General features: G+C 41.2%; 1 protein-coding gene across 2 annotated transcripts; it reads left to right on the forward strand.

The window, feature by feature from the left end:
- Positions 1 to 7,370: 7,370 nt before the first annotated feature.
- GNG2 (G protein subunit gamma 2) lies at positions 7,371 to 117,138 on the forward strand. 2 transcript variants are annotated; one of them, XM_059182087.1, is made up of 4 exons: positions 7,373 to 7,587; positions 24,412 to 24,453; positions 96,519 to 96,634; positions 113,875 to 117,138. In XM_059182087.1, the coding sequence occupies exons 3-4, from the start codon at positions 96,548 to 96,550 to the stop codon at positions 114,001 to 114,003; spliced, it is 216 nt and encodes a 71-aa protein (XP_059038070.1). In that variant the 5' UTR covers positions 7,373 to 7,587; positions 24,412 to 24,453; positions 96,519 to 96,547; the 3' UTR covers positions 114,004 to 117,138. The 2 variants fall into 2 exon arrangements, with proteins under 2 accessions (XP_059038071.1, XP_059038070.1); XM_059182088.1 differs by lacking the exon at positions 24,412 to 24,453 and having other exon boundaries at positions 7,371 to 7,587.
- The last annotated feature ends 18,792 nt before the right edge of the window (positions 117,139 to 135,930 follow it).

Here is a 135,930-nt window from a genome sequence, read left to right on the forward strand (position 1 = left end):
TTTGAAATTACAAATTAATCCACAAATGTTTGGCTTATAATATTCCTGCTTAAATTAATTTGTATCCCTTACTTGGGACACTTTTGCCTTTATTCACACATGCAACAAATATTTATTGCATACCAACTATGTGATGTGCATGAAGCATTGTGGAAACTGCTAGATATACTGCCGAGTAAGACATTACCTGTGTATTCCAGAATTCCACATAGATTAGAGGATAGAGAAAGAGAAACACACCATGATAATCAAGTGTGATAAGAACTATAACCAGGAGAAGCAAGAGGTGATTTGTTGGGGGTAGGGGTGCTACACCTAACCCAGCCATTTTCTTTTCTTTCTTTCTTTCTTTTTTTTTTTAAAGATTTATTTATTTATTATGTGTGAGAGAGAATGTGAGTGACTGTGACAGGGGCACGGTGTGGGAGGGAGAAGGAGAGAATCCCAAGTAGACTCCCCACTGAGTGCAGAGCCCGACGCAGGACTCGATCTCACCACCCTGAGATCATGACCTGAGCCCAAATCAAGAGTTGGATGCTTAACTGACTGAGCCACCCAGGCTTTGCCAACCCAGCCATTTTCTTTGAGAAAACATCACATGTAAAAATAGTAATTTCCTGAGGAATCATCTTGTTTATTTTTGTCAGGTCAATAATTTGAGACTTCCACATTTACTATATACCACCCAGTTCTCTGCTGAATTTGCTTTGTGCGACACTTAAAGAATGTGAAGTAATTTCTTACTCTATAACTGATGTCATTTTTGTAAAGTGTCATAGGAAGTTACCGCAAAGGTTTTGCATTACTAAAGATGCACCTCCCAGTGTATGGATTTGCAAGTAATCAATGGATAAAAGCTTTATTGGAGTTTTCCACATATGGTGGGGACCTCATTATCATCTGAGCAAATAATGGATTTTCATATTAGTTTAATATCAGTCAGTTGGTAACATCTTTTCCACCTTCCACATCTGCTAGTTTTTCGATTTCTGGGCACATTTGGGTGGTATTGGAAACAGCCACGGTGGTTTGTTGGCTCATTCTCTTAGAATTTTGTAAAATGTATGTTCTGGTGTTTTCGCAGTGGTCAGTAGTACTCCTAAGTGTCTCCCACTGGGTCCAATTGTTCAGATTCAGTTAAAGTCACCAAACATGTACTGAGCACACACAATACGCAAGTGCTAGGCAAGGTGCTGAACCCGCAGAGAGGCACAACCCTTGTCCTCAGCACTCAGGGGGCTTCGTAGACTGGAGTAGATTCTGTAGGAGAGACAGACTCACCACCCAACACCTCACACCACAGAGCCTTCTTCAACGTTGACCCGTGCTTCTGTTTCTGAAATTTTATCATAGGAAAATTCCAAGTGAGAACCTAGAAGGAAAACAGAGCTCGGTGGGGGGGGACCAAGGTCATAAGTAAACCTATGAATCCCCTTTATGTTAGGGAAATCAACAAAGACACCACGATTTTGAGGCCTCCCAACATCTCCTTTGGTTCTCCAACCTTTTGTTAACCCATTTCCTGTGGAAATAGATCACCCTTCCTGGTTGACATATTTGGCCCCGAAAAATCACGTCCTGCCTTTCTGCCTTGCCCACAAATGATGGGAGTTCTTACTATATCACTTTTCTTCCAAGACACTTCGAAATGGTTTATTGGCGTGATGTTAATCTCACCGATTCATATCCTTTAGTTCTGCTATTCCTTCCAACGGTTGTTTTTCCGAGGCTTTGCTGCACGCTGCGTTCTCTCACCTCTGTCATACTTGGTTGCTGATCCTGTTCTTGATCCTGTTCCTCACTTCCTGTTGTCCCTGATTTTCTGTGTGGATCTTCAGAGACTTTTTAGAGGGAACACATTGTATTTGCAGAGCTGCTGTTCCTGTTTTGATGGTAACAACACATTTGATTTAAACTCTTTTATCAACCCTGCCGATGGCCCGGCTCCCATTTCTGCCACTGGAGGGTCTGGAATGTTGTCTTCTTTTGGGAAGACCAGAACAGCAGACACATCGCAGGCAGTGTCCACTCAGGCAGTGTCTAGCTTTCTTCAGCCTGGCCAGAATCCCCCTGTTTGGCTGCACATCCAGGCCTCTCTGACTTACTTCCAGCTCTGATTCTGCCTCCCTCCCCATCTCTGGCCTTCTTCCTTCCTGGTTCCCTCCGTAATTAGTGTCTTTTCCAGCTTCATGGTTAGCCTCCCTGCTCCGAGCTTCCAGCCTCCCTCAGCCTCTGAATCCACCCTCACCCTTCTCATCAACACTTGGGTTTGTTTTCTCATGAGGTGTTAGGAAAGCGAATTTCTAGAACTCCTTCATCAGTGACAACTTCCCCAGGGCTTTATGTATGAAACAGACACACACACACATATTTTTGGGTTAATAACCCAAATTTAATTTTGCTGACATTTCAGGCAATATCAGAGGAGTATCTGGAGGGCTTCACTCTATTCCACTTAATCCCCCTTGTTAGCCCTGCCCAAGCTAAAGGGAAAGTGGAACTCATGCCTTTAACATCTTGTCCTCTAGAAGAATCTTTGGCCATTATTCTGCAGACCCCTGGTCCTGCTAGGTTTTCTCCTGGACCATGAACCAGGGACTGCCATTTTTCATTAGCGAGGGGTAGCCACTATCTATCTAGAAAAAGCTACTCTCTCTGCCTCCCTCACCTCCTGACTCTCTTTAAACCAAACATGAGTCAGTCTTCTTGCCTCCTAACAGCTGGAGGGAGGCTCAGACGTCTGGGCCGAGGCAATGACCCAGTGACGTATAGATCTGAGTGGGACAAGATTTATTTGTACGTGAATTCACCTTCTTCCCTTTCACTCTCTTCTTGGTGACAGCCCACATGTGCACTCCAAGAATGGCTCTGCTGCTTTATGGCTCCTGCCCGGTACAACAGAGTGAGGAAGGAGACACTTCAAAACTGAAACATGGACAGAAAAGGAGGGAGGGCTTAGCCAGAGAAAGCAAGTGAGTCAAAATAGTAAAGAACTAGTAGGCAGACGAGGGCGGAGGATAGAGAGAGGAACAATATTGTCAAGAGATTGGAGAAGAGTTTGGGGATCTGGCATGTGAGAGCCTCTGGGACAGCTGCGAGGTGGCAAAAACTGGAGTGTGCAGGAGGGACTGTGAAAAGTGTTTCTGGCTTATAAATTAGTTTCTTTAAAGTTCATCCAGAAATGTAAGTAAAGAACAGCTTTCTTTCCTTTTTTTAAAATTTCTTTTTAAAATCTATTTTTTAAAATTACTTTTTATTGCCAGATTGTGCTTCTTTATAAGCAATTCCAGACATAGAACCAGGATTCACCTATATAAATAAAAATACAGAATTTGGTGCTCGGGTACGATGGTTTTCTGCAACTTGCAAAAAAATCGAGGGATTATTGTTTTTTTATCCCATGACCAGGTTCTTGTATCAGACCTTTCCCTCCCCTGGCACCCATAGGAATACAAAGGCAGGTTTGGAATTTCTGCCAACGATGCCTTTTTATTATACAAACATCTGTTTGCGAGCTGCTCTGGGACACACAAAGATGAATGGAACATGGCCCTAAATTTAAGGGGCTCAAGTAGTCACAGGTGAGGTGGACCTATAAGTGCTGATTAAAGCCAGGGAGTTCGCACTGACACAGAGGGAGAGGCAAGGCACCGTGCATTCTTGGAGGGGGAAATGCCCAATGCTACATGGATGTGTGTTCAGAGTGATCTTCTGAGTAAAGCTGCACCTGCAGGGGTGAGTAGGGGTTGCCAACAGACCAAATGGAGGAAGGGAAAAGGGTGTTTCTGGCAAAAGGAAGAGCATATGCCAAGAGGCAGAGGAGAAAAGAGCACGGTCCCTGGTGAAGCGTGCCGTGGTGGTGGCCTTGCAGCAGGCTGGGTAATAAGGTGAGACTGTAGCTGGATGCCGTTCTACAATGTCTTGTGTGCCAGGTGGAGGAATTAAGACGTGTCCTGTAGGCAACGGGGAGGGGAACTATGACAAAGTATAGTAGTACAGTGACAGTATCAACTGCTCATGTTAGCACTGTACTTCAAGTGGACATAGCTTAGAGACTGGAGGTAGAAGGATAAAGTCCAGAGTCTTGCAGTCATATAGGGGAAAGCGAAGCATTTACGTAATAAGGCCGTGACAAGGAAAGAGAGAGGAGGGATTGGGTTAAAAGGATAGTTTGGTGGTGGGAACAAAAGGATGAGGAACCTTGAATGGGACACAGGGTAACCGAGACAAATCGTTCCGATGGTGTTCCTATATTCCTTCTGTGGGCAACTGGTCTGTATGCCTCATTACATGAAATGGAGACTATGGAAGGGGGAATACGCTTTGGTTGGGGCAATACATAAAATTTGGGGAAGGTTAACTTCAAAGGACATTCAGTTAGAGCATGCTGTAATACAGGAGAGATATCAGGCAAAATGATGGCCTCTTTATGACCATCAACCTCTTCTACGTGGTGGACATAAGAAATACAAGGTATCAATGCCTACCAATAGGGCCATTGATGAAAGGTGGACTGTTCTACAGGTTTTGTGTTATGCATTGATAAAATGCATTTAAGGATAGGCTGATATTTAGTTACTAATGGCACGACTGGTTAAAGGTGAGATGTAATGATATCTCCTAAGAAATGAACACTTTGTAGACTTAGTGTGTACTTACCATGCTTGTGTTAAGAGATCTGAACAGGATTAATCTTCTCTCTTGGCCAAGCTACACCCGCATATTTTTCTTTCTTCTTCAGAAAAAGAGGCAGTTAGGACCAGTTGAAAGCAATGGGTTTAATGACAGAAAGAGAAGGATCTTAAAATCTTGGTTTCAGCTGTGAACAGAGGTTGTTTGGAAGTTCACAGCAACGGCCGGGTGAACCTACTAAGAGTTTTCTTTTTTTTTAAATTTTATTTATTTATTTGACAGACAGAGATCATAAGTAGGCAGAGAGGCAGGCAGAGAGAGAGATAAAGGGAAGCAGGCTCCCCGCTGAGCAAAAAGCCCAATGCAGGGCTTGATCCCAGGACCCTCTGAGCTGAAGGCAGAGGCTTAACACACTGAGCCACCCACGTGCCCTACTACTAAGAGTTTTCTAAGGGCCAGAGGTGGAAGAGCTAGTCAGAAGGCAGCAGGCCAAATTCCTGGTAGATTTCATTGTCTGAAAGTGATTTTCCTATATAGAATACCACTATATAGGAACCACTCTCTACTGGTTGAGAGAGTGTGTGAGAAAGAGAGAGAAAGAGAGAGAGGATTAAAAAAAGAGACAGAACTGTTTTAATCCAGAGTTACCACCAAAATCCCCTAGTCTAAAATTAACCAGAGATTTGTTTCCATAATCTTTCCAGTCATTAATAATTGCGATTCTCATTTTTTTGTTGTTTAAAGATTTTATTTATTTATTTGACAGGGAGAGAGAGAGATTATAAGTAGGCAGAGAGCCAGGCAGAGAGAGAAGGGGAAAGCAGGCTCCCTGCTGAGCAGAGAACCCCATGCAGGGCTCCATCCCAGGACCCTGAGATCATGACCTGATCTGAAGGCAGGGGCTTAACTGCTGATCAAACCAGGTGCCCCGATTCTCAATTTTTTAAAGCCTTGCATCATATATACTGTATTTAAATTTTTCTTTAAAAGTTCCTGGTAACCTTTGACATGAAGACTTGTGATTTGGAGGAAATTCATGTCTGATTTCCACTGGATTGCAGGACACAGTGGGAATCTATATGTCCATTCTTTCCCCCTCCTACAATTCTGTTTGCTGTTGATTCAAAAGTAGTTCTTTATTTTTAACCTTTAAACAATCCATTTTGTAATTTTCTGATGTTAGTGAGTTGACATACGGATCCTTTTTGATCAAAGATTTCCAGAAAGAAAAGCAAACTCTGTTCACGGATTATTCAATCAAAACACAGGGTATACTAGGACTGTCTAGGACCATTTCATAGAAATTAAATTCTGTACCTTCCATGTTAATGTGCTGTGGTCTCAAGGTGGGTTAGGAAGACCCGCTGGAGGATTACAGCAAGACTGGATTAAAAAGGTGGAGCTGGGGATTAACTCCTTGGTTAGGGAGGATTAGCTTTCCGTGCACTGAAAACTAGAGAGAGGTTTCTTAATGGCACTGCAGGGATACTGGAAGGATTTTCCCATGCCTCCAGGCCATGATTAATCTGTAGTTTCCCCCAAAGCAGCTTGTATTAATATTGAGGCTGAATAAATTTTCACCAAGATCTTGGGGGTATAGTGGTGAATGTACTAACTTTGGGGAATTCAGAAACCAAGGAGAGGTCCTGATGTGGCCACTGATGATCAAAGTCTCATGCTGTCTCTAAGAATAATAGGAGCTAATACGTATGAATGCTTTCTAAATCCCAGGAACTATGAACATTTTGTGTACATCTCTTTAATCCTCACAGTCTCCTGTGGGCTGGGACTATAATCCTGTTTTGCAGGTGAGGAAGTGAAAGACCATAGAAGTTGGTTTCTCCAAGTTCATATGGTCAGTACGACCGCTTGGATTCCAATCCTGGTAGACAGACTCTCTTACCCTGAACATTACACCATGTCCTAAAATGAGGGAAAAGGATTAGAGGATGGTGAGGGTCCAGAGAACCCTACCAGTATGAGTCTGTGAGTGTGTAGGTGGGAGGGGGGGCAGAGGCAGAAATCTCTCTCTAGGCTGGGAATACACACCATTCAGATCTAGCCCATTCCCTCACACCACTGAGAAATCTTTTGGGAATACGTCTTCACTGCTAGGCTACAGGTAGCAGTGTGGGACTTGGTTTGGCTCCGGTGCCCCACAAGGATACTTAATCAGGGCCATTCCTTTCTGAGCATGTGGGTTAAGTAAGATCTCAGTGGTAGTGGGACCTTGGAGAAATGAAACTGCTGGAATGTTGGCGACAGAGCAAAATGCTGCAGCAAGAAGCTGCAAGCTGCAGGCTGCCGGCTGCCTTGAGAGGGACCACGTAGAGCAGGAGCAGCCATTGAGGCTGGTGCTGGATTTCAGGGCCAGAACCTGGCCAGCGGCTGTGGCCCCCCAACACCAGCAGCAGCAAGCAGCACCATCCACAGCTGGCCAGTGCAGGCTAAGCAGCCGGGGGCAGGAGGGGAAGCCCAGGGGGCGGACAGGCAGTGGCTGGAAGCTGTCGTGGAGGTGAGGGGAATGAGAAGGGGGAAGGAAGGAACAGAGGCACCAGAGGGACTTGGAACAAAGGGGGAGCGGGGTTCTGGTCACACTAGTGTGAGTAGCACAGGAGGAGGCGAAAACGCGAGCTTGAGTGAGAGGGAAAGAAGCAAGCAGCGAAGAGCTACCCAGAAGAGGAGGAGGAAGTGGGAGATGCGCCGCTTCCTGTAGAAAGCACGATGATTGAAGACAAAGCTGGGTGGGGACTAGTCCCTGGGCTGCAGGCGCCGCTGCTACACACGCACAGCGCACAGCGGCGGCCGCTCCGTGGCAGCTCCTACTACTGCTGGGCTGGGCGGCGCGGGGCGGGCTGCGCGGGGCGGGCTGAGCGGGCTGCTCCGGGGCTCGCCTGCACACTTCGGCTCCCACACAGGAGACCGGCCGCTCTCCGACCAGCCGCGGGCGCCAAGGTAAAGGGGACGCTTTTCCGCTTGCTCCTTTCTCCGTGAGAAAAGGACCCCCGCCTACGGTTTTTCGGGGCAGATTTCTGAGGGAAGATAGGGACTTGGCTTCAGGATTGGGGGAAAAGGATCAGGATGGGTTCTTTTAGAAGGGCTTTTGAGAATGATCAAATTTGTAGCACATTCGCCTTAAAAAAAAAAAAAATCATTGGCGTCTAGCTTTAGTGATTCGTCAGGAAAGCACGCTACATGCAAGGAGCCCTTTGCATAGTTCTCTTGGAGGAAGAGCAGGGATCAGTTGAAATGAATTGGGGCTCTGAAGCTGTGGGCTCATCTGAGCGTGCAGTTCCCTCATTTTGAGGGTGTAAATGGTGGAAAACGTTGGTTGCATTATCTTTCCTACATATTTCACTGAGATGTCTTCTGTTTTGCAGTATAATGACTGATTTTAGTCTTCTTTCTGTTCTTCCTTCCTTCCTTCTTTTGTTTTTTGTTTTTGTTAAATCCTTTTGTACTCAGGATTTGCCAACAAAGACTGGAATAGCGTTTGTGAGGGGCAATATTTACCATTAAAAAAAAAAAAAAAGGTGTCTTCCTCCCTGGGCTCTGTGCAGCTGCTTTCAGGGTAGCCTCAGAAACAGCTCCCATTTGCCAGTAGGTCTCCTCCTGAAGTTGCATCTTTTCTCAAAGGAGCCTGGCGGGTTTAACTTGTCCAGAATCAGATATGTATGGATTGGATGTTTCTGTGGATTTTATTCATCTGTAGGTCAAGACGCATATTAACTTCAGTGAAGGACAAAATGTGGAAGTGGAGCAGGGTTATTTCTTTACCTGTATACGCTGTAAGCAGAGCCAGATAGTAAAATCAGAATGCAATTTTATTCTTTGCTTATCTTGAGCCATGGGTCCTGTTAATGAGAGCCCATAACCTTGACTTGTTCAGATTTATGAATGATACCTGAAAGTCCAATAAATAGGTCTAACAGACTGGAAAATGACATTGTGAGATTTCTTTAGCAGGATATGGAGGAGGAAGAGTTTAAGACCCTAGTGAAGCATGATTTAAGAAATTAAGCTTTGTCTCCAACGGAAAGTGTGGGTGAGCAATAAATGGTCATTGATAAAAGGTTTTTTTTCCTTGAATTTTTAGAATGAAAGGATTAGAGGATTTTCAGAGGAAAGAAGGAATTGCTTATAGTGGAGTAAAAAACAATAAAAAGGTCATAGTTAGACACTCAAATTCTTAAAATGCAGTTTTTAAATCCTACATATGCCATTGAGAGTGAATATGTTTCCTCCTTTATTACCATTCTCAATTATGAAGAGCTTGTAAGCTCTCTTTTTTAATGCCATTTTTCTGAAATCGATTTGGTGTCTCAAAATTTGTGGTGTAGCAGCACGTTTTCAGAGATAAGACTCCTTAGTCACTAAAAAAAAAATGTCACTTTTTAAAGCTTACTTATTAAATTAAACTTGTACTGTGCCTAAGGGGTAAAATATCGCTGGTGTGGAAACCATGGAGTTTCCTTGCAGATTCATTGAATTTAATCAAACCTGTAGGCGAGATAAGTCATTCCCTTTCTTTCACAGTTGCACCTCCCATTTCCCTCCTAAAGAATAAAATATGTAAAGATAATCTTCCACAGAGCAGGTGGAGGGTAGATCTTGGATCCAGAATGCCCCTAATCGGAGTTCCATGATCAAGCCGCATGTCATTAAATGAAGTAGAAAGTTGGGAATCTGGGCTGTATGAGGCTCCCCCCTTGGTCCTTACTCGTCTATGGGCTGGATTTTCACTAGATTGTGCTAACACCCTGCTTTGTTTGGGGATGTGTACACAGTCTGTGTTCTTCTCCTCTGTGTGTTTCACAAGAGTGAGAAAATGAAACCTTGGCCCTTAGGCACAGGGGAGTCAAAACGACCCCCCATTCTCTTTCACAAAACAGCTGAGAGTTGCCTATTTTCTGCACTCCACAAAACATTTCCTTAATTGTTCAATTCCATCTTGAAGCACAACATTAGTAACAGCTGATCAGTAACTGTGATGGTAGAAGGTTTAGGAAAAAGATAAAAATGCTTCAGTGCTATAAAATGAGACTCTTTCCACTTGTTCTGGCCATATGGAATATTGAAAGACATAATGCTTTTGCTCAGAGTATACTGGGGCCTTTGAGGGAGTCGACCTACACTGAAATTTTAATCATACGGTTTTTTTTTCTGCCATATGGCCAATGGCTGGGTGGAAACATGACTCCCATTATTTCGTGTCCAGCCCTGGGCCTCATATGGTAGGCACAGAGTGAATGTATTTGGTTGACGGACTCTTTTAGCTCACTTCAGAAGGCAGGTCTAACTTTTAGGTATAAAAGCTCTATCGTCAAAGCAGAAAGCCAGTTCCAAAAGACAGCTGTGGGTAAAATAAAAGAACATCGAGGTGTGAAAAGAACACGGGCTTCGAGAGTCAGGCAGATCTGCCTTTGAATCCTACCTCTGGTTTTTACTATTTGACCCAGCACGTTAACGTATAAACTTTAGTTTCTTTGTTGTAAAGACAAGCTAATAGTGCATAATCAAGGTTTGATTTTTGTTTGTGTTGTGGTGTTTTGATTTTGCTTTTGTGTGTGACTATGTGAGTGCCTGGTGCCTAGTAGGTACTCAGATGTCAGTTTTCCTTCCTGGTGGCATAAGGAAAAGTTAGCATGTTGTTCGCCGTTGCCACCACTGCCAAGGTTCCAGGAGACATATATTTTTTTTTCTTTATTGGGGTAAAATATGTATAACATAAAATTTCCCATTTTAACTATTTTTAAATAAACCTTCTGTGGCATGAAGTATATTGACGTTGTTGTATAACCATTACCACTAATCCATCTGCAGATCTTTTTCATTTTCTCAAACTGAAACTATTCCCACTAAACAATAACTCCCCATTTCCTTCTCCCCACAACCCCTAGCAACTGCCATTCTACTCTCTGTCTCTAGGTACCTCATACCCGTGAATCCTGTAGTATCTATCTTCTCCGGCCTGGCTTCATTCACTTAACCATAATGTCTTCAGAGTTCATACATGTTATAGCAGGTGTCAGAATTTCCTTCTTTTGGGGGGCTGGATGATATTCCATTGTGTGTATATGCAATGAGTTGTTTATTCATTCATCTGTTGGACACCAGGTTTGCTTGCATGTTTTAGCCATTATAAATAATGCTGCTGTGATCATGGGTGTACAGTTATCTGTCTGAGTCCCTGCCTTCACTCTTTTTGGGTACCCAGAGTTGAATTGCTGGATCAAATTGTAATTCTACTTAATTTTTTGAGGAATGACCATACTGTTTTCCACAGTAGCCGTACCATTTTACAATCCCATAGCAGTGCACTGGAGTTCCGGTTTCTCCTCACCCTCACCAACACTTGTTATTTCTAGGGACTTTTGTTTTTCTTGATAGTAGCCATACTAAGGGGTATGAATTGGTATTTCTTTGTGTTTGACATTTGCATTTCCCTAAGGATTAGATGTTGAACATCTTTTCATAGGCCTAGTGGCCATTTGTAAATTTTCTTTAGAGAAATGTTTACTCAAATCCTTGGCTCGTTTTTTAATTGGATTGTTTTCAAGGAGACATTTTAAAATGGACACATCTTAACACAGTGTGTCCTAAAGATCCTGATTATAATATTTGAATTTCATCTCCTGCATATACCAGTATTATCCCTGCCCAAGTAAAATACTTCTCTCAGAAGTAACTTTTAAAATCAAAAGGAGAAAGTAAGAAAATCTGCATAGCTCCTGATAATTGGTGATATCAAGAACCTGATAGTGAAATCCAATCCCTATTGTAGACAGTCACACTCGTGACCCTTCTGCTCACATGTGGACCAGACTACTACAAAGGAGGCATTGGGGCACTGTCCTTCCAGCGTCTTTCTAGTTTCTTCTCATCAGCTGGATGAGAAAGAAGTGCTCAATAGTTGGCAGTGTCAGGAAAAGGAAAGAGCATCTGAAGTGCTAAATTGTTTTCCAGCTCTTTATAATGGAGAGGATTAACCTATGGAGAAGGAGCTATAATCGTTAAATAACAATAGATTTCTGAGAGAGGTTTCTACTAACGAAATGGGATTCTAATCTGAATTCCACTTTTGAAAATGGAGAATCCTTCTGGGTTTCATTTCTCACTACACATTTCACCCCCTGATTCTGAAACTGGTGAGGCAGTGTATGGCCAGGGCTGAGGGGAGTTGGACAGGAAGATGAAGGGGGGCTCTTAAGAGAAACAATATCTGGGATTTATGGTTGGTTAGAGGTTGACTTTGAATGGTTTGAAGAGCTCCTGAATGATCATATGTGAAATTCTTGTAATGCACTCTTTGTGTATGTTTTTTTGGTTGAATAATGAACCCCATTTTGTTTACTTTGCAAATCTGTTTTTTCTACAATTACTGGGTTTACTAGATCCAGGTGGAGAAGGGAATTACAGAGTTGTGTTAAGACTTAACCCCTGGCCTGGGGCGCCTAGGTAGCTCAGTGGATTAAAGACTTAACCCCTGGCCTGTGAACTCATGGAATGGTACAACTGAGAAGACCTGGAGATGAGCTTGGCATGTATCAAACTCTCCATGGTGGATAATAGAAGTGGCCCAGAAGTTAAGTTACCTTTTTAGAGTTGCACAGATGATTAATACCTTACGTTCCAATTCAATCTCCATTTCACCTCCCTTTGTGTTAGATCAAATGGACAGAGAAAGTCTTTACACTTTGTCATTTTTAAAATTTTAGGACAAAATTATTTTCTTTAAAAAGAAGACCATAATGTTTAAATTTAACATTCTGTGTAAGTATGCAGTTTCTGCATTCAAATTTATTTCAGTGTAAAGATGGCACAGTGGGATTTGAGATTCAGATTTTCAGGTAAAAGCATTAGAGATGTATAATGTTCCCCCAACCTCTTATGTTAAAGAAAATAAGTTGTATTTAATGAGAGTCATTGTTCAGACAATCCCTAGGGGACTTCATTAAACATTAAAAAGAGGGAGCTCAATCTTAAATTCTAGTGATAACATATTTCTTAGAAATGGTACCACTGTATGCCAAGGTTTGAGATGTGACAGGATCAGCTCTTTTATCTCTTGGCAAATATATGTAAACAGTCAAGCTCTTACTGGAGAGGCTTGGGAAAACCAGTCCCTTGACCCCTTCCTCCCTGTTCCTTTGGCCTTTATTTGTCTCCCTGCAAGCCTGGTTGTCAGGGTCAGACCTTCCCACAATCCTCTCCTCAAGCACCTGACATTCAGTGCTAATGAAGAAGCTCTAGAGCTGGGTTCTACTGCAACATTAGCAGGGCCATTGCTATTCTTCAAAACCCCTTTTCTTTTTTTGAATTTCATATTTTACTATCCCCTATACATTTTCAGTAAATCCATTAAGCCCAAGTCCTTCCTTTATTTATTACAGGCGTATTTATTATTTTTTATTCCTTTATTTATTTATTGCTTTTGTTTGTCTGAGAAGGCATATATTACAGGCTTCCTCAGCCTCATTACTTACCACCTTAAAATTTCTCTGTGTCTCTATTAATTCTCTTTCCCTGTTGTCCTAGGTCAAATTAACACAGCCTTTTGCTGAAGCTATGAGTAAACTCTACTTGCACTCTCTTTTCTATTTCCTTTTACATTTAGGGGACTATGTTCTGATAATTCTATTCCTTTCCTACGTATTTGGTTCCTTCCCTTTATTGATCCTTTCCTCTTTGCCTGTAGATGTGGTTAGTTCACACATATAAATTCAAAATTAAACCTGCTGCCAACAAAGCTTCCCCTTGACTTTTATAAACTCTACTAACTTAATCTCTCTCTAACCTTAGGGGAAGAAAAATAGTTTTCCCACTACCCTTCTAAGTTCTCATCTGGGAACCCTGTAACAAAAGGAAGATTAAAAAGAGAAAAAGCACACAGGTTTATTAATATGTTATACCTCATGTATATCCAGGGAAAAGTGAGTAACTCTCAGCGGTGGCTTAGAATTCAGGCTGAAATACCATCTTCAGCTAAAGACAGAGGGGGAGAAGTGGAGGAGGCCAGTTATGGGGAGGTGACCAGGTAAAGTATGGTAAATAAGAGTAAGATTTTTTATGCAGACTTAAATTCATGCCTGTCTACTGACTAGAATCTAGTGATTTAGTCATACTTGCCTTTCAGGTAGGAGAGAGAGGCGCCCTTATAAGTGGAGATTTCCTTTATAAATGTAAATTTCCTTTACACAAGCGGTAACTTCTAGTCTGTTTTCAGAATTTCTCCTGTGTCTGCTGTTTCCCAAAATAACCTGCTCAAAATAATCCTTATGTCAAGGAGGCATATTTTGGGGTGGCACATTCTGTCACCCTTCATAGTTCTCTGGAGGCTCCCAACTTCCCCACTGACTCCCAGGTTCTATTCCCTAAATATGTTTGTTCTCAAGATTTGAATTTTCTGCCCCTTAATTTCTCCCTCTCCCTTTATAAAATCTTTTCTATGATTTCTGTCATTATCACCATGCAGGTCAGTTCCAAATCTGATCCTTCATCCTGATCACTCATCTGCTTTCTAAACTTGTACATCAAGCACCCTACAAACATTCAAGCCACTGAAAATGAAACTTAAATGTCCAAATCTGTGCTACCATTGCCTTTCCCTACTCAAAACCAGCTCTTTCCTGATTCCCTGACTATTAGTGACACCTCATTCTCTCAGTCCCTCATTTATAAAATCTCAATTTTGGTGTTTCTCAAAAAACAGTTCAAGTTATGGCCAATCCCATAGCTTTTGGCACTGTCATTGGGAGCATATCTTGACACTATCTACTCTTTTCCATGTTGATAATTGGTGTCTTAGTTCAGGACCTCCTAACCTCCAGCTAGGCTGGTTGGTTTGTGTTCTTGCCTCTCCCTAGAAAAACTTTTCTACTTCCTCTTCCACACTTCACCCCACAGTCTTACTTCTCTGAATAGCCAAATTCCATTTGTTCTGTAGATGCTACTTCTTCCATGAAGCCTTCCTGTGTTTCTTCTCTGCCCTCCCCACTAAGAAACAATCTATACCTTTCCTGAAATCTTTTGTTCTTTCTTCACAGCAGTTAGCACATTCTGGTGTGTATAATGGCAGTCTGAATTTTTTCCCCTTCATCCAGCTCTTTGAGGACAGTGTCCACACCCAGTTCTATCTTTGTCTTCCTTATAGTATACAAATACAGTTTTATGGGGTTTTTTTGTTTGTTTGTTTTAAAGATTTTATTTATTTATTTGACAGAGATCACAAGTAGGCAGAGAGGCAGGCAGAGAGAGAGAGAGAGAGAGAGAGAGAGAGAGATGGGGAAGCAGCCTCCCTGCTGAGCAGGGAGCTCAATGCAGGGCTCTCTCTAACCCAGGACCCTGAGATCATGACCTGAACCAAAGGCAAAGGCTTTAACCCACTGAGCCACCCAGGCGCCCCTGTTTATTTGTTTTTAATTTCAGCTTTATTGTGGTATAATTGACAAATAAAATGGTAAGATATTTAAAATGTACAATGTGATGATTTGGTACATGTATACATTGTGAAAATATTCTCATTATTGGGTTAATTAACACACCCCTCACTTCACATATCTGTTATTTTGTGTATGTGTGTGTGTGTGTGTGTGTGAATATTTAAGTTCACAAATGCAGTTTGTTTATAATTCATTTATTTATTGAACTTTTTTTTGTCACTTATTTTTATCACTAGGATAGATATTCTAGGAGCTCTCTAGGAGCTCAGAAACTACAGGGGAAGCAGGCAAATGCTGACATAATTACACTCCAGTTGGTCAGCTTGTCCACAAGTCTTAACTGCATGTCTGCAATGTGCCACGTGTCCTGCAAGGGGCTGGGGAGACTTGGAGGAACAAAACAGGCCAGTTCTTTGTTTTCTTGGAACTCACATTCTAGGGTTGGGAGAGATCCAGTAAACACATAAACAAATGGCTTTTAGATCTGGCTGCATATTCAATATTGCTGAGGGGTACTTTGGAAAAAAAAAAAAAAGTACCCAGGTCCTAACCTCAGCCCAGGCTGATTAGATCATAGCCAGGTGTGGACCCCATCAACAGAAACATGTTCTAATACAAGAAAATATCTGGTAGTGAGAAGTGTGGGGATGGATGAAGATAGAAACAGGTTGAATGATGGAGATTGTGCATATGATGGTGGTGGTGATAGAAATGTGTAATCCCTGAAGACCTCGTGGTGAGGAGAACACCATGTGAGGATCTGGGGAGAGAGGGTCCCCAGGCAGGTGCAGGTGCCTTCCTGATGTAAGGATGTGGTGAAGTCCCAGAGGAAATGTTCTTTTCATCTACGTGTATAATAATCTATGAAATAGGTCTTTCTTCTCCAGAAAGCAGCTTTTGCATTAAACTAGGCAGACTCCAAATGCAGCATACTTGGTGGCTCTGTTGAGTACTTGGTCTGGGTTAAATTTTATTCAGATCAAATTGATTTACACAGTCAGGAAGACTGCTTTGTTTAATTGTATTTTCCTACACCACAGTCGGTACTACAGGGCTTGTTATCTGAATTAAATGCCGACGTTATTGTTTAAAATAACCTTAGGAATTTGGTATTATCTCTTAGATGGACAAAGTAGAGAAAGCAATGATTTCTGCCCTTAATTCTGTTTGGGGGAACCAAGGAAAACCTTGCAGAGGAGTCATTCAAACCACACAGAGTCAAGCGCTTGCTCATGGTTGAACAAGCAAAGCTCAACACCTTTCGGCAATCAAGTTGAGAACTGGCATTTGCCAGGCATGCTGTTTGTGCTGCTGTGTGCTGAGTACTTTATGTACATTACTGTTTGCCATGAGTTTTAAAAATCACCCTATGAGATGGGAAGAGTGTTTTTCCATTAGGGCACTTTTGGCTGCTGGTAAAGGAACACCATACCAAAATGGCGTAAACAATGGAATTTGCCTCAAGAGGTCCTGAAGGAAAGGTAACCCCAGAGTTATTCACAACTGGGCACTGTTCTTAGCAACCTGCATTCTTTCCCTCCCTGTTCTGACATTTTCAGCAGGTGGGTGCACTCTTCTTAGGCTTCTCCCCTCCCCATGCTGAGGTGGCTGCTTTCAGACTAGCGGCTGGATTTCAGTATCTAGAGGCACAGTGAAGGGACTCATTTCTTTTCACGTACCTCTTATTAGTGTGACAGAAAAGCTGTCCCCAGCTGAATTCCCCTCACAGTTCACATGCCTTATCTCGAGAGACTAGGCAGATGGAACTGCTGTGACTAGCTCACGTGAGAGCTTCCTCCTGAGGCAGTGGGGGTGGAGGGGGAAGTGGCGGGGTGGGGAGGTGGGGATAGCAGCCTTTCCTCTCCGGAGAGCACAGCCACCAGATCCCAGAGAAAAGGTCTGGTTCTGTTAGCAAAGAAGAAGGAGTTAATGATTATCAGGTAGGCCATGGTGTCATGGAGTCCGACACCATTATTACTCCTGGTTTATAAGTGAAGATATCAAGGCTCAAAAAGGTTAAATAACATCAAGATCACACGACTGGGAGTGGGACAGTGTTTCCATGCATTTCCCATTGAAAAACACAAAGAGCTTGTTTTTGTTCATGGTGGTGATCTAGGTAGATTGGAGAACGAATCCTGAAAGAAAATACAAAATGGCTAATGCGAGACCTTAAAGAATGGCCTTCTAAACATATCATTCCAGAAGAAAATACATCAGGTCCTATGAAGCAATAAGAATATTATTTAATGTAGACAACAATTAATTTAGTCTTGCATTATCTCCATTGTGAACACACACACACGCACACACACATTAAATTTAGTTTTCCTGACTGGTCAGTGAAATCAATTTGATGTGAATAAAATCCACTCTGGGCCAGGACAGGAGCTAGAGAGGTTAAGGGCTCTGTGTATGGCGCCTGTTAGACTTAAATGAAAGCTTGTTTCCTCTCGAGAGGTGTGTATTTTGTTGATTACAGCACCTGTGCAAGAAGAATGACTCATCTCTGGAATTCCTGATTATGAGTTATTTCGAAAATTGGTTTTCACTTTGTAACTCTGGAGGCAGCAGTCACTTCCATTACTGTTGTCTCTTCTTCATGGTTCCTACTTTCCACGGAGGTGGTGGGTGTATTTGAGAGGCCCCATATGTGAGGCAGCCATAGTGGAAAGGGAGAATTTTGAAGTGGAATTGCTGACATTACAGTGTTTTGACTGCTTGTCTTGAGGTGTGCTTTCTTTGCCTCTTCATCAGGGCAAACTAAGGATTAATAGTAGGAGTACCTTTTCTGTAATAAATGATGGAGTGCTTCCTACTCATATTTGCATTTTTAAACAAGAGAGTAAAGTTAATTTCTAAGCTTTGCCAATAGAACTCTGTTTAAGAGTGTTTTTCTGATCTGTACAGAAATGAGAAAAATTATGAAAAAATTTTAATAGGAAAAAAATCTGTAATTTTAGAGTCTCTTTGGAGAATTGAGCTGGTCCTTTGCTTTTGTAAAAAATATCTCATAAGGGCACCTGGGTGGCTCAGTGGGTTAAGCCTCTGCCTTCGGCTCACGTCACCATCTCACAGTCCTGGGATCAAGCCCCGCGTCGGGCTCTGTGCTCAGCGGGGAGCCTGCTTCCCGCCCCCCCACCTTCTGCCTGCCTGTCTGCCTGCTTGTGATCTATCTCTATCAAATAAATAAAATAAAAATCTAAGAAAAACCTTACAAAAATCTTATAAATGATTGTTGTATTTAGGGAACATTGCTGTGGATGGACATTAAAATGGTTTCACTAAGAAAAAAAATAACTTGCTATTGAACAGCCCCTAGATTTTAATTAAAATAATATAAAAGGTAAAGTGAAAATTTCTAGGTAAAAAAAAAAATTACTTGTTTTTTACTGTGCCTTAATCCTCAAATATGGGCTTAATACACAGGGAAGCATAGTAGTTAAAGAACACCAGTTTGGAATCAGAACCTCTTGAGCAAGTTACTTTCTATGCTCCTGGTTTCATCATCTATAAAATGGGAAATAATAATGACAATATCTACCTCACAAAATTGTCAGGAGAAAATAATATTAAAATGTTTATGTAGCATAGTGCGTGACATATAGTAACTATTTAGAAGTATAGCTGCTCAATTAATATTGTTACCACAGAGCTAGAGTAGAGCATCTTTTAATCTATCAATGGGATTCCTATCAAATTCTAGCAGAAGTAATTGTTGGCCCAACATGAGTCACCGGAACAAAGAACTTGGAGTAAGGAATCACCTGAGGAGGCCTTTTTCTCTGGGATAGCCAGATACCGTTTTAACTTCGGTATCTACTCAGCCTTGCATTGTTTGTCCAGTAATTTATGCCCTCAGTCATAAATATTTCCCGTTTTCCTTCTGGATTCATGATAGGCTTACTTTACACTTCTCTGTCTACTTTAGTTAAGTATAGCCACAACTCTTGTATTAGCCAGCAAAATGAGGGTAGAAGTGCTCTTTACCACTTCCAGGAAGAAGCTTCTGAGAACCAGGATGCGATGGCTGCCCTGGGCAGTTGGCAGTGGTAGAAGCACAGAAATGGGGGGTGCACTCTTAAGCCTGGGTCTTGGGGTAAAGACAATAAGGGGGGGGGCGTCCTGTTCCTGTCCACTGACCTGTGATGCGCATGTAGTGAGAATGAGAAATAAACTTTGGTTCTACACCAAGATTTGGGGGTTGTTTGTTACCATACAGTATAACCTAGCCTATCCTGACAGATTCATTCTGGCTATCCCTTCAAACTCTCGAGGAAAAGCACATTATTGGTAACAGTACATAAAATATGTAGCCATCGGGAAACTGTAATTTTTAACAACTATTTTGTGTGTATGTGTGTGTGTGAGTGTGTGTGTTAAGTGTTGTGTTCTGTGTCGCATCAGGAGATAGAGTTTTAAGTTAAACAGATTTAAAAGTTTCCATTTCCATATTTCCATTTCTTTTAAAGTAAGGTTTATATCCAATTCATGTGGAGGAAAACTGACATAAAAAATTACCAACCTTTTTTTTTTTTTTTTTTTTTTTTTTAAGAGCGAGTCAACCATCTTGCTCAAGTTAGGACTCTTGAGTTCTAGGCTCAATGCTGTCATTGGAAAATGGTCCCTTTCATTGAGAGCTTACCTAGAATGATGCCTTATGAAGCAAAGAATCTTTCCAAGATAACAGACTAAGCCACACCCATGGCCTTTGTCTCTGATAAGAAAATGGTCTTCCTAAGCCCTGTGGCCCTGTTCCAGTTATAAACAATGACACTTGCTACATAGAGGGTCTTAAATAATGCGAATTGTATAAATGAATGGAAGCAGTCCACAGTTTTTCCAAATGTCTAGATTCTTTCATGTTTGCACTTTTAAAGATTTATTATTTATTAGAGAGCATGTGTGCATGCCTGTGTGCAGGGTGGAGGGGTAGAGGGAGAGAGAGAATCCCACGCGGACTCTACGCTGAGGGGCTCCAGTTCATGACCTATGAGATCATGACCTGAGCCAAAACCAAGAGTGGGACCCTCAGTTGACTGTACCACCCAGGCACCCCCATGTTTAATGTTTTTATTTTGGACATGGGTTTAAAAACATCTTGGCACTAAAACTTACCTCTCTTCTTTTGTAACACTTCGCATGTGGCTGACCGTGTGCCCACACATTTAGGCTATTTTACTTGATATTTTTCACTGTCGCTTTTATTTCACTTGATTATTTCATTTGGGTCTCTAAAACTACATTATGAAATACCTTAATTATTTAAATTAGGGACAGATTAATTATCTCCAGTGTACAAACTCAAATTAATTTCATTATTAACCCAAGTTTTAAATTGATTAATCTTGGAGCGGTTAAGGAACCAAGTGGGTTTTTTTTTGTCATCCTCAAGGAGAAGGGCATATTTGATTTGATGAATCTCTCTCCATCACAGCAGTTATGCTAATAGGGGCAAGAAATTTGCAAGAAAACTTTGAATAGCTTTTATAAACCACCCAGAAACCGGTGTGTCTGGGGCTTCTGGGAGAATAATCTGTGAGTCATTTTAAAAAACAAACACACTCATAATCACAGTGCATGTTGTTACCATGGTAATTAGGCCTGTTGAGTTGGCTTGCTTATGTTCCTGTCAAGAGAAGAGGGGGAGAGGAACTGAGAATTCAGAGCTTGGACTATGAGCTTCTATTTGCCTGTTGCAAGAGAGAGTTTAGGGGGTTCTTGAAAACGTACTGGCATAGTCATCCTAAGAGGGAAGTGAGGAAACTCTGGCATCCTGCCTTTGTTATTGAATATAAGTTAGCCATATTAGTGTCGGGTGTTGTGATTCACAGGAGAGAAAAGGACCATTTGGTGTTCTCTCGGGGAGAAGGTAGGGGGAAGTAGGTCCTTTATCTGATGTATAATTATATTTAAGTCTCTAAGGTCTACCTAGGGAAGTGTCTTGTGTGTAGGTCCACAGGGCTCTAATGATCTTCTAAAAGGCACCAGATACCACTAGCAAAATGTTATAGTGGATTAAGGGATCTGTGTTAGAAAGCGTGTTATTCTAGGGGCACTTGGGTGGCTCAGTGGGTTAAAGCCTCTGCCTTCGCCTCAGGTCATGGTCTCAGGGTCCTGGGATCGAGCCCCATATCGGGCTCTCTGCTCAGCAGGGAGCCTGCTTCCCCCTCTCTCTCTATCTGCCTCTCTGCCTATTTGTGATCTCTCTCTCTGTCAAATAAGTAAATAAAGTCTTTAAAAAAAAAAGTGTGTTATTCTATTATGGGTAGACACTGGTTTCAGAGCTGATTCCCAAGGAGACGAGGTTTCTTTTCTCTAATTGATGGAGTAGATGTGACTTTTTTTTTAATCTTGGACAGTCCTCCTATAATACAGGCCCAGATGAGGGAAGTTCTGTGAGCTCTGACAGATCGGTCACCATTCCAGAAGAAAGTAAAATCAAAATACAACGTTTGTTTGAGGGGGTTACCTGGGTGGCTCAGTCATTAAGTGTCATCATTAGTCTCAGGTCATGATCCCAGGGTCCTGGGATCGAGGCTCGGACAGGCTCCCTGCTCAGTGGAGAGTCTGCTTCTCCCTCTTCCACTCCCCCTGCTTGTGTTCCCTCCCTCTCTCTGTGTCAAATAAGTAAAATCTAAAAAAAAAAAAAAAAAAGTTTGAGGATAATCAACAGAATTATTGGGCCACTGGACTTAATAGTAGGAGTGAGTCATTATGATTTTATCTGAGGGACAAACAATAGCCTTAAATTAAAGATACGAGTTAGTGCACATGAAGCTGTTTTTAAATGTTTCTAACTTTACTTTAAGAGGTCTAGGTATCCTCTTCAATGGAGAATTTTAATATGTTGACTAGAGTTTTATTTTTTTGAGAGTAGTCCTCGAGCAGATATTAAAGCAGATTTTATTTAAAGCTAAAGAACTTTTCTGTATTAAAACTATTTTTCAGAAGCCTTGAAATAAAGTGCCATGAAGTGTGATGAAAAGGTCATACAAACTCAGGGAGTTGATGTGTGATTTATGCCCTTGAGAAGATATAATAACTACTTCTTGAAATTGTAGATTTCATTTTTTCTCTCATATATGGACAGAGGGCACATGTTGCTCGAACTCTATTCTCTGCTATCTTCATTTCCTTAAAATTACTAAACCATGCTTAACTTAAATTATTTTTTTTCTGGTAAAGTAATTCATGGTGATCATTGAAAATTTGGAAAATACTTCAATTATAAAGAAATGATCCCCTCTGTTGATTAGGTTGATTGAACTGCATGTAACAGAGGTTTGATTTCACAGTGGGGTGACAGAGTTCTTTCTCTTTCACATAATGACCCAGAGGTCGGGGGGTCCAGGGCAGGAAACATAGCTCTGTTCCCTAGGATCATCCAGGGACCTAGGCTTTTTCTATCATGTTAGTCCATCGTTTGAACCTGTTTCTCTTGCTTTTTGATCTGAAGTGGCTTGCCCTACTGATCCACTTATGACCACCAGGAAGGGAGAACGTTGGAAGGGCAAGGGCATGGCCCAAAAGTTGCGCAAATCGTTTTTGCAGTGGTCCCACTGAACTTTGTCTCATGGCCACACACTTTGAAGAAATGGAGGCTGGGAAAAGTAGATATCCTTGACACATAGGATTCCTACCTTAAAAATCTATTATAAACTTGGAAGATCAGAGCAGATACTGACCATATATCTAGCAATTCCTGCTACTTCCATTATCCCTATAGGTAGAAGGGGCGATATGCTGTTTACATTTTGATGTACCTTCTTCCAGTCATTTTCCAGAATAATCTAGATCAGAAAGATTTTAACATTTACTAGAAGATATTATTTGTGATATATTAGAAGAATATTATATGTGAAAAATATAAAGTGTATTTGAAAAATTATCTTAGAAAATATACTGAGGTTACACTATATATAATTCTGTATTTTTTTACATTACTTTATATCGTGTATATTTTTCCTCATCATTTAAGATTTTGTGTCTATTATTTCAAAAGTCCATCATGTAGAGTTTTTGTTTTACTTAATAAATTACATTACTTGTATTTAGGCTATTTCTAACACCTTGACAAAAATTCTTTGTCTACCTTTTGGATTTTTTTTTTTTTTTTTAATAAAGTCAAGGAGTGCTATCACTAAGACAATGATTGAGAATGTATTTGAGGATCTTGATGAAAGAGTCAAAACTATTTCCCTGGGAGGCTGCTAGCACCAATAATGCTGGGCCCTGAGCCCCCTTGGACAGGCCTCTTTTGTAAGTCCCACTAATCATTGTTACCCCTAGGATTCATTCTCTGGAAACAGATTGGTTTTGGCCCTTGGCTTTTTTATTTTTCTTTGCTGTCATTAATCATGAGATAATGCTTTCCTAATAACTTTGGCTCTTTTTAAAACATATGATCCCTTCTGGTCATCTGGGAATATAATTGGTTGGGCTGAGACTCCAGCACACCTGGCAGTCTGAAGTCACAGGAGATCTTTATAGACATGGATATTCATTTGGTCCTAGGACCCAAAGTGAATTTCACTCAACATTCTCCGAAGTCACGTGGCCAGGGGTGTCCGTGTCTCTGCTTCTAAACAACCTACACAATGTTAGACACTAAAGATGCTTTTATAATTCCTAAGTTGTCCAGATCTACCCTCTTAAAAGGGCTGGATACACACAAGTGGAAATCCAGCTCCTGTTCATAGCTCCTGGAACAAGAACGTGTTCTGCCTCTGCCCCTTTGGTCCTGTTGGGAGCAAATCAGGTTAGTTCAGGGAAGAAAACTTCTTCTTAATCATCTCACTCACCAAGAACTCTGGTTCCCTTAGGTTCTAAGCCTACTTGATGTTTCATGTTTTTCGGCAGACCAGAGAAGTTCACAAAGAAAGAGACTCTTTTTTTTCACATCTGCTTCTTATTTATTTATTTATTTATTTATTTGACAGACAGAGATCACAAGTAGGCCAAGAGACAGGTAGAGAGAGAGAGAGAGAGAGAGGAGGAAGCAGGCTCCCTGCCGAGTAGAGAGCCCAATGTGGGGCTGGATCCCAGGACCCTGTGATCATGACCTGAGCCGAAGTCAGAGGCCTTAACCCACTGAGCCAACCAGGCGCCCCACATCTGCTTCTTAAAAGAAAAAGAGTTAACACAGTGCTTGTGTCCTGGCTCAGAAATGCAAGCCTCTGAGACCCTCTGCCCTTAGAGCTATTCAGCCGTTACCACCAAACTCTATTTACAGAAACACTCATTTGCTTATTCAGCTCTTATGTATCATGTTATTTTTCCTTTTTATTAAGGAAAAAACAAGAAGCATTCATTTTCCTCTCTGCTTTCTCAACAGCCCAGATCTACCAGTGAGCCTCAGGCTTTGGGAACTGAAGAGGTAAGAATTAAGGAATATTTTCTCCCAGGAGCTTCTTGAATCTAACCAGACCTTGGAGCAGAAAAAAATATCCTAACAGATCCTGTAGACGAATGCATTTAACATGTGATGTTTATCAATAAGAAATATGCATAGAGGCTTTCGCAAAATTAGCAAGACTTCAGGATTTAAGAAAAAAGCAGCTACCCTCGATAATAGTTAAAATCAGATGTCTCGCCCAAATTTTCCCATTTTCTTCTAAAAACCTGAGTTGGAGAGCCTTGAGGTCACAGCCTGAAAATGTATTCCTATGGCACCAAACCTGATTGATTGTTTACGGCTACTGAAGACATACATACCCTGTGCAAGACAGACCTCATAGTAGATTAGATCAGAGAAGGGTAAGCCCTGTTCTTAACAGATTGGTTGTAGACATTGTAACGGCTTTTCCAGCAGCAACAAACAATAATAACAAAAGGTCAATCTGATGCTGTAGGGCTTTCTTCTTAAAGAAGCTGACTTGGCTTTTGAAAAGAGCTAAAGCCATCTGAATCTGGTTGTAGACTTGAAAGGTCCTCACCTTGCTGAGACAGGTGATAATGTGTTTGCCCTCCCTGACCTATAGTCAGCAATGTGGATTTTCCTCCTATTTTAAAATTTAACCTCATTAGGAAAAAATTTCAAGCTTTTTCCAAAATAGAATAATATCATGGACTTCCACATCCCCATCACTCAATTTCCACAACTGTCAACTCATGGCCAGTATTTTTCATTTATCCCACACCTATTTCTCTTCTTTCCCCACTGGACTATACATCAGTTGTTCGAATTTGGTTGTTGGATTTTTAATTGTTTATTTACATAACTATTTAGTGATTACAGGAGAGTGCTAATAAAAAAATCCTACCTCCCTATAACCTGATTTAATTACTGGAGCTGGTCTTTCATCATGTATTTATTCAGCAAGTTTTGAGTATTTGCTAGTATTAGAAATTTAGAATCTCTGATGTAGAGGGGCAGCTAGGTGGCCCAGGCAGTTGAGCAACTAACTCTTGGTTCTGCTCAGGTTATGATCTCATGGGTTGTGAGATCGAGACCTGCGTCGGGCTCCAAGCTTAGCAGGGAGTCTGCTTGAAGCTTCTCTCCCTTTGCTCCTCCCTCCCATTCTCTCTCTCTCTCTCAAGTAAATAAGTAAATCTAGGGGGAAAAAAAAAGAACCTCTGGTCTAGAGCTTATTAGAAGAAAGGCCTGTGTGAGTGTGCTTTAAAGACCGTATATAGCTACCCCATAGTGAGGTTCTTCTGGATTTAAGTACTTAGTGTCTTATAAATGAGTATGGAGCCATCCTTATATTCTACCAAATATAGTAGTCCCCCTTTGTTTGTGGGGGATACGTTCCAAGACCCCCCAGTGGATGCCTGAAATTGCACGAGTACTGAACTGTATGTATTCTGTGCTTCCTCATACACACACACACACACACACACACACACATATGATAAAGTTTAATTATAAATTAGGCACAGTAAGAGATTAACAATAATAAAATAGAACATTTATAGCAATATACTATAATAAAAGTTATGTGATGTGGTCTTTCAAAATATCTTACTGGAGGCGCCTGGGTGGCTCAGTGGGTTAAGCCGCTGCCTTCAGCTCAGGTCATGATCTCAGGGTCCTGGGATCGAGCCCCGTATCGGGCTCTTTGCTCAGCGGGGAGCCTGCTTCCTCCTCTCTCTCTGCCTGCCTCTCTGCCTACTTGTGATCTCTGTCTGTCAAATAAATAAATAAAATAATAAAAAAATACATCTTACTGTATTGTGCTCGCCCTTCTTGTGATGTCACGTGGTGATAAAATGCCTACATGGGAGAGGAAATGAAGGGAATGACATAGGCATTGTGGCGAAGCATTAGGCCAGGGATCACGGGCTTCCTCGCAGGTGACCAAGGGCCCCTGAAACTGCAGAAAGCTAAACCTCGGATGAGTGCGGACTACTATATCACTAATAATGAAGATGGTCTTATATAAGTATTTGATGTTCTCTGTCTGATGTTTGTGTTGATTTCTTTCATGCTAATGAATGGACTTAAATTGCCTGGACAATCCAGGCAGACTTGCTCCATGGGAGTTGCTGGCAGGTTGAATGGGACAATTCTTCCTTGTACTCTTCGGTATTCCTGTTCTTGGCTCACAAAAGGCCTGTGGCATCTTCCAGTCATTGTGATATCCAGAGCACCCTAAGGAGACGTTGAGGACTACTGTGTCTTTGCACACAACTTTAGAGGGGTTATCCTTTTCCATTCTCAAGCATTTTTGCTCCATGCAAAATTACTGATTTTACTTGTGCTCAGTGGTTCCTTATATAAGTGGTCATGTGCTAACAAACTAAAGAAAGAAGCAAAACCAAGTGGACATGTAAAGAAAAATGGTGTTTTGTGCTACTGAAGGGATTTTGAGCAAATTTGCTCTAGTATCAAATCTGTTTTTTTAAGTCTATATAGAGAAGTAAATTAAACACTGGGTAAGAAATGGTCAAATATTGGGGTTTAGGGCAATATACTGCTAAAGCATCATGCAAATTGAAAAGCAGCAGTGATGAAGGTTATATTCTTGTTTGCTGTCATAACAAAATATCACAAACTTGGTGGCTCAAAAGCAATAAAAATTACCGTTCTGTAGGTTTGGTTCTGGAGGGATCTCTCTGGGCTTAAAGCAAAGTATAATAGAGCTCCCTTTCCTTCTGGAGGCTCTAGGAGAGAATTCTAGAGTTTACCTTCCTCTGTCTTCCAAGCCAATAGCATTGCCTCTCTGTCTGTCTTCTACTCTATCTACATCTCTTAACTCTGAAGGCTTCTTTGATTTTAAGTCCCCATGTGATAAGATTTGGCCCACCTGAATAATCCGGGATACTCTTCCTTTCTGAAAGTCCTTAATTCAAAGTTCCTTTTCCCTTGTGAAGGTTACACATTCACAGGTTCCAGAGATTAGGACATGGACTTATTTGGGGGCTATTCTGTCTGCTACAAAGTGAAAGAGATTAGTTGTTCAGAAAAGCAGAAAGGCCTTAGGTAGCAGAGGTAGGAGTGTCTAACATTTCATTGTGAGGGGTGGAACAGGGTTAGGGTTCCCAGACAGCTGAAGCAAGTTCCTGTCTTGACTCTGCAAATCCTGTTTGTAGATATAGGCCCTGAAGGCTTTTGCTTTTCTTGGAGTATCTGGCATTGGATCTGGTGGATAGGTTGAAGTCCCACAGCTTCTTTCTTGGCCAGACCTTTTGGTACTATGGGTGTGACCTCTGGAGAGCATGCTGATTTTGGAGTTCTTCTAACACTGGGGTGTTTGCCCACAATGTGCAGGTTCCAAGGTCTTTGAATAGTACCAAAGAAATGGGAGATTTTTATTTCATGCTGTTATGTCTGCCTGCCATATTATGCTATATTTATTAGGCTCTAAAATGTAGAAATTGGAGGAAAAAATAACATAATATCTTAGAACCTCACTGTAGTGGTATTTATTATAGCTAATTTCAAAGTATGGTTTAATTACCATCATATATCAGATAGGTCATCCCCACAAAGTAAGAAACCATTTCTTGCCTCATGAGTGAAATAGACTGCTGGGTTATTTTTTGAAAATCATCTTTGGAGTAAAATGTTGCTGGAAATTTTTGTTGGAGATTTTCAGCTATTTTTGTAGCAAATCCCCTCTCTATCCATGTTTAGACATTCCAACAATGCAGATCTGAAGACCAAACCTAGGACTAGCAATAAGCAACAGACCATCCTGATTTGTCCAAGACTGGAGGTTTCCAGGGACACAGAACTTTTGGTGCTAAAAGTGGGCTAGTCCTGGGCAAATTGGGACCACTGGTCACCGCACCAGATGTCTAACAAATGGCTCTAGTGGAAAGTAGCTGTCATGTCCATGAATTGTTAAAAGAGAAAAAATTTTTTTAAAGATTTTGTTTTGAGGGTGCCTGACTGGCTCAGTTGGAAGAGCAAGAGACTCTTGATCTCAGGGTTGTGAGTTTGAGACCCATGTTAGGTGTAGAGACTACTTTTTTTAAAAATTAGATTAAATAAATAACTAAATAAAGATTTTATTTTAAAAGTAATCTCTACACACATTGTGGGGCTCAAACTTAAAATCCTGAGACCAGGAAAGTAACTCACTCCACCGACTAAGCCAAGCAGGTGCCCCAAAATAGAAATTTTGATTAAACTAGGTAATGACAACAACCCCCAAGGTTTGGGTTGAAGATAGGAGTGACTCCAACTCTTAGAAAGTCTGTATCTGTATCCACATATACATGCTTGTTCAAACCAACTTAAAAAAAAAAAAAAAAAGACAAACCCAAAAAACACTGACTGTCAGATTTAGCACTAAGAAGAACCTGTGACATTTAGGAAGTGTTACATTTCATGCCCTACCCTTTCAGTTCTCCAGTGTTATCAGCACCTTCCTACAAGATGCCTTCCATGAACACATCTTTAATAACTTCATCACTGAAGTGACCACAGTATCTCACCACATCTTTTTCTCAGCATGTCAGCGTGTTTGGAAATGATAAAAACTGAAGTTTGCCAAAACAGCACAGGGCTCTCTCTCTCTTAGTTTGAATCCTGTCTTTTGTATGATGAAATGGAACTTTCCCACCTAAGAGGCAGCATAGACTGTCCAGAAAGAGGTAAGTATTAGGAAGATGATGTTGAAAGCCTGAGGGGAAGGGATTGGAATGGATTCTGTCTTGGCATGTTATGGAGCTCAAGAACTTGGTGCTTCCTGACCTTCCACATGGAGAGTGTGAGCTGCTTGCCCAGATCTAAGTAGCTGCATCTGGGTAAAGACTTGTTCATTCCTTCTCCTTGTTTCTGTCATACACTGCCCTGTGTTAGCCACAGCAAGCCAGACTGAGAAATCGGGAATACTGAAGGTCCTAGGGTCTCACTTTTTACATTCTGTGACCTTTATTTGGATATTTTTGTTCTTTAAGCCACTGGGACCAAGAGGACTGCAAGAACAATGAACTAGCTTCCCTAGAACAGACTTTTTTGACTTTCAGAAGCTAACACTCTTTTTTCTTTCTTTCTTCTTCTTTTTAAATGTATTTAATTGTTCCCTATCTTCCAAACTGCCCTAGTTGGTAGGTATAAGGAATTCTTCAATAACCAGCACTCCCCCAACCGCTACCACTTTCTTTTTCCAAGATAGATTGAGCTCTCTCAAGTCATGGAGGTCGGTCTGGGTTTCTGACAAGGAGAGGTCTGAGATAGAACTGTGGGTTATGTGGGTATCTTCCTCAACCCCTTTTTTGGGTTCCTTCCTTCTAGGACAACCAATCCTGATTTCATTTTGTTAGGACTAGCATCATTTCAGCTTTAGACCACTGTTGTGTTTTGGTGAATCAAACAAGTTCCAAAAGAAATGAAAGCATACCCAATCAGTATGCAGTCATTTAAACCCAGATTCTTTTATTCTTTGCCAGCGAGAAATTAGAGAGTAAATAAATACGAAGTCCAAATGACTACTCTGGGTGCATGGTTCCTTTGGGGGTAATAGAAAGTCTTAGAACTAGAGAGAGGTGATGACTGCACAGCATTTTGGATGTACTAAGTGCTGTTGAACTGTACACTTTAAAATGGTTAATGGTTAATTTTCTGTTATGTGAATTTTATCTAAAAACAAAACAAAACTGATTGGATTTCAAGCAGTTTTGAAAGACTGCTTCTCTCTCTCTTTGAATTTTGGAAGAAGTCTGAGCCATTTTAATGCACTCAGGTTAAGTTTCTAGATCAAAATTATTGTTCTATCCTGTCCCATTACTCAGAGAAGATATTTTAGACACAAAAATGTCTGCAAGGCAGCACTGATGAAGAAATGCTCCAGGGGGTGAAGGAGGGACATCTCTGAGAGTTAAGACACTAGTTGTTCATTAAGAGGTATAGTTTTTGTTACTAGATTATAGACTGGCCTACACATGGCAAAGCTGCTCACAATAAAAATTTGTTTTCTAGGGGCGCCTGGGTGGCTCAGTGGGTTAAGCCGCTGCCTTCGGCTCAGGTCATGATCTCAGGGTCTTGGGATCGAGTCCCGCATCGGGCTCTCTGCTCAGCAGGGAGCCTGCTTCCCTCTCTCTCTGCCTGCCTCTCTGCCTACTTGTGATCTCTGTCTGTCAAATAAATAAATAAAATCTTAAAAAAAAAAAAAAATTTGTTTTCTAAGTTGAACCATTTAAAACACCGGACGGTCTTCTGACGTTCATGGGATAGACGTTGTGTCAACTAGGTTGGACCATTTTTTAATATCCTGTAGTTGCAGACTGCAGTTGGATATGATTAAATGGAAAGAGCCCAGATGTGATAACTTTAATGAAATGTGAGCAAGGTAACAAATTTCAGATACAGAAATTCCTTTTATTAAAACATCTCCTTTGACATCCCCGGGAGCTGTCACATGACCCAAGTCTGATGGGGACTTGTTTTAAGGGATGCTTACATAAGGGCTCACACAATCCCTGGTTTAATTATGAAGTTTTAACATTTTTTAATTCCTTCTAGATTTAGAGGCAACCATTCTGACCTTTCTGCAGAGATGTAACTAGGCAACCAGTAACAGGACCTAGCCAATACACAGCATCTGAACTTCATAGCCATTGCATCATTTTAAAAAATACCATTTAAATCCGTCTTTTAGCTCTGGCCTATGCTGCCATGTAACCTTTCATTTCTTAGAAAATATCATGCAAATGCCCAAATGTAAAAGAGAATGGTTCCTAGAAGCCCAGCAGCCTCCGAAGTTCATAGGGAAGTGTGCCTATAAGAACAGCAGTAACAGAATTGTGAGGTAGCTGCATGCGCTGTGCTTTATAGTTGGGAATTAAGAAGATAGCTTTCATGTTTGGTGTGTGAAGGTGTAAGAGTTTAAAATCATATCCTCAGCAGGTGGCAATGAATATTCCTCACCGTATGATTAATGGAAAACATGTACAGTCACAGAGATGAAAGCTGGCTTTTATTCTGATGACGTTGATTTTACTTTGCTGGCAGGGTGGTCACTAGAAATACCTCATTTGATCAATAAATAAGAACTCACTGAAAGCTTTTTCTGTGTCAGACCCTATACTAGGTATATACTGTCGTCCTTTTCTGTGATAGCCATGGTTTTAATTTAGTTTTGTGTTATGAAAGGAATAGAATAGAAAGGAATAGATAATATTCAAGCAGTCGAGACAAACACAAATGAAAACTAGAAGTTTCTTTCCAAACACTAATTTCTAGCCCCACCCCCTGGAGGCTACCACTGTTAAGAGTCTCTCCAGAAGTGTTCATTTTTTTGGTTAATCTGTATGGGAAAGGTGAGTTTGATAAGTGCCACTAAAACCATCTGTTAGTAAGCTGCTCTTCTGGACTCAACCTTTTAATTTGGAGATGCTCCTTGAACTTCTTTCTGAGTTGCACATTTTGAAAACTGAAAAAAATATCAGCACCAAAGTGATCCCAGTGAAGCATAGTGGGAGGGAGGACTACACTGAAGGGTGTTACTGTGTAATTTTAGCCTCCCTCAAATTTACATTTACAACTTTAGTAATAAGCTTTCAGGTAGTTCCTTATAATTTTCAGAATCCTCTGGAGTACATGATCTCCTTTGATCATGTTGATGACCCCATGACTGTTCTCAGAGGATAAGTAAGTTGCCCGTGAGCACAGCTGACAAGGGAAAGGATCAGGACTTGAACCTGAGTCTATTCTAAGTTATATCCTTGTGCCAGACTACACTGATAACTGTTAGGAACGGAGAGACCCACAACCCCTTGGTGGCTCCTACATGACGGGGCTGTGCTGTTAAAGTGGATGGCCGCTGGACTTGCGCTGGGAAGATCTGGTTATGGTGTCATTCTGACTCTGCCCCCGGACAATGTATTTAATGCAGTACATACAAATTAGGGTGGCTGGCTCACTGCTCACAGTTTCTTCACTGACTCTGGCTATTCCTGTTTTGTTTGTTTGTTTGGGTAATACTGGCCACAAGGGTGGGGACTTGACCCAAGCTGGGGAAGCCACAGTATTTCACACCCAGACCACAGAAGGCGGTTCAAAGGGTGGACGTGACCCAGTGGGGGCCAGTAGGTTCTTCCTCTGGAATATTCCAACGCAAGTGGAGGATGAGGCCTCATCCTTCCTCATCTCAGGCCAGTAAGAGTCACATAAGGCCGTGTTTGAGTCTGCTGAAAAAAAGGAAGCAAATGAGAGAGACAGATAAAGGGAAAGGAGAGCACTCACTAACAATCGGAGACCATGCATTCGGTTGATGTGAGTCAATACATTTCCATTTCCGTTTTTTACTTACACTAATACAAGTTGCTACAAAGAGTTCTGAATGATCTCTCCAGGTCTGTTTTCTCACCCGTAAAATGGGAGTTATAATATTTCCCCTGACTATGTTGGAACTGCTGTAAAGATTAGTTGAGATAATGAGTTGGAAAACACTGTAAAGTGTAAAATGCTGTACAAATGCAAAGCAGTATTATTCATTGATACATTGCATTGACTTAGGGAAAATCAAAAGCATGAATTTACCACTCATTTGGAAAATAAGTAGTGAGAACATTATAAGAGCCATCTGGTGTTATGCAAAATTAAATGGAAGCTGCCAGAGTCCTCCCCAATTCTTTTTTTTTTTTTTAATCTTCTCTCAGATACTCTCTGAGTTCTTAGGCATTCATGATGAATACAAAGATAGAGCTTACCTTGCTGGCTCAAGTTAGTTCAGTGAGTTTCTCCCCTTGGTCTGTGGCTAAAATCTTTAGCAAACATGAACACACACACACACACACTCTCTCTCTCTCTCTCAAACCAAACAAAAATAGTCCCATATTAAATAACAACAACAACAACAACAATAGTTAGCTCTTTTTTACTGTGCTATGTGACATTTTGCCTTCATTACCGAAAAATCATCAAAGAAAATTAGCCTTAAAGTAGTTATGTAGTTATTCTCGTTATAGAATTTTCTTCATTTGGGAATTATACAGTCGGGTTAATTTTGGAGACTGGAGATTAGTTGTTTTGGGCTTAGATGGGATCAGATCCATCTTTTTCCTTAATGGACTTATATCTTTGATGTAGGCTTTCAGTAATCAAAATCTGTTTGAGATTATAATTTATGTCTGACACAGAAGCATCACTTCACTTTTATAGCATTTTTTACTATACATGATAATACCTCTCAATGAAGGAAAACAGATGGTACCTCTGAAATCTGCTCTTTTTCCTAGATTTGCCATTTAGGCAGTTTTTATTGTAGCAAACATCTCTTTTTTGTATTGATCGTTAGACTTCCCCAGAAGTGGTTTAAAGTCTCAATCTAAGTAATGTATGAAGAGATGTTGAAGGTGCCATGGAAATATGATTTGTAAGCATGAAGAAGGATGATGGAGCAACCTGAAAATGTTTTACATCTCTCACATTTTAAAATCCGAGAAATGCCTCCGCCACCTTTCCTGTGCTCGTATATCTTGTGAATATGTCTTTGTGTTACATGACTGCCGGTGCAGTAAGTTTGAGTCAGTGTTGTTTGAGCTCTCCATTCCACATCTCACCTAGCCATTGTTTATTTTTGCCTGGGCTTGATATTAACCCCACGAATGTCAGTGTTTTCATATAAATTGAAGACTTGGAGTTAAGTTCATTTTCTGAATAAGGCATACTCTTAGCCCTCAGAAAATGTCTGTTGTACTGGAAACATTTGGCATCCTCAAATTGGTTAATTTTAGGAGAACTTAATAAAGAGAATATTTACGAGGACATGGGCAGAGTTTAGGGAAAGTGCACTTCTCTTTGGCTCCTTTACTATTATGGGACTGAAGGGATGCGGGTGGGGAGAAGTGACCTCCTGAGAGAAGCTGCAGCCTCCAGGAAAGGGGTGGAGCCAGATTATAATGACTCTAGAGGCAGGGATCCCAGAAAACCTATAAGCTGAAATTATCCTTTTTCCCTCTGAACTGCTTATGCTCCCCATTGGCCAAACCCAACTGGAAGACAAAGAACAAAGAAACCTGCTGCTGAGTTCATCCAGTTTAGTTTCCTGAGTCATAGAGCTTGGTGGAATGGGATGGAAAATAGGTCTGAAGGGGCAAATGGAAGATATCTAGCATAGGGAACCTTCATTATGAAATTCTTGCATGAAAGAAATGGCATTCCTTCCTCCCCCCAATTTAGCTATCTTACCAAAACAATAGTTTTAACCAACTTTCATTTTTTTCATTAATTTTACTTACTCCAGGGTATAGCCCATGATCAGAGTGGCCCAAGCACAATGGTAGCATTTGGACAAGCTTTAGCTGTGAATGTACATGGTAGGATGATCTGGAGGTTGTACAGAGGTGAGGAAGTGACTCAGGTACTTGTCCCATACAGAGAGGGGATGGTAACCTCAACCTAGAGCCCAAGTTTAGTGCTAGGGGTGTCCAAAAGCAGATAGACACCTTAGAGCAACTTTGACTTGTCACCGTTCTTGGACCTCCCATATTCAAAAGTGGAACCTATAGTCCCAGTGAAGTACAATGCTCGGCTAGTGAGTTGAGTGGCTAGTTTTGTTTTGTCCAGCTTGCTTTTAATCTCAGATGAGTCATTTTCACTTCTTTGACCCAGGGACCAGGATTACTTCCTTGATCTAATCCATATTAACTACTCTGATCCACTAAAAGTGAATAAATCAACTGACTCGGACTAATCCCCATAATTGGAGAGGTAATTGCGGAAGCTCACCATGATAGGCGAGAGGAAACAAATTTGGTACACCACAATAAAGCATGAACCTCTTCTGTGGGCCAGAAAATTCCCTGACTGGGAAAGTGCTGGGACACAGGGATTCCAGAAAAAAGAGTTGGGTCTGTAATAGGAACTGTGACTGGCAGTGTGGTATAGAGAAAAGAAGGTGGGTTTGGGGGTTAAGAGTAAGAGATCTCAGTTTAATACTGATGGCAGCCACCATGGCAAATTATTGAACTCTCAATCTCAAGTTCCTTTGTGCATAAAATGAAAATAATTTGACTTGTTGCAAAATTAACTAAAACCATATATGCAAAACAAAGGCAGGTTTTTTTTTTTTTTTAATACAGTAGTCATTCAGATACTTTTTTGGGGAGTATACTCACTTTTTTAAAAAATTTATTTACAGCTTTATTGAGATATTACTGGCATACAGTAAATGGTACATATTTAAAGGTAATAAGTTTTGAATGAAGACACCCATGAAACCATCTCCACAATCAAGATAATGAGTATTTCCATTCCAGAGTTTCCTCATACCTAATAACTGTCTTTCCTTCCCATGCCCATCGGCAGGCAGTCACTGATCTGCCTTCTGTCACCCTAGAAGAGTTTACGTTTTCTAGTATTTTACATAAATGCAATCATATTATGTATGTTTTCTGGCTTTTGCTCAGCATGGTGGCAAGAGACACATCCTGGTTGTAAGGATCAGGAATTTGTTTCTATTATTATGGAGTAGTATTCTGTTGGATTGGTGTGCCACCGTTTGCTCAGCCACTGGGGGTCATGTTTTGTTTCCTTTCTCCTTCTTCTTTCTTCGTTAATACTATAAGAAAAAACTTTCACATATTCCATGTTACCACAGTTGACCTTTTCATTGATATCCTCTGGGAGTAGGGTGGCTACTACAATTGGGTATAAATGCAGATAGAACAGTAATTGTGTTTATTAATCCCTGGTTTAGGTTGATTCTGAACTGAAGCTCGGTTCTTTCACAGAAATAAGCAACCTGGGGCATACAGCCCAAATGTCCATCAACCGATCCCTGGATGAAATTGCGGTGTATCTATGCAATAGAATATTATGTGCATAAAAAAAGACTGAAGTACAGATTCATGCTTACAGTGTGGATACACCTTGCAAACATTATGCTAAGTAAAAGAAACCAGACACAACAGGCAACGTGTTATATGGTTCCATTTATTGAAATGTCCAGAATAGTCAAATCCATAGAGACAGAAAATAGATTAGTGGTTAAAGGGCCTGGGGTGGTGGAAGGGGAAATGGGGAGCAACTGCTAATGGGTATGGGGTTTTTTGGGGGGGCGAGGATGACAAAAATGTTCTAGAATAATAGTGGTGATAGATGCATAACTGTGAATATTCTAAAAGTTATTGCGCTGTATACTTTAAAAGAGTGAATTTATACAGTGTGTATTATATTTCAATGAAGCTGTTATTTTAAAAAAGCAGTCTGTAAAACTGCTCGGAGAAAAAAATTCAACAGCAGCCATTAATTTAATTTCCCCCTTTTAAAATAAATTTGCTAACGGAAAACTCAAGGCTGTTTTCCTTATTGATCATACTGCATTTCCAGGTCTTGAGCACCACGTGGAACTTTCTAGCATTAGGAAGTAAAAATGTCATGTCTGTACATAAGTCATATTTTGGAGGTGGCTCAGTATCCTACTGTTTTGCTTTACTTGAGATGATAAGGGGCCTAGGGCTACATTGACTTTTTTGTCTTTTCCTTTCCTTTTAAAAATAACATGTATTCAGTTTGTCTAATCACTTTTTCCTTTGGCCTCTGTTAACTAGATGCAGGATATCCTGTCAATAAAGCATCTTAGCTAAATCAGAGTATTCACCAAGCTCCCAACAGCAGTAGACAGAATAGAGTGAGTAAAGTCCAAGTCCAAATATTCAGAATAATCCTCGGAAGGGAAAAGAAGCCGGTAGCTCAGAGTTTGTAGTGATTCAGTCAGAGGTATAACTTTGATTTCAAGCAGCTGTAGAGGATGGGAATCAAGACAGATTTCCTCCCTTTCTAATTGCTTTCCTTTACCTGGTGAAACACCGCCTTATTTAGAATACCCTCAGCTGCCCCACTGCTGTGAATCAGGACTAACACCGTAATGTCTGGAAATAGAGCTCCACGTGGTCTGCTCTCAATAAATCTTTGTTTCCTGGGTACTCGCAATTTGTAGTGGATAAAAGTCATTTTCATCCTACTCTTGCAATCTCTTTTTTTTTTTTAGATTTTATTTATTTATTTGACAGAGAGAGAGAGAGAGAGAGAGAAGGCACAAGCAGGAGGAACAGCAGACGGAGAGGGAGAAGCAGGCTCTCTGCAGAGTGGGGAGCCCCATACAGGACTCGACCCCAGGCCCCAGGGATCATGACCTGAGCTGAAGGCAGACACTTAACCAACTGAGCCACCCAAGGGCCCCTACTCTTAGCAATCTTTATAGCCATGGTTTGAGTATTGGTGTCATATGGTTTAAATCATAACTTGAATAAAATATGAACCCAGGGTGAAAGTAAAACCCATGAAACTCTACTCAGCAATGTTGCCTTTGTTTTTTGCTATAACTTAGCAAAGGAAGTTTTCCCAAGGTGACATGCTGTTTATCTGGGGTTTTCTGTGATATTCAGTCTAACCTCTGGTGCACTACAAAAAAATTGCATAAGAAAAATTTCTGTTTTACCTTGATCCTGGAAGAAGTGGCTCCCAGGGATGTCCATCCATTTATGGAGTATATCCATCCATTCTAGAAATATATATTGTGTTATATTCTATATATCCTTTCTAGAAGTCTATCCCTATATAGGGATAGATTATATCTCTTCATTCTAGAAATATGTCCATTCATGTATGTATTAAGCATCTATAATGCAAAATATGCCAGGAAGATGTTTAAGTGACTTCTCCAGTAGTAGGACAGGCTTTGTAGGCGTAAGCAGACATTGACCTAGATTCTTTCTCTGTGGGTGTTCACGTGTGCCTGAGTGAAAGATACCATACGTCAGAAGAACACATTCACATACACACACACTAAAGACTATTAATAAAACACGCACACATACATTTCCCCCATCTTCTGCCCTCCCTACTAGCTTTAATGCTAAGTATCACTTTTAAAGACTCCCATTTTCCAATCGTTGTTCCTTTCCTTTCTCCCCAGTCGTAGAAAGCCATGTTCTGGACTTTTTATCATTCCTCTGCCCTTTTTTTTTTTTTTTTTTTTTTTAATTGTTTAGTGCTGCCTGTTCCTGAAATGGATTCATGCTTTTTCTCTCATTTGGAATTTATTCAAGATTATGTTTTAAGATTCATGCAGGTAGATAGCTATAGTTATTTTTACCACTCTCAAGTATTAATTAGTGTATCGATACCGCTCTTGCACTGTGAGACATATGCCATACTTGATCCATTCTACCCATTTTGGTTGCTTCCAACTTCTTGCTTTCATGAAAATGCTGTTCTGTACCCTCTGTCCCTCTGTACATCTGTCCTAGTCGTCATCCATGAGTTTTCTAGGTAATGTTCGTTGGAGGTCACTTGCTAGGCCATAGAATATGCAGTGTTCAACTGTATTAGGTAATGCCATATTGTTTTAAAGTGGTTACACCAATTTATTCTTCAGTAGTAGTGTAAAAGTGTTTTTGTTGCTCCCTTTGTCGATACTTAATGTTCTCTGAATTTTCATTTTTACTAGTCTTGTTGCAAATGTATTCTGAAATTCTTTGTTTTAAATAACAAAGAATTGGTTTGCAAAAAATTGGGTGGGGGTTTTGCTTTGAACTACCTTGGTAAAAGAGACAAGAAAATAAATTGCTTTTGGTTTGCTACATTTGATAAAGTTAAACAGACCATTGCCATAGGGGTACCTTGGTGGTTCAGTTGGAGTGTGTCCCTCAGGTTCAGGTCATGATCCCGGGCCCTGGTATCGAGCCCCACATGTAGGGTGCCCTGCTCAATGGGGAGTCTGCTTTTTCCTCTCCTTTTACCCCCCACCTCCCTGCTCGTGCTCTCTCTTGCTCTCTCTCTCTCTCTCAAATGAGTAAGTTTTAAAAAAAGAAAAAAAAAGAAAGACCATTGCTATAGATTTTGCCCCTAGATATAGGTGTTCAAGTAATATACAGCTTGAGTATCTTATTTCTTTGCTGTTTTTTCTTTATTTGATATTTTTAATTTGCAAGTTTAACAGGTAAAATAGTGCAAAGATGTATCAAGAGTTGTTTATTCACCCTTTGCTTCCTTGTCTCCTCCCTTCTCCAGATAACCAGTGTCAGTGTCCCGGGCTGTATCATTTCACATTTTTTTCATGCTCATACATATGTAATAAACATATGTTAGATTGTGACCTATGAAATTGCCATTTTATTAGCTCAAAAGCTGTTGAATATCAGCAATATTTGTATAGCTCCATCACACATACATATCAGTAATTTTCTACAGTGAAATAACGCACACGTGCATACTGTGTTTTAAGATTTCTCCAATATAACTATTACCATCAACTATATTTTTACATGATAAATGTCACATTCACGCAACTCATTGGTATGGATCTGACGCACTCATGTTAGTTAGTGTGTAGTGTTCACAGCACCGTACCCCATGGAGAGAAATTAATCTTGTCTCCCTTGGTTGTGGTTGTATTTTCCTGGATGAATATGTCTTTATGCATCAGTGCTTCACTCTGGTTGAATCCCAGGGCAGAGGTATGGGGAGGAGTGTTGTTGAGTCAAAGGGGATATAGATCTCAAATTTTAAAATGTGTTACCAGATTTCTTTCCAAAAGAGTTTATAGTTCAGGCTCCTGCTAGCAAGTATGAGACTGTTTGGTCCCTACATTCTGGTGACCACTGGGTATTATTACTCTACTGAGTGAAGAATGCTATTCTGTTTTAATTGATATTCCTTGAATTTTGGTGAGGTCGAGCATATTTTCATATGCTTTTATAGCTCTTTTGTATTTCTTCTGTGAATTTTTATTTCTTATCTTTTGCCCATGTTTCTATAAAGGTATCTGATTCCTCAGTTTGTAGGGGGCTTTATGTTTATTAGTGATGGTAAGACTTTGCTCTTTATGTTGTAGTTACTTATTTCTTGGTCTCCCATTTGCCTTTGATTTTTTTTTTTTAAGATTTTATTCATTTATTTGACAGAGAGATTCTGCGAGAGAGGTAATACAAGCAAAGGGGAGTAGGAAAGAGAGAGAAAAGCAGGGAGCCCGATGCAGGACTTGATCCCAGGACCCTGGGATCATGACCTGAGGTGAAGACAGACGCTTAACGACTGAGCCACCCTGGCGCCCCATCATTCGCCTTTGATTTTGTTTGTATCTCTTTTGCCATTCAAAAAATATTTTTTATATTTAGTCACGTGTATGCATATTTTTCTTTACAGTTTCTTATTTTGCTTAGGGAGGTTTCCTTTATCTAAGATAATATAAATATTCTCCTAACTCCTCTTCTAATACATTTACTGATTTATTTTTATATGCATATATTAAATCCATCTGGAATATATTTTGTATATGGTGTCAGGTAGGAATATAACTTTATGTTCTTTCAAATGCGTATCCAGTCTGATGACACCATTTATTTTAAAGATTTTATTTATTTATTTGACAGAGATCACAAGTAAGCAGAGAGGCAGGCAGAGAGAGAGAGAGAGAGACGCAGGCTCCCTGCTGAGCAGAAAGCCCGATGTGGGTGGGACTCGATCCCAGGACCCTGAAATCATGACCTGAGCTGAAGGCAAAGACTTAACCCACTGAGCTACCCAGGCGCCGGCCAACACTATTTATTTTAAAAATGCTGTTTTCTCTACTGAATTTCAATGGCACTATAGTCCTATATTGTTTCATATATGCTTATATCAATTTCTGTATCTTGCCTTAGAGTTCTTGGGTCAATCTCCTATTCCTGTGTCAATATGATACTATCTTCATTTCAGTAGTTTTGTTTTAGATTGTAATATATAGTAAAGCAACCAAGTCCCACTTCGTTCTTCTTTTTCAATATTTCTTGGTGTCATTTGGCTTTTTTTTCACTCCATATAACTTTAAGTTCATTTTGTTACAATCTAAAAAGGGGTAAAAATCATTGGAGATTCTGATTAAAACTGTATCATATATTAATCTGGAAAGGATCAACTTTTTTTATATTTTTTTTTCCCCATGTCTCTATTCCAAGTCTTGTTTTATATATTTCAAAAATATTTTGTAATGGTTTTCAAATAGATACTGAACTTCAAAAAAAAAAAAATGTGTTCCTCAATATATGAGTTTTTCTTTCTTTTAGAATTGATAATTTGGTTAAATGACTAGATGTAAGATAAATATAAAAATACATAGCTTTTTTTCCTCTTAGTGCTAAAACTTGTTCTTAGACTAAAATACAGAGGAGTTCCTAGTTCCAGTCCCCAGGGATAGATGTGATAAGCTGACTTAAAGAATAGTAAAGAAGAGCTTTGTGCTACTTGATCTCATTCCAACGTTGCTACTATGGTACAGCATTATTGTAGATGAAAGCAGCTCTCTAAGCTTTGCGTGGTTAAGCATTTTGTTTCTTCATTTGGCTCTGGATTAGCCAAGACTTTCTTAAAAGTAGGATCTTAACAAAGAAGACTAATTATTTACATTTCAGTTTTCTTTGAAACATAACTTTATCTGTTGAACAGAGGCTCATAAAGACAAAATCTTAAGTATAAGGTTGGGGCGCCTGGGTGGCTCAGTGGGTTAAAGCCTCATGATCCCAGGGTCCTGGGATCGAGCCCCACGTCGGGCTCTCTGCTCAGCGGAGAGCCTGCTTCCTCCTCTCTCTGCCTACCTCTCTGCCTACTTGTAATCTCTGTCTGTCAAATAAATAAATAAATAAATCTTTAAAAAAAAAATCTTAAGTGTAAGGTAGATGAGGAATATTACTTATTGTAAGAATTTTATCCTAAGTTTAAAAAACACCTACAGTACTCCTGTATTTACTTTTAAAGGATAGAATTAACAAGTAGAGATTTTTTTTTTTGCCCCTTAGAAACCAATGACTAAGTAACAGTATAGACAGCCTTCTTCATAGTAAACTTATTAAAATGTCTCAAAATCTTCAGTAAAATAACCTCAGTACCCAAAAATTTTTTTTAAAAAGTGAAAAAGAATTTTCAAAATAACCCAACTAATTTTTAAATGTTGGAATGCCAAAGTACAAAATGATGAAAGAATAGAAAAAAAATTAACTTTGAAATTGCCTGGTACAGAACAACCAAAATAGTCTCAGTTGGAATTCAAGAACTGACTTAAATAGACTCTACATGATAATAAAGAAGATAGAAAACCATGAGACAAACGCCATGTAGTAAAAATTGGAATAACAGTAAGGACATTTCTAGAAGTAGTAAAGCATTCACAAGAGAACTTCCAAATAGTTAATTAGGCAAGTATGCTTATTAACTAGAGATTCAAATCCAACGTTAGATGGCTTACGTAAATATATATAAATAATTGCAGACCACAATGACTCATGGCTAGAATTGAGCACGGTGTTTTAACTTAAAAATAATAGTCAGTACTTAAGCTAATAGAAGAAATACATTTTAAAGAATCAACAACTGAAGGTAAGACGTGTTTCCAGAATTAATCCAAGTCTTAGCCTAGACATGGATGTTAACATCTAGAGAAAAATATCAAAATATTACTTATAACATTTTCAAACTTCAGTGAGGAAGAAATCTTACAACATCTGGAAGAAAGGCCAGATAATATTCAAAATACTGACTTCAGAAGTAGCTGCAATTGAAACCATAAACTCTCCAGGGAAATGAAACATCTGCAGTTCCCTTTATGGAAAAAAATTATCCAGGCAAGATGTCATTCATTTGGGAAAGCTAAAGAAAGATTTTCGCATATCCCACCAACCCTAAATAGTCACTGACCTTATGCTTTGGGTCCTGAATAGGAATTTCTTCATATTGTGGCTGTCTTATCAACTCTGAGTATGAGAGAGGAGAAACCCTAAGTAGAAAGAATCAATACTTCTCTGACCACAGGCCCACTGCAGAGTAAGACTGTGATAGAAAACATAAAGGGAACTAATATAAGATATATTATATTATATATAAGATATAACTTATCCCATGTGAAAAAGATGCACTCAGACGTTCATATATTAAAATATAAGGTTGGGCTATGATACATTAATTAAACAATAAGGAAACTGAGAATAGTGATATCTGAGTACTAGTATCACAACAAAATGGCTAAAAGGGAAAAGTGTTAGAAACAAAAGGAACAAGCAAATAATGTTGACATGCACAAGTAATGGTATTAGGTTGGGGTCTTCTTTGGGTGGCAACATTCCAAGAGTGAAGGTTAACTTACCATGGAGCGTATTCCAAAAGCCCTGAGAGCCAGGGAAGAGCTTTGGCCTCTTGAAATTTAGGAATAAGTGTTGTATACCTCCTGGTTTACTAATACGGAGTAGAGTTAGACAGTCACTTACAGTTAGGAAATATAGGCGTTTCCTTGGTTTGGTCATCTTGGAGACAAAGATGCTTCCTAAGGTCAGCCAGCTGTAAAAGAGATTGCTCCGAAGCTAACGAGAATGGAACTGGATTTGGAGGCAGCATTGCCGCATTGTACAATTCCAGGGAGAATAAGTCTGTGATGCGAAAGGGATGATGTTAGAATTAAGAGGTTATACAGTTGGAACCAAGTTTCCAGTTGAATCCATACTCTATGGTAACTGCAAGGAGAGATGTATTGAGAAGGTTAGTTAGTTAGAAAGTTAGTTAGTTAGTTAGTTAGTTAGAGAGTTAGTTCCTAGGTGGGGGAATTAGTGATCAACTTTGCTTTCTAGGGACATAAGCCTATCTATACTGTTTCCTGTCTTTCCCTGAGTAGATTCCCAAATAGTTTGGGATCCCTTCTTACTCGGTTCTGAGACAACAGAGAACTCCTTTGGTGAAAAGCTATTTGGAAGTGAACTTGGCCATGTAGACGGAACATGTGATTGACTTCACTGTGAGGCCAGAGTCCCATAAGATTATAACAGCTGCATGTCCCACAGTGTGTTGAAGGAATAGGGTATTAAAGGAAGGTCGTGGGAAATATCTCCATCATAGCAACATTCCTTTCAAGTTCCACTTTGAAATGAAGCTATTGGGAGACAAGCCAATATGAAAGGGGCTCTATCAGCAGAGAGACCCTCTGACTGTGGATTTAAGACTCTTCATCTCTTCTCTACAAGGTTCTTCCTCCTGGGTATTGTTTTTCATCTATTGTGTTTTCCATCTATGGCTTGGACTTCTCAAGCAAATTGTCTCTGTCCTGTGGTTACATATGTTAGAGACCACAGATTCTAGTTTACAGATCTCATGTTCTGAAAACTTTGGAATGGTATTATTCTAACCATTTCCCTCATGCTGCCTTTGAAGCTAATATTATTGCTTACAAATGATTGTGAAGTATTTAAATTATACAGGAAAGGACAGAACATTTACTTTTTTTTTGTCTTAGTGGTTCTTTCGAATGGCTTGCATAGTGAATTTTAAGGGACTATTGCCCCTGCGTTTAGGTTTTGCTGGGTCTCCCATAGCTGTGCATTGAAGTAGATCTATAGAAAAAACACCACAGACTTGGCCGAGAGAAAAGATTGCCCTCATAGTTCTTTCCTTGCTCCCTTATCCCCAGTTAATAAAAGTGAAAAAATGCAATAAAGTAACATGAAACAAAGCTAAAAAGATCACTCATTAAAACAAGAAAGAGAAAATTGTCAAAATAATAGTGAGCAAAAGCCCCATGGAACAAACAAAATAGCCACAGAGGACAAAGGAAAGTTCTTTGTCTGAATTAAAAATAACTACAAATGGTAGGATATGCATTGAATACAAATGTGGGTTTCACTGCAGAGCCCGCCAGCTCTGTAACTGCACAGCCCCTGAGATGGGGTGCCTTTGCCACCTTAGGGAACAGCTTCCCAGACAAGTGCTACCAAGTCACTGTCCCCTGCCTTCTTGGGTAGTCCACTAGAGTAGTTAGACATCATCAGCCTTGCCTTCAATTTTCCTGCCTCCAAAGGATGAGGATTCAGTAGAAATAATACAGTAGGGTGGTCCAGACCAGTATTTAATAAAGACCTAAGTTTCCGTTATATTTCTCCTTCAGCAGGAGTGAGAGAAGGGAAAGAAATGGAAGGAAGGCTATTTGTAATTAAAAAAATCTCCATCTCTGATAGTACCTCCTTAACGTTCTGGAAACCCATGTCTATCTGGAATTGACCTTTAAGGACTTGTGTCCCAGCTTGTTTGAGACTCTCGCCTGTCTCTGCAGCATACCTCTGGTTCTGATGCCTTGTGGGCAAGTAAGAGTTTGCTTCTGGGCTCTTTGGGGGAACTCAGTGGTTTTCCCTGTTCCAGCCCATTTCTGCCCATCTGCTCTTGTAGGGGCCTTGCCTCCCCCAAGATTGAGCCATTCTGGGGTGGAGCCCACAGACGCTGAAGGAGTCCCTTCCCTGGGACTCAGACCATCCCCAGCCCAGGTCTTCGTTGGAACTGACACAAGAATGGTGCCAACAGTAAGGCAGAATTGTGATTTACATCAAAATTAAGGGTAGAAAAAGGAAAATAAACATCGTGGGTTTTTTTGAGGTTTCATCTTTTTAAAATTGTGGTGGAATACACATAACATGCAGTTGACCCATCTCAAGAATTTTCAAGTGTACAGTTGAGTGGTATTAAGCACATTCTCATTGTGTTACCGTCACCACTAACCATATCCAAAACTCTTTTCATCTTGTAACACTAAAACTCTGTCCCTATTAAACAATAATATCCCATTCCTCCTTCTCCCCAGCCCCTGGCAATCACCATTCGACTTTCTGTCTCTATGAATTTGACTACTCTAGGTACCTCATGTAATATTTATAGACAGAATTTGTTTTTTTGTGACTGGCTTATTTCACTTAGCTGAATGTCTTCGAGTTTCATTCATGTGTCAGAATTTCCTTTCTTTTGAAGGCTGAAAAATAATATTCCACATTTTGTTTATCTGTTCATCTACAGACAGACCCTTAGTTTACTTCCACCTCTTGGCTATTGGGAATAATGCTGCTATGAACATGGAAGTACCAGTAGCTCTTCAAGACCTGGCTTTCGATTCCTTTGGGTATATATATACCCAGAAGTGGACTTGCTAGATCATATGGTAGTTAAATTTTTTATTACTGAGGAGCCACCATACTCTTTTCCACAGCAGCTGAACCATTTTATATTCCCACCAACAGGACAGGAGGGTTCCCTTTTCCCCACCTCCTCGCCAATACTTGTTATCTCTTGACTTTTTGGTAATAGCCATTCTAAAAGATGTGAGATGGTATCTCCTGGTTTTGATTTGCATTTTTATGATTATTGAGCATTGTGTCATATGCTTATTGACCATTTGTCTTCTTTGGAGAAAAGTCTGTTCAAGTTCTTTGCCCATTTTTTTAGTCAGGTTTTTAATAATTAAGTTTTAGGCATTTTTAAAAATATATTCTGGATATTAACCCATTATATGATTTGCAGATATTTTCTCCCATTCAGTGGGTTGCCTTTTCATTCTGTTGATTGTGATCTTATTTGCACATTTTTATCTTTGACATAGTCTAACCTGCTTATTTTTTTTCTTCTGATGACTGTGGAAAACTTTTTTTTTTCCCTCAGACACATAGGAAGTTATAAAATGTATTCTCTACTTGAACACATGGGAAGTTTCAGTAAGAACTAGGAAATCAGAAATCATGTCAGAGGTCACATTTTATGAATATAGTACACCTAACTCCAAAACAGTTCTAAGGAAAGTTTTATATATGAAATAATTAAGTTGTAGATGAGCAGCACCAAGGAAGAAATGTATCACTTTCAGGTTTGCTTTATTCTTCATTTCTTTCGTAAAGAAAAGTGCTAACTGGATAGAGAAGAGAAGGGGTCTGCAGTGTTTTAGGATAGGTAGAAGCAAAAGGGCAGAGATATTTTGGAGAAATTGCAAATGGACAGTAATTAGCACATAATGATTTATTAATTTCTTATATTGGTATCACCAGTTGAGAGGATAAAGCCCCAAACCACAGTTACTGAGCAGCAGAGCTGGGATGGGAACCCAAAGCCTATTTTTTCCTACCCTATCATCAAGTGAACGAATTGTTAAGTAATTATTAACTAATAGTTAAGAATTTTAGTTGAAATGTTAACAGGACACTTGGTTAGAGTCTAACAAAATTATTCCAAAACTAATTCATGAAGATTAACTTTCAAACCATCAAAGAAAAAGAAATAAGGATGATTCAATATGTATTATAGTGTCTGATAATTCAAAATAGTGTGATATAGAATTAGAAATGGAAATAGATTATTGTGACAGGATAGAGACCTCAAGAATAAGCCTTCATACACTCAGGTTTTAATATATAATATGCTGAGCTTAAACAGTTGTCAGGAAAAAGCAAGTCTTCATTTTATTAAGGCTGAGATGAGTATAAATCCACATTTAGAAAAAGTAATAGACCAAGGTCTCCTACTAGCTAGTAGTTTTGTTTGTCCAGAGGTGTGTGTGTGTGTGTGTGTGTGTGTGTCTGGATTCGGTGCTCCCATGATGGGACATCTAGGCTACAGTTTGCCAAGGACTCTACCATTTCTTGTAATTCTCATCTTGTCACAGTTACGTTTCTGTGCCTACCTGGCCCCTCAGCCATTTAAGCTATGGCTTCTGATGTGTTCTCACTCTAGTTAGAGTGTTTCTCACCTAGAATCATGTAATTGATCAAACATCAGAATCACAGGGAGGTCTTGTTAAAACACAGATTGCTGGGCCACACCCCCAGAGTTTCTAATTCAGGAGCCTGAGATAAGGCCCAAGAATGTGCATTTCTAACAAGTCCCCACATACAGTGTAGTCCCTGGACTTGGGGATAAGTGCATAAATTGGAAGTGAGCATTTAGAGACTTCTCTACTTTTAAAAGGAACTTCTGTATTACAGAGTCATTTGGATTCTCTTGGATCTAGTAATAAAATATGGGTCTATATTTTCTATGACCTTTAAAATTTCACTTTTGCGGAAATGTATTTTCACTGAATTTTACAAAAGCCTTGGTCCACAGGGCTTGGAAATGTAAAAACCAACAAATGAACAAACAACATGTCCACAGCCACAGGTTATCTGAGAAGCACAGTCACCAGAGTTCTGACCATCTGGCATTTCCCTTGGTGCTGTCATGTGGTCTGGGGCAGGCCACAGCCTGGAGGCCAGAAACTTGATCTAGTAGGAGAACCAGAGTTGACTAAAGTCACAACGCAGACACACGTTGTCCGTTCCACAAAGTACTGGAATGTAAAACCACATGCCAATGACAGTTTATTAATCTGCAGAAACTGCCGCTGGATGGGTTACTCATATTGGCCTGACCAGTGAATCATTTCCCTGCCTGAGAGACCAACTTATAGTCCAGAGGTTACTCAGTAAGCATGAACATGGCAGAAAAAAAGGGCTAGATAAATAGTCTGTGTGTTAGTGACATCAGGCTCTTTGCCTAGTGAAGACACAGAGATACACCTGCCAAGTGGACTTCACATCACCCCGGTCAGTGCTTCGATAGATGGATGTTTACTCATGAAGCTTCCGTTGCTGAACCACCAACTTTCCCTTCCTAACTGACAGGTGATGAAATTAATTTAGTCAAGTTACTGTCATCAACCTAGCCAGCCATGTCTGGAAGTAATTCTGTCTCTTTGATGATGTCTTTGCCCATCTTCACCACAACCTATTAGGTTATGAGTGTCAAAGTCAATTTTGAAAAAGTTGAGAACATGAATCTCATACACATACATAATGACTATGTGTCAAGGATTTAATTAATTCATGAAAGGAAACAATGAACGAAAAACCTGATTTGAAGACTACAAGAAGTGTGTATGGTAAATGGAGAAAGGAATGCCATCACCGAGTTCCATACCAAACTGGCTAATCCTCTGTTGAGCAATACAGGCATAAGTCTGGGGGGTCAGTTTTCCAATTAAGTAATTTGTATTTCTACCAGAAAGAAAAATCATCTGTAATTTATCAGTCTCCTCTCAGTGACTCTCTAGCTTTTGTAGAGTCTGGGCCCTAATCAGCAGTAAATCAAAAAACCATTCCTTCTCCGAAGGGTCAGATGAAGCCAGGGAAGCTTGTTAGACCATGCTCTTGTATCATTTTGAAAGGGCACATGAATCTTTCTGTTTTATTTCTGAGTTTTGGAAAAAAATTTTGTAGCAGATTTAATAGTTTTACTCTTGGAGAACAATCTGATTCCTTATTCGCAAGTGCTGTGGAAGAGGGTAAGCTGTTCTGAGGGCCGAGCAGAGGGAAGCTTTTCAGTCCCTTAACCATCACCTTTCTGAGCTCTTCCCAGTCAGAGAGACTTGGCCTCAAAGGAATTTGGACCTACTGTTCGTCTAATTGCCAGAAAGAGTAACTCAGTATTCATAATTGGATAAAAGTGATGGTGTAAATATGCCCAGAGGCATTTAAATCCTCTCATCAAGTTTAACTGTGGGTTTTGTTTATTTAGATTAGATATTTGCAATGCATGCAAATTTCAAATGTGGAGCATTGAAGGATGATTCTATGTGTTCCCCTGTTCCTAGCAGGTTGACTACCTCAGGTGTTTAGGAATGCTTAGGATGTATTATCTAAGCAGATGTCAGATCTATAGGAATTACATTTCTCAATAGTCATTTCATATGAAAGTCTTAGCTTGGTTAGGCACACCTAATAATCAGCTGGCACATGGAAGTAGAGCCGCATTGGGTGTTACAACACTGAAATGTTTTCTTATCTCCATTGAGATTATGAAGTATCTAATGATGTCTTCCATCAGTGGCCATGGAGGTGGCAGTGGACCTGGGAGGAGCATGGCGCAGGTACTCAGGGCCCCGGCAGCTGCTGAGTGGTTTGGGAGACAAGGGTCGAGGGCTGTGCAGCACCCTCCTCCTGTCCAGAGTTGGTGCTTGGCATAGTGGGAGGGTGGAGGGCTGTGCAGCACCCTCCTCCTGTCCAGAGTTGGTGCTTGGCATAGTGGGCACAGGCCCTCTGGAGAGCACTGGCATCCAGGTATACAGCAGTTGTGAAAAGCCTTCAGCATATCCAGCTGGAACAAAGATCCTGGAGATCTAATGGCTTTTAATACAATGGTGAAGTCATTGACATAGTTCTTATGTGATTTGAACAGGTGCATTATAAAAATCAACAAGTGGTTTGGAAATTTCTAGAAGGTTTTGGTGAATTATTTTTTCCATAATATATCGTTTATGAATATTTAAGTATACAGTTAGTTTAACAAATAGAGGAATGTTAAATATATTTTGGTTAAATATTTTGGCTTATTACATTACATCTTAATATCTTATTTTGCCAGTTTTTAAATATTTATTGAATAAGACTTTTATTTCTGCCTATATAGAAATTAAAGTTATTCACTCAAACCATCAAAACTAAGGAGGGGTGCCTTGGTGGCTCAGCTGGTTGGGTGTCTGCCTTCAGCTCAGGTCATGATCCCAGGGTTCTGGGATTGAGTCCTACATTGGGCTCTCTGCTCATTCCCCCCTGCTTCCTCTCTCCCTCTTCCCACCATTCCCCCGCTGCTTATACTCTCAATCTCTCTCTCTCTCTCTCTCACTCACTCATTGTCAAATAAATAAATAAAATCTTTTAAAAAAAAAACTTAAAAAATGAAATGGGAAGATTTTATTAATAGGTGTAAAATGTATTATCTATATTTAAATAAAGAAGGTGCTTATTCAAAGCTGAAATGATGACACAAGCCTCCAAGAGGCAGACAGTTGAATGTTAGCAGGCAGTTTGTATAAAAGTAAAAACAGGCAGAAGGGAAGTTCCCTAAGGGTAGGGACAGTGTCTGACACAGGCCTGGTCTCCTCGTAGGGATTTGATAAATGCTAATTGACTAAGTGAGTGACTGAATCAATATATGAAAAAGCTTTTCATCCTCACCAGTAATTAAGTAAATGCAACTAAAACATTCATGAGATATAATTTCACACATACTAATTTAGGAAATTAAAAAAATAAAATCAGTGGCAGAGAACCACTGGGGAAATGGGAAAGCTTGTCACCACTTTTCTGAAAGGACCTAATTAATTTATTACTAGCAATCAGGGCTGCTTACTTTCTTTATCCATTTTGGGGATTTATCCTTAGGAAACAATGTTAAAGGAAATGAAAACTTTCCTTAAAAACATTTATAGTAGAGCTGTTTATAATTGCAAAAATTGGAACCAATCAAAATATCCAACAGTTCAGTGAAGTAGTGTGCTGTCCTTTGAAATGATACACATGAACGTTACATAGAGAAGTTTAGAAAAGATGTTAACTAATATGCATGGTCTGCTTGCAGCCATGTTTGAAAACCACACAACATCGATCTGCGGAAAGAAAATCTCAGGGCCAATGGAGAGAATCTAAATGAAAAGCTGTCAGGGTGTAGTTCGCATTAAGCTGCATTTGCTTACGAATGAACAAGATGTGTTAAAAATTTACCTCCCATACAGATTTCCAATTGAGGAGGTCACTAAAGATCATCGTTAGCACATTAATATTTAAGCCCAAATGTATTTTCTGAAGGTTATTTTCTCCCTGCAATTTACATTGCTCTTCAAAGATTTATGATACCTCAATTCAAATGAGGGTGTGTAGTAACAATGGTCAAAAGCAGTTCCTGGTATCCAGGAAGATTTTTGTGAACAAAGTATAGTCAATCCTCATTATTCCAGATTCCATATTTGTGAATTTTTCCAATCATTGAAATTTACTTGTAACCCCCCAGTCAGTCATCAGTCCTCCTGACACTTTGTGATAATTTGCTGGCATAAATAGAGTGAAAATATGGAGTTGCTCAACACATATTTGCCCAGCTGAAGTCAAACCAAAGCAACATTCTGCCTTTTTGTTTTAGCTCTCATACTGCAAATAAGTGTTTTTTCCATGGTCTGTTTAGTGCGATGTTTTTCATATGATTGAGTCTTTTTTGTTGTTGACGGTGATTTTACTGTTTAAAATAGTCCCCAAGCATTGTGTTCAAGTGCTCTCATTCCCAACTGCAGAAACGCTATGTGTGAGGTGACTTTTGGAGAAAATATGTATGCTAGATAAGCCTTGTTTGGGCATGAGTTATAGTGCTGTTGCTCAGTGTTCAGTGTTAATGAATCAATAATAGAGTGTCTCTCTATTATTATATCTCAAGCCCTCAGGTGCAGGGCTTGAACTCATGACCCTGAGATCAAGATCTTTGCTGAGATCAAGAGTTGGACACTTAACCGAGCTACCCATGCACCCCTAAAGTGTCTTAAAAAAATTATAATAAAATATCTTAAATAAGGTATCTTTGAACAGAAATATACATAAAACTAGGTCACATATTGATCATTTGACCAAATATTGTGACCAGAGGCTCCAAGGAACATAGCCCTGCATTTCCCTTGGATGCAATGCTAATTAACATTTGCTAATTCAGTGTTTGTGGTAACTTCATAGAATATAACTACCATGAATAATGAGAGTTGACTGTGGTTTTAGTGGGAGCTTAAACTTATGTGTTCACAGCTGGTCCAATATCATCAAACAAATCTTGGGCAAGGCAGAAAATGACATCTGTTTTTAGTTTATGGTAAATTGTTTTACTCTGGTAGTGAATACACATGGTTCTAGACCTCAGTGACTTCCAATCCCTTTTTCCCTCTAAGATCAACAAGAATATTGTTATTTGAGTAGTGTAGACCTGCATAATAAATCCCAAGAAGATGGCAGGAACCTTAGTAGATAGATGTTTCCAGTATTTTTCCTTATGTCTCCACACGATCAGAAACTGGCTACTATAAATTCTTTGGTTTGGGAAGAACTCAGATGTGTGCCAGGGTACCTATGACCTAAATCTTAGCCAGATAACCCGTGCTGGACATCAAAAGACTCAAACCTCAGAGAGCTGTGCTCTGTTCCCCAGCTCTATCCACTGTGGGTACTCTTAATTACAAGCAGTGGTAAATAACTTGGGTGAATTTTACCGTAGAAGGAATTTATCAGCGGGGTACGCGATGCTCATCAAATCTCTGGGAGACATGGAGGATCTTTAGTTGTAGAGTATAGAGAGTCAGAAATAATAGCCAAATCATGCCACAGAGCTGGTCCAGAGAAGATGTCACTATTGACTTTCTGGGAGCAAACACTGTAGCACACAGCAGCTGCTATCAAACCCACATCCATCATCCCCAATTCTCCACGTTTCAAGTTTCCATTTTGAAGTCAGCAGCAAGTTGGGTGATGTACCTGTACGTTTGCCACAAGAAAGCCAGGGAAGCAAATTTTAGCCTCTGCCTCAAAATTTAGGGAAAAAGGTAGAAAAAAAGGGGAAAAAGAATGATAAAAGTACCTTACCATCCTGCACAGCTTATGTGGGGTAGTTCACGCTGTTGCTTCTTTCCTCTTCCATAGTTTATTATTTCATATTAAAGTTTTTGGCCTACTGGAAATTATGACATAGTATATTTCATATGCCATACTTACTATATAAAGAGACTGCTTTTCTTTTTAAAATGTATATTTTGTGGATGTAAATCTATACTTAAAGTATGATTTGTTTTAATCAGTGTATGGAATCTTCATATTCAGGGAGTGGGTAAAACGAAATGAGAATGCAGTTACATCTCAGTGAAGAATGACAATTTTTTTATCTCCCTGATCCTGTAACAACTCTAGAATAATGATTCTCAATGTATCAATTGGAAAAGTCTTCTTTTTAAGTAAAATTTTATAAATTTCAGTATATAAGTTGTACTTTTTTTTAAGATTTTATTTATTTATTTGACAGATCACAAATGGGCAGAGAGAGAGGAGGGGAAGCAGGCTCCCTGCTGAGTAGAGAGCCCAATGTGGGCCTAGATCCCAGGACTCTAGGATCATGACCTGAGCAGAAGGCAGAGGCTTAACCCACTGAGCCACCTAGGCAGCCTATAAGTTGTACTTTTGATATCCATTTGTTAAGAAAGCTGTTAAGAAGAGTGCTTTTAAATGGATTTGCATCTGGTGGATCACACTAGCATCTACTTAAATTTGTGAAAATAGAAGAACACGCATGTGTAGAATGTTTGAGTTTGAGAATTCCCTGTAGGGACTCCATGACTTCATTACTAAGGCATACTGGAGGCACAGACACACCAACTCTAGATTTACTCAGGTTGTTGGCGACTACAAAGTCTCCTTAGACCAAGCTGGCAGTGAATGAGTGGTGCCTTGGGAGAGATTGGCCCTCCTTGGACATGCTGGCTACCTTCCCTGAACTTTTATTGATTTTTGAGGTGGTGGATCATACACACATTTTTTTCAGTTATGCAGAACTGTACAGTACATGTATAAGCCATTTTCAAGCAGAAAATAAAAGCCATTTCTAGAATTATTTGGAAAAATGCTAATGGCTAGATTAAAAACCAAGGGTCTTGAGTGGAAAATCAACAGTAGATCAGAAACATCTTCTATGAAAATGAAAGCTCATTTCCTTCTCTGTGCTTGGCATTAAGCAGAATTAAACCTACCGGTGAAAAGAGTCCGTTTCTTTTATCAGAGACCCCACTTGGCAAGGAAATAATGGGCAGATTTTTGAGCTGTTCAGTCCTTTTCTTTAAATTATGGGTGTTCCCTTGTGACATTTAATGTGAACCACTACCTAGGTCAATAATGTGATCATTTGATTGGATCAGATCTTTAAAATAAAGACAGAAGTAAAAACACGGAATTTTCATTTGAAGGCTGGAGACCATATCAGTTCCAGCTCCTGTGTCTCAGGTGACCTCACTTGGATTCAGTCCCCACCCCTCATCATTAGTGGCACGCTCCTGAGGACAGGACAAAATGTTCTATACTAACTTTAGTTACTGGTCTTTACCAATTTGAGGTTGGTACAAAGCAGGAACCAATATGCAACTAAGTTTTGAACACAGAGATGGTAACCTTAAAGGACTGTTTGTGTAGATTAGGAAACAGGCACTAAAAATTGCATAGGTGATCGGGTCCTGTATTCGTGATCTGTGGCTCCATAATAAAGTAATCCAAACAGGTGTGTTCAAATGACAAATACATATTATCTAATGGTTTCTGGCAGTCAGGAATCCTCAACTGGTTTAGCTGGGAATTCTGGCTCGGGTGCTCTCGTGAGGATGCCACTAAGGTATCAGCCAGGGCTGCAGCCATCTGAGACTTGACCGGGTCTGGAGGACTGGTTCCAAGCTCATTCATATGGCTGTTGGCAGCAAGCCTCACTTCATCACCGCAGGGGCCCCTCTGTGCAGCTGCTCATGATGTGACCTCCTCCGGCGTAAGTGATCCAGGAGAGAGACAACTCAAGACCAAAGCCCCAGTCTTGTATAACCTAATGGTAGAAGTAACGTACCATCAGTTCTGCCACATGCTATTGATGGCACAGGATGTGAGTACCAGGGGACAGGAATCATTACTGCACATCATCCTGGAGGCTGCCTACACTGGTTCAAGTGACTGGCTTTTCTAGAAATCATGGATTGGAGAGTTGCCTTCTTTGTAAGTCTGAGGACAGCATCTTGATGGAGTGAGCAATGACGTATCCTACTTTGAAAATAATTTTTATCTTTGTTTAAAAGCATAAGCATTATGATTTTTAAGTAACATGCAGTTATAAAGACTATAAAGAATAGACACTAGTGTACAATATAGAAATTTAAAGTTTTCTATGAACCCCTTATAATCACAATTTATAATATATGTTTGTATATCACTATGAAATGTATTTGTTTAAAAAAAAATTCTGAATCTGAATAGGATATTGCCTACATCTTTCAAAGTCAGAGTATACATTCATTTTGCATAAGTTGCATAGTATTCTATTAAATGACTGTAACAAATAGGATAACTGTACCAGAATTTTCTAATCAGTCCCTGCTGTTTGACAGTTGAGGTTTTCTCCCATTTTTTGACAAAATAAGAATCATGTTTGTACATATATCTTTGCATGCTGTATGAGAATCCTTCAGAGCAAATTTTCGAAGTATATCCTTGAGTGAAAATGAATGTGCATTAAAAATTTACTAGATAATGCTGAATTGTCTGCTAAAATATTATATTCACAATATTTTATGACAAAAGTGCCCCAAACACCTGCCTTCTAATGTCAGCATTACTTGGATACTCCTTGCTGTGATTTTGAGGGAGGCAATGGTGGTATACTTGGCAGAGAAATCTCAAAGACAAAGAAGGGTGGCGGGCAGGGGAGGCCTGCAGTGAGCTCAGACAGTTATCAGGGACAGCGGTCCAGAGTTTACACAGTACCGGAGCCCCGGTGTGGCGTCTCTGCCTGGAGTCTGAGCACTGGGCATGTTTGCCGTGCTCATCTCTTAATGAGATGACTCTGATGTCTGCGCATCAGTGAAGGAAGTAATAGAACAGACCAGAAGATAAGTGGATAGAAAAATCAGGTTAACCCAGATCTTCCCAGTAGTCCCCCACTATTTCTTCCTGAAAAATCTCACCATGGCTTTGCCTGACACTTTGGACTCAAGATCCTTTAAACAGCACACAGATTGTCTGAGAAAAGTAATGTCAGTATCAGCCACTCATATGCAAGTGAAGTTATTATTTCACCTTAGTTGAAGAGACTAAGACTCTGAATGCATGGAGTTCATTCATTCATGAGTTCGTTCAACAAAGAATAACTATTGAGTACCCACTGCAGGCCAGAAGCTATCCTAGGCCCTGGGTGTGTCATCATGAGCCAAAACAAGGGCCAACGTAGAGCTGGCAGTTAGTGGAGAAGGTGGACAATATTCAAATAATCTTATGATTGTATGATACATATATGATACATTTTTACAAACTATAATCATGTCTAGGAGTGAGCAGTAAAATTTCAAGGAGCAAGAAAAGTGGAGATCTAAAGGTTGAGTTTGAGGGTTGCTGCAGATGGGGAAGGGGAGAAGGAAGGGGGTGATTGGGCGATGGGCATTAAGGAGGGCACGTGATGTAATGGGCACTGGGTGTTATATGCAACTGATGTATCACTGACCTCTACCTCTGAAATGAATGATACACCATATGTTAATTAACTGAATTTAAATATAAATAAGGAAGGGAGGGAGGGAGGGAGGATGGATGGATGGATGGATGGATGGATGGATGAATGAGTTTGAGGTCTGTAGGAGAGACCCTGGGAGAATCACACTGGGCAGAACACAAAATAACAGCTAGTGTGCTTGCAAAGGCCTTGAGGTGGGAAGGAGCTGAACTGTTTGAGAAACTGAAAAAACGTCTGTGTGGCCAGAGGGAGTAAGAGCTGAAGAGACTGAAGGGGCCCTGAGCCAGATCATGCAGGTCCTACACATTTTGTGAGAAGAAGTGGTTTGAGAAAGGAATTCAGGATACGGACATGCTCGCAAAGGCAGATCTGAAGGAGAAGGCAGAAAGTGAAGGATGTAGGGCTGGAAGGGAGGAGTGGCGGCTGGGGAAAAAGCTCATCTGCTCCAATAGCCACGTGCCTCCTGTACGTCAGTGTCCGCCGGGTCTTCATGGGCACAGTGCTGTCGGGCTGGGACCCGTAATGACACATAGCACATACTCAGGGGCAGAGCAGCCTTGCCAGGACCTACCATTCTCCCCTCATAGACTTCAAAGACTGTGCCCCACTTTGCCTTCCAGCTGCCTGGGAGGATTCCAACAAAAGTCCATGCCCGATTCTATTAATTGAATTACAGAGGAAAGGCCCTAGTGTATTCATCAAACCTTAATCCATCTCCACGTTCCCTTACAATGTTCAATGTTTTAAAAAGCCCATGGCAGCGTGCCTCTACAGCGGCACTTAATTGACATAATATGGGTCACCTGTCTACATGGAATTAGCTGGCAGAGCTTCCAGAACAACCTACTTTTCCTCCCTTTTGCCTTTAGTTTTGAACTTCTGAAAATGCGTCACGGCTGCTCAAATCAGTTTTGAGCCATTATTGACTAAAGTGGGGGTCGAGTGGAGAGCTGTGCCTCTAGCACCAGCATTTGTCCAGTAGAGTGGTTGGGGGTGGGAAGGGAATTCGGTCAGGGCCTCGGGAACTGGGCCAGGGACCTGTCCTTGCTGCTCACCAAGCTGGTCGGCTTCGGCGTTTGCAGTCCTGTAAAATGAAAAGTAAAACATGGCTTGACGTCATGCTTTTAATGTCAGGCTTTATAAAAACGGTGCAGGTGTGTGTGTTTGGTATGGGGAAAATGAATGAGTTCTGCTTTGGAGCAGGGAAGGAATTCTCATGCAGCCCTGTGGGAATGAGATAGCCCCTGGACACAGCTTGGTGTTCCTGTGTCCTGATCAAGCCAAGCAGGTGGCCTTGGAGATGTGCCATCTGAACTCAAATCCTGCCCCCCCCCCCAACCACTTACTATCTGGGAAACCTTATTGATTTAATGAACTTAACTGAGTTTCATTTTCTTGGGAATAATGGTAGCCTCCTCATGTGGGGTTTTTGTGAGGATTAAGAGTTGAGGCATGGAAAGGCCTCTGGTTAGCATGATTATTTAGTAGATTTAAAATAGAGCTAACAGGGTCAACTGGGTGGTTAAACAACTGCCTTCAGCTCAGGTCCTGATCCTGGAGTCCCGGGATTGAGTCCCGTATCAGGCTCCTTGCCCAGCCTGGAGTCTGCTTCTCCCTCTGACCCTGCTCCCTCTCATGCTCTCTCTCTCTCACACTCAAATAAATAAATAAAATCTTAAAATAAAATAAAATACAGTTAACAGTGCCTGGCACTGTTCTAAGTGTCTTGAATATATTAACATATTTAATTCTTCCAAGATCCCAGGAGGTATGCATGACTATTCTCATCATCCCCACTTTCCAGATGCCCAAGATCGGCTGGCTGGGAGATGGCAGAACTGAGACCCAAACTTGGACCGTTGGGCTCCAAGTCCTAGCAAGACTGCTGCAGTGCTACTCAGTCTTATATATGTGTCAGCTGTCATTATTTTTAGGGAGGGAAGAAAGCATGGGAGAAATACAGTAGAATATTGCCAGAAATGGGAGATGAGAACACTCAGATTCCTTTGGACCTTGGACCTGACTGTAAGCCTCTCCACCCTCCACCGGACCCCGCCCCCCCACCTCTGCTACCCCTTCACCTCCCACTCCCACATGCCTTAATTCCAGTGTCTCAGTCTAAATACCAAGTATAGCTTAAATACCATACTGAAACCTCTTGATCCCACTTAGACCAGAGAGGGAGAGAGACTGACTTTCTGCAGTTTCTACAGCTGCCCTGGTTAGTGAAGGCTGGCCAGGGGTCTGTCCAGGGGTACCATATGCCACCATGGCCAGGGAAAATCCCCCTCTTGTGGGTTGAGTCCTGTCCACTTTCATTACTGCCTGGCTTTTTCCAATAAACCAGAAGTCCCCAGGTGAAATTCTCAAAACAGAATTGGACGATTGACCAGATCTGACATTCTGGAGGAGACTTATTCCCTGCAGGGTTACCAGCCTTGATTCTTTCTTCTAATATGTCAATGATTCTAATATGGGGCCAAAGTCCCCACACTGGGAAACAACATCGTGTGGACAGTCCTTTACCAATACCTCCCCCAGACAAGATGTAATCCATATTTCAAACACTGCAATCTGCATTTCCGTTACCTGGCTTGGTTTTGTTTTATTTCCTTGAGGTGGGAAATGGCCTAGGAAAAGCTAAAATACATATTTAGATAAAACGGCTGAAGTTCACTAACTTCTGCTGGGGGTTATCTGAACCTGTAATCCATAGTTCTGCTTTCAGAGGGATGGAGTCTAACCATGTCTGCTACCTCATTTATAATGGTGGGGAGGGAGACAGGAAGCAGAAGTGATGAGGGCACATCTGGGTCGATGGTATATGGGTGTTCATTGTTTTAACGTTTCTGTGCCTTTGCAATTTAAGAAAATAAATTGGGGAAAAAATAAAAGCATTAAGATAGGCTTTGGGGAAGAAGTAAAAATAATAATAATAATAATAATAATAATAATACAATTGCTCCTGATGGGATCTTTGCTCTGTGGGAGGGCATTACAGGATTAGTGTTATTTTCCTCCAGGTCATCATGCATAGTGCCAAGGGGAGCAGCAGAGACATGGAGAAGTTTTAGGGGGAGTAACGAATGGAAAAAGGGTGCTCCTGATAAAGATAAAGAAATAAGTGTCCTGGTTGTTCATAGTGTCATAAAACTCAAAGTTACTGTGGGAGTGAAGCTTTCAACCTTTAAATTGCTTTCATAAGTATAATATTAAGCTCAAGGTGCTCCGTATGTTCCCTTGAAACTAATTCAACAATAACAACAGAAATGTTGCACATGTATCTGGAACTTTTTTTCATATATGTAATTTCATTCTGTATATATATTATGAATAATGGAAAGAATATCACTAAAAATTAATCTTTAGATAGTAGGATTACAAATGACTTTTATATTTTCTTTATTACCTCTCTGAATTTTATAGACATTTTTCAAGTGACAGGTTATTTTATAATCCAGAAAAAGTCATTATTATAATAAAAAATAAATGTTATATATGTGGTGTCTCTAAATAACTTGTTTTCTGTATTATCCAGTATTAACCGTGGCATCAAATGGAAATACACTCCCTATATCTGGAAAATAAAATTAGAAATTTCCAGAGAGTGTGTCTTGCATCTTAAAAGGAAATAATGAAAATAAACCTTTGATGGCTTTATTCATACTCCTGATTTATGAATTTTGGCCACCTTAATAATTTGCCTAATTTTGAAGAGTTTTGCACATTTACTGATTTAACAGTGCTTTAGGCAGTACTTCCACAATTTTGCCTTTGCTTTTTTTTTTTTTTTTTTTTTTTAAACTCTTTGAGTACCATCCTGGTCTGGTAATTTACCTAGATGCATGTAGTCAGTCAGTCTGGTCAAGAATGTTGTGTGCGTTTACTACTGTGTTTGATTTAATTGCTCAGACATTTCTCTTTCACAAGATTATTTTCGATGGGAATCTTCCCAGTGGCTTCCTCAGAAAAGATCCATGCCAATAATTCATTTAGTTTCTTGACAAACATATTTTCATCCCCAGGCCCACATTATGTCCACAAATAACCAAATGATTTTTTTTATTTGTATGAATAAGTTTTTTTTTTTTTTTTATGTATGAATAAGTTTTATAAAGGATATACAAAACTCTTTCTGGCCTAATTTAAGTTTTTTACTCAGTTTGCCATATTTAGTAGGCATATTGGCTCTGGGTTTGGGTGGGAATTTCCACTGGGGTACTTAATACTGGGAGTCACTGGGTCTTTGCTTGCTTGCTTGCTTTTTTATTTACTTTTGCAGGAGATACTTAAACATTTTGTAGTCTTTTTCTTGGCTCTTGTGTAGGTCTGTCACCACTTTTATTCCAGGGACAGGCTGCCATACATGACAGTGCCATTGCACAGGGCTCATTAGGCAACAAAAAATGGACATCAAGACCAAGGTAAAATGGAGGAAGACCACCATCTTGGGCAACCTCATTAAGTCCACAGAAATCCTGGTGAAGCAGAGCTGACCACATTAGCTATAGTTCCTGCTTTAATCCTTTCTTCCTGAATCTTTCTGAAGGATTCTCCCTGTTCAGTGTGCCCAGGTAGAGGAGGAGTTAGGATAAACACGAATGGTTTTTGGGGGGAAAGGTTTGATAAATCATCTTGTATGCTAAACCCCTATGTAACATTACCCAATAGTAAGGAGATGTCAGCAATCTTTAGCTATTTAAAGCTTTAACTAGACCACATGAGTAATGTGCTTCAGGTGCTTATCACTAATTAATTAATTCATTTGTAAGTGAAATACCTAATTAAGGCAGTCTAAGGGAGCTCCTGCGCAGCCCTGATGTGGTGGGTCCAGTAACAGAGACTTCAGTTGGCGAAATTTGTTGGACAGGTTCCCCGGGCCAGTTAGCATGATCAAATTTCGTTTGAAGTGTTGTGTGTGTGTGTGTGTGTGTGTGTGTGTGTGTGTGTGTTTTAAGTGTAGTGTGGGTTTGAACTGGTATTTAATATTGGTCAGAATCACTCACAGATTCTTAGCTTTGGAAGAAACTTGAAGATAATGTAGTTGGGATCTCATGATAAAACAAGGGACCTGGACAAAAGATAATGCGTGACCTGGTGTGATGCCTTATTGCAGTGCGCGCTGCCATCGGGAAGGGCCAAAGAGCCTGTCACTTCCTGACTTCTTCCTTGACTTTGATTTCAGGGACATTTATTTCTACTTAAAACTTTGCTTTGCCTTTACCCTGCCGGAAAACTATGTAACCCAAAGTGTTTGCCATTTTGCCTCAGCTAGTAAGAAACTTGAGCCATGTTTAGAGCTCAAGTATATTAATCAGTTTAATTATCTGTTCCCTATGCTCCCTTTCATCTTTTGTTCTTTTCTTAGAATAAGGACATTGTCCTTAAAGGAAAAGAGCCTTGTAAAAGCCTTGTAAAACTCATGGATAAAAATGCAATTTGGGGTTGAGAAATTTACATTTAGTCGTATTGGGCCTCTGTTCTGTTCTAAGGGAAAAGGACACATTTGAGTGTAATAATTATGACTGACTTATAATGAGATTTATTCCTTATAAACTGTTATTGCCTCAAATAAAATGAACAGAATAAAGAGCAGGAATGAATGCAGCAAAGATACCTAAGCTGCTCTCAAGATATAGGACGGATTTAGAGAGGCAGCAGGAAAACAGATTAAACTTGGAATAAATGGAAAATGAGAGGGAAAATGGATATATAAATATAACCTATTAGAAGCTACCAGTTCTCTTCTGCAGTCGACTTATCAGTGTGGAGTCTCCTCACACTACCTTTCACACAGTGCTCACTGACGCCTTCCCCTCTAATCACAGCTAATGTGACGTCTTGAAAAACAAAACAAAGCAAAACCCTTCCTCTATACATTTTAGATCCTTAAAAGATTGTCTCTGCAACACAGAATGGATGTTTTTTCTAAAATGTTTTGTAACAAAATGCTCTTTGAAAAAAAAAAAAAAGTGGCACTGCCTTAAATTAGTTCTTTGAAAAAAAGCACATACTTAGCATGAAGTAGTCCTTTTTGCCTACCCACATGAAGTAAGGGTATGTGCTGAGAACTTTGGAAATAGTTGCTACAGTCTTTTCTCAGGAAGAAACACAGGAAAACTACCACATCCAGGCTTTTCTGTTCTCCTGAATGTCTGACAGGAGGTAAAAGTTGCAACAATATTTGTTGTAAGGTAAACCTATAATTACTGTCATTTTTAGAGAGGGAGGCATCAGAAATACAAAGGATACAGTGGGACTCTAAAAGAATATAAAAGTCGACCTCAAAAATACATTCCTGAAGAATAGGAACCTCTTTCGGTTTATTTCTTTATCCCCTGTTGTACAACATCCTACATAGAAGAGGCATCAGATGTATAAAGAAGATTGACTTAGTGGCTGAAATTAGGCATCATTCTATCTCAAATCATTTTACTTCTGTAGGAAATTTCCTTGTGTTGAGTGGTAGCTGATAGTGTCTAACCGAGGGCTAATTTTAGATGGAAAGTCATGTTTTAGATCTATTATTATTTTAGCCAGAAGAAAACACAAAATTGAGTGGGTGCTGGAACATATCCATTATTTGCCCCCTGGAGATATGTGGAGTAGTTGAGAATAGAGTACTGCTGGCTGGCAGAACATGGTGGGAAAATTTGCACACTGGCTTCCCACAAGTACCTTGTGGGAAGCCAGTGTGCAAATTTTGGGTTGTTATTTCATATTTCAGTCACTGGGATGCCTGTGTTTTAACATTTTAAAGTGTTAACATTTCACCACCAAAATAATTCTGAAAACACACACACACACACACACACACACAACGGAAATAGTCGAATTAAGCACACTGTCCTGGGAGATCTGGACTTGTGGCTAGTGCATCTTCGTCCATGGCTAATGAGAGAGGAACAAGCCAGGAGCAGAAGAGTGGGGCCCGGGAGACCTAGCTGCTTGCAGTGTGGTGAGGGAAGTATGGGGCCACTTTGGACCACACCCAGGGTGGTGTAGCTATCCCAGTTGTGCAGTGTGCTGGACAGAGGATGTCAGAGAATAGTGTTAGGTTCCAGGGTTATGGGCCAGCTGCAACCCTGCCTCCCATTTAATAGTGTTTATTAAGATTCAAGGAGGAAGGTCTGGCAGAAGGCCCAGCCAAATGGGCAGAATATAGGAAACATGACTTGGGTGCCTACGTGTTCTTCAGTTCTCTGGCTATGCTGTAGGGCTCAAACCGCACCCACTGCTGAAGATCTGATTGTGTATATAGTGCCAGGCTTGTTCAGGGCTGGCTTGGGTACCATGTTCAGCAGAGTCTGCTGACAACACGGCTGTCTGTTGCTAGAAAGGCGAGGAGGTGGTGGGCTAGGAAAGACCTGCCTAATGGACTTGACCTAAACCTTTGGTGGTCCTTTGGCATAGAAGCCCATCTCCATCTCTTCCCCCCAACCCTTCAAAATGATGTCTCCATTTTGAAATTTCTTCCATCCGAGTAGAAGCAGTCCCCAAATGCTCTCAAGTCAAAAATACTCAGTCACCACACTTCCCAGTGAAACTCAGCTGCTGCTGGCAAGAGGGATGGAGAAGGAGCAATTTTTCCATAGCTGCTGTTGTACAGACCCAGGAGGAAAGCACAGCAAAATTGCAACCCGTTTGTCAGAAAGCAATGACATGACTGGTTCATCCTGCAGTCTCCTCTGGAATCTTCCTATAAGATGCAACATGGTCTAGAAAATTAGAACCAGAACCTTAGCCCAGTGCCGGGTATATGCCGGATATATTAGAACCATGTCTTTTTTATTACTTAACATCCAGAAAATGGTATAAATCCTGCACACACTGACTTTCCTCTGATTCAAGGTATTTAGTATTAATCAAGGGAGATTTTTGTTCCTTGAAAGTAAAAATCAGGCTTTTTATTTATTTTTTGAACCATACCATTGAGCTATTTTGCCTTTGACCATAAAAGCAAATCTGTATTTTTTAAATCATTTTCTTACCAAACATCAGAAATACTGTATTATTTTTCAAACTAACACACAAGCAACACCTCCCTTCCCCAAAAAGGGAAAGGGACCAGAGTGATAGGATAAAGAGCCAGAATGACAGGGGAAAAGCAGTGGGATTCAGTGGCATAGAAGTGATCCATAAACCACTTTTTTAAAAAAAGATTTTATTTATTTATTCGACAGACAGATAAGATATCACAAGTAGGCAGAGAGGCAGGCAAGGAGAAAGGGAGGCAGGCTCCCCACTGAGCAGAGAGCCCTGATGTGGGCTTGATCTCAGGAGGCTTTAACCCACAGAGCAATCCAGGCGCCCCTCTAAACCACCTGTCGAGGTTGTGCCCTACTAAGATTTGGCCACATCGCCAAGATGGAATCATGCATGTTGATAAAGAGTGCGTCTGTCTCTCCCCGCACAGAACACCTTTCTACTCACGCTGCTTCGTAATTGTTCTTACGTAGATGGAAGTCCCCAAGGAGAGCACTTAAAACAATGAAGTTGACTTCTATCTCCTTCATTTCAAGGAAAGAGCAGATCTTGTAGTTTCATCTTTATAAGACAAGGCTAGGTTTGAACTCAAATTTAAAAGCTATTTATCCCAACTCTTTTCTAAAAATGAAAGAGCAGTTTTTCATCTCTGGCATAATCCCTGGGAAAGTGCTTATTTACCTTGTGTTTTGCAGACTCTTCTCCAAAACGCTAAGTAAACAAGTAAATACACTAACGTATATAGCACATAAATAAGACAGCTTTTTACTTGAAGCTGGCTGTGGAGTAGGATTGGTTACTTAACACAAAATTAACACTGCTGACTGGAATCTGTTTTCCTGTGAAAGAATTAAAGTCTAGTGTTGTTGTGTTTTAGAAGATATTCTTGTACATTACCATTGAGGAAATAGAATTTAGAAAACTTTATAATTCAGCTAGCATAAAAACTTGGTTAATTTAAATTCTATTAATTCACAGTTGGTTTCATTTCTGATAGTGACTGGATTGACATTGTACTCAACAAAACTCTTCTTTGTGGATAATAAGGCACGTGATTAAAATGCAGTTAATTTATAAACAAGATTATAACTGTAGTGTTTAAAATGTTAAAAGAACGATTTGGTTTGGGACATCTTTGATGTCTTTAGAGCTAGCTCTCTACATATAAATAGTGAACATGCCAAACACAGATTGTTTTTTCTTGTCTTTCAAGCAAGTCACTAATGAAATATCATATAGTATGTTCTGATCACATACTTTGGGATTCACCTCAGAACTTAAAAGTAATACGTTTAGGGGCGCCTGCGCGGCTCAGTTGGTTGAGTGATCCCGGACTTCCAGGATCGAGTCCCGCATCGGGCTCCCAGCTCCTTGAGGAGTCTGCTTCTCCCTCAGACCTTCTCCTCTCTCATGCTCTCTCTCGAATAAATAAATAAAGTCTTTAAAAAAAAATAATAATACATTTACCCCAAGGTAGTCCATTATTTAGTACATTTTTTATTAGTCTTCCTATTAGTTTGATGACTGAGGTTTAACAATATAGCCAGCCCCTCCGAGGGGGTTCCTGGGCCCTGAATAAAAAGTAGATTTACAAGTCAACTAGTTTGCTGCTGACTGTGACTTTGTCTGTTTGAGCATGTTCTGCCCTAAGAATGGATGTGGTCCAGTGATGGAGGAGAGGTAATGAGCACTAAGGAATAGATATTTTTAGGCAAAATGTGACACAGCCTAAGATCGTCTTTTATTGCTGTATTACTGAATCTAAGGGATAAACTCATTGAACACATATTAACTGAGTACCTACTAGATACCAGGTTCCAGGTATTTGTAGGCAAATAAAACAGATATGGCCCCTGTCCTCATGGAGCTTATAATCTATCTGGGGAGACAAGAAGTAAACATACATACAGCTATATATGCATATACACATACACACGTTACATACACATGCTCTAGAAGTAGTCTGAAGGATAGGAGTGAAGTACCATGAGATACAGTAGGGAAGACTTCGTTTGGATACAGTGTATACATGGAAAGGTCCAGGTGAGCATCAGAGATTTAAGCTAGTAGAATAGTATTCTTTGAATGGTTCTTAGCCCCTCCTTCCCATTCATGCTTTGTAAACCATGGAAGATGACAGGAATGCCCCAAACATGAGTTTTAACCATGTTACTACCAATATAGACCTTTCTATGCCAAGGCATCATGAATTTATACAGACCTAACAATTGAAATTGTTGGGACCATGGAAACACAGGAGGCAACGTAGAATAGTAAAAAGCTACTGGGCTACTGGGCTCCTTAGGAAGACCTGAAATCTTCTGGGGATGGAGAAGAAAGAACAGAAGAGAAGAGGACAGAGGTTCTCAACCTTTCTGTGCATCCATTTCCAAAAATGTAAGATGGGGGAGAATATTAGTACCCACCGTGTAATGTTGTGAGAACTGAGTGAATCAGTTTAAAGTAAAGTACTTAGAACATGTCTGCCTCTGGCAAGTTCTTAAGAAGTGTTACTATTATTACTAGTGATGCTATTGTTACTAGTATAATGGTGTTACTACTATTACTGAAAGGAGGTTATCTCCTTCAAGGATGCCAACAGAGGCAGAATGTTTAGGACACTAGAGCAAACATGTAAACAGAATAGTGTATGGAAACCAAGACTTACATTTCCGCTGTTTCTACCACACCTCCCTTTGTTTCAAGCATGTTCCTAAAGGGCCAACATTTTATTGCTTGAAGAGGGGCCATAAGCCATGAAATGCTTTATTTGACATCTACAGGCTCTGTCTTCTTCCTTAGGACACAGGCAGGTAATTTATGCTTCTGGGTATGAGATGTGTACAGGATATTAAACTAGTGCTAATTTCATAATGCTGTCATACCTACAGCTGGGACAAGACCACAGAGATAAATGCCATTACCAGAGGTGCTTAGATCCTGATTCTTTTAAGGCAATGAGTTGTTCTTTTTAAGCAACATAATGAGACCATGTAAATTAAACCTGGGAAGGGTTTTCAAAATCATGAAAAAATATATTAGAAAAATATAACTATTAACTGTAGCTGACTTCTACATAGATATTCTCTTAACAAAACTAATACAGGGGGCGCCTGAGTGGCTCAGTGGGTTAAAGCCTCTGCCTTCAGCTCAGGTCATGATCTCGGGGTCCTGGGATCGAGCCCCACATCGGGCTCTTTGCTCAGCAGGGAGCCTGCTTTCCTTCCTCTCTCTGCCTGCCTCTCTGCCTACTTGTGATCCCTCTCTGTCAAATAAATAAAAATAAAATATTAAAAAAGAAAACTAATATAGAATTGCAATAAACAGCACCTTTTTCTCTTCACTACTAAATGCATACAGATCTCTGAAATCCTGTCATTTTTTTCTTTGTACTGTTTCCTCAGCATTTCCTGTAGAGGTACCACCTGGATCCAGTTACATTATGATAAATTCTTATTGAATATTTACTTAACAAATAATAAATGGAGACTTTACTATATATCCCATTTCTTCTGTGTATGTGTGTGCATGTGTATATGATCATGTGACAAACACGTCAAATTATAAAACTCAATCCTTTTCCTACGCACACCTCAGATTTGGGGATGTCTGAAATAGTTTAGGAGATTATGTTTCTTTAGCAAAATAGAGAGAAACCAGAATAGTATGATGGGAAGGAAATTGCTTGTGAACTCGTGAAATAGAAGATGTAGCTTTTTAGATAAAAAGAAAAGGAGAAGAAAAAGACAAGAAGTGGAGTCTACTCAGAAAACATGACGTGACAAAACAAAGCAACAACAACCAAAAAACCAACAAAATTCATTCCCTGGCATTTTTCTGGAGGGCAATGCCCTGGGATCTCTCCTAAATGTTCTGCGTATGGGTAGCTCCCTTTCCAGGGGGCCGAAGGGGGGAGACCCCAAGTGGCTGTGACCAGCCAGTGCCCCTTAGCCCTGACCCCACTCCCTGTCAGCCAGAGACACTGCAGGTTTTACCTCCAAAGTCTGACACTTGGCCCTACCCTTCCTTTGTCCCTGGCTGAGCTGCATTCCCCGTTGAGCCTCCTCCCCGTCTTCAGTTTCTCCTCCCTCTCCAAAGACGGCTCAGAAGAAGCTCAGTTTTTCCTAAAGAGTAAGAAACAAAAAAGTCTTTATGTGGGAGTCTGTTTAAGAAATAACCGACTCCTGTTTATAAAGGCCCCTTTCATTCTGCTTGCTCGTATGTGCTTCCTGAGCAGCCGCGGGTGGGGCGGCTCAATGGAGCCCAGTCAGAGACTGCCACTGCTAATTTCCAAGGCTGCCACGGGGGTGGAGAAGCGCTGTGCCTGTGGCCACGGAGTACCACCCGCAAGAGTTACTCAGACGGGCCCCAGGAGCTCAGCCTTAAACAGCCTGACACGCGTCTTATTAGCAGCGCAGTTCTTTCTGCCAAATAACTTTCTTTATGTGTTTCCAGGTATGGGGTGGTTTTCTTTTTCACAAAATACCCTTATGTAAAAATAACAGCTGAGGAGAGAAAATAAAAGGCATTAAGTAGGAAACCTTGGGTTTGGGCCGCAGCGTGTGTCGCATTTCCGGCGGAAGCCATCAGGATGGCGCCCAGGGCCGGGCAGAGCAGTTCTGCGAGAGTTCCCTGTTGTTCTTGGGTCTTAAGTGAGAGTGACATAGTGGTTGGGGCGTCTGGGTGGCTCAGTGCTTGGCCTTTCGCTCAGGTCATGATCCGAGTCTTCCATCTGACTCCCAGCTCAGCAGGAAGCCTGCTTCTCCCTTTCCCACTCCCCCTGCTTGTGTTCCCCCCCCCCCTCTGTCTCTCTCTATTGAATGCATAAATAAAACCTTAAAAAAAATTACATAGAGGTCACCAAGCCTGGAGAAAATCTGAACTGGAGAGGTAAAGAGAGGGTTGGTTTAGTGATGCACAACATTTTTGAAGTGGTGAAATCAAATGGTTACTTTGAGTTTTCCCCCTACATATACAAATACGTATGTAAACACATTTGCATTTTTCTACTCTGTACTAGTAGATGTCTCCGCGTGTGTGTGATTTAGATTTAAGTAAAAAGACACATGTTTGTGGGACTCCAAATGGAGTTCGTAGTGCCTCCTGAAGCTGGGAGAATGCAACCCCCGACCAGGATTAATATGGTAAAAGTTTCACTTAATTTTATTTAAAAATTGTTTTATAGTAAAGCAAACATGGAATAGAATCCAAAGTGGATATGAATTTAAGGCAAAAGTGGAATGTAAGCTCTTGCTTATGACTGGAAAGGCCCACAGATTCCTGAGGGCCATAGGTTTACCCTCTCCTCTCAGCTTTAGCAAATACTCTGAGATGCTTCAGTGTACAGAGGTCCAGCACGAATAGGCAACAAAAATCAAAAAGATTCTCTGCCCAAAGATACTTAAAGCCCCACTCCCACTTTTATCCTATAATTATAAATTTATTACCCTTTCAAGTTTCTCTTTTTAAAAGCGTATGTCTCTTGACAGGTTTAAGCTGTTGGTCATTCACATCTTAGTATGGGTTACCTTATTAGCTTTATCTAATTAATTACCTACTAGCTTTCCATTTCTACTGGCTTTACAGAACAAATCAGGAACTGTGAGTTCCTTATGTAGAGTTACTTATCTGTGGACTAGAGCAAGCCAGTTCATTCATTTGAGCCTGTTTCCCAATCTGAAAATCGGAGTGCTAGCATCTTCTTTGCTATCACAGAACAGCTATGAAGGCAAAATGATATAATTCACATGGCTGACCTCTATGAAGTTACAAAGTACTATTTAAATATCAGTTACCACTCAGTACTTTTAGGTGACATTAGTGGTTATCCTCGTGGTTATTATTTCATTTTAGTTGAGATTAGTTAATAGATGAAGAAGAATGGCACAGGGAGAGGTAATTTCGAAATGTAAGACATTTGGGGAGATCAGGCTCACAGCATTACCTCACAGAGGGACTTCACTATTTGAAAGTATTACAAATCAGAGGAGAGAAGGGAGAGAGGAAAGAGGCAAGAAAATGCCAGAACAGAGTTCTGTTCTGCATTCACCGTAGGAACCTTGAGGTAGAAACACCCGATGGCCCCAGCTGCTGTCCTAGAAAAAGTCGATAGTTGAGAGTCATCTTTAATTGTTAAGCAACCCCCAAGAAGACACAGGCTTTGGAGTTCTGAGTATCACATTTCTCCAAATAAGGATCTGCCAAAAGTATACATAATTAAGGTAAACACTGGTCCTGTTTATCTTTCAAAATATGTAATGCTCTTATCTACTTTTGATAACCCTGTACATAATCTCTTCTTTGGTGTGCAATATCTAATAATTGTAGCAACCATGTACTATGTCCTATGTATGTACTATATTCATGCACTAAGCATGTCCAATGAATGAGGTACTATTCTAGCATTAAGATCTAGGTACTGTAATACTCCCACTTTACAGTTGACAAAACTGAGACCGAGTATTTAAGTAACTTGACCAGGTAGTGTATGGTAGCAGATCCAACTAAATAAGACCAGGTAGCATGACTTTAGAACTGGACAGACTCTGTGTCTCCTTACTCCCAACCAATGGCAGAACCATTGTGAGTAAGAGTAATTAAAATGTGCAGAAGACAAGAAGCACTCAGAATCTGCTTCTGTGGAAGTCAGAGGACAATCTCTTCTTTGGGATCTAGTGCTCCAATTCTCTTGTACAGGACTAGGACTTGACTTTGAAGACTTAAATATACTTGGAGAGGTGAGGATGGAGTGGGGCTAGAAAGGAGAAGGCTCCAAGGAAGTAGTCAGTTTTCTTTTTGTTTTGTTTTTTAAGCTAAATAAGAGTTTGAGAAGAACAAAGATTTGAGGACATCGAGAATGTAAAGTGTCCATTTTTTAAAGAAGTGCCCCCTTTCTTTTTTAAGATGTGAACCCTCAGATCTACTGCTAGCCATAAGTTACACTGAGTTATTTTGCTGTCTTGCAAGTCTTCTGAAATCATCAGCTTGACATTATGTTTGCTTCTGCCTCCAGGCTTCACTAAGGCACATCTAAATTTATTTAGAGAAAAGTCATGAAGAGCAAAGCAAAAATAGTGGACTTTATGCCTTTGAAAAATAAGCTCTCTTTTCTCCTAAACAAGACATAGAAATTCAAGGCAAAAGTAGATTCATAGGTAAGGGGCAAGGCAGAAGTTCTATGTCTGATTCAAGAATGAGCTCTGGACTAACTTTTTCAGGCACAGAGGGGTACAGTGGGGAGAAATGTAGGGTGAAGTTTGATGTCTTGGCACCCCACGACAGACCCCGAATCACCACTGACACAGAATAGTGTTTCCAACACTGTCCACTGTCGCAGACTTCTATTTTTCCTTAATTTGGGTCTTGCTGACACACAATGCCACAGTTTCAGGTGTACAACATAGTGATGGAACAAGTCTATATACTATGCTGTGTTAGACCACAAACAGAGCTCCCATCTGTCACCACATCATGCTACTATAATATCATTGACTATATTCCCTGTGCTGTACTGGATTATTAGTTTGTGATTCCAGCCAACTTTTTGTTAAGTCAATCAAATATAGACTAACACTTATAGTCGAGGAATTAAAGTCACCAAAAGGTAATCATCTTTTTGAGAAAATACTTGGGATATAAGTACCAGATATTTGCATTTCTCTATTTTCAGACTCATTTATGTTAAACAACTTTTTAGTTATGGACTGATCAATAGTAACTGGAATGTGTGGAGACCTTTCCTGAGCTCTTCAACAATGAGGAAAAGGCAGTTGTTGGAAGCAGATGGGACTGTCTCAATTGAGGCAGGTTGCAAAACACACTCCAACTAGTTCCTTTCCTTGGGCTATTAATTGGAAAAGGCTTTCTTCATTCCTGGGCTGTGCTGGCCTTCTCATTTTTTGTCTCCCCTGACCATTAGCAGTTCCATTTGGTCAGATAATTCCATCTGAGTGCATAGGTAGTCTGGCAACACGGTAAACAACTTTGTTTGGAATCAGATGTCTGCTGTTTATCTGGAACTGGTGTCATTTTGAATTACAGTCACTACACTTATTTTCTCTGTCTCCTTTCCTAGTTTAAGAGTATTAAAATTGTCCAAATTCAGATTTTCTTTTATAATTCAGTGCCTCCAGTTCGATTAAGACCCAGCTGCCATTAAATGAATAACAAAAAATAACACCAGACCTGCAAAGTCAGTCAGGTCTGATTCTTTATGTCATTGGCTCAAATTGTGATTCCACAATGTCCCTCATACAGGAATTGAAAAGCAAGTTCATAGTAGTGCTGATTTTGTTTTCTAGGGGTACTTTTTATGCACCAGATTTCTTCTTTTTCCCCTCCAGCTTTATTGAGATATAATCAGCATATGACATTGTGTAAGTGTAGGTTATGCAATATGATGATTTGATTCATGTATATAGTGCAAAATAATTACCACAATAAGACTAGTTGACACATCCATCACATTACATAATTACGTGTGTGTGTGTGTGTGTGTTGAGAGCATTTAAGATCTCAGCAACTTTCAAGTACCTAATACAGTATAGGTACTATAATACTATACTAATACAGTGTAGTAACTATAGTTACCATGCTATACATTGTATCCCCAGAACTTATTTATCTTATAACTGAATGTTACCCATTTTGACCAACATCTCCCCACTTCCCTTATCCCCGGCCCCTGACCACCACCATTCCACTTACAGAGAAATTCTTATTTAACCTAACTGACCACTATATTTCACATTAGTGCTCTTAACTATTTCTTCCTTTCTTTTTTGGTGGGGGGGAAATGGTTCAGGTGCCTCTCCTGGGTTATTCTGGCACCTGGCCTTTCTCCAGTCTTAGCCTGTAAGACACCATATTGCAACTGCCTACTTATGGGTCTGCCTTTACCTTTAGAGCATAAGCTTCTTGAACACTGAGCTCGTGTCAGCTTCCCTGGCTCCCAGCACAGTCTGGCACGTGAGTCTCTAGAATACACTGATATTTGATAGAAAAGTAGTGCCAGAGGGCTGGCAAGAGTTCTGTTTAATTGCCCAGTTAGATTAAATAAAGCTACCCAGATGTTAAGGAAGAATGATCTGTTATGTAAAGGAAAACTGAAAGTTTTTGAAACCAAGTATTCTGGTGTGCTTTGCAAATGATGTTAAGGGAGATGAACTGATTCCCTTGTGTCATTAGATCCTAAGGATTTGTCATGACACCAGAGTACTTCATGGAAACCAGATCTTCTCTGGAGGCTCTGTTGGGTGTTTGCCTTTTTTCAGACTTTGTACAATCACAGCATCTGGTGCGAACTGAACCCTTGTCTTTTTGTTCTCATCAAGTCACAGCTTTAGTAATTTTAAAAGACTTCTATTAAAGATTCTTTTCTGTCATTTGTGGATATGTGGCACTCTTAGGAATAGAAGCATCTCATGGACAAGTGGGATTACTGACATTAGGGTTTTTAAGACCAAATCCTAGGAATTACAAATGACTCAGGAAGGTCAGAGTATTAATTAGATCTCTGTAAAATGAACTGGGCTCATTTGCTGAATCAGGGATCCTCTGTATGACAGACTCAGCGAATAAGCTAGCTTAGATACAGGATCAGTTGTGTGTTTTTATTTTTCCAGCTATTTTAAATCGTTGCTGTAATGGGGACCAGTGACTGTTTCTGTTCTGCCCATTTCTATCTACCCCCAATGGTGGATGCGGTTCCTACCTGCAAGACCCATCTAACATTTGCTGAAGAGGGGAAAGCTGGGAGGGTGCTCGGAATCCAGTCACTCATGAAGCAGCCTTATAAGACACACAGTGTTTCTGAAAAAGAGTATCCATAAACTGCAGACTTTTCTAGCAGCTCCAGCAGAATTTACTTCTTTAGGAGAGGAAACATAAAGAATGTGAAGCATTAGTCATGACTATAGGCTTTATGTGCATAGAGCCCAAAGTAATTGGGTGTGGGTGAGGTTAATGAATATACAAATACTGAAACAAAAAGTCTATCCACCTCTCTTTCCTACTCATTATTGGTTTGAGTTTCATGGAAGTATTCTTTAGGATGAGAGAAGACAGAACCCACTGGCCACAGGGACTCCCCTGATTCTTCTGTGCTTGGTAGGGCAGGAAACATAAAGGAAGGTGGGGAGCTGGCATTGAGAGAAGAGGCTGGCAGGAGTAATTGATGGAGGTTGCTCTGATACCAGCTTGGCAGGTAAATGGACATTTTAATAGGCAATTTAATGCCTTTGGAAACTGTTTGCTAGGACAATATTATCTATTCTCATCAGCCAGAAGAAAACCTATCATCCTACTTTTAAACTCAGCAGTAATGAAAGTATCTACCTCTAGAAATTCCAGAATATGTTTCTATATACAGATGACTGATCAGCCCCTCCCTGTCTGGGAAGTGTCCCATTCATCCTAGCCTCAGCCTGTAGACTCTGAAGAACCCTCAGCCAAGCAAATAGTGATCCAACCAGGTACAGAAGAGCCAACCAAGGCTCTTCAAATATTCCTTTGGCATATTTGGTCAGTGCACTGTTTAAGTATGGTTGGAATGCTCTCATTCATCTTCAGCAAGATCAGCTTTGTTTTGTTGCAGGATTGCAGAAGTGCTCGGTAAATCCTACCCTGCCAGATCCCTTGGTGATAGGGGACATAAGAACCATGAGCCTGACTAATCCAACACTACCATAAGTGAAGTGATTCTGGGTGTCAGCTCTGTCCTTACACCTACTTTGTGGAGGAGACTAGTTCTTTATGCAGGAAAGACCTAGTAAGAAATGGGATTCAATCTTCCGGGGTAAGTGGAAGTTGTGAGAGATGTAAGAATTGGCTTATTGTCACCATTTGTGACCTTGGTCAGGTCACCTGATCTTGCTATTGTTTCTTCATCTGGAAGTCTGTTTCTGGTTTGTCTTAGAGGTGTTTCCCCAAAACAGTAGAAAATACAATAGGAGTTCATGAAGGTAACCTTCCACTATTATACTTATCATTCTGTGTTGATGGCCTAAAATTAAATGGAACAAATAAGCCTTAGGAGTATCTCTGACAAGTTAGCATCAAATCCCCTACAAGTTATAAAGACGATGTTTAGAGGTTCCAAGAGGAAACTTGTTTTATTTTATTTTTTTTTTAAAGATTTTATTTTACTTATTTGACAGAGACAGATCACAAGTAGGCAGAGAGGCAGGCAGAGAGAGAGAGAGGAGGAAGCAGGCTCCCTGCTGAGCAGAGAGCCCGATGCGGGACTTGATCCCAGGACCCTGAGATCATGACCTGAGCCGAAGGCAGCGGCCTAACCCACTGAGCCACCCAGGCGCCCAGGAAACTTGTTTTAAAACTAACTTCCTGTAGACCTTTCTAAGAGTTCCAAAGTGCCTAAGCTCTCGAGGCCTATCTATAAATAATCAATAGAAGCAAATCTCCTTCTGGAAAAGGACTCTTTTGACAAAGGCATGATAGGTGCTTCATTCATTCTATAAATAGTTACTGAAAGCCTGCCGTGAACCAGACACTGTTCTAGGCACTAGTGATTGAGCAGTGATTAAAACAGACTTATTTTCTGTGCTATGGAGCTTCTATGTTAGTAGGCTATACTAAATAAATGCAGGCAATACAGGTAATGAAAATAAAAATAAATACAGATACAATATGTCAGTTAGTTTCAAGTACCAAAAAAGAACACAAGGCTGAGCAGAGAGCATGAGAAGTATAAGAAGGGGAGGTACTTTTTTAGACAGGGAAAGGCTCTGATAAGTTGATGTTTGAACAGACACCTGAATAAAGTGAGGGAGTAAAATATAAGAAGAACAGCCCAAACAGAGGGGGCAGGATGTGCAAAGGCTCTGGGACAGGAGTATGTCTGTCATATTCAAAGAACAGGAAGGAGACACTCTCGCTGTATTCAAGTAGGCAAGAAGAGACTGGTGGAAGGTGAAATGAGAGAGCTACCCATGGACGTTATCATTCAGCTCTTGTAGACCATGTAAGAGTCTGAGCTTTTACTCTGAGTGAGGTGGGAAGCTGTTGGAGAGTTGTAAACAGAGGACTGACATCATTCTGACATACATTTTATTAACATAAACTCTAGCTGCTATATGACAAACACACTGAAAGAGGTCAGGGCAAAATCAGGGAAGACAGGCTGATACTGAAATTTTCAAGCAGGAAATAAAGGTGGCGAGGGGCAGACTCAGCTGTGGGAGGAGAAGGGGCTGGGTTCTAGATATATTCTGAAGGAAGTGTTGAGGGATTTGCCAGGAGATTGGAAGTGAGCTGTGAGACAAAGAAGAAAGAATGTCAAAGTTTTTAATCTGAACATCCAGAAGAATGGAGCTGCCATTGACTGCCATGAGGAAGACTGTAGGAAGAGCAGGTTTGGGGAGAAAAATTAGAAATTTGGTTTAGGACATATCAAGTCTGAGATGCCCATTCCTGTGGAGAGGTTGAGGAAAGAGTTGGCTCTAGATTTCAAAAGCAAGACTGGTAATGGAGATAGAAGCTTGAGGGATGGAAGCCAAGGGCTCATAATTCAGCCATGGGTCTGAATGAGATCACCTGGTTTGAGTGTAAACATAGAAAAGTGTAAACATAGAAGAGTGCAAACACACTGAGACCTGGGGATCAAGGAGATGAATAAAACCAAGAGGAAAGACTGAGAAGGAATTGAGAGGAAAGACAAGAATCTAGAAAATAACAGAAAATAACAAGAGTTGCAAGGAGAGGGAGAAATTGAAACCCTTGTGCACTTCACTGTTGACAAGAATGTAAAATGATGCAACAATTATGAAAAATGGTATGGCGTTTCCTCAAAAAATTAAAAAAAGAACTACCCTATGATCTAAGAACCCCACTTCTGGGTGTATATCCTGCAGAATTAAAAGTACAATCTATGTTCATAGCATCATTATTCCCAATAGCCATGTTCTCCAGTGGATGAAAGGATAAACAAAATGTGATATGTATATTATATATATGTGTGCGTGTGTGTGTGTGTGTGTGTGTGTGTGCGTGCGAGAGAGAGAGAGAGAGAGAGAAATATGGGATGCTAGCCGTAAAAAAAGAAGGAAATCCTATCACATGCTACAGTGTGGATAAAATAAGCCAGTTGCAAAAAGACAAGTACTGTGTGATTTCACTTATGTGAGGTGTCTGAAGTAGTCGAAATCATAGAAACAGAAAGTAGAATTGTGGTTGCCAGGGGTTGGGGAGACAGGGAAATGAGTTGTTCAGTGGGCATAGAGTTTCAGTTTTGCAAGATGAAAAAGTTCTAGAGATCTGTGCAATGTGAACATGGTTAAGATAGTAAATTGTATGTGTCTTTTACCACAATTAAGGAGAGTGAATGAATGAATCAATCATTCAATCAATCAGTGAGTCTAACAGTCAAGAAAAAGCCACATCCTTGGAGTCCGGTGAAGAGGCTATGCAGGAGATAGAAGCAATGCACTGTGTTAAATCCTGCCAGAAGGTGGTAGTAGCTGAATAATGGCCACCAATGATACCAGGTTCTAATCCCTGCAATTGTAAATGTTAACTTTATATGGATAAAGAGCCTTTGAAGATGTGATTAAGTTCTTGACATGGAATCATTATCCTAGATTACCTTGGAGAGTTCCAAATTCAATAATAAGTATCCTTACAAGACAGAGGCAGAGAGAGATGCCCCATGGAAGAGAAAAGGGCAATGTGATCACAGAGACAGAGCCTGGAGTGACGGGACCACAAGTCAGGGATCTCCAGCAACCACCAGAAGGTAGAAGCGGCTAGAAATGGATTCTTTCCTTGAGAGTCTAAGAGAGATCATGGCCCTGCTGCCACCTTGATCTCCCTTCAGTGGAATTGATACTGAATTATTATCTTCCAGAACTGTGAAAGAGTAAATTGCTGTTGTTTGAAGCCATCAAGTTTATGGTAATTGGTTCCAATAACCACAGCAGCCTGAAGAATAGGTCAGGCAAGAAGAGGACTGACCAAGTGATGACTGGATTTGAAAAACTGGAAATCGAACCTGCTGCTGACCTAGACGAATGTAATTTCTGCAAATTAAGTGGAGGAGAACCCATTTGGAGGGGCTATAGGAAAATAATGAAGGAAGGGAAGTGGATACAGCGAGGCTAGACAAATCTTCCAGTCATCTGTAAGGGAAAACAGAAAAAAGGGATTCTTGCTGGGAGGGCATGCAAGGTCAAGGGACAGATTTTGTTGTTTTTCTGAAGATGGGAAATGTTTTGGCATGTTTATATGCTGATGGGGTCGCTCCAGTAAAGAGGAAGGAAAATTGATGATGCAGATGGAAATGAAAGAGAAAGGACAAGGCTCAGGTCCTTTAATAGGTAAGGTGGAGCCAGTGTTGAAGTGAAGGGGCTCCTCACCAAGATATTTAAAAAAAGAAAGAAAGAAAGAAAGAAACCAACAGCAGCAAAACCAAGGCATGAGCAGTTCATCATCACAAGAGAAGAGAAGGGAGTTATTTATGAGCACAGATGTGCATGTACCTGTGAGTGGGTGATGTTGGTCATGGGAGAGCATAGGTGTGCTCTTCTGGGTACTGCTGGGTGATGTTTTTTAGTGAAATGAGAAGTGTGAAGCAAGGTCATCAGCTGGGAAGGACGATGGGGACTGAGGATATATTAGAGACTTGAGGAGAGAGAAAAAGGTGTGGAAAACATTACTGGAGGTTGACTAAGGAAATATGGAAGAAAAACTGGGCAGCGCTACAGACCTACTTGAAGTTAATATCTGTGCATTCGTAGTTATGTTTTACTTGGCACTCTTAAGTTGCTCAAGGATAGATTGAGAGTTGGAGTCCATCAGGGTTGGGGATTTTTATAAGCTGGTATGACTGAGGGAGATAGAGGCCGTGTTGCTGTAAATTGGAAGGGAGTGGACCACACAACAGACCATGGAGTCTAAGCCTGGTAAGGTGGCACGTGAGGACATGAGGGTTTTGAGGGATGATGAAAAGGAGGCATGCTCAACAGGTGGGTGTCCCTGAATTTTTATAATCAGGGTCCAGCGGGAATGATGTGGAAAGACAGAAAATAGAAAGCTTGAAATCTTCCTTTCAACCAACTGGGTTCCTCTCGGTCTTGGGGTCTTAGTTCATATTTGTCCACTCTCCTTGAACATTTAATTTTGGAATTGGGGCTGACGCTTAACTATGTTGAGAAAGTCCTGGAGCTGTGGGATTCAATGGTACACTGACAAGAGTGAAACCATATTAGTATCTCTAAAACAACCAACAAGAATCAATCATTCACATCAACACTTTCATTTTACAGAAGGGGAAACCGAGGCCCAGAGAGATTACAATGACTCATCTGTAATCACTGGACAAAGCTAATACTCGAATCTAGACCTCCAGCCTTGGAATTCAGCATTATATATTACCCCATGCTGATTCCCACATTGTCTTTATAAACATCCATCAGTTCAGTACCTTGGGGAGTTGTGGATGTCAGCTCAGAGAGCATCTTCACAGCTCTCCCTAATTCCATGCACCTCTGTCTTCCCTTCATGCTCCCATCCAAAGACACCACACATGTTCCAAAGAGATGGCCTCCAGAAAATTCCTTGGAGAACTACACAAGTTTCTCTTTCCACACAACATTAAACCCATTTTGTTAAAGTATAGAGATTGGCTTGGCAAATACCCTTTACTCACTAAACAAGGCACCTGTTAGTCAAATTTGCCCATCATTTACATTCTTTACAAAAATAGCGCGCGCGCGCGCACACACACACACACACACACACCCCACACATAAAACTAAGATGAGAAAATTAAGTCCAGTGCCTCTATCTAGCCTTAGTAGATCAGACAGTCTCACTGTTGGGTGGTGATCATCGTGACGTGGCGGGGGGTGGGGGCGGTCGGCAGAAAGAGTGGGATCATATTTTTTCATTTCACCAACTCCCCACCCCATTCTCCTGATAGTTTCTTTAGGGGTGACCACACATGGGGACAGGGTGGGACTTACTTAGTGAGAAATCTGAAGAAATTTGAACCTTAATAATTCTGATATTAGGCAGCCTCAGGAAACAGGGTTAAGTCCTTGGTTCTGACACTAGGTGATGGCTGTGTTTCCAAGGCAATGTTGTTGTTGTTGTTGTTTTTACCTGCAAAGTAAGGTCTTGTTTCAGTGAGTTTCAAATGCCTCGTATTTAGCCTCTCTTTAAGGGTTAGTGGCATATGTTTGCAGAGGAGTCATTTTGGAGCCATTTTTTTAAACTTGCTCATTCCTAGAAAAATCCTCACCCCTCACCCTGCAGAGGCCTTCCTGCCTTGACCACCCAGGGGCTGCCAAAATGGAACTAAACTTGTTAAATGAAACAGTGCCAACCGCAGGCTCCAGACGTTCAGAGGCATTTTTGAAACCTATGTCACAAGTGATTTTCATCACTTATACTTTGGCATATTAAACCAGTGATTACAAAAAAAGATTTGTTGTGGGTAGATAGTCCTGTAAGATAACTTCTGGCTCCTGCCAGTCTCTGAGATTTCATACCTCTGTGAACTCCATGTTAAGGAAGGTCAGTCGAGTTCACAGCCTTTGCTTTCCTGGAACTGCTCTTGGTACCTGGGGACGAATCTCAAGGTTGTGCATTCTGGGAGGCCAGGCTAGGAAAAGAGTAAGCAAAGTGGCTAAGTAGCTCCTGAAAATAGTCTGCGCAGCTTTGCGGTGGTTTCAAGATTGCACGTACATAGTTGTCAGATGGTCATCGGCGTGCTGAAAATGGTTGAATTTTAATGTATGTGAGTTATATCCTGATAAACCTGACTTTTAGAAACAGTATCTGTAAGACAGTCTCCTGGTCCCTACGTCATCATTTCAGATAAATCCCTTTACCTTTTGGAAATGGCAAGTAAACAGCTGTGCTGTGGAGAAGGGTCCCCCCCCCCTTTTTTTAAAGATTTTATTTATTTATTTGACAGGCAGAGATCACAAGTAGGAAGAGAGGCAGGCAGAGAGAGAGGGGGAAGCAGGCTCCCTCCTGGGCAGAGAGCCCGATGTGGGGCTCGATCCCAGCACCCTGGGATCATGACCTGAGCTGAAGGCAGAGGTTTAACCCCCTGAGCCACCCAGGCACCCTGAGAAGTGTCCTTTCTTGATGCCCTTCCCCTTTAGTCCAGGGACTTGCAGGGTAATCAGCATGGGTGAGAGCTGTCTGTGTCCTTGCTTAGTGATAAAGTAAAAGAAAGGGTTATGTGTCCCTTCACCTTTAATTTCTTAGATTTTTTTTCCTCTACCCAATCCTTATAATCAAAGATATATCAGCAGGACAATTTATTTTATGCGCTTAGAGTAGTAGTTGTAAAAAAATATTGTTTAGAAGAATAAAAATGGCTCTGTACTACATGTCAGAGATGTGTGATAGCCTTAAAAGAGGATATAAAATGTGACAGTTGAGTAATGGGAAATATTAAAATAACTTCATTCTCTTATGGATATGGGGGGGGGGTGGATAAATCTTACAGTGTGCCTAATGGGAAAACATCTCGGAAATTCAGCATCGATGCAAGGCCCAGAAAATTATTATGTGTATTAGTTAATATTATCTTCCTAACATGATACTCCACACCCAAAAAGTAAGCATTCCAAGTTGGGGAAAGGTACTTGAAAAATGGCTGGCAAGTTTCCTTTGACTGTCTCCTGATAGTACAGTACAGGGGAGTTTTGCTTTCTGAATCTCTATGTTTTCCAGTTTTCTGATAATGGCTATGTATTTCTTTTACGTATTTAAATATTTTTAAAGTAAAAAAAATTAATACTTATTTTTTAATATCTTAAAATATTTCAAAAAGTCAGTTCGAGACCAACGTGCTCCTTCCTGTCCCTGACACTAACCCCAGAAAAGGGAGCCAAGGCCTTGTGTGCTGCATTTCAAGGGCTGTGGCCTCACGCTGGGTTTCTGCCTAAGCCCGTGGTCACTGCTCCGTGGAGGCTGGGGGAAGGTGAGGCCAAGACTACAAAGGAGCTTTGAGCATCACACGGATGTTTACACTTTCAAACAGTGTGTTTGTGTAACTTTGCAACTGAGAAAAGTTATTGATGATTTATATGTTGCCAAAAACAACCTACAGGGCATGTGGTTCCCTGGGGATCAGTCCCTCTCTTGGCAGTAGCCAGGAAATGAGGAGAGGAAAGAAGGTATAAGTCACAAGCTTATCCTTTGCCCTAGTTATGTGGGTATACTAAAAGATCAGATGAGATCCAGGGCCTGGGAGATGCCCTTTTAGGGAATATGCTCCATTAGTCCATTTGCTACCAAACAAAAGCCACCATTAGCAACCTGTACTGAGGAGCAGTGTTTGATGGGCTATCGTGAGGGGCATGGATGAGTCCGTGCTCCGGGCACTCATCCTCACAAGCAGCAAACGTGTACTGAAGCATCTAAGACCCATAAGGCCGGGTGCGGAGGGTGCTACATGAAGGACTTTCATTCATTTAACAAATATTTATCGAGCACCTACTGTGAACACCACAAGCTATTTGCTCTTAGTTTATATTTAGAGGAGGAGAAAGATGGATGCTATAAAAATTCAGTGACTTCAGATGATTATAATGCATTGAAAAGAAAAAATAAACAGGGAGCTCTGCCAGAAGAAGGATGGGCTAGACAGGACACTTTATTATACAGTGTAATCAGGAGACCTGGCATTTGAATGTTGTCTCAAAAGAGAAAGCAGCAGCCATGGGCCCCACCGGCCAGGGCAATGCAGCATGGCAGACAGGGAAGGCAGCAAGTGCAAGGGCCCTGTGGTGGAGCCTGACTTGGCCTGTTCAACTGGTGAAGAAGGTCAAACAGGGCAACTTTGGAGATAGAAGGATAGGTGTAATAAATATTTATGGGAGAAAACCCAGATGAAATACTAATGATAAGAGCAGTTAGTGTGCAATATTTATTTTCTTTCTTTTATTTTTTTTAAGATTTTATTTATTTATTTGACAGTCAGAGATCACAAATAAGCAGAGAGGCAGGCAGAGAGAGAGGAAGGGAAGCAGGCTCCCTGCCAAGCAGAGAGCCCCATGCGGGTCTCGATCCCAGTACCCTGGGATCATGACCTGAGCTGAAGGCAGAGGCTTTAACCCACTGAGCCACCCAGGCGCCCCTGTGTGCAATATTTATTAAAAGGCCAGAGAAATGACTTGGTTTCTACTAGCACAGGCTCCTGGTTTGGTGTGAGTTTGAAGGCCTGAGGAGGTCGCTGGGGTAGGTAGTTGCTGAGGAAGGGTTCTCCAAGGAAGGGAGGCTAGGGCCTGGCTGCAAGACATAGGTGCACTTGAGGGAATAAGCCATACAGGGAGATCATGAACGCTCGGGCATGGGCTATGTTGGGTAAACAGAGAACAGGCTTTTTTGGCTGAAAGCTAGGGCTGGTGAGGTGGGGTGGCCACAGGTACTGTAGATATTGATGGAAACGCTGCTGTGTATGCAGTGATGCTCTGCCGGTCTTCACACACAGGAAATAGACCCAAGGAGGAAGCAGAAGACAATTAGCCTCAGGTGCTTGTCTTGCAAGTTTATTCTGTGCCCACAGGAAACCCTTACAAACACTGTAGGTGGATGTGAGTATTCCCTCCAGAAGATACCAGTAAAAGATAGCAGCGCCTTCTTAGAATTATGGAGGGAGCCCAAAGGGTTCTCTTTGTGGCCAGTTTCCGTAGAAACTTACTATGTTTAACACATGCACGTGCTTCTGAGTCACACACTATAAGCACTTAATAAATCCTTGTTTACTAATTTTTTAAGGTTTTATTTATTTATTTGACAGAGATCAGAAGTAGGCAGAAAGGCAGGCAGAGAGAGAGAGAGAAGGGGGCAAGCAAGCTCCCTGATGAGTGGGGATCCTGATGTGGGGCTCGATCCTAGTACCCTGAGATCAGGACCTGAGCCAAAGGCAGAGGCTTAACTCCCTGAGCCACCAGGCGCCTCCCCTTGTTTACTAATTTTAAATTGCAATTGATTTTCAAATGTTCGCCATCTCTTTAAGAATCGTCAGTGCAAATTAGAAATTTCGAAATCAGATGTGTAGATTTACCCACCTCCCCCCACGCCACCCAAAGGTCCTGGCTAATAAAGGCACAGTTGGTCATAATCCTAGATATTTTTTCTCTCTGCCTTTCTTAGTTCCTGATTCCTTTTCCATGTTCCTTGTTGTGAGGGTTGGAAATTATGTATGTAATGTTTCTAGGTTATAGTGCTTAGTAGTTGCTCAGTAAATGGTGGTGGTCATTTCCTGCTCATGCCTGTTCCTTCTGTAGCAGCCCATACTTTATAAGGTGTTATCACAAACATTAGCGACACTTGTACAGCCCTACAATCCAATTGAGCTCCTGAGGACCAGAAAGATTAAGTGATTTTTCCCACTGAAAAGAAACATAACAAAACCAACCAACGAACCAACAAACAAAAACAAAAACAACCTAGCCAGGAATGTCAGAATGGACCAGAATTCAGATCTACTGTCTTCTAGTACCTGTTTCTCTAATCTTGTACCACCCATCAATTCTATCATAGGAAATATCCCTAGACAACATGGTGGTACCAAACATCAGTGGAAGGGCTCCAGTTCTTACCAGGGAAGCTGCATTGCGGAGCTCGGCCAAAGGACTTCGGGTGTTACCGTTTTGAGAGCCTACGGATCCATTTGAGCAGAGAGGCAAGGAAACAGGCATGCTAGTCTCCCCGAACTCCCGGGGTTGCCTAAGGCTTAAGATCCACTGAGGATTTAGAATTGAAGCAGTGTTTTTTTGGTTTTTTTGTTTTGTTTTGTTTTTAAGAGAAATTAATTGACCAATAAATAATTTCCTACAAGGAGGCAGAAGGCCTCTGACTATCAGCTTCCCCTTGCCTGCTGTTGTGGAGCATTAGACATCAGTAGGTTAACAGAGCCATTTCTATGGAAACAAGCTCGTTTTTTCCTCTTCGGTTGGAACCCTACTGGTTCACGGTCAAGGTTTCCTTTTTTTTTTTTTTTTTTTTTTAAAGAAAATCCAGCACATACCATACAAAATACGGGTCTTTTTGCTTTCATGCAAACAATGCCCATCTAACATCTGAGAATGCCAGCTCCCATTTGTGGATACAGCCATCTGCATTATCCAGGGCTCCGATAAAAACTAAAGCTCGCGTGTCATTTTTAAGTTGCAGCATGCTCTATTCATTACTGGTTCATTTTACAAAATCTGTGAAACCCATGATTTCGAACCACGTTTTCCAAGGGCTATGTTTTTGTCAAGGTGGTTAGCAGCTAACCAGTGATGCTCTTTCCAAGCAGAAGGCTGCATCTCACAGAGATGTTGTTTCAAAAACAGCAGTTTACTGGAAAGCAGAGAGCTGTCATTTTCAAATAATGGTTTCTGGCACCCAAGTAAGTCAGGGAAGCTGTGTTGTGTCTTACTCTCCACCTACACAGCATAGATGGCTCCCATGCTGATTTGAGGGATTTCAGATGCAATCTTGTCTTTCTCTCATTTGGTGAGTGGCAACGTCCCAGCAAAACCACATGGTTTCCCGAGTAGAGTTTAAGTCGATACGTTGCTCCCTTGGTTCATGTCCTTCCCCAATGGCCCCATAACATTTTTGTTTGGTACAACTTCTGCACCAGATCTCACTCCCATTAGCTCTCTCCATAGCTACAAAGACCATAAAAACTGCTGTTATGTTTGTGAAATGGCCAAACAGATACCACAGTCCCCAGATTAGGATCAGTCTGCTGCATCTAAAAATGGAAATTGAGAAGGACTGGAAGAACATTTTTCCCTGGTGGGGGCTTGCTTTAGAAACACCCATCTCTCTAATGTTCCGACATAACCCAAACCTTGGTTTCCTCCAGCGAGGGATGCAGTACTTACGTCCCTGGGGTTGTGAGGATGAAACAGGGACTTGGCCCAGGGCCTGGCACATGGCAGACCCTTGGTTTATAAGCTAATACTCATTTTTAATACGAGTTCCTGGTCCTCTGGTAAAAGAACAAAGCTTTTGGCCTGTAAAACCAAATTTCCAGAAATGAGAAGCATTGGAAGATGGGGAGGGGAGAGAGGAGGCGGGGAAGGGGTTTGGAAGGTTCCTGTTTTGTTTTATTTACAAATCCATCCCTAGCCAGCGTTGTGCAGTCTCGTTCTCTGCATTCTGGGTGCTCAGGAACCCCCTGCGACTCCTCTTCTCCCTTCCCTGGGGCTTCCCTCCCCTCCCCTCCACTCCCCTATTCAAATACTAACCAGTGCCCCCTGGAGTCCAACATCATTTCTCATACATACCTACTATCCCCAAACACTTCCACGCTGAAGTCTGTGTGGACATCCGTTATCCTACCCTTTTCCTGATAATCCCCTCCCCATTCTCATGTCCTTTTTATTTGCCACCATACGCCTATTCTATAGCCTCCATACGCCTACTCAAAAATGAGCAAAGACAAGTGAGGAAACCAGGACATTATGACACCCAAAAGACATCTTTGTCATGGCTCCGATTGTTGAAACACGTAAGATTGGGAAAGAGTGAGCCCGTGGGGCAGATTCCAACCCTGACGCTCTGGTGCTTGAAAGTGTTGAAGGAGAAGCAACAAGCTTCCCAAATAAATCCTCTATTGATTTAAAATTTCCCCAGTGGTGGGAGAACCAAAAAGAAATTAGTGTTTGCTGATTAGTAGAGATGGAAATGTGCTATTTTGGTATTTTCAGGTCAAAGTGGCCAACTGGTAATACGAGGAGCTATCTCACAAAAAAGTACCGTGAAACAAGGCAGGCTGTTTTTTACAATTATTATTCAACTCACGCCGCAGCCACAACTCAGAAATTCACTTGTGTTCTGACTGCGAAAACCCTTCCCTGGACCCTTCATATATATACTCTCATCAATTTGGTGATGGTGGTTCTTACTTGCTACAGAATGAATTAGGGTAGGGATCCAAAAAACAAAATCAACAACAAAAAATGAGTTTGGCAAAATGACCAAACTGAACTTTTGCTGATATATAAGCCATTAACAAAAACATTTACCCAGGTGACTAACTGTAGAGGCTCTGAAGAACTACAAATTGTAATTGTTAGGAATGGTCCTCTAATTCAAACCCAGCCAATAACCGATCGCCAACGATATGGCTAACTGACAATTGAGAATAATGAAGATATCATCAAATAACTGGGAGACTGTAAACCTCTGATTTGACTGTAAACCTAGAATTGTTTGTTTTATTGCCAGTGTCATCTTAACCTGTAAATATATAAAACAAGTAAATCAAGCCCCCTTACCACCAACTGCAGATATCAAAACACAGTTCTAAGGAACGCACAGTTGTAATTAAAATGAAAGGCCAGAACGAAGACTTGATGCCGTGCTTAAAAAACACCATTAGAACCTGAAAAGAATGGCATCCTCCCCAATTAACCTATACTGTCGAAGGCAAAGGTCTCATTATCAAAACATTTATTTATCTTGGTGCCACAGAAATAAGGAGTTGTGTGTTAACTCCCAAGCCTAAATGACAAGAAAATGTATGGTTTCTTAACAGAAGAGTTCCTCCTGAAAGAAATGAGAATGCTTGATGTATTTTTAGCAGAAGAAAACTCATCTAATGGTTATTATTCTATAACAAGCCCTATCTCTCATGTTCAGGGGGTGGGGGGAGGAGGGGTGCTTCTCTCATCAGTGAAAAGAGTAAAATGCCTTCTGTATGATTCTCAGGCTTGGAATTCAGGTGGGATAATTAGGACATTCTTCCGGAGTCCTACCAATCTCTCTCACACAAGCTCTGTAATTGTTCTAGGAGCTTCAGTTGTTTGTATTCTTTTTGCTTACTGGCAGATATGACCCAGCATAATCTCACTCCACCAGCACATTGCAAGAGATTGTGCTCTCTTTCAGGGACTAAATATCCATAAAGCACAATAATGCTAATGAGAATTATGAGCACTTAACACTTATTCATCCCTGGGAAGGTAATAGGGATCCCAAGACATAATATAAAAGCCAGTTTCCTTGAACCTTTCCTGGTGGAGTACTTTCTCTGAGCAGATTTTTCATGCATGGATCTATGACTGTTTTTTTTTCAGTGTCCTTTCTGATGGAGGGGCTGGGAGCAGTACAATTCACTGTTGTCTGGCACTCCACAGGGCATTAGAGTTTCTGCCTCTGCTCTCTAAATGCCATTAGCACCCCTGATGACTGTCATAACCCAGGCCACCCCCACACATTTCCAAATGCTTCCTAAGGGGTTGCACTTCCCTTGGTTGAGAACCATTGCCAGTGGGTTTAGTGTGGGGCTTGGAAAATAGGTTGAATCCCATTTGGAATTTCCAGAGGGTAGACTGTTTGAATTTTGAGAAGAGATCTTGGCTGTGGCATCTGAAAGAATTAATCTGTGGAATTCTAGCTCTCCGATTCAAATCCAGAGATGTGCAGTCACCCATTTCAGTACTTGGGAGGGGCTACCAACTGCTAGACAGAAGAGGGTCACACCAGCACTACCAACCTTTGATCATCAGCCCAGCTGATTCCCAGAGGTGTTTTGAGGTTCCAGAAGTGAGCTCAGGACTTCAGAGTCTCCCCAAGAGAGGCAGACACTGGTTCTATTTCCCTCTGCTCCACTAATTTCTAGAAGAGTTGGAATCCACAGATGGGTGCATCTTTGAGGTGGGCGTCTGATGGTTCTGGGGCCAGGCTGGACCCCCACAAAGGTAAACTATGGTGTATCATAAGGCAATCCAAAGACTAGCTGATGGGGGGTGAGCAGGGAGCGATCTATAGGAATTAATCACTCTCTCTTTTTAATGAAAAGTTTTTTGTTGTTTGTTTTTAAAAGGGGTGTACGTACACCTGTGTTTTCAAGTTTTGTCCACATGATCACTTCAGCAGAATTTTACTTTTTCTTTTAGCTATTTCAGTGGTTGCTATATTCAAAGCATTTCCTTCCCTCTTAAAATAATGTCTGCCTGATTTCAGCCAGATGTAGAATGAAACAGGAACCTTAGTAAAGCGTATCTGATATGCATCTGTGCTTCTGCCTAAGCACCTAACAGGACTCTGTCAACAACTTCTCTTGGCCCGATGTGCTCACAGGACGCAACACCCTTTTCTCAACAACACTTCTCACCACATGCAATCGCTGTCAGCTTGGGTAGGGACAGAAGACCAAAGTTTTTGTCTCCTGCATTAGGAATCTGTGATGTAGCACTACACTTGTCTACATGAACAAGGAACAATCTGGAAAGGATACTAAGGAAACAATTCCATTTGACAGTAGTGTCAAAAATAATAAAATATTTAGGGACTTAGAATAGAATTAACTTGGGACTAGAGAGCCCAGAAATAAATCCTCACATATACAGTTAAATGATTTTCAAGAAGGGTGACAAGACCATTCAATTTGTAAAAGACAATCTTTTTGACAAATGGTGCTGGGAAAACTAGTATCCACGTGTAAAAGAATGAAGTTGAACCCTTACCCAACACCATATACAAAAATTAACTCCAGGTGCATCAAAGACCTAAAGGTAAGAGCTAAACCTCTATAACTCTCAGAAGGAGAACATAGAGCAGAAACTTCACAACATTGGATTTCCTGGATATGATACCAGAGGCACAGGCAACAAAAGAAATTTGGACTTTATGAAAATTAAAAACTCTTGTGCCACAAAGCACACTATTAACAGAGTGAAAAGGCAATCTATGGAATGAAGGAAAATGTATCTAAACCCCATATATCTGAGAAGAGGTTAATATCCAGAATATATAGAGAGCTAAAACTCAACAACCAAAAAAAAACCTGATTCAAAAATAGGCAAAGGTGGGGGGCGCCTGGCTGGCCTGGTTGGTGGAGTGTGCTGCTCTTGATCTCAGGGTTGTGAGTTTTAGCCCTACCTTGGGTGTGGAGATCATGTAAAAATAATAAAATATTTTTTTAAATGGGCAAAGGATTTGAACAGGTATTTCTCCAAAGGACATAAGCAAATGGTCAATAAGTACTTGAAAAGATGCTTGACATCACTGATCATTAGGAAATGCAAATGAGAACCACAATGAGATACCACCTCACACCTGTTAAGATGACCACGATCAAAAAAAAAAAAAAAAAAAAAAAGGGAAAATAGTGTTGGGAAGATGAGAAATTGGATCCATGTGCACTTTTGGTGGGAATGTAAAATGGCATAGCTGCTACAAAAATCAGGATGGCTATTTCTCAAAAAGTTAAAAATAGATTTACCATATGACCCAGCAATTCCACTTCTAGGTATATAACCCAAAAGAATTGAAAGTAGGGTCTTGAAGAGATATTTGTACATCCTTGTCCATAAGAGTATTATTCACAGTAGCTAAAATGTGGAAGCAATGGAAGTGTTTTCAACAGATGAATGGATAAGCAAAATGTGGTATAGACATGTAGTGAACTATTACTCAGCCTTAAAAAGGAAGGAGATTCTGACACATGCTACGACAGATGTAAACCTTGAAGACATGCTCTGTGAAATAAGCCAGTCATGAAAAGATAAATACTGTATGATTTTACTTCTACGAGATACCTAGAGTAGCCGAAATCATAGAAACAGAAAACAGAAGGTGGTTTCTGGGGCTGAGGGACGGAAAGAATGGGACTTCCGTTTATTGGGTACAGAGTTTCTGTTTTATAAGATGAAAAGCATTCTGAGCGTGTCCGTGTGTGTGATGCATTGTCCAAGTACCTTAGGCTTAGAAGACAGACTAACTTTTCTTATCTACCATAGCCACTTTTTAGGAAAATACATATTTCTTGGGAACACTGGTCTAAAAGAAGAAAATGCACAAAGTGATTCTAATAGCTTGAGGTGCCTGGGTGGCACAGCTGGTTAGGTGTTCTACACTTGATTTTGGCTCAGACCGTGATCTCAGGGTCCTGGGACTGACCCTTGAGTCAGGCTCTGTGCTCAGCATGGAGTCTGCTTGAGCTTGTCCTCTCCCTCTGCCCCTCCTGCTCACACTTGCATTTTTTTTCTCTCTCTCTCTCTCTCGCCTTCTTTCTCAAATAAATAAATATTTGTAAAAATAAATAAATGTGACCCTTGACTTTTTAAAATTTAAATTCAATTAACATACAATGTATTATTAGTTTCAGAGGTAGAGGTCAGCAATTCATCAGTCTTATTTAATAGTACCAAGTGCTCATTATATCACATGCCCTCCTTAATGTCCATCACCCAGTTACCCCATATCTCCAGCCCCTTACTTCCAGCAACCCTCAGTTTGTTTCCTATGATTTAGAGTCTCTTATGGTTTGTCTCCCTCTCTGGTTTCATCTTGTTTTATTTTTCCCTCTATTCCCCTATTTTTCCTCTCCCGCATGCTCTGTTTTGTTTCCTAAATTCCACATATGAGTGAGATAATATAATTGTCCTTTCTGATTGACTTATTTCACTTAGCATATAACCTTCTAGATCCATTCACATCATTGCAAATGGCAAGATTTCATTTTTTTGATGGCTGAATAGTATTCCTGTGTGTGTGTGTGTGTGTGTGTGTGTGTGTGTGTGTGTGTACCACATCTTCTTTATCCATTCATCTGTCAATAGACGTGTGGGCTCCTTCCATAGTTTAGCTAATGTGGACATTGCTGCTATAAACATTGGGGTGCACGTGCCCCTTCAGATCACCACATTTGCATCTTTGGGGTAAATCCCTAGTAGGAAACACTAGATTCTTTTGGGTCATATAGTAAAACTAGAACACTGAGGATGTATCTTCCTAAAACTAAAACCAAAGTCTGTGTTTACTTTTTCTGCTAAGTCCATTTAGTTTTCAGAGGTTTTCTCTCCCTAACATTTCTAGACTTGCATCCTACCCCTTCTCTCTTCTTTTTCTATCTCAGCCCCCATCTCCCCACTTCTCTCTTCTCCCATGCAGAGGTCTTCTTCCATAGTAGGTAGAATGAAGTCCCCCCAAAGTGTCCATGTCTCCATTCCTGGAATGTATGACTACACTATGTTAACGACAAAGGACAATTAAGGATGTAGATGGAATTAAGGATGCTAGTCAAGCTGGCCTAAAGATAGGGAGGTTGTCCTGGGTTATCTGGGGTAGGGGGCAGTAGAGTTGCCAGGTTCTTAAAAGTGGAGGAAGGGAGAGAGCAGAGTCAGAAGGGGATGTGACTGTGGAAGAGGTCAGAGTGATATGATGTAAGAATAACTCAACTCACCTTTGCTGGCTTTGAAAATGAGGAATAGGACCTAGAGCCAAAGAATGCCTGTAGCCCCTAGAAGCTAGGGAGAGGCAAGGAAATAGATTTTCCCTTACAGACTCCAAAAGGATTACTGCTCTGCTGATACCTTGATTTTTAGCCCAGTGAGACCTATTCCAAACTTCTGACCTCCAGAACTGCAAGATAAGAAATTCCTATTGTTTAAGCTCCTACATTTGTAGTAATATGATATGGTAGCAATAGAAAACTCATACACTTTCTATCTTAGTCTCCTAAGACAGAAAGCCATAACTTTCCCAGGAAACATGAATAGGCATTAGAACATAGAATTTCCTAGATACTCAAATGAAAATACTGGGTCATTTACTCAGGTGATGGTAAATCTATTGTCCAATGGCAGAAATACTCTTAATAATAGTGGTGTAAACAAAGTGGGTACTTATTTCTCTTCACATAGATGATAGCCAGTTCGCAGCTGGCATGGTGGCCCTACAGTGCCAGTATGTGCCAGATCCTTCCTGCTTACCCCAGAGTATAAACCTAAAGGTTCAAGGTGAAACTCTGTGGTCAACAAGACCGTCTTCCAGGCCAGTATCAGGAGGAGGGGGAAGCAAAGAGCACACCCTTCTCCTTTCAAGGGCACTTCTGCTTATTACTCATTGGCCAAAACTTGGTCGTCTAAGTTTACTGACCAGCAAAGGAGGCTGAAGAATGTATATTTCAGTAAAGTATGCCCAGCTAAAATTCAGGGTTCTCATGGGCTCTATGAAAAAGAAAAGCAAATTGTTATTACCAATAAAGAAGAGGAGAAGTGGTATTTGGAGGCAAGCTATGGTTTCTGACACAGGTTACTGTGTAATCTGATTTAGATTCAAGGGCAGATGAAGAGCTGGCCAGACTCCCACATCTCCCTCAGGCCCAATGAGGATTTGGCAATTCTGTGATAATCTATATTCTAGTGTGGTAAATTCTAGTTTGGAAGGAATGTTAGCTTCACAAAACAGTGTCCAGGGTCTTGTAGATCACGACTACTTCCAACTTTGGATGAATGAAAAGAGTTAGGCTATGCTTCCTGGTAAATCAAGATTCCATCTTGGTCCTGTGACGTTTTGCACGGGTGTTAGATTTTTGTTCGATCTGGGGACATGTAATTTCCTTGTGGGGCTGAGATGATTGGGTTCCTAATTATGCTGATGAAATCATAGTTGTTAAAGCCTCTTGTTGTTGTTGTTGTTGTTGTTTTGGTTTGGTTTTACATAAAGATCCCTCCGCTGATCTTCAAGCACATGGAAGTAGAGCTCAGAGATCTCTGTGGCTTCAAAATCCCTTCAGTCTTCCTTTCCATTTTATTGTCTCTGATGCCTTTGAAAATAACTGGAGGGAGCAGTTAATTATCTTTCAATTATACTATAAATGTTATGCTTTTGGGGTGTTTGATTTTGCAGTTTTCTTTATAAAATAACACTATGAAGGGACCTCTTTGTTTACAAAGACTTATACATAATTTCTTCTTTTGCCTTGAAGAACAAGATACAAATATATAAGAACCAAAGAAGGTAATTTACATATTTATGCTCTTTGGGTAATTAAAAATTGTTTTTTGATTTTACTGAATACGTAACAGTCTTGTATTGAATTTACCAGGGATTATATTTCATTTCCCAGGTTTTCTATGTGTCCTCTTTCCTTCTTGAGATGGTTGCCTGATTTTACTTTACCTCTGGATAAAAATATTCCCCAAAGCTAGCAGAAGTCACACTTTTTAATATGTCTTCAGAACAGGAATCAACTGTTGACTGAAGCAAGGCTTGAATGCCTCTCATTTCTTGGGTCATGCACTCCAGCTAAATTGCTGCTCTCAGACATTGCTTCACTGTGGGGTGTCAGTGACCTCAAAGAGCACATTTATACAGACCCAAAATAGCATATGACACCTTGACATGGAGCGAGACCTGATCAGAATGTGGAAGAAATGGGCCCTCATAAATAAAATAGGGTACTTTCCGTGATGAACAACAACAACAAAAATTGCGATGGTGGGTCAAGGAAGAATTAGAAGAGAAATGAAATTGGGATAGGACTTAAGCGGGTAGGGGAAAGGATGGGGAGGAGATCTGGCAATCCTAGAGGCAAAGAAACCATCTCATAATTTACATAAGTACAGAATTCCACTCTCTGAACATTTGTGTCCCATTTCCATATTTATAAAAGTAGTAAGTCCATTATACTGAATACAGATTTCTGCTAGTGAACCCATTGATGTCATTAACAAGTTAGACATGGCAATCCTTCCCCCTTGACATTGCAGATGAAGAACTGTGAGTGAAGAAAATAGTTGTGTCTAGCCATATGTCAAATAGAATAGAGAGAAAAGGCTATATATTTTTTTTTAATGCTGGATAAACAACACTGAAAAACCACACATCCTATGCAGTGTCTCTGCAGTGTGATAGACTGAGGTGGCTACAGTTAGCTAGAAAGTTAGTGTTGGAACCCACCAGCAGAACATTGTAAGCTTGGTATCTTTAGTCCTAAGGGATTACTTTACCATTCCTCTCTGCTTGCCTTTCATTCTTCATCCTCTGAGGGCACTGAAACAGAGTATCTGACCATAGTAGTACCTGAAAAATAACAACACTTATAACGTCTGCTGTCACCCTTACCATTTTGAGCTCAGTTCATACATTAAGATAATTTTAATGACTTTCTTCCTTAATTCAGCAGCACATCTTATTCTAACTGATTTGGTAAACAATCTTCATTGTTTTTCCCTGAAGAAGGGGTAGAAGTGCAGAGGGGTGTGTGTGTGTGTGTGTGTGTTGGGGTGGGCTATGAGGATCTGGAAAACCACAAGCACATGTCATCTCCTGGCCTGCCCGCAGTCAGACTTGGCACTGGACTGGGGCTGGAGAGGACTGGGAGAGCCAGGCCTCACCACAGCCACTCTTTCGAAGTTCCCCCATGCTGATGAACCTGTACATTTGGCAGCTCCTGAGTGCCCTGATGCATTCTTCCCTCCTGTGTTCTTTCCTAGTGTATCTGAAAAACCCACCCAGCATTCCAATGGCTAGCAACAATACCGCCAGCATAGCACAAGCCAGGAAGCTGGTAGAACAGCTGAAGATGGAAGCCAACATCGACAGGATAAAGGTAAGGACCACATCACCCACATAGACCCTCCAGCCTTCATTATAAGGAGCATGATTTGCAGGCCTCTGTCCCTTGACTCCCCTTCTATGGAGAGTGATGAAAGCAGTGAGAGCAAGAGAGAAACTTAATAATTAGGCAAAAAGTTCATTTTTCTAATGTGCTTTATCTTCTCCAAATTTCTCCAGAATAAAATGACAACATAAATTAAAACTGGTTCTCCACGTAGAAGTTAAGATAGAATAATAACGGCAGAAGAGACAAACAAAAAACAAGATCATGGTTGAATTCTAGCCAAGGAAATCGGAGAAAACACAAAACTTACCAGCTGACCTCCCTGATTCTTTAGAGACTGTCTTTTCATTTGGGTTTTAGCTTTTCTGTCTTGGTTTAGGTTCTAAGTTTAATTGTCTATCTGTCATGATTAATCTTTCTCTTCACCACTGTAGGTTGTATTTAATAACTTATGGATTTTTTTCCTTCAAAACACAAAAATCACACATGGTCTCCCTAAGAAGTTAAACAACATAGCGGGCTAATGAAAGTATTTTATCAAATGGAACTTAGAAACATATCTCATTTTCTAAAAAATAAAGCTAGAACATTCATCCAAATGTGAAATTCTTTTTAAAACTAGAATATTTTTCCTATTTCCTCCATACCAGAGTTAGCAACCTCAACAACCCACCCAACCTTGGAAGTATGCTTCTAGAGCAAAGGTCAAAAAATTAAGGCTCATGAGCCAGATCAAGGTTTTATTAGAACAGACCCATTCATATACACATTGTCTATGGCTACTTTCTCACTACAATAGCAGAGCAGAGTAGTTGCAAGAAAGACAGTGTGGTCCACAAAACATAAAATATTTACTGTCTGGCCTTTTACAGAAAAGTTTGCTGACCCCCAGTCTAGAACAGTGATTCTTAGCTCACCTGTACATTCACATTACCCAGGAAACTCTAGAAAGATCAATTCTAAGACCATACTCTAGAACAATTAAATTAGAATCTCTTGGGGTATGAATCAGGCATCAGCTTTGGTTCCCCCCCCCCTTTTTTTTAAGTTGTCAGTTAGTTTCAATGTATAGCCATGGTAAAGAACCTAGGGGAGGGGCACCTGGTTGGGTCAGTGAGTTAACTGTCACCTTTGGCTCAGGTCATAATCCCAGGACCCTGGAATCAACCCCCAAGTGGGGCTCCCTGCTCATTGGTTAGTCTGCTTCTCCTTCTCTCTCTCCCTCCTGCTCATGCTCTCTCCCTCTCTCTCAACTAAATAAATAAAGCCTTAAAAAAATAAAAGAAGAAGAAGAAGAAGAACCTAGGGAAAAGATTTGCTCCTCCTCCTCTTTTTTTTTTTTTAAAGTAAACTCCACACCTGATGTGGGTCTTGAACTCATGACCCTGAGATCAAGAGTCTCATACATGCTCTACTAACTGAGCCAGCCAGACACCTGGGGTTTGCTCCTTCTAACTCCCATCAGCTATGGACTGGAGAGTCTTTCTTCATAAAGAAGCTGAGCAAATATCCATAGGCATCTGTCTGTCCTAATCTTTTTTGAGTTCTGATAATGGGGCCATGTAGGCGCATCTTCTCTTCTTTCCACAGCTTTAACTCTTCTTATTCATGAATGAGATAAATACAGGGAACTCACCATTTGCCTTGCTCCTTTACAACACCTTCCTCTTTTCCCTTTGCCTCTTCTTTTTCACTCTCTTGCTGAAAAAGTACAATGTGGAAGGTAGGCACAGAATCTGCTGCAAGAAGTGAGGGGGTTCAAAGACCATGGCATCAAAGAGTCATTTGGTTCTTCTTTTTTTTTTTTTTTTTTAAAGATGTTATTTATTTATTTGACAGACAGAAATCACAAGTAGGCAGAGAGGCAGATAGAGAGAGAAGGGGAAGCAGGCTCCCTACTGAGCAGAAAGCCTGATGCGGGCCTCGATCCCAGGACCCTGAGATCATGACCTGAGCCGAAGGCAGAGGCTTTAAACCACTGAGCCACCCAGGCGCCCTCATTTGGTTCTTCTTTGGGAGGGGTGGGGAGAGCGGAAGCTTCTGCCCATGGGCCTTCTCGAAAATGTCACTTTGCCTTTCAGGGTGGCCCAACTAAGATAAAAGTATTTGTGAAGCGCCATTGTGGTTGGCATTTTCTCTTACTGCTCAGGATCCTCAGATCTGGCTCCTGAAGGAGGTTGTGATGGTGTTAGAGGTGATGAAAAGCCAGCAGTGGGAGGAAGAGGACGGAAATAGGCCTTTTCAACCATGAATCAGACCTCCATCCTCCCCCACCCGAATTACTGACTGCAGGGGGCTCCTAGTTGATCCGTGAAATCCATCTCAACCCTGTCTCCATCCCTGCCATCAATTATCCTCCACATTGCTACCAAAGAAAATTTTCTCTAAGAAAATCTCATTATGTTCCTCTCGCACAGAAAATCTTTTCATGATTCCCATCACCTATAAAATAAAATTCAAACTCTTTGACAGAATATGAAAGGTCCTTCTGACCTCTGCCCCTCTTTTTGGCTTCATCCCCTTTTTTTGCCTGAACATTCCCTCTCCTCCTTTCTGTTCTTCTGCTTTAAACTCTGGCAACTCCGTGAAGACTCAGATCAATCATTACATCCTTTGAGAAGCTTTCCCAGACCCTCCTCATAAGGTTGAATTTGGGCCAGTTTTCCGTTGTTCATTTATTCTTTTGTCTAATAAGTACTTTGTTGACAGCTTTTTAAACGGCCAGACCATGTTAGGTCCTAGAGATGCAGAGGTGGAGAGGGAGAGACGAAGACCTGGCTCTTGCCCTCAGGGATCTCCTAATTTAGGAGGGGGTTACAAAAAAATATGAACAAGACCTATCACATAAATAAGATATGCAGGAAGCATGATCACCAGATATTATCAGAAAGAAGGCAGCACCACACCCTGACTCCCTTCCTCTACTACTTCTCAAGACACCAGAGGCATGGCCACTATAAGAAAGAGAAAGCGTTTATCTAACAAACCGAGCACTAGGTGGTGATCTTACTAGGTGATCTTCGCATCCACATCTCTCGACCCTTGCTCTGTCGTCAGACCTCAAGTTGTTGGAAATACAGCGGCAGCTTGTCACTCAGCCTTTGTCCTGCACATCAGAGCCAGGCAGGCATGCTGTGGTGAAGTGTCAGATTATTTTTAGTTCAAGCTGTTGGCTAACCTGCGACTGTGTTGACAGAGTTGTCAGCTAGCTGGTTTAGGGCTTGGCTATTTGCCTTCAGGACTCCCTTCAAAGGCTTCTGAGCACTCAGGCTTCTCCACCTACTTTCCCTGCATGATCCTGTCGGCAAGAAAGGGCTTTTCTCTGAAGATCCCACGTATGTGATTCTGCAGGCAGAGAAGTGACCGCTTCGAGTTCTGTACGGCGGCAGTGACATTATGTACATCTGGCAGAGCCCACTGTGACTGAGGCCGTGAGAAGCAGGGGGCAGGGGACACAGCTGGCACTGATGCTTCGAGAGTCCCATCAGCAGGGGCGGCCTCATCCCTCCTGCAGCCTCCAGGATAACTCGGGCTGCAGAGAGAAGCTGTACCATAACAAGATCTGAATAGTGTATTCATTTTTAAACCTTGTGTCCTATCGCTCTGCATCACAGACCCCGGGAGAATTGAGCTAATGAACCCATTATCTGTTCATAAGCCTCAGGCATATATAAATTATACTCCCAGCCTTTCTGTGTTTCTTTGTTAGCATTTCATTCAAGGACAGAAAGTAAAGAGAAATCAAAGGAAGCTGAGAAGGGATCTAGGGACAGGGACAGAGAGGGGCGTAGAGACTGTGACACTCAGATGGATGAGACAGCAATATAGTCACAGAGATGTGGAGCAAAGACAGATGAAAGGAAGCTTTTCCTTAGAGCACAAATTGAGAGAGCATGTCCAAAAGTAAAGGACAGCAGGTTTCGGTGAAGTCTATTTATTCACCACTCTGGTAGGGCTCGTTGGGTTTCTAATAATAGAAGCCTAGGCCAAGTTCACTTAAGCAGGAAGAGGGGATTGATTATAAAAGATAGAGTGTGTCTCAGATTCCAAGAGCAAAAATGTAGCCGGGTAAGCCATAGAAATAAGAGCTGGAAGACCATCAGAAACCAGGAAAGCTCTGTTACATGCCCTTGCCTCACTCTGTGCGTCTGTCTCTTTCTTTTCCCGGGAAGAATAGATTTCTCAGCTTCCTGTTCCATGTGGCAGACATGATGGCTGCCCACAGCTCCCAGGATCCCATGTTACTTCCAGCTCCATGAAGAAAGAGATAGGTTGATTCAATTACCTTTAGTCTCAAGTGCCTGTTTGCTAGAATGGCATCTCTGTTCTAGTCGAACGAGTGAACCATCTGCAGTTCAATCAACGGACATTAGAATCAAACCACAACACTGCTCTAGGAATTAACCCACACTCCATAGTTAAGGAGGAGTAAGAATCATTGTAAACTAGAAAGATGCTCTTTGACAGAGGGCATCGTTAGCCTCATGAAAAGTAATGTAGATGTAAGAACAAAAGAAAGCCAGGGCCAGAAGCATGGGTGAAATGATTGCTTCTAAACTAATTGGATGCTCCATAAATTGACCCCACATAAAAATGTCAAATTTCTTTCTCATTTCTCCCAATATTCCTAATAGACCTTTCCAACTTGTTCCCCTTATTATCCCAAGAGTATGCTATGTAAATTCCCACTTCTCTGGTTATTCTGGGTTCCTCAGTGAGAATGCCCTTCCCCTCATTCTTTTCCTGTACTACAGACTGAATGTTTGTCTCTCCCCACCCTCCCAAGATTTTGTTGAAACCCTAACCACCAATATAATGATATTTGGGGGTGGGGCATTAGGAAGATGATTAGATTGGGAGGGTGAGCCCTCATGAATAGGATTAGTGTCCCTAGAAGAGACCCCAGGGAGATCCCTCATCCCTGCCACCATGCAAGGTAATAGTGAGAAGACATCTGTAAACCAGGAAGTGACGTCTACCAGACACTGCATCTGCCAGCACCTCGATCTTAGACTTTGCAGTCTCCAGAATTGTGAGAAATAAATTTCTGTTGTTTGTCATCCACCCAGTCTAAAATATTTCGTTCCAAAAGCCCAACCAACTAAGATCCTCCCCAAATCTTACTCCCCAATCAGGGGTCAGCTCCAGTCCCCACTTGTCCGTGAATATTTTGCCATTCTGACTATGTTTACTAATTGGTTTCATTTTCATCAAATAAATTTTTCCATAAGACTACACAGTCCTCAGGGCGCCTGGGTGGCTCAGTGGGTTAAAGCCTCTGCCTTCGGCTCAGGGCATGATCCCAGGGTCCTGGGATCAAGCCCCACATCGGGCTCTCTGCTCAGCAGCGAGCCTGCTTCCCCCCACCCCCCACCCCTCCGCCTGCCTCTCTGCCTACTTGTGATCTCTATCTGTCAAATAAATAAATAAAATCTTAAAAAAAAAAAAAAAACTACACAGTCCTCAAAGTTAAAGACCATGTAATTTACTTCTCTGTACCCTTCAGGGTGCTGGTGTACAGGCATTTAAGAAACTTTTTTTTTTTAGTGGATAGCTTCAAGTTCATGTACTTAGAATGTCACATAACAGAACATCAGAAGCTATATTTCACATGACATTTCCAATGACATTTATGGTTTAGGAAATTGCAAGCATGGTCACATTGGCCAAATAAAAGTGTGGTCATAGGGGCACTGGGTGGCCCAGTCAGTTAAGTGTCTAGCTCTTGATTTTGGCTTAGGTCATGATATCAGGATCCTGGGACCAAGTGCTACGTTGGGCTCTGCACTCAGCAGAGAGTCTGCTTGAGGATTCTCTCTATCTCTCTCTCTCTCTCCCTGGAAAAATAAATAAATCTTAAAAAAATAAAACACAAAACTGTGATCATAGGAGAAAATTCATTGAAATATAGAAATGAAGAGAGTACAGTAAATACTTTCATGTGTTGTGTTTGATTATAAGAAGCCAGTATTTATTGTATATTTTCTTTTTATAATAATTCAACATAAAAACAGATTGATTTTCATAACTGACAAATATGTATAAATTATCAAACACAAACGTTTCTAACGATTGAATCATCTTTCTGATGACTGACTCATAGAAGGTTGGAATTGAGCGTCACAGAAAATGGTACTGAGAAATGGACCAGTTAGACATCATCCTTGGTAGTAGAGAAAGGACATAGATCCTAGGTTTGGGACTTTTGAAGTATTTTTTCAGAATTTGAAATGAAATATTTAACATCTCTTCTCTAAAATGCTTGCATTTGAGGGGCGCCTGGGTGGCTCAGTCGATTGAGTGTCTGACTCTTGGTTTCAGCTCAGGTCATGATCTCATGGGTGGTAAGATTGAGGCCTTCATCCAGCTCCATCCTTGGTGGGAAGTCTGCTTAAAGATTCCCTCCCTCTGCTTCTCCTGCCACTCACACACTCTCTCTCTCTGAAATAAATATTTTTGAAAAGATGCTTGCATTTGATTGGGGAGAATGAGATACTACCTCCTCATTGACCAGTTGAGAGTATTTTTAGGGATAATAAAATCAGTGTAGTATGTCAAAGGACATAAAGAGGAAGGGGTCATATTCACAGTTGACCAGTCCTCATTCATTCAGTTTGCTGAAAATGAAGCAAAAAACATAAAATTGAACTCACACATACATTAGTAACTAAGCTTGACACTTCATTTTTATGAGCGTTGATATAACTTTTAAAAATTCTGTATTTATTAAGCACCGTGTACATGCTTAGCTTTATGCATTGTGTCTAGGAGCTATAGCAGTAGTACTGTTAAACCCTGATCATTTGAAATCCCTAGGAAAAGAATTTTTCTGAATAGCCCAGTTTTCAGGCCAGATGAAATCTCCCTTCTTAAAAAATGTAACTTCTTTGGATGACACTTTGAATGTCTTTCTCTTTTTATTAAATAGAGCAAATTAAATATAATGTGCTTTTTTTGATGATTCATTTGAAGTTATTAATTTCAAGAATATTTCCTATTTCATTTTTTAGAAAAATCCTATTGATGTACCATTCATTTAATACCACCTTGGAGGAGAGGGGAGGGGAAGACCACTTAGATGATTCACTCATTATTATTTCTCCCATATATGTGCTGATCAATATTCAACTAAAGACAGAAGGAATTCTCTGGAGGCCTCCAGAGCTCACACTTTCTCTCGCCCTCTTTCTGTGTCTGTGAAGCTCTTTTTTCTCTGTTACTCTCTCCTCAACTCAAGGAGATTCCTTAACTCTATTTTGGTGGCCCCTCCCTGTACCGTGGCCTAAAAACCCTTTTTACACAGTCGGCTGGGTCAGCCATGGGGCTTATGTTGTCTCCCTTCTCTCACTGATCACTATCCTCTGCTGCCTGTTGCCTAACATTTATAAACTACTTGTTCCTATATTTTTCCAGTTTAATTAGTGTGTGTTTTTTTCATCATAATCTGAATTAGAAATCTGGAAAAATACATAAGTTCTACAAGGACAGGAATCTTTGTGTATTTTCTTCCTTTCTTATTCCAAGTATCCAGACCTATGCCTGGTGTATTAGGTACTCAGTAAATATTAGTTAAATAGAATATTTGTTGAATAAGATTATATTTGAGAACTCCTTCAGGAATTATCTGAGTGTCTACCGTGTATCTGGCACTGATCATACACAGTGGTAGATAAAGCAGATATAGTTTCTGTCTTCCTAGAGTATAGTGTCTAAAGTGAAAGGCAAATATCAAACACAAATAAACAATGGTTGTTGTTATAAATTGTAAGAAGTGTTTTCCTATAAAGGAAAAGAATGGAATGAAAGCGCATAATGAGGAAAGTCATTATTGGATGAAATGGTCATTGAAGACTCTGCAAAGAGGCAATATCTCATTTGACACCTAAAGGAACAGGAGTCAGGCTGTAGAGAAAATGAGGAAAAGAATAGTCTGGGGATTGTATATGTGAAGCTCTGAGACAGAAAAGAACATTAGCGGAGGTGTGTGTGAGAAGGGAGGAATGCCACACATGAAATTGGAAAGATGGGCAGGCCCAAAGCATGCAGGCTGTTTTAAGATGTTTTGGTTCTCTACAAAGTACAATGGGAAACTATTAGTAGTTTTGAGTAAGAGTGGTATGAGCCAATTTATATTTTTAAATTAACTTTCTAGCTGCAGTATGGAAAATACTACTCTTGGCACAGTAGTAAAAGCTGGGAATTCATTTACAACTGAAATTCTTAAACTTTTTTCTGCCCTAGACCTGTTTGGCAGCCTACTGAAGCATATGGCCTCCTTCTCAGAGTAATGTTTTCAAATTACAAAGGAAGTTAATCATACTGAAATACAGTTTATCAGAATAGCTTTTAGAAAACTATTTGTGATAGAGTAATATAGGTACTCCTTTATTGGCTGATTATAGAAGACCTAATATTGAGTCTATAATTATACAGTGGATGAACATAAATGAAATGTTGTGATCTTTACAACAGTACTTATGGTGTGATGGGAACTATCTGACTTCTATGGCTAAACAAGTCAGAGGGACTGCTAATGCTACTGTTTATGTTGTCTACATCTGGGAATGTAATGGACAGAAATGCTAAATCTCTATTTGAGGTTAGTGAAAATAAAGATGTAACTTTTATCATCAACATTCACAGACCAGATCACCCCCTGAATTCTATCTGTTGACCCTGTGTTAGTCCATTCGAGCTGCTGTAACAGAATACCATACTGGGTGGCTTAGAAAAACAGACATTTTTCTCACAGTTCTGGGGCCTGGGAAGTCCAACATCAAGGCACTGGCAGATTCCATGTGTAGTGAGAGCCCGCTCCCTGGTTAATAGATGGTTGACTTCGCACTATGTTCTCATATGGCAGAAGGGGCACAGGAGCTCTGTGATCTCTCTTACAGCACTAATCCCATTTATGAGAACTCCAAATTCCATCACATTGGGAGTTAAGTTTCAACATATAAGTTTTGGAGGCTATGAACATTCAGTTTATAGCAGACCCCTTGGAAAACCCAAATTAATCGCTTTTTAGTTGAGAAATTATTTCCGTAAACATGGAGAAAGAAGACGGGAACCTAAACTTGGGTTGTCACCACAGCAATGACAGTAAGGAGACAAATGTGAGGTATTTTTGGAGGAATAAGCAGTAAGACAGGAAAGAGATTGAGTAGGGTTACTGGGGAAATCTTAATGGAAGTAGGGATATACAGTGTAAAGGATGCAGTGTGCACAACGTTAGCAGGGATAGTCAGAAAGAGTCTTGCCCATTGCTGTGGCTCATTGAAGGCAGGGGACAAGGATGACACTATGGGTTAGAAAAGAAGGATTAAGTCAGGAACGCTAAGACTCCCTACTCACCCACTCATGATCTGTGAGACCTACAGCAAACACCTTCCTAATGAAGCCTCAAATTCACATATTCAAGATGAGGACAGTAATAGCTTATGACCCATAACATTGTTGTAAGCATTAAATAAGATACTATATGTAAAGGCATTAGCACAGTTCTGACATATAGCAGGGGCAGAGAAATATTTGTAATTATTCTCATTACAGCTAGGATTCTGAAAATGTGTTGGACTATCATCCACAGGGAAGTGCAATCTAGTTAAGGAAAACAAGATAAAACTCAGAAAATATTTTGAGAAAGAACGTATTTGGAATCAAGTGTTCAAATCTAAGATGTAAACAACTCCTAAGCTCTTCATTTTGCCCAATATAGCACTTTCTGTGTCATAAAAAGATTTTCATAAAAAAATTTCTGCCACGCACAAGCCGACCTTGTTTTATTGCGCTTAGCTCTGCTGCCCTTCTGATACTGCAGTTTCTACACATTGAAGGGTTTTTAGCAACCCTGCATTGAGCAAGTCTATCTGTGTCATTTTTCCAACAGCATTTGCTCCCCTCACATTTCTGTATCCCATACTGGTAATTCTTGCAATATTTTAAACTTTTTCATGATGCGTTTCGGTGATCTGTGATGAGTGATTATGACTTGCTGAAAGTTCAGGTGATGGTTAGCAATTTTTAACAATGACATATTTTTGAATTAAGGTATATACATTGTTTGCTTAGGCATCATGCTGTTGCACACTTAGCAGACAGCAGGATAGTGTAAACATAACTTTTATATGCCCCGGGGAACTGAAAAATTCATTTGACTCATTTTATTGTGGTCTTCACCTTATTGTGGTAGTCTGGAACTGAACCTGCAATATTTCTGAGGTATGCCTGTGTTTGTGTGTGAATGTTGTATTGTGTGTGCTGGTGGTGCAAGTGAGTTTTACATATTACTCTTGCCTAGTCTTCGCTGCTTACAGCTGAGCTCCTGTTTGGAGTAATAATGACTGTGGCTCAAACAAGTAAAAGGCACACACAAAAAAAGTCATTGAGATTCAGTCTGAAAGTCTGTCCTTTGCTTTCATTTAGAGGAGCTCAGACAAGAACAGGCTGTTTCCTTTCATTCCGTCATAGTAGCATTTCATAAAGATGCACAAGGAATTTCAATTTCAGCTTTTGGAACTAGCCCTGCATTTGAGTAGCTCATATGTAGATAGCTGTGGCTTAATGGCAAAGCATCAGGGTTCGGTTCTTTTTCTGCCAAGAGCTTTGCTATATGACATTGAACAACTCAAGCCATCTGCTGAGCCTTAATTTGTCACCTATGAAAGGAATTTAACACTTCTTACCTCGGGATTATTGTGTAGAGCAAAAGAGAAAACCCAACATCTGAAACATAATAGGAGCATAATAATATTTTTATAAGAGATGTAGTGTCGATTAAAGAGCAATGCTTTAAGTCAAAAACTGTAACAAGAGACAGAGGTCCTTACATAATGATAAAGGGGTCAATTTATCAAGAGGATATAACCATCATAAATGTATATACACCCAACACAAGAACACCTAAACATATTAAGCAAATATTACCAGACCTGGGATGCCTGGGTGGCTCAGTTGGCTAAGCATCTGACTTTGGCTCAGGTCAGGTTCCAGGGTCCTGGGATCAAGTCCCACATTAGGCACCTTGCTCAGCGGGGAGCCTGCTTTTTCCTCTGCCTGCTGCTCCCCCTGCTTATGCTCTCTTTCTCTCTGACAAATAAATAAATAAAATATTTTTTTTAAAAAAAGCAAGTATTACCAGACCTGGACTTGAACTATACTATAGACCAAATGGATCTAAAAGACATGTACACAATTTTCCATCCAACAGCAGCAGCATACATGTTCTCAGGTGTACATGCTACCTTCCTCAGGATAGGATGAATAATAGGCCCCAAGATAAGTCTTAGCTAATTTAAGAAGACTGAAATTGTACCAAGAATCTTTTCCAACCACAGTGATATGAAACAGCACACCAATAGATCAAAGAAGAAATTATAAGGTCAATCAAAAAATACCTGAAAACAAAAAAGTGGAAACACAACATCCCTAAATTTATGAAATGCAGCAAAAACAGTTCAAAGAGGGAAGTTTCCTTTCACCTACATTAAAAAGGAAGGATGGAAGGAAGGTTGGTCTGTCCTAAGTGACCTAACTTTAGACCTCAGGAACTAAAAAGATCAAATTAAGGCTGAAGTTAGCAGAAGGAAAGAAACAAAGATAAGAGCAGAAATAAATGAAATAGAGACCGGAAAAATAATAGAAAAGATCAATGAAACCTAGCGCTGGTTTTTGAAAAGATGAACAAAACTGATGAATCCTTAGCAAGGCTAAGAAGAAAAAGAGGGAAGACTCAAATAAACCCAGAAATGAAAGAAGACATTGAAGTTGATGCCACAGAAAAACAAAGGGTCATAAGAGACTAGTATGAAAAAATTATGTGCCAATAAATTGGATAACCTAGAAGAAATGGATAAGTTCCTAGAAGCATATCCCCTTCCAAGACTAAATCATGAAGAAATAAAACATCTGAACAGACCAAAAAAGAGTAAAGAGATCGAATCAGTAATTAAAAAGCTCCCAAGAAGGAAAAGCCCAAGACCAAATAGTTTCCCTGGTGAATTCTACCCAATATTTAAAAAAGAATTTATGCTAATCCTTTTCAAACTCTTCCAAAATCAGAGAAGGGAGTACTCCCAAACTCATTATAAAAGGGTAGAATTACCCTGCTACCAAAACCAGATATGGATACTACAAGTTAAAACTACAGGCCAATATCCCTGGTGAATATACGCAAAAATTCTTTGCAAAACATTAGCAAACCAAATTCAACAGCACATTGAAAGGGTCATACCCCAAAGTTAAGTGGGATTTATCCCTGGGGTGCAAAGATGGTGCAACAAATCCATAAATGTGACACATCACATCAGTAGAATGAAAGGTAAAATATAATGATCTCAATAGAGGCAGAAAAAGCATTTAACAAAATACAACATCCTTTCATGATAAAAATTCGATAAATTGGATATAGAAGGAATGTACCTCAACGTGATAAAGGCCATATATGACAAGCCCACAGCTAGCATCATCCTCAGTGATGAAAGATCGAAAGCTTTTCTTCTAAAATCGGGAACAAGACAAGGGTTCCCACTTTTACCTCTCCTATTCAACATAGTACTAGGAGCCCTAGCCAGAGAAGTCAGGCAAGAAATAGAAATAAAAGGCATCCAAGTTAGAAAGAAGTGAAATTGTCTCTGTTGGAAGATGATATGGTCATATGTAGAAAATTGTAAAGATCCCACACAAGAAAACTTAGAACTAATCAACAAGGTAAGCTAAGCAGTGAAGTAGCAAGATAAAAATCAGCATCAGACATCCATTGTGTTTTTATACAAAAAAAAAAAAAAGGAAATAGAACAAGATATAAAATCTCATTCATAATAGCATCAAAAACAGTAAAATACTTTGGAATAAATTTACCCAAGAATATGAAAGGACTGTACACTGAAAACTAGGGTCTCAATGAAAGAAATTTAAGACACAAATAAATGGAAAGCTTATCTGTGTTCATAGATCAGAAGAATTAATATTGTTAAAATTTCCATACTACCCAAAACCATCTACATATTCCTGTAGTCCATATCAAAATTCCAATGGCATTTTTCACAGAAATAGAAAAAAAAATCATAAAATTCGTATGAAACCACAAAAGACCCTGAATAGCCAAAACAATCCTGAGAAGCACAAAACTGGAGACATCACACTTCCTGATCTCAAACTGTTTTACAGAGCTGTAGTAATGAAAACAGTATGGCATAAAAAAAAGACATGCAGACCAATGGAGTCAAATAAAGAGCCAAGAAATCAACCCCAGTATATACCATTAACTAATATTTTATAAGGGAGCCAAAATACTCAGTAGGGAAAAGATTATCTCTTCAATAACTGGTGTTGGGAAAATTGAATAATCATATGTGAAAGAATGAAACTAGATCCACATCTTACACACTGAGGAAAACTAACTCAAAATGGATCAAAGGCTTAAATATAAGACCTGAAGCTGTAAAACTCCTAGAAGAAGACAAAGGAGGTGAGCTACTTGACACTGGTCTTGGAAATGATTTCTTGAAGATGACAGCAAACATACATGCAACAAAGGCAAAAGCAAATCAGAGGTCTACATAAGACTAAAAGGTTCTGCAGAGCAAAAGACACAATCAACAAAATGAAAAGGCAACCTTTGGAAAAAGAGAAAATATTTGCAAACCATATATATGGTAAGGGGTTAATATCCAAAATATATAAAGAATTCATGTTAGTAAAAAAATCTGATTAAAAATGGGCAGAGTATGGGGTGCCTGGGTGGCTCAGTGGGTTAAAGCCTCTGCCTTCGGCTCAGGTCATGATCCCAGGGTCCTGGGATCGAGCCCCACATCGGGCTTTCTGCTCTGTAGGGAGTCTGCTTCCTCTTCTCTCTCTGCCTGCCTCTCTGCCTACTTGTGATCTCTGTCTGTCAAATAAATAAATAAAATATTTTTTAAAAAATGGGCAGAGTAACTGAGTCGACATTTTTCCAAAGAAGACATATAAATGGCCAATCAGGATATTAAAAGATGTTCAATGACACTAATTAGGAGAATGCAAATCAAAAGCATCGTAAATATCACTTCACACCTGTTAGGATGGCTATTATCAAAAAGACAAGTGATAACAAGTGTTGGTGAAGATGCAGAGAAAAGGGGACCCTATAAGCTGTTGGTGGCATGTATAATGGTGCAGCCACTATGGAAAACACTATGGAGGGTCCTCAGAAAGTTAAAAGTAGAACTACTGTATGATCCAGCTATCCCAGTTCTGGATATATAGCCAAGGGAAATCAGAATTTCAGAGAGTTATCTGTACCCCCCTTTTCATTGAAGCATTATTCATAGTAATCAAGATATGGAAACAACCTAAGAGTTCATCTGTGCATGAATGAATAAAGAAGATGTTTTATATACACATAATGGAATATTATTCAGCCATGAAAAAGGAAATCTGGCCTTTTGTGACAATATGATGGACCTTGAGGGCGCTATGCTAAGTAAGATAAGTCAGACAGAGAAAGACAAATACTGTATGCTATCCTGTGAAACCTAAAAAATCCAACTCATAGAAACCCATAGAAAGAGCCCCTGGTTGCCAGGGGCTGGATGGTGAGGATATAGGGAGATATTGGTCAAAGGCTATAAACTTTGAGTTATAAGATGAATAAATTCTGGAGGCTGAAAGTACAGCACAATGACTATCATTAACAATACTGTTTTATACACTTGCAAGTTGCTAAAAGAGTAGATTGGAAATGTTCTCACCACACACATACAGAAAAAGGTAATTATGTGAGGTGTTAATTAACTTGTAGTCACAGTTTCATAATACAGTAATATATCAAATCATTGCAATATACACCTTAAAGTCACACACTGTTATTCAATTATATCTCAATAAAGCTGGAAAAGAGGTTAATAAAAATCTTTAAATGAAAAAAAAAAAAAAAAAAGGTGAGACTGACTTTTACACAACCATTCGAACAGTATACCCTAAACCTACCTGGAACCTTAGAGTGTGATCTTATTTGGAAGTAGGATACTTGTAGACGTTGAGATGAGCTCATACTGGATTAAGGTGGGCCCCAATCCAATGATTGGTAGGTAGGAAATTTGGGCACAAAGAAGAGAATGCCAAGGGAGGACAGAGACACACAGGACAGAAGGCCATGTGAAGATACAGGCAGAGGTTGGAGTGGCATGTTTATAAGAAAAGGGACACGAAGGATTGTTGCAAACTACCAGACGCTAGCTAAGAAGCATGAAACAGATTCTCCTTGGCCTCAAGGGGGAACCAATCCTACTGAAACCTTGATTTTGAACTTCCAGTCTTTAGCACTGTCAGAGAATAAATTTCTGTTGTGTTAAGTCACCCAGTTTGTGACAATTCGTTAAGGCAGACCGAAGAGACTAACAGATATGCTAATACCTATACCTCTTTATATCAGTCAGAGTCGACTAGGTTTTGTTACAGTAACAAAAAGGTCCTCTCCTCCCATTCTTAAGGGCTTACAATAACAAAAATCTACTTCTTACTCCCACCACATGCCCTTTATGGATTATCTGCCACTCCACGCCATGCCACTCTGAGCAGGGACCCTGGCAGAGGCAGTAGCCTCTGTCCAGAATATTGCCTCTATCTGGCCTGTGATGAAAGGTACAGAGAGTCTGAAAATTCGAAAAGACTTACAGGGTTGGAAGATGAAAGCAGTAAACCATAAAATTGAAAGGCCTTTAAGTGACACAGCTCGAATCAACTCAGCCATAAGGCAAGGACCAAATCAAGGGTGTGGCCACTGTGACTTTTGTTAAAACCTCCAAATCCATTAAAGTGGTTCTCAGTATATTATTCAGTTGGACAAATTGGCAGAGAGAAAGAGCTTAGCAAACGATGCACTGGGTCTTGATGCTTCCGCCCCAAAGTGACCCACATCACTTCTCTCACATCTCATTAGCAGAGCAAGTCTGACGTCATTGTGTGGGTCTGTGTAATCCACCTGTAGGGTGGGGCGGTGAATTTTTTTTTTTTTTTTTTTAAGCAATGGTATCATCCATTCCACTCTTACAGAGGACTATCCTTTTGGTAGTCACTTTGAAAGGCTATCATAGGAATACAGTGATGTTAAAAGCTCTTGGAATAATCTCCAGAGCAAGTATGTCATGTGAGAAAGTGACTCTTAACTTTATGGTTTTTGAACCCAAATTGACATTCCTCAGGTGGATCATTCACCTAGCCCCCAGATGTAGTTAAAATTGACCTCTGGTTTATTTTCCCAAATCAAGTCTATCCTCGAGTAGTGAAAATTTGCCATTCTGAAGGCTGGTTGAAGGAAGGTATTCCAGACCATTCCCAAGACAAAGCTACAGAAAAGTGAGAAATGGCTGCATCACTGAAATCACTGACCAGCCTTGCAGTGGGACTCCTCCCTACAGGATTCAGTGCCAGACTGAAGTAATATATATTTCAGATGTTTAATAAATTATATGCAATGATGTAATATATGAAAACTGAGCTTGGGAGGCTCAGTCAGTTAGCATCTGCCTTCCACTCAAGTCATGATCCTGGGGTCCTGGAATGGAGCCCCGCAAGGGGCTCCCTGCTCAGCGGGGAGTCTGCTTCTTCCTCTCCCTCTGCCCTTGCCCGCCCTGCCCCCAGCCCTGTGCACTCACTCTGTCAAATAAATACAATTTTAAAATACATACATACATACATAAAAATGCATAAATAAAAATAAAAAGGAAATTAACATGGCTTCACCCTTCCCATGTGTGGAAACTAAGCAATTTGCATGGATTATCTCCTTTAACCCTTGCAGTCAGGGCTGGGACTAGGGTGAAGTGGGTAAGAAGCCACAAAATGTATGGAGACCTGCATTATCTGGACTGTGCAAATGCAGGGTTGAGCCTCACGTGACCCTAACAGCGAGCACCCCATTCCGTTTGTGCTCTAAGAGCCTCACTCACCTCGCCCTAGTCCCTTAACTGCCAGAGACAGCCACGTGAATCAAGATCACCAACCCCCTTCTTTGCAGAGAAGGAAACCGAGGCCCTAAGGAGTTTAAGCGCCTCTTCCCTCTCCCCCCACCGCCTCACTTTCCCATGAGCTAGTGACCTGCGCAGTCCACAGAGCTGAGCCCAAGTCCTTGTGGGATGGAGGGGTGGGACAACTAGACTCAGAAGTCGGCCCTGGCTGCCTGCGCATGCCTGGATTGCTTCCACAAATGCTTCCTCTTAAGGTCGGGTTGTTTTTGTCCTCCTCTTCAGGTATCCAAGGCCGCCGCAGACTTGATGGCCTACTGCGAGGCTCATGCCAAGGAAGACCCCCTGCTGACCCCCGTCCCGGCTTCAGAAAACCCATTTAGGGAGAAGAAGTTTTTCTGCGCCATCCTTTAAGTCGTCGCGAGGAGCCTGTAGAGCCTCAGGGCTCCTGGGACACTGATGTTGAGTTTTTAGCAAAGTGGGCGCCTTTCTAGTCCACAGCATTTAAAGAGAGGGAGGAGAACCATCCTGGAAACTCCAGGCTATGCATGTTTAAAGAACCGGTCCCCTTGATGAGAATGAAAGCCAAACCACATCCTGAGTTAAGAGATCTGATTATCTGCAGAACTGCCTGGAGGAGGGGAATATGTAAAGATAAAATCCGACTCATTTCTTTTCTGCTATCCCTTCCCAAACCTTATGTTTCTGCTTCATATTTAAAAAAATAAAAATAAAAACAGACAGCTGTACTGAGCTAAGATATGTATGACCTTCTTGGAATGAATATTGCCTTTAGAATACCCTTTGATAAGCTGAATTGTCCAGTGTAGCCGCGGTTTGGTTTAATGGCATTGATGTTTAGTCTTTGTGCCTTTTTCTTTTTTCCTTCTCTCCTGCCTCTCCTTCCCACCCCTTCCGGTTAGAGTAGTGCAGAGCGAAGACTGGATTATCTACGAGACTGAACTCCAAGGATGAGCACCCAAGTGTTTAGGGAGCTGTTCCCCGTGGTTTGTCCTCATGGTGATTAACAACAAAAAATGCCCAGTTGTCTGTGTTCTCTTATCACCATTCTTAACATTTGTACATGATAGCTTTGATTCTGCAAGTAAAAGTAAATCATGTGTTGTGACTGGTGCTTTCATATATTTGTGACGATTTTTTAGTAATACTGCATGAAAATGTCCCTATGTTACATCCATTCAGAAGGTTTGTTGTTTTACTCAAGTTTGGAACAGGAATGAGAAGGAAAAGAAGCTGGAGAAGAACAAACTCAGTGTCTTGAAAATTGAGATGACTTCAGAGCCTTAGCCATGCCTAAAATACCTCTGAGTTCACGGTGGCTTAAACGCCTCTTCAAAGAGAATCCAAAGCATTTTGATTGTATCTAGGATCCAGGGCAGCACAGGAACCAACGGGCAGGAGAAGGAAGGAAGGATTCACCATCAGTGAGGAGGCCTTTTTGTCATAGAGTAAGAGCCAATTTCATCTTTCCCTGCATTGTGGAAATTTTAGATTGAAAGAACACTTTCTGTTCGTTCAAATATCAGGAAAAATAAACCAATGGCTCGAGAGAAGACCCATTCTCAGAATCCCGGCTGTTCACCTGCCAGGGAGAAGGAGGCAGGTAGGGGCCCACCAGCACCACCAGAAGGGGTTCTGGCTCTCTCTTGCCACTGGGATAGTCTTTGTTTTTCACTCCCCCAATTTCTCAAAAGAGCCTTTTCTGGTTTTGTTCTCCATCTTGTTCGTTAGAGTCTCTCAGTCTTTCTTTACAACTTCCTTCTAGCTAGAGCTCTCTCTTCCTGAGAGGTGATATTGAAACTGATTTTTCATTTCAGCTCTAGCCTTCATCAGCCAGGGAAGGTACTGGAAACCTGTATCACTTTTTCCTGTGCCATTCCCACGCGAAAGAGGACCGGTCTTACAGCTCGCTGTTTACTTTGGAATTGCAAAAGACCATATCCAATTTAATTCTATTCTCTTTCCCTTCTCTTCCTTCTGTTTAAAAAAAAAAAAAAAAGGTGAGGGAGGAAAAGAGAAGATATAAAAACTTAGTAGGCCAAGGACAGATTTAGAAAGAGTTAGTAAATGTTTTCCTTAGCTCCTTTTTAAGGGCATGATGGTAAAAAAAATAAATATATCCAACTGGGGCAGGGGCAAAGGAATGCTGAGATACTTGCAAAATGTATGACTCTACTTCTACAACCGGGTACTTCTGTTCAAACCTTGCGATGTTGTTACAGTCAGAGAGACACTAATGAAGATTTAGTGGGAAGACCCTGGCCAAGTATTCATTAAACTATATACAGTGTTGTACCATTAGCTTCATAATACTGTGGAATCAGCTAAAACCATATCACATTTTAAAAATTATCCAAAACAGGAATTGAGTATGTGGTCACCTAAAAACTAGTGTGAATAAAGCACCTTTTGATGGTGATTAAAGCGTCATTGTAAGACCCCAAGGATTTTCATAATCCACACCATTTATTTTTCTTAGAGGGATGCTTATGTTTTTAGGTAAATCTTGATCTTTGGAGCAATTAAAATGGAATTAAAACTTGAAGAAAGCACTGTAATATGGCTCTGGTAATTAAAAGGTAAGGAAGTTCCAAACTTGTGACCTTGTTTACAAAAGAGGAAAAGCAGAAAATACACAGCCCATCTGAAATTAAGTTTAAGGAAAATGTTTTGGCTTTTTCATAACTTCCGTGTCCTGTACTATGGTACTATAAAGTCAGTCTTTATATGAGTTTTTGCTTATTGGTATTTTTACTTGTTAAGGGGAAAAGAAATCTTTTGATGACTTATACCTCTAAAGAGCTTTAATTCTGTTCGAGATTCAACAATCATGTCCACCAGCATAATTTTATCTTAAGGAGTAACTAATAGGAAATATTAACTTAATTTTTCAGGGCCCTAATTTCTGTATATAACGTATTGGGTAGTAATGGAAATCTGTCATGCAGTTAGCTTAAACTAACAATAACCCTCACATTAAGAAAAAAAAAAATCTTGCTTTGTCTTCAGTATTAACTCTATTTATTTATTCTTCCTTCCTTCCTTACTCCCTCCCTTTCTTTTTCTTTTCTTTTCTTTCTTACTTTAAACCAAGAACAATTTAATTTAAATTAGAGGTTCCAAAACAGTACCTTGATCCAATGTTAATTTTTATAATAATATTTGAAAGAGATGGCTTACCCAGGAAAAATTAAAAACCATTTCTCGAGATACTCCTATTCACAAATGGGATTTGGGGAAATCGAGCATGCTGTCTTAGATTTTTGTAGCTTTCTTGTTTTTGCTTCTGTTTTTGTTTTCAAATGTTTGCTTCAAGCTGCTCCTGGCAATGGTGAATTGTTACATATCATTAATGTTTTCCAAACCCAAGGATTGTTCACATTTTTTCCTATATAAGATCTGTGGAGTGTGTCTTTCAAAGAGAGGGAAATACAGGAATGTTAAAGCAGGAAAACCTGAATGTGATGTGCACATTTTCATTCCACATGGACAATGTATTTGTTTTAATAAATGGAATTTTCAAATTCATTTCATATGCAGTCAAGTTCATGATGAGGGCCTGAGGGCCCGCTTGCCCATCAATTCCATGGTTAATTTGAGAAGGATGATAACACATAACGGGTGGGGAGACAGGAATCCATTGATTTTTTTTAGGATTTTGTTAATAGAAGTGTTCTAAGGAAGGGCTCAAATGAGACTCTAAAAGCCTGTCTCCCTGGGTCTCTGTGTCTTAAAGGCCCATGCCTGGGGACAAAGAAAGGTGATGCAGAAGAGCCCAGGGCTCTGGCAGGCTGGACCATGAGGACACGAGCTACACTCTAGCATGATGCACTGGGGGTTTTTCCTTCACCAAAACAAAGCAACAACCAACAAAAAAAAACACAGTGCTGTCCTCCATAAATTGTTCATGATTTAAAAGGAGTTCTGGAGAAGACAAAATGCTTAGAATTCTAGATTCAGCAGCTCGTCAGAGATAGTCTCAGTCAACAAAACCTGTAGGCTCATCAAATGATGCCGTGAGTAATAGACTCCGTTAGGAAAGAAGGAAGGGCGGGCTCTCCCAGGAGTTGTGTCAGGGACAGCCACGTCTTTAAAACTGATGAAAGGGGCCACTTGGAGTTAGTGCACTTGTCCACTTAGATCATTGTTTCGCAGACAGGGGTCCCTGCTTCCGAATCGCAAGTGGGGAGACAGATGATGGGTCCCAATTCAGAATCTCTGGCAGGGGCACTTACATACATGGGCCCCACTGCATGCTGGAACCCGAGGACCACCCACTTGAGTATTTATGACAGAGAGCTTTTCACAATGCCTAAGGGAAGGCACAGACCAGTCGTATGTATGCTCACTTATTCCCACAGCCACAGGAAGTGCCTGACAAGGAGTAGACATAGAACCTGTGGGTGAAAAGGTAGACAGATCCTCCGTGTCTCCATGAGACACGGAGCCGAGGCAGCTGGTGGTTTTTGCCTCTGCTCCTGTTTTGTTGAGCCCATGTGAAAGGATGGCCTCCAGCTCTGGTTCTTTAATAAGCTGGTCACATTTTAGACAGCTCTCACAATGACGTGGGAATTGGAGCTGGGTCAGCTCCAATCCACAAATTGCAAATAATTTGCCAAGGGAAATCCCTTTCCCTTCGGTTCTGCCCCAAATCTACATTTTCTTCTATTTAGAACCAGGAGACTCAGGCAGAATTTATTTTTAATGAAAAGGGTCATGGGCTCCCGGGCCTTTCCTTGGTAAGGACTCCTACTGTTTCTCCATGTCCTGGGGGTGGGGGTGCACCTCCATCCTGAGGTGACAGAGAGACGGTGCCTGTGACTTCATACTGTACCCATGTAGGAGTCCAACCAGCATGAGCTAGAACATCAGAGCTAGGCCCCAGAGTTCCCCCCATGACCTCGGGCAAGCCTCTGACTTCTCCACACTATAGGATGGGGACAAGAATACCTGCCTCATTGCTTCACCAACTTGTCAAAACTGAATGAAAGAGAGAGGGTATGAAGGCATCTTGAAGGAAGAGGTGATAAAGAATCATTAGACACTGCTTGTACAACTTTCAAAGAGAGGAAAATTCTCAATAGTTCCTTCTCACCACTTGACTCACCTCCTTTCCTCTCGGCCCTCACACTCCCTGTTCAGACCCTCGGTACCTCACATTTGAATTCCTATCACATCTACTGGTGTGGCTTATCTCCTCATCACCTTCCACTCTGAACCATCCCACTGACCCCAGGTATTCGTTAGTCAGGACTCCTTTGGTTGCAAGTGGCAGGAACCTAACTGAAACTGGCTAATAATGGGAGAGCTCTGAAAGAGGTCCCCCTTCAGGTTCAGCTGGATCCAGGTGCCAAGATGATGTCATCAGATGTCTTCATTTATCCTTTGGTCCTGCTTCCCCCTGCATTGGTTTAAGTCTCAGATGGACTCTACCCTGCAGCCTCAATATAGTATCAGCGATTCCAGGCTTGGTCTCACCGGCTGAGCAATCACAGAAGATAATAACAGCTCCAGCATAAGTCCCTGGTTGTGTCCTTGCAACACTATCTCAGACTCTCATTGGCTGGATCTGATTTGTGAACCCAGGCATGGAGGTGGGGTCACTGTACCACAGGGGCAGAACAGCAGATCTAAGGAGATTGAAGCAAGACCACTAGGGGGAGAGAGAGATGGAAGGTCAAAGGCAGAAAAAAACTGATGCCTACCCCACCTTGCCAGACTCCTGGAGGCACCCTCCAGTTCCAGCACGCTCAGACACCAGGGTGCAGTGCCTCGTGGTGCTCTTCCCAACCCAGCAGATCCACACTCCAGCCCTGGGGAGGCAAGTACCACCCTACTAATTCTACCTTCTTTTCTAAACTTCCTTGCAGTTCATCCAGTCTCCCATAAATATAGTATTTTCAATCCTACCTCCATGTTTTGGTTTATGACATTACTCCCCTGGAATGCCATTACTCAGCCCCTCAAGTAAATAATCTTGCTCATTTTTCAAATCTCGTCTGAACTCCGTATTGTCAGTGAATGACTTCAAGAAATACTTCTCTCTTTCCTCTCAACTCCTATTGCCCTTGTCATCAGCCTCAAATAATTTGGGCATTTGACTGTGCTTGAGGCATGTGCTGGGGTAGACACCACATGCGTGCCTTCACGTGCTTTGTGGTTTAGTGGAGGAAGGAAACCAGGAAATAGTCAATTACCAATCAGAATGACCAGTTGTAGAACACAGGAAGCTGAGGGGAGGAGGGGGTGGTGGTGAGGTTGGAATCTGTACTTACTATATGAAAATCTTGTCTTTATGGGTAAATCTTTATTTCCTTGAGAGTAGAAAACCCCAGGTGAACAACCCTCAGGGCCTCACACAACAGTGGGGGACGTTAATATCATTGCCAAGTACTGTGTGTCCAGCACAGCCCACGTGCCTGCAGAGAGAAATGGGCCAACGCAGAGGCGCAACCAGTAAATGCTGGTCTTGCCAGGCTGCCAGCGGCAGCTAATAAGGCGACTCCCTGCTGCACGATGGTCAGCAGCTGGCTCTGTGCGCAGAGCGATGATCCAAACTGCACTGAGCTCGTGGTCTCGCTTCCCCCGAGACAGTGCTGGCTAGTGTTGTCAGGACTCCATTCTCTTCCGCCGGCAGCCCCTTGGCCCCATTGATACCACCACCATCCTCCAAACCAGAAGTGAGATCTAGTGGGTACCTGCGGGGCCAGGTGAATTACACCCCTGGCCACGTGGCCTTCATCTTTGGCCCAGGGGCAGGATCTTGTCCAAGATGTGCTGGGAACACTCTCCTTAAGTGGCCTCTCCTGGGTCTCTTTGTGGCTATTTAAACTGAGACAGAAATTAAGTAGTATGGAATAAAAGCAAAGATTCAGTGCTTCAGACACACTAGCCACATCTCAAGTGTCCAAGAGGCTACCATATAGGATAGCAGAGATCTAGAACATCTCCATCATTACAGGAAGTGTGATTAGACAGTGGTGCTTTGGGGCATGCTAGCAACCTTTTTACCACCCCACACAACTGAAAGAATGTACCTTATCTTCGTTCCAGATTTGGGCAAAACACACACATGCACAAACAAAAAGGAGAAAATCAGAGTACCGTGATAATCACAATTGGCCGTAGGTCATGGTAAATCCTAGATGCTGTAGTATGGAAGACATAGGCTATGGACTATAGATCATTCCTGGAGCCCCCTAAGCCATCAAGTTACCCCCATGTCTCTCATTCAAGAAAGTGCATGCGTATGGTCACAAGGATGATCACCATAATAGCAGCTGCAACGATCATGCCAACACTGATTGGGCACCTAACTGCGTGCCAGGCACAATGCTCAACATTTTAAAATACTGTTGCATTTCATGCTCATGGTGGCTCTATGACATGGATGTCATCTGTCTCAGAGCAGATATCTTATGTGCCTCATGTCACAGCCTGTGACCCACTTTGATTTCAGCCACAGTTTGTGGTGAAGATTCATTTTTCCCAGGGAAAATTCATTCCTCCCACCACCCAGGGCAGTCCTCAACCAATGAGGGAGGAGATTAATGTCTCTGGCACCGACCCTTCAGAGGATAATTCTGGGGGTACATTTCATATTGTTTCTCAGAGGGTCTCTGGTAGGATTGAGCCTCAATTGTCCAGAATAGTAACCAGCCCAGGAATACACCCTATTGGGTTTTTTTTCCTTCTTATCTGTCTCCTTTTTTTTTTTTTTTTCCTTCCTACTTTTCTGCTTTCTGAGATAACCCTCACCACCATTCAACTATGTTCCCCCAAGGTCTTGATCCAGGGTCAGTTTCAGGAGACATTCAAACTAATTTGCCTCCATTTTACACTGAGGACTTTGAGATCTGGAAAGGTTGACACGTCCCCCAAGTTCCCGTTGCTATCAAATGGAGATCAAGGATAAGAACCTACATTTGTCTTGATCCCAAAAGTTTAACCGTTCATTACTATCTCATCGTAGATATTGGAAGGCCAGTACTTGAGAAGCAGGCTATCAGAAAGTTCTGAATCTGTTCTCATTCATAGAATGAGTAGATTTTTTGTAAATATCAAACCTCTGGACTGTTTTTCTGGAAAGACGAAATCCGGGGACTCTTTCTTGTCAATCCTTGCCTTTTCTTCACTGTCATCACGTGGTCACTCGCACATGAAATAACTTCCTGCTTGGAGGAGCCCATGCAGGGAAAACCATGAAGGAAGAGTGATGGGAAAAGTCCGAAGTGTTTATTTTTTTCAGGACTTTCAGGAAGGGAAAATCCCTTCCCTTTCCAACTGCTGTTCTAACAACTGCTTGCCTGTAATCTCAGAGCCCAGTGACCCTCGTAGCCAGAAGCAGGGTGTGGGAGGCAATGGAGGCTTCCAGGGGTTCATTCCAAAAGCCCTGATTTGAGAAGGGATCAGGAAGAATCTCAGGACAGAGGCCCTTGCAAATGCAGTTTCAAGAATTCACCCAGAGCTTCTTGGAAAGAGATAAAAAAGGTACCCATTCCCTTTCCCCTCCTCACCCCCACCTCATTTCCTGTCCCTACTCCAGGAATATGCAACATCCCACCACAGCCTGTCACACGGGATCCCAGCACAGAGCAACAGATGCTCTTGCATTTGCCTAAGGACACACAGGAGCAAAAGCTTACTGTTCCAGACTGTTCACAAAAGCAAACTGTCGCTTTAAGAAAGGGGTCTGCATGATGCACTGGTACATCCCATCATCAAAAAATCACTGCTTCCACCTGTGGGACATCTTCATTGTCTTTACAAAAGCTGGTCTCAAAGAATATTTCCAGAGCTCCTGAGGGTCCTGAAATCCTTTCTGTGGGTTTGATCGCTCAAAATTATAATGCTATGGGATGATTTGCCTTTTCTATTCTCATTCTCTCACGAGTGCACAATAGAGCTTCTAGAGCCTACGTAATATTGACGTCACAGTAGATTGAATGCAAATGCACATATGAGCATCCAGCACTTGTATTAAGCCAAGCAAGAAAAGGATTTGCAAAAATGTAAATGTCGTCTGTCTCACTGTACTTTTTGTTTTAGAACATAGTTACATTTCATACAAATGTTATTTTATTAACATGTGATGGGTTTGTTATTGTTACTTCAATGAATTAGTAAATGCATATTTTTAAAAAATTGTTTTAATTTCCAATGTGATGAACGGCCATAGATGTAACCCACATAAGCCAAGCCTTAATCATTCAAGGGTTCTCAATAATTTTAAAAGTGCGAAGGATTCCTTCAACTGTAAAGTTTGAAAACTGCCACTTTATGATGTTTCTCCTCCAACCTCTTGTTTTGCAGATGAGGAAACGTGTCATTCAAGTCTTATAACTATTTAGTGTCAGAGTCCTGAGTAGAATATAAGAGAATATAAGTGGAACATAAGAATATAAGAGGAAATAATTCAAAAGGACAAGAAATGTGTTAAGTTATCCCCTAGGATGCTGTTCATATGTTTTCCAAAAATACATTCCTGAATTCAGATTCATGATTAAATGGTGTGTGAGGAGATAATTTTCCACAGAATAGTTAAAAATCATGACTCACACAGGTGTAAAATACAGACATGTCAAAGGTTTTATTTAACTCATTATTGATAAGGAAATCAGGTAGATGCTCCAAACTGTTTCAAAGCAGAAGGCAAAAAGCAGAGATATTTGCAGATCAGAAATACTGAAATGAATTTGCAAATGGTACAAAACTGTCTACTTTCACAAAGGGAGAGGGAAGTCAGTTGAACCTCCCCAAGACAGAATTGAGTTGCATGTGTAAAGTAAGAAGCATTTCACATGGCTATCAGTTATCCATAACTCACAGGGCTCTAAAATAGCTCAAAGGCAGGAAAAGGTGCAGAACCCCATGGGATCAGAATCAGGTAAGTGGGAAGAATGTGCTCAGAGAGATGCATGGCTTTCCATCAAGGCACAGGAGTTTCTCCCTTAGGTGCCAGGCAGTGATTAAGCGAGTCAGAAGAAGAGGAACTTGGTGTGTTCCCTAATCTCCAGGATCTTACCATCCATTCATATTACCGTTTCTATACACGGAATGTTTGTGGCCCCCAAAACTCATCTGTTGAAATCTTAACTCCCAATGGGATGGTATTTGGCCTTTAAGAGGTGATCAGGTTATGAATGGGGTTAGCACCCTTAGCAAAGAAACTCCGGAATGGTCCTTCATTCCTTCCACTGCGTGAAGACACAGAAAAGACAGCTGCCTGTGAGCCAGGAAGCAGGTCCTCACGAGACACTGAATCTCCCAGCCTCTTGACCTTGAACTTCCCAGCCTGCAGAACTGTGAGCAATACATTTCTGTTTATAATCTACCCCGGCTCTGGTGTCCAGCCCCCATGGACATTATATTCCATTATATTCCATGATAATAGCCGCCCAGATAGACTAAAGCACTGTATAACCCAGTGCTAACGTTGGAGCATATGCTGGTTCCTATACACTGACGAAGTATTTCTGAGGGGTCATTTCTATCTTCTGGGTAATGAAAGCTACCGTCCAGTTAGTTAGTGCCTGCTACATTTCAGTTTCTTGGCGTCCTCCTTAATGTCCCTTAGGATAGAGAGATAGAGAGTATTATCCTCTCACTTTACAGAGAAGGAAAGAGCCACTGAAGAAGTTCAGTCACACGCACGTCCAAGACCACCGTGAATGTGGCTTTGCTTACACTCTCTCTGCTCGCTCAGAGCTGATGCAGGAGAGCCTCCCCAGCAAAACATGCGTTTTGCAGCAAATAGTCACACCAGACAAAGCAGTGAGCTGTGTCGACTCTTGAAAATCACTTTTTTTTTTTTAAGATTTTATTTGTTTATTTGACAGACAGAGATTACAAGTAGACAGAGAGGCAGGCAGAGAGAGAGAGAGAGGGAAACAGGCTCCCTGCTGAGCAGAGAGCCCGATGCGGGACTCGATCCCAGGACCCTGGGATCATGACCTGAGCCGAAGGCAGCAGCTTAACCCACTGAGCCACCCAGGCGCCCGAAAATCACTTGTTTTTAATGAACCCCTGTACCCAGGGCGGAATTTTCCACAGCTTTCGGCTCAGTCGTAGTAGGACCTCAAAGAACTGTTTTGTTTCCTTCATCGTTCTTGGAGGATATTCCTGGATAGGCTTGGGGAGAAAAATTCACAGAGATATTCTGTCAGAGAAGAGGTGTTGCAATTACAGAGGGAGTTAAAAGTTTGGGCCAACGGATGGCTTAGAGCGGGAGTTGGGCAAACCACAGGCTATGGGCCAAATCTGGTCTTTGTGATGGCCCACAAATTAAAAATGGTTTTTACACTTTTAAATGGGTGGGGGGGGGGGGAGTCAAAAGAAGAGTGACATTTGTGAATTGTGAAAATTAGAATCTTAAATTTCAGGGTCCATAAGTGAAGTTTTGTCAGGAAACAGCCACACCCATACGTTGTGTAATTTTTGTGCCTGCTTTTGAGCTACAATGACAGATTTGGGAAGTTATGGCAGAAACTGCATAGCCTGTGAAAGTGAAAATACCTATTATTACCAGAAGAACTTTTGCCAGCTCCTGGCTTAGGGGGACTTTCTGCATGAATGTCGAGAATAATTTCTCAGGAGCCCCAGAGTAAGTAGTTTCGACTTTGATGTGGCACGAGTTAAATGTGGCAGGTTTCAGAATTACTTGGGGGAAAATTCTATTATTGCAGGAGTCTGGGTAAGAAGGCAACCCCCACTAGAGGCTTTAAATCCTCATCTGAGCACCACTTTGGGAAGGCTCTCCGCTGGGTTTCCCGCCGTTGGCACCTCTATCACTCTGTCCCTGTTCTGGTTTATGTCCTGTGGAAGCTCCACTTGCATTTACCATTAATTACAATAATTAAAATTAAGCGGTGCCTCCTGTGTGGGAATTTTCCAGTCCCTGAAAAGCGGCTTCCAAGTAATTCTTTTTTCAAGAGCTCCCTCTGCTGGTAAGTTCTCAGAAGGCAGCACGTCATCGCATTTCCAGCTGCAGGTGGGTTTGGCCGCTGGGAAGGAGCCAAAGGCTGATTGGGATCTAGAGATGGGAAGCATCGCCGTCTCAGTGCGGAAGCCAGGCTTCTCAAAGCACATTATCTCTAAAGATAAAGAATTTCACTGTCGAATTTGGTGAGAGAACCAAACTCCCTTTGAATGCAAACTAACAGTCTTGTTAGGTAGGAGAAGCCTGGAGAAGACAAATCCTTGTTGACTGCCGGCTTCCCAAACAACCTGTTAATAAGGCGAAGATGAGTTTATTGCTGACCACCAGACGGAAGTCTGATAGTGTCTCAATAGGGAAAGGGGACGGTCTGATAAAGACGCTGAGGTCTGGTTTCAGGTAGGTTGTTTTTTGTTTTGTTTTGTCTTCAGATTGTCTTATGTTTAAGTCATCTCTACACCCAGTCTGGGGCTTGAACTTAGAACCGCCAAGATCAAGAGACGCATTCTCTACTGACTGAGCAGCCACACGCCCCTCAGGTAGGTCTTTCCGTGTGGGGAGAAGGAGGTTTGGTTAGGACTGGGTAAGGATTGGGTTAGGATTTGGGTAAGGATTATCCTAGTCTATGACTGGGGGACGCAACAAGGTAAGGGGAATCTAGGAATGTGATGATCCGCTGATGATTTGACAAGAGTTTCCAGAATTTCTATAATGAAACAAAGTTTTGCTCCTTTGCTTTTCCAAGGTCAGAGTCTCTGGACTCGTAAAGTTACGCTAAGGAAGGTGACAGAAGAGTGAGGACCATTCGTGCAGACAGTAAGCTGTGGGGTTTGGGGATAGAGGGTTTGCATTCTCAGCTTTATAAGAGGGTACATGTTGTCTAAGAAACCCAGTGTGGGTTGGATGGCAGCACAGCTGGTGCCCTGGGAACTTGGGCAAAATGCTGGGCCTGCTCTGGGCTTCTGGATTTGTTAGGTTTGGAGCTGAATTTACAACTCTTCATTTTTAGATGTGGGACTCTGTGGCTATGAGGTAGCCCATGAAGGAAACCAGGATAGGTCACCCCCCAAAATATATCTCTTTGACATAAAAGTTATTTTGAGGGTGCCCGAGTGATTTTGGCTTGGGGTTGAGAGATTGAGGCCTGCGTTGGCTCTGCTTGAGATTCTTTCTCCCTCTCCCCCCTCCACCATGTGCAAGTGCTCTCTGTCTCTAAAATAAATCAATAAACCTTGGGCTCTTGGGTGGCTCAGTTAAATGTCTGCCTTCGGCTCAGATCATGATCCCAGGGTTCTGGGATGGAGTCCCACATCAGGCTCTTTGCTCAGGGAAGAGCCTTGCTCCTCCCTCTCCGCTCCTCTTTCCCTGCTCCCCCCTCCCCCTTCCCCTGCTCCTGTGCACAAGCACAGGCTCTCTCTCTCTCTCTCTCCCTCCCACTTATTCTCTCTCTCTCTCAAATAAATAAAATCTTAAGAATAAATAAAAATAAAATAAATCCATAAACCTAAAAAAAAACTGAGCTGAAGGCAGTTAGCAACAAACCCAGAGGGAAAAACTCCCCCTTTTCTGACTAGCAGCAGGATATAAATTCTTCTTTTACTGGAGTCAGACTCCACAGAGATGGGATCAGAGCAATCTACAAACAAATCTTGTTAAACTAACCCTTATCTTCCAAGGACTACCTAGCCCTAGTTGGATTACCCTGAGGCCTAAATCTCTTTGTTTTGTCAATTCTTCACGGAGTCACTGTTCCTTTGTCTAAATGACATAAAAGCTTCCTGCTCTGGTTACCTTTCTCTCTGGTGAAGACTTATCTTGGACACCTAAACATTTAAAAAATGTGTAGGTTTTTCTCCTGTTCCTGTGTCTTTGTCAGCTTAGGTAACGTAAGAGGGTAGAGTTAAATGTTCTCTTCCCCAGTGCCTGGCAAGGGGTTGATCTCCACAGGCTGCCGCAGTATTGGTTGGTGTCTGCATTGGGCCCCAGGGGTGCTGAGGCAAATGAGAGACCACCATATCCCCCTCTAGTAGAAGGGGCCCTCATTTAAGAGCTACTGAAGGTGCACAGGGGACAAGGACCAGGCTTGGCTGGACGCAGGGAGAAGACAGGAAAATCTACAGAGTTGACAGTAGAGCTGGGATTCATGGGCAGGTGGGAAATCACCCAACTGGGAAAGGAGGGCCCACGGGAAGGTCTCTCAGGCCCAGAGGCAGGAAGGCTCCTGTGTTCTGGGTATGACAAATGGTTTTGTGTGGTTGGACTCCAACATGCTTTGGGAACAATGCAGGAAAGAGGTTTGGGTCAGGTGCTCAAGGGTCTGGTTTGCGAAAGTGTTGATCTTTATCTAGGAGGTGGTAGCAGAAAAAGTTTTAACAGGGAAATGCCATGCTATAGATTTGTTGTTAAAAATCTCCTTCAGCTGCCGAGTTGTGGTCAGGTGCAGAAAGGACTGACCAGCCTGGAAGCTGTTGTCTCAGTAGACTGAGGACCTTCACTAAGAACATGGCTTTCAGGGCACAAGGAAGAAAGATTCAGAAGGAAGGCACAGAATCCCCAGGCCTTTTTGATCCACTGAATGTGCATGAGGAAGAGGCAAGTATTTCTAGCTCGGATGAGGCAGCAGACTTTGGTTCAATTCACTGAGATGGGAAAGGCAAGAAAACAAGTGGGCTATTGTGGAAGGTGAAGGGTGAGAATTTGCCATCTCCAAATAGGCCCCATTGGCATAAAGATTATTTTGAGTTGATTATTTTAAGAAACAGTAGACAGGGGAGAAGCTCTGAAAACAGAGTAGACAGTTACCCTTTTGTAAGGGAAAATTACATTTATAAAAGAAACCTGCATATGTGAGGGTTTTTTCCCTTCTATACCTGGAAGGGAGGGATGAGTGAATCTTTAAAAAGTCGTATCAGTGGGGAAGCCACCAACTTAAATCTGCATAATAAAACTCTGATGGACCAAACTTTCCCTGGTTATCCCTGTACACCGTCCTTCCCATACCCTTTTGTGTTTCAAGCTGAAGATGGTATTTCAGCCTGAGTTCTAAGCCACCTCTTGGAAAGTTTCTTATTCCCCCACCCCCCCCCCCCCGCCACCCCGGGTATGTCCCACATATATATGAGACATACATGCTAATAAACTTGTTTGTTTTTCTTTTGTTAACCTGTGTTTTGGAATAGGGGCCCCAGCCAAGAATTCAGAAAGGTAGAGGAAATGTTTTTCCCCCTCCTCTCAAAGCTGGTATGTTCAGCTTTGGACCTGTTGGCTGGAAGTTTCAGAGGATGGGCATAACCCAGGGAATGCCACAGTAGAGCTGCTCTGAGAGGTGGGCGTGGAGCAGACAAGATGATTCGGCTTCCTTGGCAGGTAGGAAGCTGACGCATGAACTGGCTGAAATCAGCGTGACTGACGACGGAGATGGAAAGGAGGAGACGAAGAAGCCTCTGCAGGAAACAGTGATACCGAGACAGAGAAACTGAAGGGACCCCCAGGAGGGGAAAAGCTGGATATTTTTCCCCCTCTGCTTCTTTTCTGGCTTCTATTCTTGCCAGGGCCTGCACCCCCACCTCACTCTACACATGCCTTGTAAAGCAAATAGTAGATGCCCTCCTTGTAAGAGACAAGGAGTTAATGGTTTCTCTAGAATAGATAACATCTAAGGAAGGACCAGCTGAGAAAGACCAGAGGAAGGAAGGAAGTTATCCTGCGTATTTCAGACCACTGGTGCTACACATCTCAACGAGACCCCTGGTTTCAGGGAATAGGTGACTTACGATGTCCACTTGGATCTTGTCCTCATTCTGACATGTTTCTGGATGTCTGAGAGGACAAGTGCTCCAGGCAATCAGTAAAAACCCCAGAGCCCAAGCAAAGACGAGACTTCCTCTTTCCCTTTCCGAGTGTCCCAGATGCTCTGTCTGTATCTCTCTCTGTACATATTTTCAGCAAACTCTTCTTTTGCCTCCTGCTGGCTCACATTTGATTTCCATCCTGCACAAAGCCAAGGACCCTCCAAAAACCCCACTCTGGGTCTTTGGACTTGTCCTGCCACCATCAATGTATATGCTGCCGTATCAAAGGCTGAGCAAAGCAAGATGGCTTATAAGGTCCTATGACTCTCCCTTCAGAGATAGTGGTTTTTCTCAGAGATCAGAGACACCTCTTGGGGCACCTACACACATATGAGGTCCTCCTGCCACTCTGCCCTATAGAGAGGGGCCTTGACAACGTAGAAGACCATGCTGAGAAAAGGGAAGGAAAAGATTACCCCACCTCACAGGACAAAATGAGGAGGACAGAGAAGGTAATTCGTTTTTATGGAACAGAGGATTTGACCTATTTCTTCCTCTGAATTTAATCAACTCAATGCCTGAAAGATTGGGAAACAATAAAGCAGGAAGGAAATTGTTCCAGTGAAGGCTGTGCCAGCTGCAGGAAAAGCAGGTGCGTCTGTGCTGTTGTTCATGTCTCAGGGGCGGAACCAGGATGATGAATGGTCCCCAAGGGAGTCGGGGCTGAGCCAAAGCTGGGGAAAGGGTCTGAGTTAGAGACTCCTGGGTAGAGGAGGTCAGCTCACAGGAGTGCCCCAGGTTCTCTGACAGCCATTCTCAATCTTGAGTGCATCACCTGGTGGGGCGGGAGGGAGGGATAAGGAGGGGGGGTACTTGTTAAAACACAGATTGCTGGCCCTACCCTCCATCTGCGAGTCAGTAACTCTGGGGTGGGGCTGGAGAATTGCATTCTTAACAAGTTCCCAGGTGACCAGGGACCTCCCCCTTTGAGAGTCACCAGTGTCTGAGATTCCCCAAAGGGTAATGAGCATGCCATCACCCAAGATCATTTTAGAAAGCACGCAGATGAATATCATACATTGTTACAGTTATATTTTTATTTTTAACTGTATTCAAAAGTGCCGTTTGCATATCAAATTCATGACTTTAAGAATATTTTTGCTTCAAACAAGGCTTAAGGTATAAATAAAAAGTGATGAATGTAAATAAAAATGTTGAGCCAAAAATGAGTGTAGGTAAAATTTGAATATAGGAAAAATGAGAAAGCGGTTTACAAATGACTAATATTTACGAAGTACGAGACAAAAAGGAAAGCAACTTGACATTTATACCTAGCATGTAGCAAGGGTGAGGGTGGCTGTTTGAAACTAACAACCAGGAAGGCGTGGCACTGCTGGGTCAGAAGGGACCCAGCCCAAAGTAGTCCATTCTGCTGCAAAAGTTGATCCAGCTAAATGTCATGCCTGGTAGAGTAGTTAAATGAGGATGAGGAAGTTGAAGTTAAGCAAAGCTGTTTTCCAAGATCACAGTCAAATTAGGGGCAGAGATAAGAACAGCAAAATGTACGCAGGGCCCTCACCTGCAAAGCTGGCCATACTTCTGCTATCCCTGCCCCCTTCCTTCTCTACCTGGGAAATACAGGGTTTCTCCCACTGTACCTACACTGTGTCCTCCTTCCTCTCCTGTCCATGGCCCAGGCTCTCCACAGGGGTCATTGGTCCACACTTACACATGTGTCTGTGAGCCCTGCCTGTAGATCTTTTTAGATTGCCCTTGTTCAACAAATATTTTGTGAGCCCTGCTCTGTGCCTAGAGACTGTGCTAGAAGATGAGTACACCAAAGCAGTAAGACACAAATGCTACCATTAAGGAGTTCACAGTATAGTGCTGGGGACAGATAAATAATTATGTGAAAAAAAAAATAATATCATGGAGTGGTGAAATGCCAAAGGGAGTTGCACATGTGGAAGGGACACCTAACTGGAGAGAAAGTGATTTAAGGCCACCTAAAGGTGGTGACTTGATCCGAGTCAGGGAGACAGCCAAATGGAGGGACAAAAGGAGGCTATTCTAGATTGAGAGAGGAGTAAGTGTAAAGGAACAGAGAAGAGAGGAAATCACTATTGATTCAGGTGGTTCAAGCATTGAACATGAGAAAAAAATAATACAATGTGTACTATGTTGTAAGCAGTTTATATACATAAAAGGACATTCCTTGTATATTCATGTATATACATATCTGTACATATGAATTAACATACAAACCTATATGCATGTATATATGCACATAAAACATGCATATGATAGGTATGTCACTGCCTACAAATTTGTGTGCACCGTGTGTATGCATATATGTACACGTATGCATGTATAGTATATGTACAGTAGACATTCATGCATATATTAATTAAATTTTAAAGTTCACAAGCCTATCAGGCAAGTGCCATTATCATTCTCATTTAACAGATCCAGAAACTGAGGCATGGAAAGTTTAATAATTTCCCCAGACTTGAGGGTGTATGTTTAAGAATAAGCAAATGTATGGCAAATAAAACCATTGGAATGAATAAGAATGTTGGGGAATGTTTGACTATACACAACAAAATGGCTGCAAATGGTTCCCAAGACAGACTAGGAAGCAAATATTCAAAATAGGAAGGAAACAGCCACAAATAACCGGAACCCCCATATCTTGGCTGAATCCCAAACAGTTTCACATACAAACTTACAATTTCCACGTCAGGCTACATATGTGTGTGTGTGTGTGTGTGAGAGAGAGAGAGAGAGAGAGAGAGAATGAGAGGGAGAGAGACAGACAGAAGTAGTGATTTGCTGTATATTAAACATTTAATATATACCACAATTTTTACAAGGCTTTGAGTTCCTTAATTTTCAAAATCAACCTAAAACCTCAACACCTAGAAATGGTCCCTCAACTTCAGGGAGGCCCTGAATGGGAAGTTTGGATTTTAAATGTGTCCTCAGTATCCCTCCTAAACTGGCTGGTTCCTTCCCCGCAGCAGCACTGAGAGCTCTTCTTTTCCCAGAACAATCTCTTGAAGCGGGATCATCTCCCTCTTGCACCCACATGAGTAATGTGGCTTTTGGATCTCTTGATTCTCTTGAGTTCCCCTCCCCACCTCCTTTTTTAAGACAGAAAAAGAATCAGGAATTCTCATTCTTGGGTGAACATGTGCCAGGGTCAAAGAACACGCGGATTCTACTTATGGGGCTTTTATATGTCCTTCTTCAAGATGTCTGAACATTCATTATAATTCAGGTAGGATAATCAGACTGCCAAATTTCACTTGGCAACAATAAATAGAGCTGTGGTTTTCTTTTGTTCATCAGATTTTTCTGTGATTCTCTATAATAGCTCAAGGTTTTTAAATTTTTGCTTCTAAAATTCAGATATGCCATAAAACATCGTGTAAGTTTAAGGTGTGTCACTGAACCAAATGAGAGTTTGGCTCCCCAATGCACAGCAAGTCAATAAAAATGGACACCGAGCTTTTGCAGAGAAGAAAGAGAGCTTGTTTATTGATGTGGCCTCACCCAGGAGAAAAAGGAGCTAATGCTCACAAGTCCTGAACTCCCTGATGGCTTGCAAGTGGAGGGGTTTTAAGGGCAAAATTTGGGCAGGGATCTTTCGAGAAGCTGGATACTGTTGATGGGATGCCCATGATACCGTCCTAACAGGTTCTCTGGTACTGCTGTCTGGTCCTTTGAGGACTTTGGCTCTCAAGAGACTTGGAATCTGAGAAGATTTCTTTATATTAGAGAATTCATTAGGTACACTAGGTGACTATATCTCTTAAGGTCGTGCTGGTTAATTACTGGTAAGTTAGTGGGGTTGCAACTCCTCTAGGTTCCTTGGTTGTTTGGGCTGAGCTTGGGAGTGATAGGACATCTAGCAGTAATTCTTCCACCTGAAGGGGCAAGGTGGACGCTGGTTTCAGGCGTATACGGCATGTTGGTTTGGTGTGTTTATGTAATGCAGTAGGATTAGCTAACACCTCTATCACATCACATAATTATCACTTCTTTTTTTGTGGTGAGAACAATTAAGATCTAATCTCTTAGCATCCTTGACGTTTATGATACAGTATCACTGACTGTATTCACTGTTCTGTGCATTAGTTCTCCAGAACTAATTTATTGGCTAGTTGCAAGTGTGTACCCTTACTGTACACAAGTCTCTGTCATGTGATAGATTAGAAGTTTAAAAATGGGTCCTTTACCACAGAGTTTGAGAAACATGGGGTTTAGAGAATTTGGGGTCTTTAGCATCATATAGCATTACCTGTGAAGCAGAACTGGAAAAGAAAGCTTGAACTGATTAATTGAGTCATGTTATGGATGATGATTTTTTTTTTTTTTGCAATTTTTTTTTAAGTGACATAAGCCTATTTTGGGGCTCTGAGAAGGCCAAAAGAGAGAAAGGATCGGAAATGTATGAAATGTTCTGAATTTTGTGATGGCTCTAATTTTTATGTTTTTTCATCCATCAGTACATCAGACAAACACATCAGACAAAACGGATCTGAGGTCTTCATGTGGGCCACCAGGTGCCAACTTCAGTGTAAGCAGGTAGGGCTGATTTACTGTGTTTCATTGGCTGTGGCAGAGAATCAAAGCTGTGGTCCCAGGGGTCCCAGCATCCATGGGAATGGGGGTCCTGTCACTTAGATGGGGCAGGAGCCCTGAGATGTTCCCAAACAATGGAGGGCAACAAGACACAGAGTAGCCAGAGACCTGATAGCGGGCATGAGGCAGGCAGAGCAGAGATTGTGTACCAACAAAGTATGGCCAGAGATGAGAACATCCCAGTGGAGGTCAAGGAGAACATTGAACTGATCTGCCACCTGCCCCTCACTCCTTAGCATTTTAGAAGCCCCCCTACCCCCGTATTTAGGTGCACCCTTTAGAGAGATCCTACATGTGACTTAGCTTCTACCTTGTGTAGAAAGGAGGTTCAAAGCAGAAAACGGGTTCACATTGTGCACTGCTTTTATTTCCCTTTCTCCAGCGATGCTTGAACAGAAAGGCTGGGATGTACTTTATTTCCCAGGGGCCCTATCAAAGAGGCCCACATCAAAAAACCCAAATCCTAAATATTTCCTGACTCTGATGCAAGGGTGTGAAAATGACAGCAGCTGCCAGAAAGTTGGGCTCATTGGGAAAAAAACTCAGACCCTCATTAACAATCTCAATTATTTATTCCTATGTAGTCATTAGTGGGACTGATGAAGTCAGGTCTCGGGTTCCAGCAGGGCCGCCGGAAGACTGCCTGATTTTACTGGAGAGGAAAGGACAGGAGAGACGGCCTGTCCCCTGCACTTGCTAACACCCATGCCCAGCATGGAATATTAGGTACCAAGCACTAACTTCCCAGGAGGCTGCTGGCTGTTCTCATTTGCCAAAACTAAAATCAGGAATGACCCAGCAAACGTGGAAAATAGAGACAGCGTTCAAGTGTTAGAGGAAAAAATTTGCCCTTAGTATTCAATGTCGCGGTGCCTTGGCAGTATTTTCCAGGAGCTCTGTAAAAGGAAAAGCATATAGGAAAATTACCATGCTTTTCCTGAGCCGAGGAGAGGAATGGGGACCAGCATCTCACTGGGAAATAGGAAAATCTGTTTCTGTTTGAATTAAGAGACACAGTGAGAGAGCTGGGAAATAGTGTGTCCTGACTGATCCCAGCTGTTCTAATGTTCTCTTTCTCTCAGCCTTAGAATTTATTTTTCTACATTTGAAAAATTACCCAAATAGAAATCCAGCTCTTCCAGCAATGCTGAATAATACATGGGTGAGGCAGCGAGGCAAATAGTTCATGGGAATGACTCTTAACTCACCCACAGTGATGGCTGAAAGAGCATAAAAGGTTACTGACAACAGCTAATCCCCTCTTGATAGATTATGATGTCCTAGAGACTGGCCGCAGCTTGCATGGTCACCCACCCCGAGGCTTACTGGTCTCTGACTGTCATTCTTTCCTGGCTACAGTCTGTTCCGCACGCAGCACCCAGAGGGATCGTAGAACCCATGTCCCAGCTTGCCTTCCCTATTTAAGCCCTTCATGGACTTTCTGTTACACTGAGAATGAAACCCAGACTTCTGGCCATGTCCTCCTCCAAGGTCCTGCTGGCCCGAGTCAAAGAAAAACAAAGCTGGACGCTAATTAGAGTGGTTAGGATAGATTTTAATCAGTAATGATTACCACAATAAGAAAAATGGGTCCATCCTGAACTGAACTCAGCCTGGATTTGTAGAGGTGAATGGGCCAATGAAGGAACAGGGAAAGGGGACCAACCGGGCCTTAGTACAGTCACAAAAGTGACAGATTACAAAGAGATAGTACAAATGTGGTTAGGCCAGCTGTGTCTGCTGGCTGGCAACTCTCCATATTCCCTTAAATGTCCTTCTGTGTGAGAGCCTGTGTGAGGTCCGGGCCAATCTGGGGGAGTTCACCGCCCACTGCCTTCTTTGCTGCTTGCTGGCTGAGTTCCAGGGCTGTGGTTCACAGGAAGGTACCTGGGAAGTCTGGTCCCAGAGTGAATTTGGAGCCTACCCAATAGGACAGTGCCTTTTACC

This window comes from Mustela lutreola, chromosome 7 (genome assembly GCF_030435805.1).
Source record: "Mustela lutreola isolate mMusLut2 chromosome 7, mMusLut2.pri, whole genome shotgun sequence".
Taxonomy (NCBI): domain Eukaryota; kingdom Metazoa; phylum Chordata; class Mammalia; order Carnivora; family Mustelidae; genus Mustela; species Mustela lutreola.

Coding starts and splice junctions, on each gene's coding strand:
- GNG2 (XM_059182088.1), top strand. CDS start 96,548: ATGGCTAGCAACAATACCGCCAGCATAGCACAAGCCAGGAAGCTGGTA. Junction 96,635..113,874: donor CCAACATCGACAGGATAAAG/GTAAGGACCACA, acceptor CCTCCTCTTCAG/GTATCCAAGGCCGCCGCAGA.